Raw genomic sequence first — 132882 nt, forward strand, 5'->3', positions numbered from 1 at the left:
ATGTTTCTTTGGCAAGTCTTAAGCGAATTTAACTTGTTTTTTTGCATTTCTAACATTTTCCAGAATAACTTTAGCGGAGAGACAATAACTTTCACAGATTGTTTATAGTAAGTAGCTACCTTATCACACCGGCGACATTTCTTATATCTATATTTTCATGCAGAACGTGTTAATTGATAGTTATTTCAATTAAATGCAAATATATATAACGTTGCTTTTCAGTTGATGGTTTATCATTAACGATGAGCCTCTCCATGGGTGTGCCCATTGTTGTGTGACGTCAGACATCTGATTCTCGTGAAGTCGGGGTAGATGAACCTGCCCTGAGTTCACTAGTAGGAACTCCGACTTTGAATGGCGTTCCAGAGCAATGCTTCTAGTCGGAGGTCGGAAAAACTTACGTTTCCAGTTGTCTTGAACGCATCTTTAGGTTATGTTGAGTTGACTGTTAAATTTTCAAAGGACTTTCTGGGAGCTGATCCAAACTCTTGCACTTGTGGTTCCGGATGTACGACCTGAGACTGCTTCTCAAGTCCTGATAGGAACACCCACGTCTTTATGGTTACAGAGCATTAATTAAAACCCCTGAGTTACGGCATCAAACTCAAACTGTGTTCTCACTCACTAATGCAAATACTCTGTCAGGGCCACCCTTCGGCATCTTATACAGACACACATGGTAGCGTCTGTTTAGGTCGGTTTTCCTCCCTTCCATCACATGATTCGGCCTGTTTCAAGGTTTTCTTGCTTTATTGCACTTTTGAGTTCATTAAACTGATGCAACAATAAAACAATGAGCCATGACACAACATAAAACACCACTACACCACCAATTCATTAATGTTCCAGCTTTTTAAGGCTTCTTTCTTTGTCAGTCCTTCACTCATCTCTTGCCACTCGCTAAATATGTGTCCAAAAATAATAATTTCTCGCTTCAAAATTTTACTTTTGTCTGTAAAAATATAAAAATATTTTCAGACTTTGGGATGTTTCCAAAAATGTAATCAATTTATTTTTGTTTCTTCTTGTTTATCTCGCTAATCATTTACACTTGCACTTGACTGTTAGCTTGTGGGTAGCTAGCAGAGCAGTAGGAGGCCATTGTTTGCAATCAAAGGATTCGCACAATTGAAATCCAGTTTTTTGAGGTCTAAGTGCTTTTTGCATCTAAGAAGAATAATCTCTCTAGGTGACAGGGGTATGTGTGGAGGCCTCTATAGTTCCAAAGTAGGTAGAGCCAGATTTGTTAGTCTTGCACACTTTAGATCAATCTGAGAACATCTAAACGGTTTAATGCTATCCCTTCTAGTATCTTAACCCAGCTCACACCTCAGTTTCACGGTGACTTTGCTGATGAGTGCCTCCAAAACACAGACTCACCTGGAAGTGTCTACCCTTGCCCACAAAGTAGCTTCTCAAACTTACTCTCAGTTCCCAGACTTCTGTGTGACCTCAAAGCATCGGGTAATTTTGGTTGCATTGGTGTCCTTTCGATCACAATCATCTGTGTGTGTGTTCTCCACGAGGAGCACGAGGCGGCTTTCAGGCTCCGCTGGCGGCTGCTGAACCAGACGCAGTCACGCAGTCGGGACGAGTTGTTGACAAGCGAACACATCTGAGTTCATCATCTCCGTTTGCTCAGGCGGAGGCTGCAGAGGACCATTACCTGCCACAACACATCCATCACACCGTGACCTGGCCAAACGGTAAGCACCATATAATGACTTCCATTGATCCGTTCACTGACTCCTGCACCCCCTCCACACACACACTCCTCTCCTCCATTTTGCTCTCTGATGCCTCCATCCATCGCTCCGTAGCGGAAGAAGAAGAAGAAGCCGTCAGAGGTTCTGAACCGGGCCGGCCGCCATGTCACAGCCTTAATCTAATTGTGGACACGTAAAGATTCACATTAAGACGCTCAATGAGGCTTGGCATAACAATTCTCTTCACAAGCTTCCTGTATCATAAGTTACAGGAAAAGCCCGCTCCTCTGATTAAAGCAATTTATCATCGGGGCCATTATTAAAAGGCATCCTGTGACACGGCGAGTTATCTCGCATCGCTGCGTCACGGCCGACGCACAAAGCTCAGAGGCTGCCGGAGCTCAGTGAAACAGAAGAGAGAGAGAAGCAGAGCTCTGCAGCTTACAGCTTCTGATGCTTGCAGCTTTCAGGCTCCTCTTTTACACATTTCAGAGAGAAACATTGAACTTTCTCTTCCTCTACATTAATCTGACAGCTGGTTGAGATCTTCACCAGATATACGTCACTTTTATCATTGAATATATGTTTTGGTTTGTGGTTGTTGAGTAAAAATCTCAATTTTAATATATAAAATTAAACAATAAAAAGAAGAGAATTAGAGGGGAAGTAATAAAAAATAATTTCCTCATTGAAGGAGCAGCTTCCCCTTTTTGGGACTCTCATGCTCTCAGGATTATTCCTATTAAAATGCAGCGCTGTGCGTCCACTTAACATTTAACACACCCACCACTTAACACCGCCGTTGCCTCCTTACACGCATTGTGCATATAATTATGTCCTTAATTACCTTAAACCTGAGTCCATTTTACTCTTAACCAGAGCAAAACAAATGCATTAAACAGCTTTACATACACTGAACTGAAGTTAAATTATAGACAACAAATCTTTGCAGAAACATGATTTATTTTTTTAATTGAGACAAATAATGTTTAATATAATATATAATATATGTAACATAAGATATATAGAGTGGGAGAGTACCGTGGAAAAGACATTACTGTGAGGATTAATCATAGTTAAAAGGTTGGTTGTCGTGTGTGACACAGGCTGTTAGATTGGAACTGACGGGAAACACCAAAGGTGCAGTGATAACTATAATACCTTTGTATACACAGCACCGTGAAGAACAGAGTGTCTGAAGAGTTTTGAAATACAAACTAAAGAATGAGGATACTCAGAAGAAAAAATAACAAGGCCAAACAAGACAAAACAAAGATACAGTAGATACATACAACAAGATACAATTATAAAGCAGACAGAAGGAAGATGAAAAATGGGGACATTAAAAGAGTTAAAAGACAAAATGTAAATGTACACACAAAATAAAATAAATAATATGACGATATCAAATAAAACCAAGTTGAAAAAATGTGGTTTTAATAAGTGGTTTAAAAGATGTCACTGATTCTGCAGCCTGATCGCCTCAGGCAGGTCGTCTAAAGCAGAGGTTCCCAACCTTTTTGACTACACGGACCAGACAGCGATGATCCACTCGTAGTTTATCAGAGTTATCACGCCGCGCGGGGAGGAGACAGACGTTAGGAGAGGAGCAGATATGACGCAGACCTGTGTGTGTTTTCATGCTCATACCTGAATCAATAACGTTGTGATCCGTCCGTATTTCTGCGCACAGTTAAAGTATCAACTTCGTCTCCACAGGCTGTCATATGTCCGTATGCTGTGTAGTTCATATATGTCACTGATAAACACAGAGCTTTAGAGGCATCAGGCTTCATGATCAAAGTTTCATGGGATGCGAAGCCAGGGTTGCCAGGTCCGCGCTTATTCCAGCTGAATTGGCCGACTTTTGAAATGTCTTTAGTGGCGCGGGGTCCCGTGCGGCCCATGCGATGGTTCTGACTCTGCGTAGGTTTGGAATGTCACAGACATCTGTTGGGTTTTGCAACCCGGTACGAAACGACCTACAGCCCGGTACCAGTCCATGGACCGGGGGTTGGGAACCCCTGGTCGAGGGGCCCTGATCGCAAAAGCACGACCCCCTTTGGAACAACCAGAAGGGCCCACCTGAGGATCTAAGGCTGCAAGATCTCTCACAGGGGGTCGACAATTCTGAAGCTTGGAGCCAGACCCATCAGTGCTTTAAAGTGACCAGTGAAATGTAAACTGAATGCTACTTCTCAAAGGTAGCCAACTGAGAGATGCCAGGGTTGGGATGATGAGAAGAAGCTGCTCTCTGAACTAGTTGGAGGTGACCACAGAACCTCTGGATGTCCCTCTCGAAGTGTTTTCTTCTATAAAACTGAAACACAGCGATTGAAAACACCGTAATCAGAAATGTCATCGTTGACAACTTTATGTCGCTAGAATGGTCTCATTGCTGCCTCTTGTGGCTGAAGGCGGACAAAACACCACTATCTAGCAAAAAGCAGGTGGACCATGAAGGCAACACCATCTACTTCCAAAACTAAGAGCCCATTCAGCCCTACTCCTGCGACAAGAGGACCACTGCTTTACGGAGTTAGGACTCAACATATTTATCAGATGAGTTAATCGTTAGAAAATATTTCTCCATGAACTGACACCTTAATGATTTGCAAACAGCTCGACTGTGGCGGAAAAGCTGTGACCTCACTGTTTAACTTCGAATCAACACATCTTACATCAGGGTTGCATGTGAGCGCGAGTCATCTCTGCTGTGTGTCTCAACAAATAAGAGCAATTACTGTGAACCGAAACATACTGAGACATGGAGAGCAGCCGGAGCGGCGTCACCATCCAGTCACTTTCTTGGCAGATCGAAGCTCGCCATGCGGACGGCCCACGCTCCAAGTGAGAACGGGAGATTGGACGAGAAATGAAAAGTGCTTTGCCAGCCGACGGACAGACGGACGCAGTCGGGATCTGGACGAGCTGTCAAGTAGTTGGTGCTTCTTCATACGAGAAGATAGTTAATTTGACCCAGGAGAGTGCAGAGAAATTGATTTTAACTCTGTTAAATTAAGTCTACTGAGGAACTCGGGGGCACCGGTCTCATGGGTTCATTTTATCCCGATGTGGAGATGATGAGGAGCTGCGCTGCCAACGGCAACTTTGTCAAGACTCTACTGACATGCTCTACTCACTCTCTCACTCTCTAATTGCACACACACACACACACACACACACACACACACACAAAAGTTAGACATTCACACGGTAAGCTGCAGACTCCGTGTGAAGAGCAGAAACTGTCCACCTTTTGAAAAATCATTGCCGAGCGTCGACCAGCGAGGCGTCAGTCAGCTCAGAGGCGGAGGAGGTAAAACGGTCGCAGCAGCAGGTTGGGAAAACACGCAAGTAGAAGTCCTGCATGCTCACAGTTTCACTCCGAAAAAGCCAAAGAGTATTAGCACTAAAAGGCACTCAAGTATCTTCAGTTAAAGGACTCATTTTGTAGAAATGTAAGTCTACTGGCAGGAAGAAACCTTGATCCTCTTTGTCCTTTATCATTTTCGAAGGATTGATTGTATGCGGTTAGTTAAGAAATTAGAAAAAGAGAAGAAAAGAGAGGAGAAGCAAAAGACTAATGCAAAGTGTATTTTTGTTTTATATTATTCGAAGAAAGAAGGAAAAGAGGGGAATGGAGGAGGTAAAATAGAAAGAAGCAGTTGAGGAGGAAGGTTAGGATGAAGGAAAGAAGGAGAGAAGAAATAGTTGAGGAAAGAAAAACACAGAGTTAAGGACATCAGTTAAAAGAAAAGTGATGTGTCTCGTGCTCCTCCGGTAACGTGTTTCATAGTTTAGTCATCGTTTCCTGTTTTGTTTTTTTACATTTGATTGTCTGACTGCTTCTGGATTGAACAATTCCAGCCTCAACATTTTGTAAGCCCTTTGCTCTCCCCTGATTTCCTTTTGCCATCATACGTGACAGGAAGGAAATAAGAAAATGGATTTAAAAAATTGAAGGAAACAATAAAAAGAAGAGAATTAGAGGGGAAGTAATAAAAAAATCTGAGGATTACGAGAAAACAGGCAAACAAGGACAAACATTTGTCAAGGAAAAAAGGCTAAAAAAAAAGATTTAAGGAAAAACAGAAAGAAGAAACTCTGAAAACGAGAGATAAACTAGGAGGTAGAGGGGATGGAAATAAGAGTATATGTCAAGTGTTTGATTGAGGTAAACTCAAGTACTGATCTTATAATGGAAATATAAAATGTGCCCATTTCCGAGACTCCTCTTTTCGGGTAGAAGAGGAGGATGGAGGAGTAAGAGGGGGGTGGCTCCCTGTGGAGACAAGGTCCTGGCTCCAAATCAGCTGATTGGGATCGACAGCACAATCCACACATATGCCCGACTAATGGGGCAAATCAGCTGTGAGCGAGGAGGCAGACTCAACCACATGAGACAGCGAGGACGAGACGGCCTGGTCAGCTTCGGTCCCTTATGCTAAATTGTGTTTTTAACGTGGAAATGAGAAAGTGTGTTTTTTTAAATGTGTGAAATTGTCTGTTTTGACCTCCAGCACGAGCAGACGGAGACAGCCGGGGGGAGTCAGGTCCTGTTTGTCTCACAGGGAGACGTGAACGTACACCAGGATGATTAGACTTTTCACATGCTGCACGTGCAGGTGACGCAACAACAGCAACACCTGTCTGCTATCATTTACTTTATGCTGTATCTGACCTTTTATTCCAGCAGGATGGTCTCTGCACATCAGAGGCTCTTTAAGGAGAGTCCTCCACAAAATGGCAGCACTATTATGTCCCAGAAACAAAACACACAGGAAGTGACAGCAAGAAAGAAGAGAGGGGGAAGAAGGAAATGACACAAATACTTCTTAAAATCATGTTTTTGGTTTAACCCCACATACCCTGTCCTGCTGCTCCAAATACTCATCCGCCGCTGAAAATAGTCCCCAAAAAGAATCTGAATAACATTTGTTGAAACTACAGTCACCAAATGTTTAAAAAAATATATCTGAACTCCTCGAAGGAAAAATTAAACTTCCCTTCGTGTTTCAGTATTTACTTGGAGCTCAGAGCCACGCAAGCTTTTATTGAGCATTTGTTGACAATACAGAAAATATGAAATGAACATAAGAAGACGGCTCTGCAGTCAGGTTAGCAACAAAAACATGCAAATTTCAGTTAGACTTTCAAAATAAAGCAGTCAAGTTAGCAATCATACAGAAGAAATGTCAGGTTAGACTTTCAAAATAAAGCTTGTTGAGAAGCACGTCATGTTCATTATTGTTCAATGTTCAAAACATGTACATTATATGGTGAAACGTGTGTTTTGGGGGAAAAGATCGAGGTTTGGGTTTAAATACAGCTCCAGAAGAAATTAAGAGACCACTGCAAAATAGTTTTCTCTGGTTCTATCGTTTACAGGTTTGTGTTTGTTTAAAATGAACTTTTGTTTTATTGTAAACAACATTTCACTCTATTTCCAAATAAAATATTCTCATTTAGGTTTTTTATTCGCAGAAAATGTCAACTGGTTAAGAAAAACCAAAACATGTCTTATAAGAGTTCAGAGGTCAATGTTCAGTGGAATAACCAATTACAGCTTTCATGTATCTCTGCATGCTCTCCACCAGTCTGTCACAGTGCTGATGGGTGACTCTTGGAGCAGCTCGGCGTTGTTCGATGTTTTGTGCCCATCCATCTTCCTCTCGATCACATTCAGGAGGTTTTCAGCGGGCTTCACATCTGGATTGGGCTGGCCGTGACATGCAGAGAGAGATGCTGATTTAAGGAAGATTTGGAGGGGACTTTTTTCAACAGCTGTAAAAAGACATTTTTTAGTTTTGTAATCAGAATCAGAATCGGTGTTTATAGCCAAGTAGTTTTAAACATACAAGGAATTTGTTTTGGTGATTTTGGTGCAGAACAATTAACACAGAACAAGAATAATAACATGCAGACGTACTGTACATTATGTAACTTTACAAGAGGCAAAGTAAAACTATTGATTTTACACAGGAATTGAACCTTTTGTCCCAGAATGTTCCACATTTAGAAATCCCATCGTTTTACTAATCATGATCAGGTGTTCAATCTTCCTTTTGTCCTGTTTTTTTTTTTTTGTCAGTAACACTTTTTCAAGATGACCAAATCCTGATCCATGGGATAACATACTTTGTCCACAGGGGGCGCCAAACTCCACACACAATGTCACAAAGTTCCACACAGTTGCTTTAAATTAAATATTTAATGATTTATTATTTCATGGGGGAAAAAATCCATCAATTTTTTTTACAACCCTAAAGCCAACTTTATTTATTTCATCACTGGAACAATTTAGTGCAAAATGTAAAAAAAATGGGCCCTGGATTAAAGGTTTAAAAAAAGACATAATACATCTCTATATCCATAATGAATCTAATGTGTCTATATAACGACAATGACAATATATATTTGTGTAATGTAACAATACTAATATTCTGATGCTAAATGCTTTCCAATAATGTTAAACATGTACATCTAAAGGTTAAAGGAAGTAGAGAGTCTTTGGCCTCCTTCACTGCAGCTCCCTTCAGTTTTCTAGATGCGTCGTCTTCTCAGAAGAAGAAGGCAGCTTTGAGTGTGTTAATATTTACCCCGCTGAGGAAAGGGCACAACACTCTGCAGAAGCTACAGATGACTTTAAAATGTCATTTTCTAGTTCACTGCCCTGTAACTCTGCTGCTGCTGCTTTAAAGAAAAACAAATACCAGCATTTAAATCACAGCCGCCTCAAACACTCAGAAACGCTCACGACTGCAAAATGTCACAGAAACAGAGGACACTTCAGATATTTACAGGATAATCCAGTCACAGTGTATAAGTAATCATTTTATGAAAAGACCAACTGTACTCGTCAACTGTTCTTCGCTTTGATGACTCTCCCATTAAAAACACATCTTTCTTAACCTTCTTTAATCAAGACATGAAGCAATGATCGTGAATCTGAGAACCTGAGGCTGAAGAATGATCAGATTTTATGATGAAATTAGTTTTGTGATTGCAGCACATCGCTTAAGGAGGATTGTGTTCGCCCCAGACGGACTGTTTTTCCTGCATTCAACCAAATCCTGCTCATACGTGATTGGTCAATACTGCTCGGACTTCAAACGAAACCAGAACACTTCGCACCAAATATCCGGTACCATGCCTACAGATTCTTTAATGTAGAGACTGAAAACATAGAGTACAGCTACTTGTAAAGACTGATTTCAGGGTGTTTATTAATCACTTTCCCTCCTTGCAGCAGCACAGTCACATCTGTTCCCACATCACCCCACCATCTCTGCTAATTGTGCTCCCAGTCTGCATGCTGAAAGCTGCAGTCAGACACAGCTGCGGCAGCGAGACTTCGGTGCTGAATCACCTGGAAAACGATACCTATTTATATCCACACTGCTCACGGACAGTTTGCTGTGTTTTCGAGGCTCCAGGACTCCCAGGACGTCACACCTCAGACGGACCTGCTCGGTGTCCGTGACGAACCGGGACGACCCGTCACTCTCCAGCTCACAGCGCCGTCTCTGAGGCTGAGCACTTCATCCTGCTGTGACTGATGGGAAGTTCAGAGGGTGTGTAATATCTCTGAGAAAACATTTCACTGGTCAAGCAGAACATGTCGCACTGATCCGAAGCAAAGGGATTTCTGTTTGGCTGGAAATCCTTCCTCCTTATTTTCCGGTAAATCGATGACAAGCTGCAGGATGTGATGGCGGGAAACCAACCAGAGACACCTGGAAGAAACTGTTACTCATAGACATCAAATTAACGTCATTTTCAGGTGTGGTTCCTTCAGAGGAGAGGTTTTAAATTTTGTTTTTATTTTAAATACGTTATTCAACCCTTCTCATACTTAGCTTTACCATTTGAAGCATCAGTTACAGAAAGTATCCCTACAGCGATAGATGCTTTTGGTATGTCGGTGTTTCAGAGCCAATACCCACTGACCCCATGTGGCCTGGCTCTATTTTTGCTCCCTCTTCCTGTTTTGTCTCTGACTCTGCTCGGTTCTGTCTCTGTGGCTGCAGACTAGTTGGAGGTTAATCAGCGACATGAGACACACCTGGGCCTCGTTTGCCCCGTGTCTATAAGCGAGAGCTGCAGCCAGTCCTGTAGCAGATCTCTGCTCCCCACAAAAGCCCTTTTTTCTTTGGCTTGTTTCTGGCTTTGTCTTTGTTTTCTCCAAACAACATGCAGATAACATTTGATTATTTTTAAGAGATCAGAGGGATGTATTACAAAGCGAGATTAGAGGCTTAGCTGTGTCTGTTGAGCCTAAACCTGGGGTTTTCAGTGTCATGAAGCTGGCTCTCTTTTAACCTGGTTAAATCGCCATGGTAACTTACTCTGCAAAGCTCACCTGGCCGGTACCAGGTTATGTTCAGAGTTTCGTCTTAAAATCGGTAAAAATATTTCATTGCTTTTTTCATGAAGTGAAAGTATCCGTAACTGTAGTTCCTATGGAGTAATATAAGTTCCTAATACTGCTGAAATCATGTGTGTCATTGTTCAAGTTTCAGAGTTGTACTCTGTTGTTACATTAGAAATAAACAGGAGGCACTGAGAGCATTTCGTGAGGTCAAATAAATACCAGTGCATTCATTTACGTATGAAAAGAACTCATTTCTGTGATATCCATCTCTTGCCTTTTACAGCAGCAGTTTTGGTTTTTACCTTAATAATTTTTAATATTTTCATCATCGTCATCTTCTCATTTAAACAGCAGACAGCCGATGATCGCTCCTTTTTGTGCGGAAGAGGCATCAAATGACGGCTAAAACGCCCCTTCCTCTGTGAGCGCGCACAGAGCCTGAAGCAGAAAGCCCGGGTTCACAGAGAAAGTTCATCACCACCATCGTGACACCCGTAATCTCTAACTGGTGCTTGAGGCTTTGTTGAGCCTGCTTTCTTAAATAAAGCCTGGGTATGTTGCACATGCTTCGTAGTACACCCGTCAGCTGTATGTGTCCTGTTGTTGGAGCTGAGGCCTGTACTATGAAGCAAGTGCAACAAACCCAGGGTAGCTTTTGGTTAGCTGGCTTCAATAAGCCAACCCAGGGTTTCTGTGAGCACATAAAAAGAGCAAACTTTGCTGCAAACATGACAAGTGTGCTTTAGCAGAGCAGCATATTTTACAAACTCAGATCAAACAATATTAGATAAATATGAAGAGGTTGATAATTCAGGCTAAGAATATCAAAGCATCAGCTGCCAAGTGCAGAACGCAAAGGAGGAAAAAAATCCTCCCCTTTTTAAGTTTGCAAATGACAGCTTATAATATCACTTTCCCATCATTAGTGCTCGATACATCTGACTATATTAACACCTGCGTAGTCCATTGAATGAAATGTGTTGCTCACATTTGTACTTCTGTCTTGTGTTTGACACGTTGAGACTTCTTTCAGCTGCAGCTCAGCGTTGTCAAACAGACTTATGGAGCAAATTAATCATCCTGTAAAGTGTTAAGAAAGCGTACTTTCATTTCTGAAAGAACAAAAAGAACAAGGCTTTAGTGTTTGGATCAGTCTCAGTGTGTGGTAACTTATGGTTCTTATGTTACATTTACAACCTTTTCAGATTACTTTTGCGTTTGCCTTCGCGACTTGTTACACGTGTGTTATATTGTCAGGACGGCGTGTAGCCTGCAGTGCGTCTACCTGCGAATTTATCGACTCTACTCTACTTTGTCACCTGTGTTGATCAACTTCCTGCCTTTGTGTGTTTTCCCGCCTGTTTGATTATGCGCCATGCACTTATTGTACCTTTAACCTCATGATACCTGCGCCTAGTTTCCTCGAGGCTCCCCGTGTTACTCCTGTATTTTTTCCCTTGGATTATCTGTTACCTGGATATATTTGAAGTAAATGTTTTTGTTCTGCCTTTTGGTTTCCCTTTTTGTCTTTTGTTTTATTTAATAAATCATCAAGTCTGCGCCAGGGTCCTCTCCCCTTTTTTGTTTGAACTCTAAACAGTGACACTGAGAAGCACTTACCCTTACATTTCACTGTCATGTTGTTCTCGTCCCTTTCGCCCCAAACATTCAAAATAATGTGAATATTTCCACAAAGTTCACGCTGACCTCTCTGCCATCTCGCTTGTTGAATTAGCTAGCTACGCATGCGCACTGACACAGCTGTGTTTACCTTCTGCTGGTACGCAGCTACCCGCCAAGAAGGAGGAGAGAAACAAATCCAAGTACTGGAACTCTTTACCCCCAACGCTGATTATATCAATAAAGTACATTAAATATATTTCACAAAAGTCACTCATCATGTGTTCATGGTTGAAGAAAGAGGAGGATATGTATATCAGGCTGTGATACAAACATAGAGCTTGTTAGATGACATTCATTATTGTTTTTATATGACTATAAAAACGATTTCAGCTGCAGGTTGAAAACAGACATTGACACTATATATTTCTATATATTAAAAGTGACACTCTGGTGCCCCTATAATGTGTCTCTCTGTATCCATCTCTTTGTTTTGTGCGAGTAAATGTGCTGCATATAAGAATATATTTCCTCTGCTGAATTTAATCATTCTCTCTCCTCTCCAAAGGCCAACAGAGACACAGACCTGAATCACTTATCTGCCTTTGACTTCTAAATGTTTTCCTTGATTCTCGTCGCTTCACAGCTTAAGAGGGCCGGAACAAAAATACAGAAAGCTAATGAAAAGACTGAATATAAAGAGAGCCTTTTAAAGCGGTGAGAGTGAGCAGATGTTTCTCTGTATGGTTGAGATTCTGAGGAGGTGCAGATTGTGTGGAGTCTGGAGGTGTGAATCAGGGTCACATTCTCTCGTCTCCTTCCCTCTCGGCTCTGAAAGGACGTGTTGTGCTGACAGGAGACCTTCGGGTTTTTCTAAAGAGAGTAAGAAGAGGTAGAAGTGATGGCGAGGCGGCCGGAGCTCGGTGAACTCCCGACCTTTAGCTTGGCTCAAGCCGATCAATGGGAAGATACTGTGAAAGTCAAATGGTCATATGGTATAGATCAGAGCGAGGATGCCTGATGGTGAGCAGATTCTGAACATACTCATGTGTGTTGTCCGAAGCTGTTAGCTGGCTGGAATATTAAACTTTAGCCTCTTAAAGGTTCAGCTGAGTCATGGTATGTTGGTAATGGACTAGAGGGCAAACAGGGCATCAGCACTTATGTTTGTGTTTTCTGAAAGCAGCAACTTCTAGAGTGGAGAAATGAAGCCCACGCAAAAAGTGATAAACACTGCAGTTCCTTAAGTGGCCACTTGAGGCTGGCTCCAAAAGTGAGTCAACCCCCATAAAGCTCCATTGTAAAAAGTAGAAATAAACATGTTTACAGCCTGGAATAAAAAACGTTTTGGTCTCGAGCTCAATTTTGCACTGATGACAACTTTATTGGGGATGAAAGTCACCCCTTCAGATTATATTAAAGCTTTAAAGGGGCGTGGCCTCTTCTGAGTGACAGGTGGGTGCTGCTAGACGTCTGCTAGGTGTCATCAGCTAATTCAGTCACTGAACTTGACCTCAGGGTTGCAATTTTTCATGTAAATATCAGACAGATAATCTGTCTCACTGTTTATTGTTACAAACAGATCGTCCAAGAACACAAAGCTCCAGTTTTCTGGTCACAGAAACTCTTTTCACGTTAGCACAAATTAGCAGGTATCTGGCCAGTTAGCTTATTCAGCGTTTGTCATACTGTAGTGGTTTTGTTGATTTTTTGGGGTGCCAGCCGGTATTTCAACCGACAATTTATTATTATTTTATTATATTTAAACCACCACAAGGATACCTCAGTGCCAAGAAGTATCCAGTTATGCAGTAAATTAAACACATGAAACAAGCCACAATAGAAGTAAGAGTCGAACCAAGAAACACAGTTTAGTACCAAAATATATTGAACAGAAGCAAAAACAATTCCACAAAAGGTGTCCCTTACAGGCAAAATAACACATCTTGTGTCCATTTTCACAGTTCAAAAACTAACAAAAGTTAATCCTTTTTCAGTTCAGTTCACAAAGGTAACACCACAGTTTTAGCTCCAAATTTCCACCAAGAGTGAGCTCTCCTGCCAACTCACTCTGGCACTCCGTTAGCTCCCACAAGATACTGAGTGAGACCTCTCACCGGTCATAGACACTCTTTGGCAGAAAGCAAACAAACTCCGCCGACGCAGTCAGAGTTGCCTCCGGTACCGGGCCGTGAAGGACGTCCTCCACGGAGAATCCAGAGACGGGGTGATCCACAAGAATAAGATCCAGATCCGAGGGATTAAAACAACTGGGCTTAAGGCTGGGGCAGCCACTGACACTCACTGATGCCGACCTACTGTGAATCTGCATCTCTGCGTCACCATTTTTATCATTCGCCGGTCGCCCAGCTAATTGGCTAGGAAGTGAATTGCACAATACATTGATTTATTTGTAGCGGCCCTACAGGGGTCAGGATTGTGTTGGCTTTTTTCCCGCAGGGGTCGGCTAGTTCCACAAGCTCTCTTTGTTACCACAAGTAGACTCTAAGTCTGTAGAAAACACTGTCTTTAATCATCTTAAAATCCAAGTAGTGAATTAGCCTCTACTACTACTACATCTACTGTATAACTGCACAAATTGGATAACACAGCAACTTAGCTAACCCCTCGCTCCAGCATCTTGTCCAATAAGGCCGGAGACATACTTTCTTTTAAGTACGTGTTTGCGTGTGCACATGGTGGCTGCCCCACGTTCACTGCATCTGTTTGGAGCGTCGGCTGTGCACATCCTCAAATATTAATAATAGTGTACGCGACATGCAGTATGAACATGAACATGCAGGGTTTAGACTTCTGCCAACAGGGAGGAGGTTCACTTACACTCGGGGGGCCAAATCCAACAGATACCTTAGGTCACTTGTTCCATCAGCAGTTGGGTTTTTAAACAGGCTGTAGGTACTGTTGCCATTGCACATATACCAAGGACTGTTGGCTTTGTGTCTATCATGATGACATCCGTGGGAGGACCGTTACGTCCGTGCGCGGAGGAACATGTTTGTGTGTTCTGTCCACCGAACACACAAAAGCTGTCTGTTGCTTACATCCCACACATACGGTAGTTGCATACGGCCTGAGCTCTCTGGTGTGCCCTCTAGAGGTTTCCTTCAGTAACACGCGCAGTGCAGAGACAAGTATGTGAACAATTATGTTCATGATGCAGCCGGTTGTGAACAAAAAGCAAGTATATCTCCGGTCTAAGGTCGCTTCCGGCTCTAAGAAAACAAGACTGGTGGCGGCCAAAAGGCCAAACTCAAAGGTTAAAAATGTTGATACACAACATGTCGTCTCTTCATTTACAGCCACCATAATCACTAGCGCATATAATGGTGCATTTCCACTAGTTTGCAGATTGTGTAGTCGGCTTTGCTCCCTCTATCTGGTGCTTCTGTAACCTGGACGGACCTCTGTCTGATCTTTAGGCCTTGGATTTCTCTCCGGCCTCTTGTCAGATGTTCGCCTGTTCTGCCGGATTTCCTCCTTTTACCCTCACCTCTGACTCAGCTTCAGTGAACTGGACTTTGATTTTCCCTGCGTGTTGTGCTTCTGGATCCTTTTCTGCCTCTCTCAAGATATTTATTAAGGTCGCACATACACATGGAAAAAGGCCTGTTGTGTAATAGCCAAACTCTACGAGTCCGCCAATAAAGAGCGGCAGAACATAAGACAGCTATTCACATGGAGAACCTTGAGCCATTATATTACATGCTGTGAAAGACAGCTATTAGGTAGGAGCAGACAATTCACTCCGTACGTCTTCTTCTCCGGCTTTATGTCAAAGACCTCATCACTTCAGATACTATATACTCTCTGTGCACAAAGCCGACATTCAAACTGGCTGACCTTGTTTATATTCAGTGGCAGAGTTTTGTGGAATAAAACCATTAAAAGAGGTATTTAATGATAAAATATGCGCATAATTCAGAGATGTTGTCCCTCATGAGTGGATTGAGTTACTACAGTCACAGCAGCCATGTTTTATACTCTGCAAGGTCTCTGTCGGCGCTCAGCTCCTCCAGTCGGCTCGGTCACTCTCATTTCAGAAAGTTGACCCAACTTGTCATTTCACTTCCCGCAGACACGCAGAATATTAATATCCTCACTCTGCATTTGCCTGAGGATGATTACAAAGCTTACCACTCAATCACGGGACGCTAATGATGGCGGCCAGGCGCGATCAGGTGATTGATAGGTGGCATTTAGCCGTGATGGAGCCCAATATACTCTGTCCTCTCACCGGAGGCCCGCGGGGAGGAGAGCGAGCCACAACCTTTCAATAATCGAAAGCCTCTCGCCCGGTGAAAGGCTGATCCTTTTGTTCTAATTAACCCGTGAAATGAGTTCAGCGGCTCCCTCTCTACCTGCGGCGTAAACGCTCTAATAGTGTGTGAACGGCCGGGCGAGGAGAAGAATGCCAAGAGGTGGAAGGTCCGCCGGGCGATTTCAACAGATGCTCTCTGTCTCTGGTAGCATTAGCATCAGGAGAGAGGACGGTACGACGGAGTTTGCTTCACAGGGTGTGACATCTAGAGACTTTTTTGGAAAGCAAAGTGACTGATGGCACAAAAAGAAAGTCGATGTTACAGTTTTAAGGAAAGAGTCCCTTAGAGGGAAATTAAAGGTAGAAGTCCTCTCGTTACTTTGAACAAGTTGCTTTTTATTGAACTTCAGGGACTGGTGCAACATTTTTTACTTTAAATGTATTTTTTAGTCCTCCGGTTGTGTGAGTTAAGATGTTTTTGGTTTCCTTTCTGTGATGGGCTGAGTTAAGTTTTACACACTTCCTCCTTTTATTTTACGAGAGCTCACACGTGCACGCAGACAGACGCAGCAGCAGATCAGAAGCTTACTAAACCATAAAACCCCTCTCATCCTCAATGGTTTTGATATTCTGCTGTTTCTTTCTGCACCACCAAACCCCACTGAGCTCGCATCTATTTCTGCTGACGGGAAGCAGCGAAGGACTCGCAGAAAAAGAGAGCAGAGGAGTGAGGTGGAAAAAACAAAACAAATTCTCCGACATGATGCCCGAGGCGGAGAGGCTCTGCAGGCAGATCGGCTCTCCTTCATCTTCCTGCCGAACAGAGGAGAGGATTTTCAAACGCCGTCAGAAGCAGAGGGCCTCCCCGCTAACAGGAGGAGGGCCGGCGGCGACACTGTCAGTCAGGATGGGATTCGGAGCAGCTCATCTGTTTGCGTGTACAGATTTATATTCACACTGTTATTGTAGGAAGGCCTGAGGGTCACCTAAAAACACTACAATGTGTGCGTAAAATGAATGTTAACAGTCCACTGTTGGTCATACTGTATGTGTGAAACCCACAGACTGTACGTGAGTTAATGTTGTCACAGTGATGTGCGGAATATTTGTCTTCACTATTTTTTGGAGCTATTTGGACGAGAGAGTGAGGTTAGCAAACAATAAGTTGTCTGCAAATGCTAGCGCTGGCTTGGTTAGCAACTAGCATTCAAAATACTGTAACTCTGTCTGGCAGAAATAAAACCGGCTTTAAACAAAATGTACTTATAGCAGACTCCTCAGAGTGTCTTTAAGTACAACCGAACACTGAGCTAGACTTTTTCCTGGTCCGCTCTGTAGCCCCGCCCTAAACCCGCCCCTGCTTTATGGCCTCTGTGACTCTAAAAGGGAGCATCAGTGAATAAATGAACATCGTGCTGTGTTGAAGAAAACTTAAAACTAGAGACTGAGACCATAGACTCATTAGGAAAATGTTTACTGAGGGAATAAATCAAGAAAGAGGTAAGACCATTTTCTCATAGACTTCTATACAATCAGACTGGAGTCGCCCCCCTGCAGGACATTAGAAAGAAAGTAGGTTTGTGGCAATTCTGCATTGGCTTTAATTTTGAAACCAAGAGCCTATGTCCCCTTCTTACATCCTGCAAAGGACGCGGCCTATGGAGGATGTCAGTCGTAGCCTGCGCAGAGCATTTCCCGTTTATGTCACCCTCTGTTCCCACCAGCCTGGCGGCACTCCTGTCGCCTAGCAACAGGTAGCTAGCTGGCTAACTAGCTATCATAACTTATGTCACGTAACCTTACCTATTATTGTAAAGATAATTTGTTTCAAGGCCCCGTTCGTGTTTTAACATTTATATTGCTCACTATTTGATTGAGTTGAAACCAAAAACTTTCACGTTTAAAGTGTGTTCCTCGGCCGCTTCAGAGTCCGCCATCTCGTTTTAATTGCCGCGCAATGAATCTCGGGATACGTTGGGCCACGATATACCCGATGCATCCTTCGTGACCCAGGAAAGGGAGGCATTTGTAGGCCACATCTGAAGGAGCCTTCGAAATAGGAGCACCGCTGTGACGCAATTGGCTTTCAAATACGGCCTTCGAAGGATGCAGCCCCTGAATTTGGACACAGCTATGATTACAAGTTGGAAATAAGAAACAATCAGCGACCACTGGACATTTTGTTCATCCCTCCATCCCAATCTCCTCCCTCTGCAGACCTTTTCTCTCTTTTAAAACAAAAACACACGATAACAGTTACTTAACATTGCGACAGTTTGAGATGATGGGCTGCTAATTTTGAGACTTTCAGATGGATCTTTGGAACAATTTCTTCTCTTCAAGATGCTTTAAAGAAACAAACACACATGCATACACGGGTTTGGTCTTGTTAACGTGCAGCAGGTTGGTTTAGAGTCCAGATGCAGACGACGATCAGACGGTTTTTAGCCTCTCTCTGCTGCAGTTGGCAGCTCAAGCAGCCTAACAGAAATATAGATTTCACCCCAAACACACACACACAGGCTCTCTAACATTTACACTTGCATGCACATTACCTTTGGCTGTTATTATCACACTGCACCCACTCAGTGATTTGGTGTATTGGTTGAGTGGCCAGGGGCCTGAAGTATTGAGTCCTATTACAGCCGCCCAGGCCGAGCGGGATAGCATCAATGTAAACTTGGTAAACAGCAGAGGAGGAGGTGGGAGGGGAGGGGGCCTGTGGCTGTTTGTGCCGCTCTCAGGGAGGAAAATGAGCAGACTTGAAAATGTCATCTGTGGTTGTTGGGCAGATTAAATGGACTTTGAATACATTTGGGGGAAAAAGAACAAATCTGATAGAAGTCCGAGCTGCTCCTGGCTGTTTGTCTTTACTTAATAAAACATCTTGTGTCTGCTTTGTCCAATGGATAAAAACACCCAAACACAAATCCCTTCTTAAACCTTTACCTGCATATAAACCTAAAACTTACACTTCTTCCACAGCCGGGACTTTAAAGTTGAATCCAAATCCTCATTGCAAAGTTCATCCAAACTTTTGCTTTTGTTCTCGTTTTCCTCTAAAACTCATCCAAATACTCTTTCAAACCATAAACTTTATACCAATATCCTCCTTAATCCAGGTCTCCCAAACCCAGTCTCTTAAACTGTTACAGAAACTTTACCAAATTTAATTCTACAGATTCACCTTCATTCACGTCTTCTTCCAAATGTTTTCTCCACACCTTTATCTAAAACCCTCGTCTCTCTTCTTCCAGCACTGGCCTTTAAAGTTGTATCCAAGCCTTTGCTTTGATTTGTAGTTTCTCTAGAACTTCACTTTCATCAATATATTCTTCCAAGCTTGAATTTCTTTCATCAAGTCTTTCATCCATGTCTTCTCTCAATCCCCAACCGTTATCTACGACCAAACAATGCCCCCACCCCGTTATCCCGCTCCTCCAAGCATGAATCTTCAAATCTCCAAAGTCTTTTATCCATGTCTTCTTTCCATCCTCACCCTTTCATTTTTTCTCCAAACCTTCCTCCTAAATATTATCCAAACCTTCACCTGAACCCAGAACTTAATGTTCATCCAAATCTTTGTCTAACCTTTGTCCAAATGTATCCAGGTTTCTCTTCACAACTTCAACTCAGTCTAAATCTTCAGATGCGTAACCTTTATCCAAACCTTCCAGACCTCCACGTTTGAACTTTTATCTAAGCATTTATCTAAAATGTAGTCAAGTTAACTAAACCTCCTTCTCTGGCTTCTTTCGAATCCAAACATCTCTATTTTTTTACCCATCTCTTCACCTTTACCTCAAAGATTTCTTCAGGAACAACCTCCACCTAAATCATCTCCCAATCATTAACCTTAAGTCCTCACGCCAAACCCCAGTCTTTAAACATGAATCTAAATCTATATCTCAAATCTCGTTCAACATGACTTGCATATTTATTTTAAGATTTCTTTTCAGAATTTCACATTAATCAGGTTCGTACTTTTTGTACTTCCATCCAACATTAATCCACATCTTTTATTCTTAAGACCTAAAACTTTGTCCGAGCACAGAACTACAACCTAACACCTCTACCAAACTGTCTGTCATGACTTAATCTCGGATCCCATCGGCTACAGTCTGAGACGATCTAGCCTCCGGGGACACCAGTTAACGTGCCGGGCGGTAAGCGATAAACGACTTCCCGTCAAGACTTCCTTTTCCGCGTGCTGCATTGTCACAGAAAGAGAAACCGGGTTCTTGTGATTTACTCGTTATTAACGGGTCTTATCTTTGCCCAAATTTCAACGTCATGATGCAGATTTGTAAGAAGTAAAAATTCAAGCTTTGTCAGATCTGTCCTCAACTTTTAAAATGATCGTGTGTTGCGATCTGATGCATTCGAGGAAGTCGGGAAATCTGAACGGCTTTTGTGACACAGCTTCAAGGGAATTCATCTCAATTTGAATTTTAGATCTAGAACAGATTGTTAGCTGTTAGCATGCAGAAGTCTGTTTGTAGAGATTAAAGAAGCTAAATCGTCGCTGATGAGAGCCAGGATGTCTTTACCACACAACAATCGCACCAATAAGAAAGGACTAAATAAGACACACGCCAATGGTTAAAAAAGCCAGAGACAACAAATAAATAAACATCACTTTGAGCTATTTAAAAGGCTGATGGGAGTTGGGATAAAAGACTGTTTCAGTCTGTCTGTCCTGCAGGCCGGTACAATGTGACGGCGGCCAGAAGGAAGCAGCAAGAACTCATTAAAAAAAGAGTCCTGAGTTTGAACACCTCAGTCAGCTCATTCAGAGTGGTGCCTGCCATTGCAGCAGGTCTTGACCATGCCCAGCATCCTGATGTTATTGTTTTAAATTAAGACATCCGTAAAAGCAGATCAAGGAATATGTAAGAATGGATTCAACAAAAGAAGAATAAAACTCATCATTTAATATTCACTTTGTAAGTTGAATCCAAATAAGTACAATAATTAGACTCTCTAATTGCCTTCATAACATAAAATAACTCAGCAATTACTTCCACTTTCCTCCAAACTTTCAACGTCATCCAAATGCTTTTTACCTGCTTCCTGTGCAGCCAGTCTCTAGCTGTGTCATTTTTCACAGTGTGAAACACAGCAGGAACAGACCGACAGCTGTGAGTTACATCACACCAAACCTCATCCATTTTTCCTCAGCTTTCACTCCCTCACAGAGCTTTAACACATGTCCTCCATTGACTGACAACAGCTAAAGCATCGACTTGTGGTCTCCAGGGATCAGCTGGGTTCGGATGTCAGCTGTTTAGCAGCATAAAGCAAACCTTGTTAATGGAGTTCTGTTGGGGAAAAAAACAAAAAGGCTCAATTAAACGCAGAGAGAGAGAGAGAAGAGGAGGAATGTAAGATTGACAGAGCAATAATAATCGAAATGAACAAGAGCATGCGAGGAAGGTGGAACGTGAGGCAGACGGAAATAATGAGAGGAGGATAATCCCAGGTAGAGTCAGAGAGGAATGCAAAATAAGGGAGCCAAATAAAGAAAGGAGGAAGGTAAAGCAAGCCAGTTAAGTACTCGCTGTTTGCATCAGGGAGCTGCAGGCCTGAATGACAAAGTCCCCATTAAACCAAGATGGAGTCTCCTGCCTGCAGCCAGCGCTGAACTCGCTCAGGTGGATCCATTACAGAGGCGTAATTAGAGAGGGAACACAGTGATTTCCACAGCACGGTCACTGCTGCAGATTCAGCAGACTGCTGGAAACCCTCACAGGAAGCTTCCAGATTCTTAACGAGAACTAATCTGGACTCTTCTTTAAACCCACGTCTTCATTATGTTTGATTTCTGTTTGGAGCTTTCTTCAGAGGCGACTCAATCAGCTTATTTTGCAAAGGATATCTGGATAGATCTTATCATACTAGGAAGTACCATCAACTTATAATTAATGTATACTTTGATGTTAAACTGGTCAATAAATGCTTCAATGTTTTGGCATTGTAGTCTTTTCAAGCACAAGAACAAAAGCCTCTGCAAAGTGAAATTGTAACACTGTAACACTGAAAGTGCTTTACACCACATGCAAACTTGTTATTATCTGTTGTCTGTAATGTTTAAAGACATGGTGGTAGGAGGCCTACCTGCTGTTTCTGCTGGTTGTAATTTTTGCAGTGTTGCTTTAAGTGTTGCAAGTCGACTGACTTAAATACGATCTTCAGCCCTTCAGCATTACCAACATGAACTAACTCACTGACCTGCTGCGATGCTAAAAAAACCCAAGCTCATATAATATTTGGGGTTAGCGGCATCTGAAAAGAATAAAAACATAAACATATGTTGAACAGGAAGCAGCAAGTGAGAAAAACATGTCCTAATATGGGAAAGATTGGATGCTTTTGCTATACAACACAGTAAAGTTACCACTATTACAGTGGAGTTTGGTAGCTCGTTCCACCAACGGGGGACGACAGAGGAGAAGAGTCTAGTTAGAGACTTAGGGCCCTGTTGTGGTGGGAGCACCAGACGCCTTTCATTGGCAGAGCGTAGCGGGCAGGACGGAGTGTAGACCTGGATGAGGGCGTTCCGGTAGGCAGGAGACGTTTTTGTTGCTGTTTTGTAAGCGAGCAACAGGGTTTGAATTTGATGCGAGCGGCGACTGGGAGCCAGTGGAGGGATACGAACAGTGGAGTGACGTGTGCTGTATTGGGTTGGTTGAAGACCAGTCGCGCTGCTGCGTTCTGGATCATCTGCAGAGGTTTGAATGTGCGTGCAGGAAGGCCTGCCAGGAGGGAGTTGCAGTAATCAATGCGTGATATCACAAGAGCCTGTACCAGCAGTTGTGTTGCATGCTCTGACAGGTAGGGTCTGATCTTCCTCATGTTGTACAGGACAAATCGACATGACCGAGCACTGTGTCACTACAGTTAAGCTTTTTATGTTCCAAAAACAATTTGCAAACAGTGCAAAATATCTGAAAGCCGTTGTTTGATTACAGAGCTTTTCTTACTGTTGCTGTAGTGACCATCCAATGTTCCAATGTTTTAGTCGCATGCAAAGGTGTGCAGGAAGGTCTTAACACGTATCAAAAACACAGAATGAAAATAGCTTTGGGTGATGTTCTCATTGATTGCAAGGTGTTGAAACAGACAGAAAATGATTAAGGATTTGATGGGATGACATGATGATAAATCCAGATTATGAATTGCTGTTGCTTGCAGATAACGTTGCCGTGCTCTCATGTAACGTGTGTTACGTCGTGTTACGTTGTACCTGCCTACGGGAAGAACTGTTTTCCCTCTGCTTATGCCCAACTAACTGTTCACCTGTGACCTTTAAACACCTGACATCATGTGACCAATTACCCCAAAACAATACACACACTGGGGGTCAACGCAAATTATTCTATATTACAAACATAAGAACACAGTGACACAATCGTATAATATGTGCCCAAATCACATAAGGATGAAAAATAAAATCAGTTTGGACTAATTAATTCATTTCAAACTTTATTACAGACTCAATGTCCAGATAGAGAGACAAGACAAAACACAAAATAAATATACTAAAGCACAATAAAAATTCATGGTTTAAAATGTAAAATGTATACGAGAATTAACATCTTATAATGAGGCATCTGTACCAGTGTCTCCAGAGCTGGGATTGGTCGCGCGTAGAACTGCATCTGATATTTGACAAAACCAAGATGACAGCGTTCTCTGAGGCGTCGAGCCGGCAAATAAATGTATACATAAGATTTCATATAACAGCTTGGAAAGTATCGACTCGAGCAGTCACAAACATTTCACTTGCACTACACCATCTTGGTCGCTTAAGAAGAATCCTCATAGCATTATTATAAGCTACCTGTAATCTCTGTAAGCTTGTTTTCCTGTAGTTTGTCCACAGATGTGCGGTATCTAGAGGTGTACAGTAAGCTCTGAACAGAGACATCTTTGCCTGTTGATGTCATCCTCATCTGTCATTTGTTCTGTTATAAAATGTCCGAGATATTTGACTCTATTACAGACAGAAACATTTTTACCAGACAACATGAAATCGGTTCATTTCAACCTTTTATCCTCTTTGGTGCGACATATCAAGGCCGCACTGTTACCGGCATCATATTTAATATCATGTTCAGCACCATATACAGAACAGATCGTTAGCAGCTGCTGGAGGCCAGCACTGCTTGGACTAAAGACCACAAGATCATCTGCATACATCAGATGATTCACTCGACTGTTGCCAATCATACAGCCACTGTCACTGGCTTTCAACTGCTTAGACAGATCATCAATATAAAGATTAAAAAGAACTGGGGACAAAATTACCCCGTCTGACACCGTTACTAACCCCAAATGGAGCTGAAACACTATTTCCCCATTTTACCCGCACAGTCTCCCCCTCGATCCCACAGGATCCGTGTCCGGCACATTCCGTCTGGGCCGCGGTTCTGGTCCGTCAGACGGTGCGAGCCCTCCCCCACAGGAAGCGTGTCCGGGTTACAATGTGTTTGGGCACTCCTCATGGCACAATTGAACAAACAACTTTCTATGTAACACGATCAAAAACTTTTGAAGCATCAATAAAACACATAAGAACATATGAGTTTTGCCCTCTATACCTGTTTACCATCTCCTTTAAGGCATATACACAACTTTAGCAGCATCGTAGCTTTTTACTATACAGTCAAAAACTCTATTAAATGCTGTATTATTTTGCTAATATATGGCACCCAAAAAGTGTCTAGAAGTGAGGACAACAGGTTTAGGTTAAGCAGCATGAAGTATGAAGTGTAACAAACCCACACTGTGATGTCCCTCTACGACGACGCAGGGTCACAGGAGGTGAGTGTAACCAAATTCCAGCTAATATCATCGGAGCGGCATCACAGAGCCAGAGATAAAATAAAATATGTGTTCGGATGGAAAGTATGAAAACAGGCGGAATATAAACAAAAAAACATGATGAGACAAAGGAATAAATGAAAAATATAAAGCATAATCTCGTCCTCGAGGCCCCCTTCTCTCGCTTTTTATCTCCTGTTAGCTCTTTCATATACGTGAGCATCTCTCCATCTATCTGTCTCTGTCAGCCACTTTCATTTTCTGCATCTCCTCCGCCATCTTTCATTATTTCTCCTTCTCTCCGTCTCTCTCAGCCTCTCAGCCTTAATTGAAGCAGTAGCAGCGGGGCGACTGAGGCGATACCTGATTAGGAGGTTAAACCAATGGTGCGGCCCGATGGCAGATCCATCTGCTAATAAAAGCAGGGAGACGATTATATCTGCACATCGCTCTCACCCTCACTCTCTTATTTGATTTTCAATTCAAAGGTGTTTTATTGGCACAAAAATCTAAACCCTCTCATCAAAGCACAAAATACCGTATACATCTTTCAGTTCGTTCACGCTATATCAGATCCAATATCAAATCAATCAAGTGGTGTAAGATAAGACTCGACTATAATAAGGGTGGAACTGAGCGGCCCCTTGAGGATGCACCTTATAACTCACAAAATGAAGTCGTCTTTTCAAGTACAGAGTTGGGAAGGACTTTGTCTTAAAGAAGAAAGTGATGGAAACCTGAAACCAGAAGAGTGACGATGTTAGAGAACAACGTATCCTTATACAAAGGGTCGTTTGATATCTTATGAAAAGTCATGTCCACTTTGTCATAATGTCATAATCCCCGGTTGTCAAATACTGAAGCTTAGTCACAAAGGATATCAAGAGCTACGTTTGTAAGGTCTTTTGTCTTTCTTTCTTACAATGGTTTAGGTCTGTTTTAAATGACCCTTTAGCATCTGTTCTAGCCTCTTTTTTCTCTGATTGTCTGGGCTTAGGTTAGGTTTAGGAAACACATCACGGTGTTGGTTAAAATAATAAATAATATTCTGCTTTCTTGCCTGAATTTCCACATGCTGGGCGGCTGGAGTGCCTTAACTGCCTGTGCAGAAACTAGTATTTCAGCTTCCCTTTAGGACTTTAAATTGACTAAATGTTAGTCATCGTTGTGCGTTAGTTTCTGTTGTTGTATGTACAATAAGTGAATGAGCGCAGCCTCTACAGCAGCACGTTTATGTTCATGGTTTATGTTCATCTATCACATATGGGCATCATGTTTGTGTGTTCCCATTCTTTTGGCCATGCAGCGTATCAACACTTTCTTTGGACTACATTTCATTCACCAACTGTTCTCTCCATCTTTGGCGTCATCACCGGGCAGTTTACTGAGGCTCCCAGTTTGTCCAAATTAAATTCTGGTGTCAACATGATCACTGTTGGGAAATCTCCTCCTCCACACAGGAACGACTGATCCAAACAGAGGAGCCAAATCCAAATATTTGTCCTAAAACAGCCATGGAGTCCAACTGTTTCCTCTCATTGCAGTGAGACCGACAAACAAGTTACAATTAGTCAAATAAATGAAAGAATTTGTACCTAAATAAAGTCTGCAACTGTAACAGGGCTGTGCAGATTTGCTGCAGTTGTGTTTTCTCTCCTAATATAATATGCTTTTACTTTTGGGAAACGCTTTTTCAAAGTAAGTGCGCACTGTTTCAACTTAGTGAGTTTGGGGGGTTCTTCTGTTTCATCAGTTACAACAAAGCTCTCTCCCTCTGGTTACACTGTTGTATTAATGGGATTTCAAACAACATGCATACAGGTTTACACACACACACACACACACACACACACACACACACACTCTTCACTGCAGCCACTGAGATTGTGGTTCCTCCCCAGGTGACGCCGGGCTGCTCATAAAGCTATATGAGGTGTGGGATTAAAGGACTGTGTGTGTGTGTGTGTGTGTGTGTGTTAGTGCAATAAGAAACTTTGTATTGTTTCTCAAGTTAAACTTCCTGAACAGAAAGTGCAAAACATTTTGAAGCAGCAGGCTAAGCCTCCACCTGCTCCACCTCTGACCTCTGACCTTAGTGTAGACAGGTATTTCTCATTCTTTAAACTTTCTTCTCTTTTGGTTTCATGTGTTCGAAAGTGCAGAATATGGTAGGAAGGGAAATGACAGTGAAGTCTCTGAAGTTCAAGAAAAAGACCCAACTACCTACATCACAAATTGAGATGCAGATACATTTTTAGCTAACGACAGCTGATCATCGGTATTAGCATTAACACCTGGCGTGATCAGAGCTTGCATTTTGATCAGATTCAATATGCACCTTCTGCAGGTGGAGCTGATAGAGTCATGAGACGTTGCTGCATGGGTTCTGGTTATTTTCACTCTTTAGAGAAAGTTTTGTTGGGCACTCACAGCAGTTCTGACATCTTTAAAGTTGTTTGGTCATTCTGAAAGCATTCTGATTGCACTGGCATTTAAACATGCAGTATCAGACATCCAGATGGTGTCTGACAACATTGCATAAAGGATCCCTACAGATAGAGACCTTTTTGCGACCGAGGAAGATTCCTCTCTCAATCAGAAACAGCAGTTACATCGCTCTCGTCAAGGTCACCAGACTCCATTCACAAAAACTGTTCAAAAAAAGTTCAGGTGGAACGAAATCTTCAAATAAATCCAGATAGACTTGTGGGTTGCAGTTGCGTTACTTATACGATGTCATAATAACCATGTCATATGTTCATATATTATGTTTATATATTATGTGTTACAATTTAATTTAGCAGATGCTTTTGTCCAAAGCGACGAACATCTGAGAGTTAACACAACACAAGCAACGATCGAGACGGAAGGGAACGAAGTCAGTAAGAGCCAACAAACAGCTTCAAGTGTGACTGGACACTGGTGCTGACAGGCAGAGTATAGTAATAATCATCATCAGCAACATCAACAAGATCAGTAAAGTCATCATCATCATCATGAAAATCCTAGTCAGCATAAACTACATCCTCGATGTAATCGTCATCAATAGCATCAATATCATTAAGGTCAGAGGTGTTCATAAAGAGCTGGGTCTCTAGCTTCTTCTTAAAGGTGAAAGGGAGTCTGCGGACCGAGTGGAGTTTGGTAGCTCGTTCCACCATCGGGGGACGACTGAGGAGAAGAGTCTAGTTAGAGACTTAGGACCCTGTTGTGATGGGAGCACCAGGCGCCTTTCATTGGCAGAGCGTAGTGGGTGGGACGGAGTGTAGACCTGGATGAGGGCGTTCAGGTAGGCAGGAGCCGTGTTTGTTGCTGTTTTGTAAGCGAGCAACAGGGTTTGAATTCGATGCGAGCGGCGACTGGGAGCCTGTGGAGAGATATGAGCAGTGGAGTGACGTGCTGTTTTGGGTTGGTTGAAGACCAGTCGCGCTGCTGCGTTCTGGATCATCTGCAGAGGTTTGAATGTGCGTGCAGGAAGGCCTGCCAGGAGGGAGTTGCAGTAACCAATGCGAGATATCACGAGCGCTGGCAGCAGAGATGCCAGCATTTTACTGTAATTTATTTTAACAGCATAACCGTATTTTATATTACAGTACATGACAGTATGTCAACCACTTTGTTACTGGTTTTTTACAAAGCAGTGTTTCCCATACATTGATTTATTTAGCCACAATATCAACATTGACCGCCACATATTGATTTTTTATTTGTTGTTCGTTCAGCTCCTCCTCGCCCCGCTCTCGCCCTCAGAGACACTCGGGTGGTTCCAGGTCCACACTCACTTTAGCACCCTGACCTAATGAAACTTCAACAGTTCAGTAATCATGCACACAAAGCAACACGAAATACCAATTTCAGGAGATGAGCGTAACGTCACTCCCTGTGGACGGCTCTCGTTTCCACGCTGCTTCGACAACAAGTGACCCTCAGGAACGGCCACACGTCTACATATTTACCCCGCTCGAAAGAAAATACTGTTTTATTTCCTGTTATTTGTAAATCGACCACATTAACTGTTAATTTACATGCGAGGGATGAATATTTAACAGCATTTTACAATTATTATAAAAAGCTGTAAGATACCATTAGCAAGCAATTCATTACAGATATGTTTAATCAGCATGACCGACGGTGCACACAACCTCACGCCATGTGTGCGCTGCAGGTGTAGCTGCAAAAGATAAACACTCCGGGGCACTATTGCTTCGTGAATGGTCCGTGGCTGTAGCCTCGTATAGCACCGGAGTGGGGAGCCGCTGATGACGGGAGTACAGTCACTGAAAAGTCGTCTTGCGTAACTGAAAGCCTCGTCATCCCGCCGACACTCCGTGTGACAGTAGCAGCAGCGCCGCATGCTGATATACATTTTACAGGCAGGTGACACACAGACTCTGCAGCGCAGCGGTCAGTTCACTCTGTGCTCTGGTGAAGAGCTGCTCTGATGTGATATCAGACGGACTTTTACCGTGGATAAGTCATGGAAAACCAGAAAGCGTCGAGTTTTGCACCGAGCAGCTTGACGTGTTTCAGTTAGTCTCACTACTAAGTCACTACTAAGTGACTATCGCACATGCGCATTTATCATTCAGTCCTACTGGAGTGGTGAGTTTGTTTGTGTTATGTAGTGACTTTGATATTTAAATATTAAGTCTTCCGATTGAGGCAGCGGTGGACCAGCGCCCCCTTTTTTTTTTTGATGTGAAATTAGCGTTTTTGTTAATGGAGTCTGGTGGCTTTGAAGAGAGTGTTTGCATTGCTGTTTCAGATTTCGAAAAAGCATCTTCCTCTGTAACAAAAAGGTCTGTCTCTGTAAGGATCGTTTCTGTGATGTTGTCAGACACTTAGAATAACAATCTGAGCCTGTCAACAAGCAGTACTGTTTATTCTAATTTGCCTCTAAGTTGCAGCCATTACAGCCTGAAATGCATCCACTAATATACTATACGATACTTTTTTATAAAATACCAGAATTGCCCTTTAAGCGTGGGGATGATGTCTCCAATTCTCAAGGGAAAAGACTTAGTCAAAAATGAGCGGTACAGGGTCTGTGAATTGACAGAAATATAAACTCTTAAATCGACATATTACTTCGATCAACATCACAAACACTAACTGCTCCAACAAATTGCTGCCACATTTTCTGTGTCTGTCTGAAAGGGATGTCAGCAGGATGGATGTGTCTGACTGAGTTACAAAATGAAAATGAAATGTCAATTCAGCGTGATAATCAGGCTTTGTAAAGCAGCAGACGACCGGAATGAGAAAAAGGAGCAAAAGGATCCAACATCAGACAGGTTCAATATGAAAAAAAGTGTTTTTTGGAGTCCGTGTTGTTCCGTGTAAGCACAGAGGGATGAAGAGAGACAAAGGCAGAACGTGGCCTGAGCAGAGGATCAGAGAGAGAGAAGTGAACCTGGAAGATAAACCTCCATCAGCGGCAGCAGCTTAGACTCTAATAAATGTTTGGTGTGGAGTAAATTGCCTGCTAGCCGCTGGTGTTTGACCACAGTCTGCTCTGTCACTGAGCTTTACAGCCTCTGAACTCACATGTAAAAAAACCCATCTGGGCCTCTCGCACACGCTCTCTACTGCCGAGCCCTGGAGAGCAAATAAACATTTATCTGCTCTGTGGGGGGAAAAAAAACATGTTAATTCTACAAACCAGACATCGTGTTCGGGCCTGGATTTCTGCCCTCCTCGTCCTCTTGTTCCTTCAGGGGCTTACTTGACTTTGCAACATTTTATTCACACATTGTACTCATTTCTGTGACTCCCGTCGCCCTGAAACAGATATAAAGAGCTGCTTTTGAAGCTGGTTTATCTGCAGTTTAAGCTCCGGTCCGACTATCAAAAAAACGAAAGTTCTGAAGCCGACACAAAGCTGCTTTCAGTGCTGAGTGAAAGGAGCGTTTCAAACAGAAGGAAGTCAGATTTGTTCGTCCTCTGAGGCTGAACGTGTGTTTATCAGTGGAATCATCTGGTGCAGGTTTTGGCAGCAGTAAAAACCTGCAGACTTTTGGCTCCATATGGCACATAGAGGCCCAGGAAGGTGTAAAAGGAACCCTTCAGTTAACATGGGCTGCAGAACAACAACAAAAAAAACATGCATTTCTTAGCTTGGGGTGTGTTCAGTGCCAAAGACGTGCCATGTCTCTGAGGTTCATCATTGCTTCAAATGTAAAGCTCAGCCAAATAAATCTGATATATTTGAATCAGAAAGAGAATAAATAGTTTAGAGGATGGAGGAAGTGAAGGCAGCGTCTCTCCCTGCAGCTGAAGTTGATGTTCTGATCTGATTTCTCTGCAGCTGTTCTGACGTTTTTTTGACAAACACAGGAGCTAACAGCAGATCTGTGGAGCGTAGCAGCCGTTAGCATCCACGCTGTTCCAGGCAGCGAGCCGTTTACATCTGTCGCTGCAGTTGGACATTCTCCTCAGCTGTGTGTGTGTGTGTGTGTGTGTGTGTGTGTGTGTGTGTGCGTGTTTGGCTGTTTGTTTGCTTGTGTGTTCTGTCTCTCAGCCACCTGTCACACACAGTGATTTTACCTGGCGGTGAACGTCGCCGCTGGCTGAGCCGACACAAGTCTCTGCCTCGTCATTTTACTCGCTGGATAAGGTCAACAAACTCGTACATTTCCACATTTTCAAACATTCCCTCGAAAACGTTCCCAAACACATACAACTCATCAACTTTAAACTGACTGAAATGTGTAAAACAAAGTATTGAGTCTCTGCACATTATCTCACTACTTTTTATTTGAGTTTTATAGAAACATCTGCCAATTTTAGATCAGATTTAGCTCCTAAATAAACTCTGGTTTTTGAGACATGTTCACATTTTTTAATATTCACATTTACTCAATAGTTTTATGCAATTTCCACAGCATGAAAAATGTGCTGCTAACAGCTAGTTAGCAACACTACGCCAATTGTTCTGAACCTTTTTGTCCCAAGGTACCTCCACAGCCGCCAGCCTAATTTAGGTACCCTTCATTGATTACAGCATATTCTAAATGTTTAACACAGCTGTGGCTCAGTTGTAGAGTCTTTCAATCGGAAGGTTGGTGGTTCGATCCCTGACTGCTACGGTCACATGTCCTTGGGCAAGACACTGAACCTTAATAGCTCCCAGTAGACATGAATGTATAGATCATTAATTTTAAGATGTACATCGCTTTGGACAAAAGCCTCTGCTAAATGAAATTGTAACAAATTGTTAAGTCAATATTTAAGGCGGTTTGGTCACCAGTAGTAACCTACTAATACCACGTGAACTTAGATGTTCCAACCATATTTTTAACTACTTTAGTAAACTATTTTATTGTTATTCCACTGCCTTTAACTCACTATTTGAATTGTTCAGTCATTACCTTTAGTAATTGATTTGAACTATTTATCCACTACTTTTAGCTTAGCATTTCAGCTGATGGGTCAGGGGGAGGAGTCACAAGCTGCAGGAGCTGTATGTATGTTTAGCATGTATTTGCAATACCCTGACATTAATGCTGCCTCATAAGGTTCATTTTTATAAATGATTTTGTATGTTACTCTTTTTGCATGTTACTCTTTTTTGTACTTAAATATGAAGAAATTAAATATAATTGCCAGAATAAAAGTTACCATTGATCAATTTAGCATTTAATCTTTTATCTTTATTTCTTATTTAATTGTATATATAAAGCACATACAGAATTTAACATTTCTCTGTGTATCAGAGCAGCTTTAATGCCCGAATAAAGTATTTCTGATTCTGAAATTGTTTTCTAATATTTGTAAATACCACTGTAGTTGTGGTACCACCACTACTACTTATAATAATGATAATGTATTTTGTAGCACTTTCAAAGCTGGTAACAAAAAGTGCTTTCCATATAGAGCATAAAAACAAACAGAGCTAAGCACACATTTTTAAAAATAGACCATTAACAAAGACTGTAAACAGATGGCTGCATAAATAGAGCTGTAGTAAGAAGAATGGAGACGAGGCGTCAGGAGAAAAGGCAGGTCTGTAAAATGGGTCTTGAAACTGGATTAAAAATCCTGTTTAGGCTAAACCACTTTGACCACTAGATGGTGATATGTCTCTATAGTGTGAGATAACAGGTCAGGTGTTTAAGGTCAAAGGTGAGCAGGAAGTTTAGTTGAGCACAGGGAGAAGAATCAGCAGATAACAACCCGGATCACTCATCTCATCATCACAGTAATCATACAAGATGTTTCTCTCTGAACATGCACGCACGCCGTCTTTTACACCAATGCAGGTAACTGAATTGGAATATTTGAATTACATAGATAGTCTCAACACCAGTAGTATTTTTGAATAATCACATGTGCTCACTGCGGTATCGTTTGCTGTATGTTTGGAAGACGCGCAAATCGTCTGCGGCAAATTTAGCACCGCAAATTCAAGCCACTGAGGAAGTGAGACACAGTTGGGAAAAGAGTGAATTTCTAGGGATAATGTAACATATTGTTAGTTTCAGGTTTTTTAAGATTGTTGTTGACACAAAAAGAAGAATAATGCCGACTTCTTACTTTTAAAAGCTTCCCACTTGTACCTGAAGGAGTGAGTTAAATCTTCACCTTCTTCCTTCAAAGGCTCCTTTGAATACAAACACATGCAGCCATATTGAGTTTGAATCCAGAGGCCACATCCATCATGTCTTCTTTCATCTCAAACAAACTTACTTTTATTTCATATTTGGCAAAAACAAGTCGGCAAAACGTTCCGTGTCATAATTTGTCCTGTTACCGGCCGTCCTACCCGTGTCACGTGACCACCAAACATTCAGGGCCAGTCTGGCTCGTCTCGTAGCCCTGCCTCAGTCCCCAGCAGGGTGCTGACAGAAACATCTGAGAACATCGTGTTATTAAAAATATCAATTATTTGAACAGAGTTTGGTGCAGAGCTGGAGCTGCTTCTTTGAGTCGGTGTTTTAATAATGACAGCTCTGCAGCCGCTGCTGATCGGCCACTTTGTGTGTAAAATGTTTCCCCATTATAAACTACTGTTAATACAGAGGACGCACGAATGATTCTCACACACCCTGTTCCTTCTTTGAGATATCTTTTATATGTTCTGGATGCCTTATTTAAGCCATGTGATTGATTATTGATCAGATATCTGTGAAGAAGGATCGTTACCTGTGAAACAACTCCATCAGCTCTTGAGTCGTATCGAGGATTTTTCTCCTTTCATCTTGATTTGAGTCTCAGGTTTTGAAGCTGCAGTTGTTCATGAGCAGGCTGCTGCTGCCCTCCAGTGTTTCCTGCAACTGCAGCAACACACTGAGCAACATGTCTCTGTCTTCATGCAACAAAGATCCCCAGTCGGAATCAATTTTTCTGTTGCATCCTCCTACCGCTCACCTTTTATATACAGTACAAAATAACGTGCAAAATATACATTGCAAGACACAAGGGGGCTATGTAACCTGCCATTTAGGATGTGCAGAAGTGCATCGTGCAGAAGGGCTGGGTTAAGGTGAATGTATATGAGAGGTGGGAAAACAAATCTGCAGCCGCAGTCAGATAGTGTTTTTATGTTGTTCATTTGTACAATAATTTTAACACATGTATTGGCGTGTATTAGTTTATTATTCCATCATTGCTGTAATTCTGCTCCGAGTGTTTTGTTTGCTCTTGTTGACAGAGATCAGCGCTGCACCAGAAACAGATGTGCTTCTTAGACGTTTATTTTCAGCGTTAAGACCCGTTTTAAACCAAAATACCAACATCCCGCTTTGTGCTGCTTCATGTGACTGAACCTTCCACCTGTTTGCACCCCTCCTCCCACCTGTGCACCACATGCTCTGCATCGAGCACCAAAATACCTCACAGATGGAGGAGAGGGACTTTTTTAACTCCAGGAAGAAGCAAACGGTGTGAGGGCCTTCAATCACTCTAACCAAACTTACAAGAACCAACAGCCAGGTCTCATTACACTGATCACAAACGTAGAAATATTGAAGGCCTTGCCGTCTAAGTAACCCTAACCCTTAACACACACCTTTTGGCAAATAGAAACTGCATATATTAAAGCTTTAATAGATAACATTTTAAACAGTTAGTTCACTAATGCATGGGCATGAAATCCTCCACTCTGAACTTCAAACGTGTTTGCTTGCAAATCTAATTTTACTTGAATCAAATGTACATGAATTGCTTGTGAAATATGAAAAATACAAGCAATGAGGCAATTCAAGTCTCATCTTATACTAATGAAATATATTACAGCTGTGGCTCCGTAGCAGAGTCAGTCGTGTTTCAATTGAAAGGTTGCTGCTGCTACTCACATGCCGAAGCGTCTTTGGACAAGATACTGAATCCCAACTTGCTTCTGGAGGCGCAGCAGGAGCCTATCCGAGCTGTCATTGGGCGAGAGGCGGGGTTACACCTGGACTGATCGCCAGTTTTAGCTCCCTGTTACAGCGGCAGCTGCCCCAAGAGCTCCCCGAGCAAAGCTACTGTAGCGCAAACAGCTAATGAACTAGCTAACACACTGATAGCCTAATAGTCCGCGGAAAATCTGGCAGGTCTCAGTAGCTACCAAAAGTAATGATATAATGATATAAGTAGCTATTATTAGCTCTAGTAGCTACCAGAAGCTCCATGTAGTGAAAGAAATGGTCAAAATCATAGGTGCTGCTGATTGGCCAAAGAGGACTGCTGTGAATCTGCACTCGATTGCTCTTCCTCATCAACCAGATGTGTGTCTCAGCCATGGACTGTATGAATAGATGGACGACATGACAGCTCCCTGACAGTGAAGCCAAACCCTCTCTATCTCCCCCTGCTGACTGGCTGCAGTATAGGTCATAAAGCCCGCCTCCTCCATGTTAACAGATGGGACATGAGTCAAACTATAAAATCAAAATACATGTCAAATACATTTCTCTCAAACATGGTTTCTGTCATTCTAGTTCTTATCATGCTGATTTATGTCCAAGTGTTTTCTGACAAGTTTACTTCTAATTAGTTATTTGATGCTGTCAAAATGATGATTGACAGCTCTGTTGACAAATACAGCTCCTGCAGCAGATCTGTTCCGGATTAGCAGAGTGGAGGACGAACAGCGAGAGGAGACGTACTAAAACAATCACTTTAGTCATTGAAGTTTCCTTACCTGTGAACTTTAACCTCAGACCAACACAGAGAAGCTGTTCTGCTGTTAAACACGCCAGCGCCTGTCACGGGGGGTATCATTTCGTACAATGGGAGCAGATGGAGACGCGTCAGTTTTTGCTGACACATATCTCTGCCTATAGATGTTTGTCTGATACATCCAGCAAGTCTCATCCGTCGTTGTCCATCAGTTTCCTTCTTCTTCTTCTTCTTCTTCTTCACTTGTTCTGTTTTTCTTTTTTTCTGTTAATTTTTAGGTGAAAATCTTTTTCTTGGACACTATTGTTTTTATTTTCTGCAGCTTTCTTCCCATGATGTCTGTGCTTCTCTCTTACAATAACTTCACTGCCTTCTCCATGACACATCCCTCAGTAAACAGTGTGTAATTCCTTATATGGACAAATGGGGGCGGGGCAGTTTGCATATTCTATATAGCTGGCACAGGCCTGTTTATTTATGGTGATTCATTATGCACAAAGGTGAGAATAATAATTATTTTCAGTATGCACTTAAGTTGAACATGTGTTTGCATGAAGTTGTTTCCTTTACCTGCATGGAGCTGAATTGAGTTTCTGTCTGTGACTTGTGCTCTGTATGCTTCCCTGCATTACAGTGTGCTCCTCCTGTATTGATCCGCCTGTTTCTGCAGATCAATGTTTAACTCAGTTTTATGTAACAAATAAACGATTCAATTAAACTCTCCGCAGTCCAGAATAAAAAAGTTCAGCAGAATTTAACCATAAAACCCAACAACTCTTAACTCATTATGTGGCCCTAAAAAATACTATAAAACAAAAGAAGTATAAAATAAATGCTCTTTTCTGCAGCTCACTGGAAGATGCAACGTTGAGCTGAATTTCAAGTAAAGGGGGGAAAAGAGTTTTTTTTATCTGGTGTGTTTTGGTCGACCACTTGGCAGAAATTTGGCCCAAACAATCAATAATTTCTGCCTGAGCTGAAGAAAATCTACCAGCGTGTCAGAGGACGTGCACAGTCTGAACAGCTAAAGCACAGCTCAAAGAGGCAGCCTACGGCAAGCCTGGAGGCCCAAACCCACCAGCAGTTTAACTCGAGTTACATAATACAAAATACTTTCACTTAGTTTTATAGTTGTGCTTACATAAGCAGGGTGTTTTAAAAAGTACAGCAGGTATGGAGTGTGTTTTCAGCCATGTTGCAACAGCAGAGAGACTCCGGGACATCGTTTGCACCATATTTCAGTTTGGTTTGACAAAACTTTCTCTTGTATTGTCCAAAAATGTGTCCTGACAGTTAAAAATTAAGCATTTGTTGCAGGAGTGACCATATTTGAACAGTGATATGTCTCTATCCTGGTTGACAAGTTGCTCACACAACAACCTGTCAATCACAGGTAGCCCCGCCCTAAACTAATAAGAAATATGATTGTTAATTTTTTATATGGACTTGAAAACACACTGCATTAATCTGGTATAAGCACCTATGGACTTCTTTTTACAACCAGTGGAGTCGCCCCCTGCTGGCCATTAGAAATAATGCCATTTTTTGGCACTTGGCATTGTAAGGTAGCAGTTTAGCAATCAGCTAGCAGGTTGGCTTCTCTTTTGAAATCAGAGATCCGCTTAGTCTAAGTGAAATTCTCAATTTTACTTGTACTTAAGTATTTCTTTATCGCAGTACTTTTACCTGTAAGGCGAAGCTCTCAATTTACCAGTCAGTCTATGTTCCAACCCTCACCTGTGGTCATGACCTTTGGGTAGTGACCCAAAGAATGAGGTTGTGGATAAAATCAGTTGTCACTACTCCTTCACCTCAAAAGGAGCCAGTTGAGGTGGTTTGGGCATCTGATTAGGATGCCTCCTGGGTGCCTCCCTGTGGAGGTTTTCCGAGCATGTCCAACTGGGAGGAGACCCCGTAACAGACCCCGAGTTCTCTGGAGGGATTATATATCCCACCTGGCCTGGGAACGCCTCAGGATCCACCAGGAGGAGCTGTAAATATAGCTGGGGAGAGGGACGTCTGGGTCACCTTGCTTAGCCTGCTGCCACCGCGACCCAACCTCAAATAAGCGAAAGAAAATGGATGGATGAAAGTTCTTTTTCTCACAACCCTTACTACAAAAAAGTTTGGAAGCTGTGTAAACTAGGAACAAGATTTGCGGCCATCAAATTCAGAATGAATGCATTTACTCTGAACAAGAAATTGCTGTTAGCACACGATGTTAGCAGGGCGGCGGTTAGCTCCAGGATGTCGCTCTTAGTTTAAAGTTATAGGGAGGAATGTAGGCTCGCAAGCAGCCTAATAGCTTCTAATGCTAACCTAGCCTACATTACGGAGGATACAACATCGCACACACAAAGACCGCTGTGGCCAAAAGCGGCGTCTGTTTCTGCTCCATTGTTTGTTTTTCTTCTTGTAAATTTCAAGCATGATGGGAAATAATCTCCACAGCAATCTAGTTGTAATTTTGTAAATAGTGACCCGAAATGTTGGATAAAGACTTAGTTGCGCTTCGTTGTGTCCGTGAACTTTTTAATCCAATACAAACACATCTGTGAAAATGAATCAGGAACAGAAGATCTTTTCTCCTTTTTAATACAAACCACAGTTTATTCTCTCAGCTCTAAATGATATTCCAGCTCTTTCATCATGTGAGATGACTGGAGCAGAATTAAACACCTGTTGTTGGATACTGTTTCTGTGCTCTGCTCTTATTTATTGTTTCTTTACATATTTCCACGGAGGCCGGGCCGTGTTTCATTCTGCTGCAGGTGAATCTACTTTACCTCCTCCTGGGATTCCCTCTGCAGCCCAAACATCTTCACACTGCTCCTACCAGAAATGAGTTTATGCTCCGCTTGTATTATTAGGCTTTACAAATAAAACACTGGTGTTGTTTTAATCGAGTTTTTATTGGATTTTCCGGTTCCTGTCTCATTCAGTAACTCACAGGTGGCACATTTAATAGCGGCCTGTGCATTAGCAGCTTCCAGATCTATTTCCTGCCTCGGGGCCGCTGCTCCCTCTCCTACCTGTTTACTCTCCGTCTGTGGGGGAAGAAAAGTGTTTGTTTTGCTCTTTTTGCTCGGCACTAAATCTAAACTGGACCACTTTGTCTTATAAATTAATATTTCCTCTACAGACTGAGATCGTTTTAATGCTCAGAGCTCATCGGGAGTGTCCTGAGAAAAGTTGCTGAAGAAAGAAACTCACAAGTTCACTGAAACAGCTGCAGAAACAGAAATGTAGAGTTTAGTAGAGTAGAGTTTCGTTAAGTAGTTTGGTCTAATATGAAAATATTTCTTACATAAAATGACAACAAAGCATAAATTAAAGGTAAGCATTACTACAATTGCTCACCTGATCTACCATAAAAGGTCGATTTGTTAAGTGAAATAACATTTTCTGTAAGTGTTGTGATGTCGGGATGTGTCCATCTTACACTGAGTAAACAGCCATGCCGAGGTGTTCCCAGGCCAGACAGGATATATAATCCCTCCAGCCAGATGCCCTGAAAACCTCCAAAGGGAGGCGCCCATGGTAATTGCCAAGACCTGGACGACTGAGAACCTTCACAGACATCCGTGATGATCCTTTGCATAGGTGGCTCAGGGCCTTAAATGCCTGACAAACCATATCAGTTAGTTGCATTCAGGCTTACGTCCTTTGTGTTTGGCTGTATTTGCTTTTCTCGCGGTCGACTTACTCTGTTGTGAATTCTTGAGATACTACTTTTACCATAATTCTACTTAGCACCCTACTGTAAATCAAATTTCTGATTCAACTTTAGCTAACGATGGATTGCCCCCTCCGGGTGGGGAGTGAGTCTCTGCCTCAAGCAAAGGAGTATCTCGGGGTCTTGAGGGTAAGATGGACCGTGAGACTGACAGGCAGATGAGCATCAGCAGTAATGCAGGCGTTGCACTGGACCGTTTTGGTGAAGAGAGATTTACCAGTCAATCTGCGTTCCAACCCACACCTGTGGTCATGAGCTTTGGGTAGTGACCCAAAGAATGAGATCGCGGGTACAAGCAGCTGAAATGAGTTTCCCTCAGAGGGTGTCTGGGCTCAGCCTTAGAGATAGGGTAAGGAGCTCAAAGATCCAGGGGGAGCTCGGAGTGGAGCTGCTTCTCCTTCACATTGGAATGAGCCGGTTGAGGTGGTTCGGGCATCTGGTAAGGATGCCTCCTGGGGAGGTTTTCCGGGCAAGTCCAACTGGGAGGAGACCCCGGGGCAGACCCAGAGCTCGCTGGAGGGATTATATTTCCTGTCTAGCCTGGGAACGCCTCGGGATCCCCCATGAGGAACTGGAAAATGTTGCCGTGGAGAGGGATGCCTTTCTGAGTCTGGTGCCACCGCGACCTGGCTCTGGATAAGCGGAAGACAATGGATGGATGGAGCTTTAGCTTTCTGTATTTGTAACAACACAGCCCAACAATGGACTTCGAAGGGGGACCACACAATCCTGACGTAATTATAAAGCATCACATTAAAATAACTAACCGATCCAGGCAGCGGTAGTCTGGTGGCTTTGAACCGAGCAATCTGACGGCTGTTTCTGGTGTCAAAAAAAGGTCTACCTCTGTAGGATCCCTTCTGTAATGTTGCAGACACTTCTAGTAGACTTACTTTGATGGGGAGAATTTCCCCTGAAACATTACTTTGCAGCCATTAAAGCCTGTTGGCTGCCAGCTGAAGCAATACGAGAGCAATAACTAAACTTTTTGCACCTATTTGTCATTAAGATCCAAATATCTGTAAAATACTTCACAGGTCTAAAACTGCTGAAATCCCCTTAAAAAATATCAATTTCTTTCCTTCGAGTGGTTTATTCACGAGTTACCCACAGGAGAGCGCTGTTACGTTGCATCATATAAAACTGCGTCCAGAAGTTGATTTGACTGATTGTTCCTGAGAACCTGCTGTTCTTAAATCCAGTCATAAACACTTTGTTAACATACACACAGGGAGAGCGCAGCATCTGTTGCTGTGTATTTCCTCAGGTTGCCATTAGGCGGTGCTGTTGTTGACTGTTTCAGATGAAGGCCTATAAAACCTTCTGAGTGTAATGTGTGTCACAACCACCAGATGGCTCCTGAAGCACATTTTGTCACTTGTGAGAACTGTACCGCCTCACAATTTATTATTGAGAGGTTTATCCAAACCTGAATCATCCATCACTCCATCCTTCACCAAAAATTATTTTCATCCCAAAATAAATAAGCACTTAGATTTGTGGAGAGCAAATGTTTGATCCCACAGAAAGAAGGCAAGTCCCCATAATGTGAGCAGATGTTTGCACACACACACACACACACACACACACACACTGCAAGCCTCCTTCATGGAGCAGAGATGGAAGATTCCCACACATATTTAATAAAACATAAAATTGGATGTGTTTCCAGTGGACTTCTGAAAGCTCCTTACACTTAAAAGGACACAAAAACACTCATTTGTTTAGAAAATCAGTTAAAAATAATACAAACTTTTATTGAAAAAAGATACAAAACCAACATTGAATATAAAAAAGTTTCCTTGATACAAAAGTTTTACAAAGACATATGTACAAAGTGCTGTTCATCTGGTTCTCAAAATACAGTAAAACGAACTTTGCATAGAAGTTAAAGCAATAACTTAAGGGACAACTGGAGAGTTATTGCTACCCATAATGCAACAGTTAATAAGCCAAAAACGTCCTGAAAAGGCTAATTGAGTTCTTATACGAGGGAAGGTCCAAACTTCTCTCCTGTCAACAAACACGTTTCCTCCTGCATTCAGCGTCTTTCTGTTCAGTCTTGAGGAAAAACAAAGAAGACAAAGCGACATTTCCTCCCGGTCGCCGGCTCGCTTTCTGCAACCAAAACAACAAAACTGAAGCCAAGCTTATTACATCCTGATAGACGACAGGGTCGACCGTGTTCCTCCTTTCTGAGTGTTAAAGTCTCACAGCTTTCAGGTGAGATACAAAAGGACACCAGACACAGTTTCAACTGTCAGCTTCACCACTTATATTACGTTCTGCTGTGATCGAAGCTCCCTCCTTCACTTCCTGTTTTCCTTCACATCAATGTGTTTTTCCTCCTCTTTATGTGTCTCTCTGAGTAAACAAAACTCTGTCGTCTTTCCAGTTTCCTCCGTCCTTTTCAACTGTTAGTTAAACCTCATTTGCAGTGCCTGACGCTTGCTGATTTAGGATTGGTTTAGAAAAGTTCTGTAGCACCATTTTAACAGGATCTGTCGGTCAACACACATGTATACTTCTGTCTGTCCATCAGCAGCTGCTCCCCACATTAAAATAACAAGCACACACTTTTTAAGCCTGAGAAGAAGCTCTAAGAAAAACTCAATGATCTGCATGTGCTTTGTTCTGTCTGATCGAGTAAGAAAAAATGACAACATTGATGCAAAGCTGCCTTTTGCATCCCGAATCAGTAGTTTAACTTCTTGATTGATTGCAGAGAATTGGAAAGACATGGACTGCTCTGATAGAGTTTTTCTAGTTTCTCTAGGAAGTTGAGTGGACTAAAGAACTCTTGGTAAAAATAAGCACAATTGATTCTCCGTCCAACACAGCTCAGCCATGAAGCTTGCCTCAGATTACAGGAGTTTTGGGCTGATTTATACCTGATTCACTCCTCCTGACGATCAAAGGTCGAGCAGGAGATTATCTAGTAACGCGAGGGGTTTAAAGATCCAGTTTAAAATCTGGATGATTACGTCACTACACATGTAGAAATCTTAATATCCTGCAGTGTTTGATGGACCTTATTCTTTCTCAATCGTGTATTGTGTGCGTGTTTGGGATTAGAGAGGAGAACATCTGTAAAGTTTCATCTTTATGTGAGCGATGCAGCCAGATTTTTGACATCCTTTAGGACCTTAAAACACCTGCATTCTGAGCCCAGTGTGAGTTTTTCCCTCTCCAACATATGAGGTCTTTGTGTGAACAATGGATGGACGACAAAAACACCAAAGCAGTTAAATTCATGTTAAAAGATGAAGACAAAAAGTTAGCTTCCTGTTCACTCTGGGAGCATCTTTCTTCAGCCCTTCAGTGTTTTTACTGACACACAATCTTACATTAAATTCTGACTCTTAAAAAATGATGTATAGTATTATTATTATTATTTACAGTTGCAGTCATTTAATGGTAAGTAAATTATCAGGTAATGCCTTTAAAATCCCACCACATTCCTCAAACAAAGGAACATCACAGTCTTTCCAGTGTCCACACTTATTGATACAGTCCTGAGTGCGGAGTCAGGCCCGACCTCTTCTCAGAGTTCCTTGGTGTGTTTCCTGCTGCAGTCGTGGCGGTGCCGTCCAGGCCCAGCGAGCGTCGGTACGCCGCAGAGAGTCGGTACAGGACGTCGGGTCGGGGACCGGGGTGGGCGTCGGCCTTCTGCGTCATCAGCATCTCAAACAGCGTGCTGACCTCAGACAGGAGGGTCCCGCCCAGTGGGCCGTCCTTCTCTGGAGTTTTACCTGAGAGGAGGAAGAGGAGAGGGAGGTGTCACTCTGATGCTATTTCTGAGACCTGAAAATGTAACAAAAAATGTTCACTTGTTACAGTTTCTAACAGGGGAATATCTGTTGGTTTTCTTATAAGTTAGGTTTTAAATGCAACAAATACCTACAAGACTTTATTTATATAAAGTTTTTTCTCACATTTCAAAGACTATAGGACAATAAATCAATCATTCAAGAAAATGATTTTGTGAGTAATCAAGACAATAATTGGCTGCAGCACGAAAACCAACATCTATAGATCTTTGAGATCCTAAAGGTGATGTCAGTTTTTTTTTTGCTTTTTATCGACAGATTCTCATCTTGTTTTAATAATGACAAGATTATATTTAGTGGAGCTTTTAGTCAAGTTATTTTTTTGTCAACTTTTTTTTGTCAGGTTTTTGAATGTTTAGTGACAAGAAAGTGCATTCATTTTAACACGTACACGTTTCTCATGAAAACATTACTTCTTAAGTTATTAAGAAGGTTTATCGAACCAAAAGAGACAAGACTTCTTGATCAAAATGACAACAGAGTTATTTGGGTATTTACCAAAAGTGGAGAAGGACGAGGAGTCGAGATTGTCTCGGGGAAGGAGCTCGCTCTCAGGGGACGGAGGCCCATTGGGGACAAAAACGTTGTCGTGATAATCAGCGGCGAGCGGGAGAGAGAGTCTGGCCATCCAGGCTGGATCGTTGACCTCCGAGAAGACGTCATCTGCAGAGAGAGAAAGAGAGAGGCGTGTAATTATGATGATGTTCGTGCTCGTCAGAGGTTGAACTCTTTTCATTTGGGCTTCCTCCTTTGGACAAACTTTACATGTTGAGCCCACCTGATGGTTAATGCCTGCAGCAGTAGCTAAATTTGACTGTTTGTAGCGTACAGAGGCATTTTGGTCTTCGCCTGATAATGTGTCTTGGAAATCAGACAAAGCAAGGCTACAAAGTAAGAACAGGTTTTGAATCACAAAAACTGTCATCATGGTGTGTTTGTCATTTATGAATTTGTCTGCTGAAACAAATATTCAAAACAAGACTCCTGTAAAGAGATGAATTTGGAAGATCCTGTGATACTCGCCCTATCCTGGTACACACTTTCAGGCATTGAATTACAGATTAAAGTTTCTTTCTTTCTCTGTAGCTGCTGGACGAGAACGAGTCAGGAAGAGAAGAAGGAAGCGACGCAGTGGTTTTATCTGGCTGCTGTCAACAGGCTTTTTCCTGCCATCCACGGCATCCCACACACTCCAAACGTACGGCTAAACATCACGTCCACCACACCAGACAAAAAAAACCCCTCTTGGCCTCCAGTGTTACATTCCTGTGAGTGTCAGAGGCGTAAACGCCGGGTGTGTCGGAGCGCAAACACTCAAACCGACTCTCTGAGTCACAAACAAACACATCCAAGATGATTATACGTCTCATTTCATTTATTCATTTACTGTAAGAACTGCTGGACGGAAGATGAAGAAAAACACTCTTCTGTTTATCGGCCTCATTTTCTCTGATCTTATCATCATCCCGTCCTGTTTATGTCCTGTTCTTCCTGCTTGTGTCCAGAGCTATTTAAACTTCATCTGATCTAATTTAATCTGAAAAACATGAAAGAGCTTCTCAGCGTGACGTTGGAATCGGTTCATGAATGTGGAAGATTACATAAGGAAGGTAGGATGGAAGAACAGGAGACTGTTTAAAACATCGAATTATTCAATTTCAGCGTGCATTAGTGCAAAAAGGGGCCATAACAGGCAACATTATTGCTATATTAATCTATGAACGGACTATAAAGAGAGCTTTAAAAAATTTAAAATATTTATAGGCCTATTTTTTTATGTTGGCTGTGAATTAAGCAAGTATCAAGTCTGCAGAGACTCCAGCTATCAGATGGATGTGTTGGAGTAAAAGTTCAGAACCCTTCATCTCTGCTGATCAGCCTGCTGAAGAGCTGCGGCCTCCTTCATCTAACCACAACCAGATGCAGAGAATTAACTTACACACACACGCACACACACACACACACACACGCACGCACACACACACACACACACATATATATATATACACTCGGTGTGGCTCAGACTGCCCTCCGAGTTAATCCCTCATCCTCTTCTTTCTTCCTTTTGTTTTGGCAGATTTTCACCAGAGATCCTCCAAACACGGAAAACTCTTTCAATTACAAAACGGCTCGAGTTCCAGCAGATCTTTTACAGATAAAAGTCAGCTGTTTAAAACCAACATTCAAATTGCAGCATGTGTTTAACCTGTAGATTAACCTTTATTGACGGGAGAATCTAATTGACGATTGAAGGACGTCACAACAGAACGTCGAAGGCTGTCCCATTTCGAAGGCTCCTTTAGATGCGGCGGACAAATGCGTCCTCCTTTTCCTGAGCCAGGAAGAATGCACCTGATGGATCCTTCCTGGCCTGGGAAAAGGCCCAAAGCCCACTGTATCCCGAGTTTCATTGCACGCCAATACAAACAAGATGGCGGACTTTTAAACGGCCGAGGGATACACTTTTAAATGTTTAAGTTTCTGGTTTCAACTGAAACGAATAGTTAGTGATACACGTGGGTCTTGAAACTTCAAATTATCTTTAAAATAATAGGTTAAGTTACGTTACTTGTGTTGGCTAGTTAGCACACTAGCTACCTGTTGCTAGGCGACAGGATCCACGTTTGGTGACGCAAGGTTAAGAGCGGGAACAGCTGGTGACACAAACAGGGTATCCTCCATAGACCAGACCGTCTCATTTCAGTTCGGCCTTAGCGTCTACGCAGGCTACGAATGACTCATCCTTCGTAGGCCGCGTCCTTCGAAGGATGCACCCCCCAAATTATGGCACAGCTATTTTATATTATTTTACATTGTCAACTAATTCTATTTTGCTCTGCTTTGATGCTCCCCTACATGACAGTGCTGAGAGAATTGTAAACTATGGAGCGCACGACACTGGACTCAGTAAATTGTAATATTATTGTTGAACACCTGAGAACAGCTGAAGAAGAAAACATAAAAATCCTCAGAGCTGCAGTCGTCTCTCAACACCCGTAACATCATCTTCAGACCTGAACAAAGGGCCGGTATGTGTCCGTATGATTCATGATGACAAGTTTGAAGAAGAAGTAGTTACAGGTCCGAAAAATAAGAGAGAGAGAGGAATGTGTTTCAGCGACGGCTTCATCAAAGCTCCAACACACACGGAGCTGTCACAGTACTCCGGTGTGAGTTACACTCATAATAGAGCCTGCAGGCTGGAGGTGAGTCAAGCATCACACACACACACACACACACACACACAACAACATACTCCCACTCACTCTTTGTCTCTCTCTCTCTAGTCATAAAGTGAAGCTCGCTCGACCATCATCAGGCGGTAAACCCCTTCGCTCGCTCCGGGGCTCCGACCACCACAATGCCAGGAAGAAAGTGTTTAACACACACACACACACACACACACACACACACACACACACAAAACTGTACACACTCAGACAAACTAAGGTGCTGGCCTACATACCACTATAGTACTCCCACTTAAACAATAAGCCCTGGATGTTTGGCAGCTAAAACCTCTTGTTTAGACTAAGAAAAAGAAAAAGATGGTGGCCATGGTCTAATAATTGGAATAACACTCTAATGCTACACTTAAACTATGCTACTATACTAGTTACGGTAGGCTATCTGCTAATAACCCTAATCACAACATAAGATTATAAAACAGCATGCTTATAACATTGCCACATAACACTACCTGCTAACAATACTCAGACGCTAGTAGCCTAGCCGGCGTTTTCTTGTAACGCTAGCAACACTGACACACTCATAACACTATCTGCTGATAACATTATAATAACAACATCTACTACCAAACCTAATGTTAGTAACACTTAATGCTTATAAAACCAAGAACACTAGCATGCTAATAACACAATCGTGCTAACACTGACACACAATAACACTACCTGCTAACAACACTAACATAGCATTAGCATTCCATTACTTTTGTTATACTTCAAAAACCAAGACCACTAGCATGAGTGTAAAACTATCATGCTACCACTGACATGTTGAAACATGTATTTGCTAATATCAGAAGGCTATTATAACATTAACATCCTAAAAACACAATCTAATCACTGCGCTAACATGCTAGTAACACTATCTAGAATGCTAATAAAACTATCATGCTAAGACCAACACTTTAATAGCACTGTCATGCTTTAACTACCATGGTAACGACTGAAACATGCTCGTAATAGTGTAGGCTAACATTATTACACTAACAACCATAACATTTTAATAATGCCAACAGCTTATAAAACTGTATTAAAAGTAACATACTGCTATTATGACTATTGTCATGCTAATGACACTAACAAGCTAATTAAACTAAAGCTTACGTAAATGCTATCATAACACTAAGAAGCTAACACTTTATGTTGAACTTAGCCTACTTGATGAAACATCTACAACAATAACAATTCTAAGTTTTGGGGACTTTAAAGCATGAAAACGTCACATTCTGAAGACAAAGAAACCTTTATCGACAGTTTGACTCTTAGAAACGTTGTGAGTTGTCGTAAGAGACCCAGATGAGTGGCTGGATGTGGACGTATAACCTGCCACTGTGTTATTTCCTGCTTTCTTCCTGTTTTCTGCATTCATCAGTGTGTGTCCATTGTAAGTGATCAGTCTGTATGTGCTACAGGGGTCAAAGTTCAGCCTCTTTTGTCCTGATGAATCTGATGAAAGAGTTTCACTACTTTCTACAACAAAACTGAAGGAAACACAAACACTATTAACGCTTTAATTATTCGTACGTCTTTATGGCTACGTCTGCTACTTTAGTTACTTGCTAAATTGTTTGCTTGCTAATTGTATTGACATAAAGGAAGCTTTTACTGCATGAATATGATGTTTTGTCTGAATAAGTATGAAGATAAAAAGTAGATATTAGTCTAAACACTGGTTTGATTTGGAAACATTTCATTACCATGGCTGATGAAAGAGCTCTAATTTAATGGAGAATTTAAATGCAGAAGCCCAGGAATAATGCTCCTCTGTTAGCAGTTTGTATTTTCAGCATCTATGAGATCAATATGTTTGTGTGAGTGTGCACCTGGGTTGTTGAGCAGGTTGTTAAGCCCCTCCTCCAGCTGGGGGTCTATTGGAGACTCTCTTCCTGGCTCCCAGTCCACATCTCCAGCCTCGCTCTCACCGTGTCCGCTGTCTTTGGTGCTCTGCCAATCAGAGCAGTCCTGACCTCCATATCTGCACAGGAAGCACACACACAGACAACTTTAAATAACAGAGGAAACATGACATCTTTTTCACAAAACATGCCCCAAAGAGGATTGAAACTTGTCATAAATATTTAGTCAGACAGTCTGATTCTTAATGCTTAACTTTCATTGGCTCTATATGTGAAGTCTTAAGTGTTTAAGTCCTTGTTGGGATTTTCTTTAATCCTTTTCTTCCAGTTTTTTCTTTCTCTTTCACAAAGAAGATAAATCCTGATAAAAACCAGATGGAGCTCCAGCGTGAAATCTTCAGGATCAGACCAGAGGTTTGGTTTAGTGAGATAACATAGTGATAAAATGCCTGCTGAGGTTTCAGGTGACAAATCCATTGATAACCACAAACACACCTCTAACCCTGCAGAGCTGTGGTATCAGAGTGTGTAGCCGCAGGCAGGCAAAGACAGGAAGTGCCAGCCAGATAAAGGTGAGCTCACAGACGAGTCACTCTGAAGCAAACAGACAAACTCACCTTATTCCGGTACTGAGGATTCAAATCTTATCTGATTGCGAGGTGATAATTCAGTTTGACTTGTTTCCACACAATACCTAATTTGTCAATGACTTTCAAAATAAAAGCACATCAGACTTTAAGTATGACAGAATTGTTCTCAAAAGCTATTCCTATGCAACAGGGATATTATCAAAGGACTTCACAAGTACAGTAACGTGTGTGTGTATTTCTGTTAAAAAAAAGTTGCCGGTGTGTATCAAGGTGATGTCAGATCTAATCTCATCGCAACGGTGACGCTGAGGTAGCCGCTTCCTGTCAGAGACTCTGAATCACTCACATAGAGCTGCTGTAACCTGCCTTTAAACACACACACACACACACAGCACACACAGGCACACACAAGTACACACACAGGTTGAAAGTCTTTGGGGTTATGAGACACTCTTCCTGTGACATTGAGTGTTGGGTTTTGTGTCCTGTTTGTCGTTGCTGTTATTTCAGTCCCAGCAGGTCAGTGGGTCAGAATCAGTGAGGAAGACGTTTATCAGCAACAACTCGTGTCTCTCAGCACGTCAACAACAAACAAAGCCCCTCTAAAAGTCATCAACTCTGCAGGGAAATCTGGTCACATTTCAAGATACAACAACATACTTAATAACCCATTAGATATGCTTCAGCTACCATTAGCATCAAGCCACTTACTAGCCTAGCTTATATTACCATTAGCAAAGAAGCAGCTAAGAGCTAATAGTTGTTTGGACAGAAAAATAAAGGCTTAAAGTCGTAGCTAACATAATGTTATTTTGGAACAATAACTAGTTAATGTACCAACTAGCTGGCGTAATGTTATCTAGGAAGTCCTTCAATGCTAGCATTAGCTGTTGTCTAAAGGTAGCTAATGGGTTATATTTTATTTTACGCTAAAAGATTTCCCTCCAGATTTTCACTATCAGTTGTCTTTCACTTGCTAATTTCTTAGAAATATTTGATACGTTAACAATTAAATACAGCAGTACAACATAATAACTGCTTTTGCGCTTCCCACCCTTAGCGTTAAGTCAGAGTTAAGTGGCCGCCATGTGAATATAGTAATTGGCTCTATTTCCTTCTACAAAACAAGCACACACTTCTGCACAGATCTGCAAAAAATACAGAGATTCAGAGATTTTACTAAACTGTTAATACTATCAGCACCAAAAATACAAACTTTTAGGTTGTGTGCAACAGTTTAGAAAACTAACATGATTGTGTAGAGCCAGAGAGCCCACACAGAGACATTTTTTAATGTTTGCATTCCTATTTTAGACTATATTAATTAACTAATTGAATTTCCCCTTGGGGATTAGTAAAGTATGTCTTCTTCTTCTAGCTTGATCACATGTCTCAGATACTGTCTCATTTATTTTGTTTTAATATTTAAGTTTTAGTATGTTTTAGGGACTTATTTTAGTATTTATATGTTTTATGTTAATTGTTGTGCATCTTGACTAAGATTGTAGCTGCTGTAACAACACATGTAACATATGCACATAACTTCTTCTGATGTCTTTTGGCAGGATGTTTCATGAAGTCAAATCTGTGGAACTTATATGGGTATGTAAAACACTACCTTAGAAACACGACTGTTGGCTGTATTAAAGAGTAGGAGCAAATGATCCATGAGGTCATATTGGTTCGTGGACTCTTTGGAAGTGTTCTGCTTCAGATAAAAACACCTGTGAGCTCTTAAAATAGATCACATTCTCCTTTAATGTCTGTCTGTGCTGCTATCAGGGGCAGCCTGGCTTGATCAGAGAGCGCAGCAGTGATCACAGCCTGAAACCTGCAGCCAGCTGGCTCTGAAACAAACAACTGCTGATGAGGAGAGTGATGAAAAAGGGGAGAAAAAAATCTAGATTTTTGTGTCTTTTGAAGTCAAGCTTCAAGTTGGAGTATCTTCAAGGTCAGCAGGAGGAGACGGTGGTTTTGTCAGTGACATATATTACTGTACTGCCTCATTATTACCGCCTAATAATGAGAAATCCACCAACACTGAGAAAATATTCCACAAATGTAGGTTTAGGATGTGACAAACATATTTAAAGGGTTATTCCAGAATTGTTTAACCTGCCACTGTTTTTTTTTATTTATTTTTTTTACATATTTTGGGGTCTATATAACAGTAAAGCACAAAGATTTTTCTGAATTGAGACAGGCTGTAATGGCTGAAAAATCAAACTTGGGTTTAAATGTTCCCGAGCACTACGTCCACTAAAAGTTCTTGTTTTTGTCATTGACAGGCTCAGATTGTTATTCTAAGTGTTTGACAACATTACAGAGGGATTACAGAGCTAGACCTTTTTGTTAAAGAGGAAGATGCTTTTTAAAAACCAGAAACCGTCGTGACCCTGCTTCACCAGACTACATTCGCAAAACAATTTCACCTCACAGAACACAGAAGATGATGAGCTACTTCTTACTCCAATACTTAGTTTGTTTGTGTTACTTGTGTATTAAATGGTCAGTTCGGGACAAATATTATTTTTGTGTAACACCCAATAACACAGAAAACTAACTGAATGCAGCAGAAACTCTTTTCTTTTGTTGGGTAAAATTACAATTTTTGTCAATGGAGTCTGGTTGCTTTAAAGAAAGTGATGTAAAGGCTGTTTCTGCTTTATAACAGGATCTTACATGAACAAAAATATTTGTAGGGTTCTTTTCTGTAATGTTGTTAGAAACTTTGAATAATAATCTGAGCCTGAGGCGTATTTGGCTTACAAGGATTGCATTACAGCCATTACAGGCCGTTTCACAGCTGCCGGCTGAAGAAATCCAAAAGTCATTTAGACCCATGCATTATGTAAAAATAGGGCCCAGATTCAAAAATGCCTTTTAAATTCTGCACTAACCATTCAATAAAGAACATTTGGGTTCCTCATCGACGAGAAAACCACCCAATTAAACAGAAAAACCGCAAACAGCCACAAACTAAACGCAGCCTTACTGAAGTGTTACCATTTTCATTTGAAAACCTCAGACTGAAAACCACAGGAGACAGACAGTGTGAGGTCCCACTCACCACTTTACATAAAGCTACAGTGAAATAAAGGATTACAACAGCAGTAAATGACACATAATCTACAAAGCTGTCCCGCCCTGCTGTCAGCTTTATACCTAAACATACTTGGCACCATGAGTAGAGCGAAGACGAAGATGATGCCAGAACCCCTATAACTCCTTAAATGAATGCTTGTTAGAAAGAAAAAAACAAAACAAGAAACCATAAGAATAAAATCTAAAAGCTTTACATCAGATTTCCTTTATTTCAATCCGCCCAAGGAGCGTTTATGTTCATCTTTGTTGGGTGTTAAATTCAAAACAGTGTGACGATGAATGACGTATAAAGGGTGGAGGGATGTATTAAAGAGCTAAAGAAAGGGGATTAGTAGAAGGAAGACGAGGTGTCAGACTGACCTGCCGTTTCGATGAGAGTATTTGTTCCCCCGGAAGTTTGGCCTCGGCTGCAGCTGACCCTGCCGGAGGAGCGAGAGGAGCTGGGAGATCTGCTGCAGGGAGGAAGAGGAGGGATGAAGAAGGAAGAGAGATGGTTAGAATAATGATTTCACAGAATCGAAAGGTTTATTATCTCAGACTTTATGTCATCAGCCAATCTGAAACCAAGAACATTGTTATTTACCGTATTAATCTGGACCATTGAGAGTGTATTTGTGTTGGTTTAAATGGTTCAACAGTGATTGGTTTCAGAAACACTCAGGTAGAGAGAGATGAAACATTTTCTCTTTACTCTTCTTTTTTCTTTTTACAGTGTGAGAACCGAGCAGCCGCGTCCGTCTCACTGCTCCGAGCTTTGTGCTGACAGCTCTGTTATACAGCGGATACACTCTGCACACCAGGGAGGAAACACACTCACACAAATGCTGGGGAAGGTAAGCATGTATGTGTGTGTGTGTGTGTGTGTGTGTGTGCTCGCATGCTAATATATGACTTTGTTTTAGCCATGACATTTGTGTGTTTTTGCACGTGCATGCTGCTGCAGGGACAGGAAATGGCCTCTACGTAAAAGCCTATTCTTCTCTGGCCCGTTTCCTGTTAGGATGGGCTCCGAAATATGGACGAGCGGAGGTGTGTGTGTGCTTGCATGTGTGTGTGTGTGTGTGTGTGTTGAGGTAGAGGTGAATGGTAAATCCCCCCTTGCAGGCGTCCAGCAGGCCTCTTCCTCTCCGACCTCGAGGGAGGAGAGAACCGTCTGAAGCCTGAGGAGTGCCAACTAGGCCGACTGGAGGAGAGGGGGATGCTGGGTAAAAACAACAAAAAAAGGCCTCTTCCTTTCTCTAATGGGCTTCACGTGAGGATGCCGGACCTGGCCAAGCTCTTTGTTCTGGTCTGCTGGGCGTTGGCAGCAACTTTTGCCCTCAATGACACTGGTCTGTGCTTTAACAAGAGCAGTGTTTCTTTAGTTTGAAAGCTGTTGTTTCTGATGCCAACATGGTGGTCTTAGATAAATCCAGACATCTTGACTTATATATCCAATTTTTAATGAATTATTTCCAATATATTTCAACCTGTTTCCCTGCTTTTTCAGTTCATTAAAGAGGGACTTTTCAGTCTTCATTTAAACGATCAAATATGAATCTAACACACTTAATTCAACCAAAGTATGTGCTTAATTTAAACGGATATTTTATATGTTTTTGCAAATGTTTCTTATATAAAATAATTGTAATGAAAAAAGGAACTGTTTTAATGTTTAAAAGGCTGGTATCTGTAGTTCTAAACAAATGTTACTCAAACAGCAGGTAATAGTGCCTTTATTGGGGGCTATTTTCAGAGGTGGCTTAATACAAGTCTTAAGTCTTAAGACGCATCCAGCACACAGGCATCAGCCAATCGATTCAGTAACTAGCTCTGATACATGATAGAAGAATCTACTTTGTTTCATTTATGTCATTTAGAGCTGATTGCCCTTTAAACAGGAAATACAGCATGCACCGAGCCAATTTAACACACTCAGGGGCAAGACATTTAAACCTCTGGCCCGTGGTAAAACTCAGCAGATCACAAATTCAACCAAAAAATTAATTGAACAATGCAAACTGTTTGGATATAGTTTGAATTGCACAGTGCAGTCCCACCAAGTTAAGTGTGTGCATACAGTATCTATAGCTGACAGTGCAGAGCAGGATATCAAACCAAAGCCCCGTCTCTGAGTTGCTGTTTTTAGCCCGAGCTGTTTTCTTTTCCCCGTCAGCAGCTCCGCTTGGTAAAAGTGATTTTTGGGGTCATTTGTAAGCGACAGAGCAGCGTGTCAGAGTGGTGTTAGATTACACTACAAACACATCGCGGCTTACTTTAGCCGGCCTCGCCACCCCCCTCAACCCTCCTCAGACCCCCCATCCTGCAGAGCACAAGAGTTAATTCCCCTCCTCCTTCTCCTTCTCCTCCTCATCTTCTGGTTTCAATATGAATCTGATATGTGATATTCAGTTAAAAAAAGGGCTGTCAGACTTTCTCTGGGGGGGATTACTGTCGGTGACACATGAGCACCTGAATAAACTTGCTGCTTTTTGGCTTCACAGCCATCCATCAGCTAGTTGTACCCCCCACCCCTCCACCCGACTCCAGCCTTGAGGCAGTCTGAGTAAGTCATCATACAGGAGGCTGAAAAAGCAGAGACTGCTGGGAAAATGTAAGGGAAGCTGGCCTGTATGTGTGTGTGTGTTAGCAGAGGAGGTGGGGGGTAGGGGCTCCTTCTCTCTACTCTCTAATGGACTTCACTTCAGATTAATCTCAAAGCCTGCAGGGGGAGACTTAATTACTCCAACACTAACTGTAAGCACATGTTGAAATAAATGTGATCACACGTTTTAGATGGAGGTAAATGACATTTAAATGAGCTCCAGCAGCAGCGCATTAGTGTTAATGTTTGAGATATAGAGGAGAATGTAAATAAGAAAACGTTAGAAAATCATCATGCAGTTTCACTTTAATTATTAATGCAATGCAAATGGATCTATTTGTATTTATATCTCTTCCTTGAAAACAACTCCAGAACTGACACTTATTACCTCTTTACCAATAAGGTTCATAATGAAATACATTGCAAGTTTGTTTGCTTACTTCCTTTCATGCTTTGTACTTGGATTAACTCTCCAGAAACCCTCCACCTTACTTTGTACAGTCCATCAGATGACTGAGACATATTGTCTACTTATGCATGTGATACGTCATGACCAAACAATATGCAAGGACCTTTCTTTTCTTTATCATTAAAAAGAAAAAAAGCTGAACCCAAAAACCCTTTGCAAACTTTGAGAGCTTATTCAACTCAAAGAGATCTGAGAGGTCACACTCAATGTTAAGGTCTACATATTCACCATTAACTACTGAATTTTGATCTTAATATGGTAAGCTTTTTTATTGTTGTACTACCACCTTATAATGCCCATACTGAGCCAACTTATTAAAATTGTGTATTAGGAGGTCATTGAAGGAAAACTTTGAGTCAATTGCCTAGTAGTTGTAGAATACACTCTTACAATGAGTGCTTTATAATGGCAAATAAAAGGCCAACAGGCTACTGTTATAGATGTTATCATGTGGACCTAAGTTTACACTGTTACCAAACAACGTTTAAGAAAAGTATTCTTTTCAGTTTACAGGTTCAGTTATATAAAAATCACTGTTCATAACTGTGATGGTTGAAAAGATGTTAAATACAATATCTCACCTGCACTTCTGGGGAGGCTGATGAAAGCTCAATGGAGTCTCCAAACGCCGCCATGGACAGTCGAACCAGGTTTCGAAGAATCTGCCGATGTTCTGCATCACGGCCTCCTCGTCCCTCCGATGTCTTTGGCCTCCTCAGAGTCGCCTGGGATTCTGAACTCAGCGGTCCAACCTCTACGCCTTCAATGTTAGCCTTGCGCTTCAAGGTGCTTGAATGTGAGGCTGAAGAGGATGATGAAGGGTTCCTGGCTTTCCGAAGAGTACAGTACGATGTGGCGGGCGTCAGAGGCAAACTGCCATCGAGTTCAATGTTTCCAGGTTTCCGAAGAGTTCGGGAGTGGTGGGTGACAGGTTGAGAGGCATCCCCTTCTGGGTAACCTTGGGAATGGAAGCTTGTGTTCATGACTGATGATGTTAATGTATATTGTCGCTCAGTTTGTAGATCCTCTGAAATCATTGGAGGCGGAGCCAGTGGCTGGTCTTCACTATCATCCTCATGAGGCTCCTCCTTTCGCCCTCTTATGACAGGAATTAGCTGGATGTCAGACTTCCTGATGTTCTTCTGTGGTCGCCTCGGATGCCGGGTGTAGGTTGATTCAGCCTGTCTGCAGTTGTAAGCATGGTTGTCCCGTTTCTCTGGGCGGCAGAAGGTTGTCACCAAAGCGACAGCCAACAGAAGCAGTAGGCAGGTGGCACCCAGGCAGATCGCCATCATCATGGTGAAGCTGAGCTGTCCGCGGTTACCAGGTGATGAGTTCTTCAGATGGTCCTTGAGATTGATGAAAGCAACCTCCAGAGTTGCTTTTGTGGTCAGGCTGGGACTGCCCATGTCAGACACAGCGATGTTCACTTTAAAGGTTTTCCCAATCAGCTCAGTGGCGTTGGTGGTGTTAACAAACAGCTGACCTGTAGCCTGATCCAACCAGAACAGTCCATTGGGGTTACCATCAGTGATGAGGTAGCTAACTTGTCCATTGAGCCCTGAGTCTGGGTCTTCAGCCTTTATGGTCGATGCTAAGAATCCAACAAATCCCTCTCTGACTGCGTGATTGATTGGCAAAATGGTGGATGCCTCTTCCAAGTCATTCCCCAGCTCGGTCACAATCTCCCCCTTGTCTGCATTGACAGGTACACTTAGAGATGCCACACCCTTTCTTGGTTTTGGCTCCTTAATGATTGGGTAGTTGTCATTCATGTCTTGGATGTCAATTTGCACATTGGCTGTACTCGTGAGAGGTGGATAACCCTGGTCAACGGCCTCCACAATTAAAGAGTAGGTGTTGGATTCCTCGTAGTCTAGAGGACGCTGGACGCTTATGATACCACTGGTGGGGTGGATCTTGAAAGACTGTGAGTTTGTGTCCACTTCATTGGAGTTGTGTAAGAAGTAGGACACTCTACCACTGAGCTCCAGGTCCATATCGTGGGCTTCAACTTTGAGAGCGTGGTAGCCTGCGATGTTGTTCTCCTTGAAGGAAGCCTTGTACAGGGAGGTGGAGAAGACTGGGGCATTGTCGTTCTCATCCAAAACACGAACATGCAGGTGTTTTACACAAGACAGTGGGGGATCGCCATAATCCTGGGCAAGGAGTGTGATGTTGTACCGCATTACCTTCTCTCTATCCAGACTGCCATTGGTAACAATCATATAATTGTCGCCATGGATACGTTTAAGGCGGAAAGGGCCAGATCCTTGCTGAATGTGCGCTCTCACTTTGCCGTTTTCTCCTGAGTCTGCATCAGAGACCATCACCAGAGCAAGGAAGGTGTCCTCCAATGCTCCTTCCAGGACAGTTGCCACAGGTGAGTTGGGTGGAGTCCAGGTCATGTGTATCCTCGGTGCATTATCATTTACATCTCTAAGCTTGACGTGAAGTTTACAGTGTGTGGGGATGGCATTGGGTCCACGATCCCGGGCCTGTATGACTACTTCATAAGAGGACTGGGCCTCAAAATCCAGAGGTGCTGCTAGGCTCACAGCTCCAGTTTGGGGATCAACATAGAAAAGCCTCTGAACCTCTAGGCGTGTGTGCTTGCTGAGAGAATATTCCACCTCCCCGTTAGCACCCTGGTCTGGATCAGTTGCCTTGACGTTGATAATGGTTGTTCCACGGGCTGTATCCTCAGGGAGCTCCACAGTGGGAGTGCTGTCCTCAAATGTCGGACTGTTATCATTTGAGTCCTGAATATTAACACGGACTAATGTGCTCCCAGACCTTGGTGGGTTCCCTTTATCCCATGCCACCAGGGTGAGGTCAAATGAGGCCTGAACCTCCCTGTCCAGTTCTTTAATCACAACCAGCTCTGCCTGTTTTGTCCCACCTGGAGCGACTGTCACGTCCAGATCAAAGTGTTGGTTGACAGACAGTGTGTACGTTTGGAGGCCATTAGGTCCTGCATCGGGATCTACTGCCCTGTCCAAAGGGATTCGCATCCTGAGGCTGGCTGTCTCTGAGATCTCCACTTCCTGCAGCGGGCTGGGGAAGCTGGGACTGTGGTCATTCTGGTCCATCACCTCAACACGAACACGCAGGCAATTCACAGCACCGCTTTTCCTGTAGAGGACGCTGAAGGCCAGCTCGCACAGGTCCGACCCTCGGCAAAGCTCCTCCCTGTCCAGTTGGCCCTGGGTGGTGACAACACCTTCTCGAGTGCTGACAGACAAGGGAAGGGCTTTTCCGTGCTCCACCACCTGGAAATCCTCCAGAGGGCCAACTTCGTCCCTCTGACGGAGGTCATCCAGCAGACAGCCAACTCGTGTTCCCGGTGGCTGCTCCTCCCAAACCCGGTACAGGACAGTTATCGATGACGGCTCAGTGGAGTGAACGTCAGAGCAAAGACTCAACAGAAGCAGAGCCAGCAGCATGATGATGTGGAGTAATCTACTGTCTAGTGCCTAGAAAACATTTAAAAAATCACTTTAAATTTAAAATTACTTTAACACTTTCTTCCTCTGAAATAGACGTGGAAAGTACTTTGTCTATCTTTAACAAACATTATAAAATATAGTTTAAATATTCTACAGTTTTTTCTTACAAAACTAACCACCAAACCAATAAATTAAACAGTTGGTTTTGTAAAGCAAATACCTACAAAAAAAGAACCACCGGACTTTCTTACAATTAAGCTATCATCCTCTGTCTCTGTTTGTACACGACCAGCCTCCCTCTGCCTGCTGTTGTTACTCACTCATACAGCTGCTGGCGTCCAGCCGCTCACTTCATCCTCCTCAACTCAGGAAAGTTTTGCTCCAACTGAGAAAGTTTGGATGTGGGCTTCCACATGGTAGCGGAGCTCCGGCCAATCCAAAGGGAGGAGGAGGGCCATATGCAAATGTATCCAGACTCAACACAAAGGAAAGCTCTCCTGCCCCGAGGAACCTCACAGCAACTCTGGAGTGCTTTTAAAGAAACGTGACACCGCCTCTCTGTCACTTAAAGCTTTTCTCCCCCTTGCAGTCTGCATCAACTCATCACAACCTGCAGTCTGGGACCTTAAATCATCAGGAAAACTTGTGTTAAGTGAAACCGTGATGGGACTGAACGCCACAGGAGGACGTAAATTTGTACTCATTTCTTCTGACAGCAAAAATGCAAACAAAGATATAAAAATAAGCTGTCATCATGACAGTTTCAGCGCTGCCAGTCATCTGTAACACTTAACCTTGCGTTTAACTCTCTGTGAAAGCAGAGCTCTGTTAAATCAGAAGTTTACTTTGTCTACAGTCAAGGACATCTGACACAATGACATCTCTCTCTTCTTTGAACTTACAGCTGTTTTTGTTGCATGTCCTTGGAAATGAACAAGATGATACGGTTGTTCCACTTGCAAAAACAATCCTTGATGATTCAGGCATGAAGTGAATGCTGAAACAATCCTGAAGCCTGTCCTTTATGTGACAAAACCCACATTCCAGCCTTTTCCCAAATATAATTATGAAGAGTTAGAGCGTTCGTCTTCGACCACAACATCTAAAGGTCAAAATAGTTCCAGTAAATCATGGCAGGAGCTCACTTCTTTGCAGTTAAAAGTTTGTTTTTAGTAAAAAGAGTTTGGAGTCATCTGTTTGAAGCAAATCATATGTTGAATATTCTTTGATATTACAGGTGCAAAGACTTCTTCTCTTCCAGCTGCTGTCTTTGGTTGAATTAGAAACCTGCAAGTTAAAACCATTAAAACCAGTCTGAGCTCAACAGCTGCACGTCCACTGAGCTGAAAGTCCTCCCAGCATGCAATGCGTATATTTTTCATGCTGGGAGAGAATCAGACCCAGACAGGTTCAAGCGTATCACTTTCCTCTCGGCTCAGATGGAGGGGGGAGAAGACATCAGCGCTGTCATCTGCCAATGATATTGTTCCACTGGACAGAGAGATGGATGACCGAGGAGATAACAGAGACGAGCAGGGCACTGCTGACGGGCTGGGGGTTCAATCCCTACATGTTTTTAATACATTCAAGATTGAAAATCAGGGGCGACAGGGCCTTTGCTATCAGAGATCTGTAGCTCCGGCAGAGATCAGGCAAGCCTCACACTTTCTAAAATGGGCATTTAATATTTTAATTAATCGCTGCATATGAATCTAATAACCAACACCATTACTTTATTATTAATCGTATCATATTGTGCAATGTGTTTTGGTTTATTCTTACTCTTCTGTTACTTTTTTTGACACTTCCTTTATTCTGTTTTTTTAAGCACGTTGTAACTTTGTTTTCAAAGGTGCTCTACAAATAAAAACATTTTAATATCACTGCTTTTTTGTAGTTAATTTCAGGAGGACTGAAAAACAGTTTTTCCTTTAAAGTTGGTTATAAGTTATGAGTCGTCTTATTTGAAAGTTTTTCACAGTTTTTGTTGAGTTTTAACACATCTGATGATTTTAGAACTCTACAATATGAATTTATTCTGAATATATAAAAAACAAACGTATCCTAAATAAAAATATCCTAAATGACCTTTAGCTTTTCAGCTTTCTGTGGAGGCTGCAGCCGTCTGCTCAGGCGATCCAGACCTGAGACATCCAGGCAGAGCAGAGGTCAGCCAATCAGATTAGACTATCAGTAAAACAAACACCATCGACCTCCTGTCTGCAGCCAATCACCAGGCGCTCTGTATGTTTCTGTGTGTGTAAGTGTGTGTGTGCATTCCCAGTCGAGTAGGTTGCAGGAAGAGAGAACGCTTTTGCAGACACACACAGGAACACGTCTGTTTCTAATGAATTCCCCACCTGCATGAGAGTGTGTGTGTGGTCAGGACGCTACATACCATCAATCTCCCTGCGTGCACACACAACTTTCTCCACTCTTTGTCTGCTCCATCATTTGCTTTCAATCATCTACAGTTGGAGATGATATCATATGGATTTTTTTTTTGTGTCTGTAGCTGCCGGAAATGTATGACTGAGACGTTTCCTACATGAAAGAGAAAAGGGAATCAAAAGCAGACCTCTGAATGAAGAACATCTGCAGCAGCTGCAAAGATTTAGGAGAGTTTTGATTATAGGTGAATGGTTTTTTTTCACAGTGTAAAATGCAAGTTACTTTATCCCCTCTCCTCCAGAATCACTGATAAGCAGATGACAGTGCATGCAGAAACACAACAAGTCCACCACAATCTCTGCATCTGTGTGTGCGTGTGTGTGTGTGTGTGTGTGTGTGTGTGTGTGTGTCACTGTTTTTGTAATCAGAAATCTACGTGGACAGATTTCACTTCTACTTTTTACTGTTACACCTTTATTTTTACAAGATACCAATGTTTTTTTGAGGGGAAGTATTATTTTACGAGATTAAAACCATGAAGCATGAGCATGAAGATAAAGAGCTGTTGATGTTGTGTTGTTTGTGCTGCTTAGAGATTAGAGACAAAACAGTCTGTCTTGCTGTGTGGCTTATTGAACTTAGAGACCATTGTTTTTTTGTGAGTGAAATTCATCCGTATTTGGCTTGTTAGCTCATTTAGGGTTTGTCGCACATTGATATATTTGTGGCGGCCTGAGTCAGCAGTCCCAACCTGTCTCACTACATAAAGGGGACACTACTTCCTGTTTTGGCGCTGAAATCTTCCTCCTGCCATAAATACTCACTAAAGAACATAATATGGATCAATCTGCCACAGAAAATAGGCCGCCATTACACTGATCTACTCTCCCATTCAACATCTTAACATCCACAACCTCACAAACTGTCTCCAACATAAAGGGGGCACTACTTCCTGTGTTGGTGCTGAAAGTTTGGCACTGACTGGACAGTTATGAAGGTACAGACTCGTCCTATATGAACCTCATTCCTGGAATACTTTGCTGGATCAGCGCAAAGCTCCAACATGTCATCAAGGTGTGCATCGCCTCTTAACACCTCTCTGGAAAACAACTTACTGTGAGTTCTGTAGCTTTGTGGAGAAGTGGCAGCAGGTTTAAAGCTTCACCTGACGCTGTTTGTGTGCAATTACATGTGACCCCATTAGCAGCCATTAGCGCTGCAGTCAGCCGCTAATTCACCTTTTGTTTGGCCTGAAGCCTCGCTGAAAGCCGCTGGAAAACCCTACCCTCTAAGTGTGTGTGTGTGTGTGTGTGTGTGTGTTAAAAGCAGGATGTAGCTGATCTGCTGACCCACATGTTTCCAGATAAGATCAGAGTGGAAGCAGACAATAACCGAACTGAGAGGATAGACCGTGTGTGTGTCATTATTAATTTTAGCTTTGTGTTATGTGACCTGATTAATTTGAGCTTGAATTATTTCATGATTGTGCTGCTGACAATAGAAACTCCTGGGAACATATTGACCTCTGTCGCTTTATTTAGATATTTATTACTTAAAGAATAAATCTGCAGATATTCAAATCTCAAGTGCAGAATTAGTCTCTGTGTACAAAAACATGATGTATCTCCATGGAATTGCATCATCATCGGTCGGCACTCGGGGTCGAGTACGACTGTCCTCCTTCTTGGTCCTTGTGGGTCTTCAGTTTGGCGATCAGGCCGATTCTGGAGCTGCAGAAAATTTGGTGCACAGTGTGCCGGGCTGAGCAGTGCTGGTGTTTGGGTCTTTCTTGTGGAGGATCTCTCCTCTCTCAGTCTGCCTGTGTAGGAGGTCATTGCCATATAGTGCAGCACCTTCACAGACAAGTTCCCTGCAACACGCCCTGTTGGTTGCTGCTGTTTCCCAGGTGTTGAGGTCTATGTGGCACTTTTTGATGCTCATCTTGATGTTGTCCTTGTACCTTTTCTTTTGGCCTTCCTGGCGCATTGTTCTGTGAGCAGCTGGGAATTTGGGAGCAGGAGTCAGGCATATGGATGGCATGTCCGGTCCATCTCAGCTGGTGTCAGTTTTTTTGGACTCAGTCCTTGATAAGTCTTCTTTCTCCCACAAATACTCACTTAACCAAAGAAATGTAGATCAATCCGCCGCAGTAAATAGTGCCCAACAAATGCACCATTTCTTGTCTTCACTATGAATCAGTGGTCTCCACACACAGGAGAGGAAGTTATCTTTATGTCTCTTATAATCACCATTTTTACTTAAAAAGTGATCAATCATTATGATGATTATTACATTAGAACTAACAACTTAATCCTGTTAAATCTTAACCTCCTGAGCCGCACTCATCTTTCGCCCTGAATCTGTTAGTCTGCGGCTTAGAGGTTGTAAATATTAAATATATATACATAATGTGACGTTAGCAGGTAAACATCGTAGTGAAAGCACAAATAAAGATTATTTTCAGAATATTTTAGACTCAACAGCTTTGGAAATAAAAATATAAAAAGCCTAATACAAGACTTTTTCAGTATAAATCCCTCGTTCACCTCAAAACGACCTTCAACCTTTTGTATGTGTCAGAACTGTCATCTCATTGGTCGATCCAGCACGACAACAGGTGATGACACGGGTCTGTTTACACCCAATCAGAGACTGAGCTGAACCCGTTCACCTCCAGGTCTATTGTCCCGCTGAACCTCTGATTTGTTTGTTTACATGCTGACCTCTGACCTCTCTGCTCCTTCGCTCCCTTTTCCTCCCCTTCATCGCCTCCTCTTTCTCCACCTCCTTTTTCTTTCTCCTCCTTAAACATTTCAGCAGACATTCCTCCTCCCTCTCTCCTCCTCTTCATCCTGCCTCGTCCACCCTCACCTCTCCTCCTGTCCTGCGCTTGTGAACGAGCTTCCTGTCGCAGGAAGCAGCTTGGCGTTGGAGGCCAGAGCCAGGATGTCCTGCACAGAGGAGAGGAAAGGAGGAAACAAAAAAGGAGAGGAGAGAAGGGGAGAGGAAACACGGAGATGGAATACGGAGAGACGATTAGAGAAGAGGATAAGAAACAAGAGGAAGAGAAGGATAGGAGGGAAAAATGTGGAAAGGAGAGGACATGACACAGGAGGACAATAAACAAGTAAAGGAAAGATGAGAAGAGCAGAGGAGAGGAAAAAAGAAACAGTAGTAGAAAGGAGTGGATAAGAAGGAGAGGAGAGGAGTAAACATAAGAGGAGAGGAAACAATGAGAGAAGAGAAGAGGGAAGGGAGAAACAAGGAGGTGAAATAAGGAGAGGAGAAAAGAAGAGAGGAGAAGGAATGGAGGTAAGAAGGCTTAAAAAAGAGAGGACAGGAGAGGAGAAACAGGAAGACAATAAACAAGTAAAGGTGAGATGAGAAGAGCAAAGGAGAGGAAAAGAGAAAGAAGGAGTGGATAAGAAAGAAGAGAGAAAAGAGAGGAAAGGAAACAAGAACATAAAATAAGGAGAGAAAAAGAAACAATGCAAGGAAAGGACAGAAAACGAGGAGTGAAAACAAGAAACAAGGACAGAAAAAAATACTAGAAAGTATAGGGGACAGGAAAGGAGGAGAGGAGTAAACATAAGAGGAAAGGAAACAAGGAGAGAAGAGAAGACGGAAGGGGAGGAAACAGGGAGATGAAATAAGGAGAGGAGAAAAGAAAAGAGGAGAGCAGAAGGAGGAATGGAGCTAAGAAGGTGTAAAAAAGGAGGGAAAAAGAGGAAAGGGAACAAGAACATGAAATGAAGAGAGGTATAGGATAGTACAAACAAGAGAGGAAGAAAGGAGAGGAAACAAGGACAGGAAAAAATCATTAGAACAAAGGGGACAGAAAAGAAGGAAAGGAGAAAACAAAAGGAGAGGAGAGGAGAGGAGAGGAGAGGAGAGGGAATGAAGGTAAGAAGGCATAGAAAGGAGAAGACAGGAGAGGAGAGACAGTAGAATGGAGTGGATGAGAGAGAAAAGAGGAGAAGAGGGAGAAAAGAGGAAAGGTAACAAGAACAAAAGGAGAGGTAGGAAGGGTGGAGGAGTAGGAACATTGCTAAGAAAGGACAGAAAACATGGAGTGAAAACAAGACGGGAGGATAGAAATCGATGAAATGAGAAGAGGAGAAAAGAAAAGAGAAGGAGAGGAGACAGGAGGAAGGAAAGGAGAAGGGAGAGCTGAGGAAATAAGTCGATGAAAAAAGAGAGAAAAAGAAACAAGGCAACAGGTGGCGAGAGGAAACAAAGGTAAGAAGACGAGAGGAGAGGAGAGGAAAAGAGGAGAGGAGGAAACGGAGCAGAAAGAAGCATACTCACCTTGATGCAGCAGAATCTCTGTCAGATCTGACTCTTGTGTCACTTTCAAACATGTATTTATTTAATCTTTATATATTTATTTATGATGACCTCAAACTCTGATCTTGTTGGCGTCTTCCTTCCTCGACTCCTCACATCCTCATCCGTATCTCTGTGTTTATTTCTAATCATGTATTCAAATGTGTCTGGCAGCTTGTTTCTCCTGCAGAAGTGATGATGCACGTTACATTTCCTGTTTGTTTAAAATGAAAAGAAATCAAGAATATATATTTATATCAACAAAGTAAATCTGCTCCAGTAAAAATGTGCACGATATATACGGTTTGTGTTTGTTATTAAAGCGTTAAAACGAAGGCGTCACCGCGAGGTGCAGACGGAGGAAACAGCAGCATCATAACAGCTTTGTGTGCGTGTCTGCAGAGTTTCTTCCTGTCATTGTGGATCTTCCTCCACCTCACCCAGACCCACTGACCTCCTCAGCACACACACTCACACACACTTAACATAACTTTCACATTAAATAAACATCCATTCATATATATTTGTACTTAAGGAGGAGTGTATTTGTAGGGGATGAATGGAGGGAGGTACCGACAGAGTCTACGGGCAGGCCTTGTGTTTGGTTAGCAGTTTGTTTTCCTTACATACTCAAAGACGTGTGTAGTTTGAACAGGAATCATTAATTTACCAGATAGTTTAGAAGAAATGTTAGTGATGAAAAGCAAATTAAACACATTTTTGTCTCAGCCAAAAGAAATCAAACGGTTGTTATTGATTATCTAGGATCAACAGAACCCGATACATCCTCTGGGAGAACGGTGAACGTTTCGGGCACTCTGGTTCAGCCAGCGTGTAGCGATAAACAAATTCCAGCCAAGACTTCCTCTTCGTGCACTGCATTGTTTACAAGCGACCGTGTGTTCAGATCAAAGTGAAGTGAAATTCTCCCCTCGAGAAATGTCTGCTAAATAAACGCTGTCATCTCTTGGTTCGTCCCATCCCCCGGAGGAGCGCCCGTTCATCTGTCTGTGCTGAGTCTCAGTCTCACTGTAAACAGTAAGTTACACAGAGGCTGCACTCTGGCTTACTGCAGCGGGATGAAGGCGTGATTGACTTTAATTAACGGCTCTTCAGTTTGCTGAAATAACTGACTCTAAATTACCTGTAGGTGTGAGTGTGATAATGAAAGGTTGTCTGTCTCTATGTGTCAGCCCTGTAATGGACTGGCAAACTAAACTGTCCAGGTGTAACCCCGCCTTTCGCCCAATGACTGCTGGGATCGGCTCCAGTCCCTCCGCGACCCTGAACAGGATAAGCTGTATAGATAATGGATGGATGGGTTAGATGGGGTGATTAATATCAGTTGTTTTATGGTTCTAACACATTACCGTTTTCTTGCTGTGTATGTTTTCATGGCCTGTGTGCTTCTTCATTGGCCCCCTTATATTAGTGTTGTTATTTTTACAGCATGATGTCAGAAGGTAAGAGCTCGTCAGCGATGCAGCACACCTGAGGAGCTGCAGCTCAGCACTCTTCGTATCGTGCGTCTTCTGCACTGTGAGCCGTGTGGTGACGCACTGAGCGAGCTGCACTCTGTTTCCCCTCATGCAGTGAAATAAATGAGAACTCCACAGTCATGATTTGAAACAATAGTTATGATCATTTCCTCTCCTCTTTGTAAAACCGGTTCTTCTTTCAGGTTGGTTTCATCACTGACTCCTCTGAGACACTGACTCTTTCTGTTAAGAGCATCCAGATAAAGCCGGTTTAAACTCTGACGCGCTCTGACAGCGTTAGCAGCACGTTCTGATCATTCAGCTTTAATCAAATTCTGACGGTTTTGAGCTAAAATGAGGTGAATAAAAATAAAAATATGTACTTTAATCTTATTTCAAGCTAAAGTCACATAACATGTCTGAGGAAACACAAGATGTCTCCATGTTCTTCTTTGAGAGATGCAAGAAAGCATCTGTTTGCTAGTTAGTTAATTAGCTTTGATGACGATTACATTGGAACTACAATGACATTTTCTGCCCTCTAGTGGCCAAATTATAACATGCAGGTATAAGAAATGTAAATTGTACTATATCAAGCGTATGATGATTGTTTTTAATAAAGCTCTTGTATGCCTGGTGTCCACATGTTGTGGTTTCTCTGACTGAAACCACATTAGCTTGTTAGCAGCCAAATCAGTGCACTTCCTGTCTGAGATTAAGTGGAACAAGTGGTCTGCAGATGTCTCTCTGAAGGTCCAACTGGAATAAAATTGCACTATTTTTCTTCAGCATACTGCAGCAACATATCTGTACATATCTTCTCCTGTGATTTCCCCTTGATTTTTAAAATCTTTTTAGTCTCATGGCGTCGCCTCTAGTTTTGCATTAATTGTGTATTTTCTCTCAGATGTGGATTGATAACACATACAGCACAGGAGTTATACCAGGATATGATTTACCAAAATAAAAGCCACATGTGCTGCAGCTGCTTCAGAGTTTGTTTTTGTTGGTATAATTGGAGTCCTGTTGGTGGTGTAAGGGCAGGTGTGCTGCAGAGGTGACCTGATTGGACGTGGTGGTTTGTTTCTTCTCTGGAGGTTCAGTCGCTCTGTGTGATCTGAACTCTCCGCCTTTGATCTCTGCAGAGACCACAAAAGAAACAGTTAATGAACAGACGGCGGAGGCAGATTTTCATCACAAAGAACACATGTTAACAATGTTTCTTTTTTCCTGATTCAGTTAGTCATATTTATACTTCTGGACACCTGTGCACTTGATACACGCTACATCGACCCCAGACATCAAACAGAACTACTTTTTACACAATAATTGGACTGTTCCTGCCCAAAAGCGTACCTCTTTAATCGCACACGCAGGTCAGTTTCAGTCTTGAAAGCTGCTTGGCTTTACATCCAGGACTTGTGGATTCTTTTTCTCCTTCATGTATAATTCCTCTCTTTCCTCCTTTTGTTTTCTGTTTTCTTTGCAGCTTCCTGTTAACATTCACCGCTGCAGAGGCATACAATCTAAAGAGAGTCTTTGTTATAATAAAGAAACCTGGAAGTTGTGTTATTATGACTTCTTGACACTTTGTTTTTTATATTTGGTTTAAGATTTCTGCAGCAGGAAACTCACAAAAGAAAATGAGCGTTTTTCCGGCTTGTGTGTTTTAGTCTGATGCTGCTTTTCATGGTTTATAGAACAGTATGATTTTGGGTAGTAACAACGACGCTAGTGTCTGCAGTATGCAGTAACAGTAGTAAAAGTGGAAGTAATATTAGCAGTGCTGTAAAAGCAGTGTCTCATGATACTTCAATCTAAACTGTAGGCAACATTTTTCAGAGTAAATGCTGCCATCTTGTGGTGCAACACAGAACTGCACCTTCATTGTAAGAGAAGCCGTGTCCCAGTTCAGGGTGCATCCTTCGAAAGGACTCAGTCTACGGAGGACGAGTCATTCGTAGCCTGTGTAGACGCTAAAGCCCAACTGAAATGAGTCCGCTATCTTGTTTGAATTGGTGCGCAATGAATCTCAGGATATGTTGGGTCAAGAAGGATGCACCTGATGGATCCTTGGCGGCCCGGGAAAAGGAGCACACATTTGAAAGAGCCTTCAAAATGGGACAGCCTTCGACGCGCCGCTGTCACGCAATCGGCCTTCGAAGGATGCAGCCCCTGAATTGGGACACAGCTAGAATCTAGTCGGATATCCTGTTATTGTTTTTTTTTACTGCATTTGAGATGCATGCATCAGGATATACTCAATAGTGTGGAAGTTATAAGTATTGGAAAGCAGCTTTTGTTTGTTGATTAAGGATCATCGTCCTGCCGTTCAGTCCTCAGACCGGTGGACTGTGTAAAGAAAGAGTCGATAATCAATGGATGAAAAAGTCTCCTTTGTTTGTGTTTTCATGTTTCATATTTACTTCGTTGTGAGATTATTTACACACTGATTTTTCATAAGGAGGAAGAATCTTCTCATGTTGGAAAAAACGTGAGAAACCAAACTGTTTGTTTGATCGTGTTTATTAAAAACTGTACACTGTGTGGAAATAATCGCCAGCATGACACTGATCTTATTATCTGTCATCATTATTATCAACAATGTAGAAAACAAATTCAAGCTAATTAAAACAATAATTAATTAATTATAGAAACATTATCTCTCTCTCCGTGAGTTTAATGATTTCTTATTCATTTCACTGCAGTTTGTAGATAAAGTAAAATACCTCCGCAGGCACTTCATCAAAAGAAACTGTTACAATAATTAAAATAACAATCAAATAAGATTAAAAAATCATCAGTTCACTATTAGCGCTGCTTTATTCCCTGCAGAGCTGCTTCCTATTGGCTGAAAACCCTTTTACAAAAATAAAAAAAAGAAACAAGCAGTGATGAAGAAGAGAAGTGAAACAAACCCCAGCATCAGACACAGAGGGGAAAAAGAGTGTATGAAAGATATTATGTGTTTGTTTGTATTTGCTGTCAGATCTGACTCGTGCGTTTGTTTGGCGTGAGGAGCTGAAGGTGAAGTGAAGCTGTGCCGACATGCTTGCTTTCAGTGATCGACAGAAATCAGCAGAACCTAATGTGTTGCAGCAGTGAGGCACGATGGGGTGTGGACAGGATGATTTATGTACAGTATATTTTTTTTGGCATGAACAGATCTCCCTCTCCTGGTCGGGCTGTGACGTCACACTTTTACTTCATGCTTTCTTTTTTAAAAGCTGAAAATTTGGCAAAAAACACCTAAAACTCCCTTTAAGTTCAACTGCAGGAGATGAATTTGTTATGATCTCTACAAAGGAAAGATATATACAAAGATTTTACAAAGGCATTATGTGTATTTTACACCTTTTAAGTGGCCTTGGATTAAACTTTGTTTCCATTTCTTCACAGAGTTACGCACCTGGAAACTTGTTGTTTATATTCAACTATGCAGCACCGCAAAAAATTAAGAGACCCCTCCAAATGTTCCTTAAATCAGCATCTCTCTCTCCATGTCACAGCCAGGCCAGCCCAGATGTGAACCCCATTAAAACCTCCTGAATGTGATCAAGAGGAAGATGGATGGGCACAAGCCATCGAACAAAGACGAGCTGCTCCAAGAGCGGCCCAACGTCACCCAGCAGCACTGTGACAGACTGGAGGAGAGCATGCAGAGATGTGATTAAAGTAAAAATCTTAAAGATGTTCATGTAAATAAATGTCTGTTAAGTCTCTATCTATCGCCGAATGAGGTAACACAATGGTGACTGAGCCCACTGATGAAAGCCTTTACATTTGCAGTATTACAGACTGGGTGTCTGTGGAGACCTTTGCGGAACTCTTCCTGAGTTAAAACATGAGTATTCTGTTGTTTAAACATGAACTTGTTTTCTTTGCATTATTGGAGCTCTGAAAAACATCTTTTGGTTTTTGGTTACCAGTCGTCATTTTCTGCAAATAAAAGACCTCAATGAGAATATTTGTTTGGAAGAAGGAGAAAAGTTGTTAACAATAAAACAAAAGTTTATTTTACTCAAACACAAACCTATAAATAGAAGAACCAGAGATGCCGGAGCTGTAGGTTGTTGTAAACGTCTATCTAAATATTAAAGAATTTAAAAGGTAAAAGATGTTTTTGATTGAAATGCATCGTGCCTGTTTGACTCTCTCTAACAGTGAACTCACAGACACAGTGAAAGGACAGTTCACCCGTCTGTGAGTTGCATGTCTGGAGAGCCACCAGTCCTTTGTTGCTGTTGGCTCTTAGTGCTTGTATTGGTGCATAAATTGAATATCATTTATATTATATTATTTTTTTCTCTGCACTTCAACAACTTCTTCCTCTTTACTCTCGAACTCTTGTTGCACAGACGATAAAAAGTTACTTAAAAATTGAAGCAAGAAAAACTTTTCCACCTGGAGAAACGGATTTTCTTTTCCTGTCGTTTCACACAAAATGGAAAAGAGTAATGAAACTCTGAAGCATTAACCTGGCATGAACTTATTCTTCACCTGTTTTTAAGTCGTAAAAGAGAAAGAAGACTTCTCACTGGCCTCCCTGGGTTTTCATGATTATCAGTTTATCCTGCAGGACTCTAACATGAAAAGGTTTGTTCTAACTGTCACCTGACATCAGTGACCATTTCATTGACCCCTGTGAGGTTTATAAATCTCAGTACTTTGTGCAACTTCTGCCTTCATTTCCCAATTTTAATTTCATTTATTCGTGCAAACAAACAAAAACCTGAAACCTCCCGATCGTTCTCGCTTCAGTCGGAGTGAAGGGCGAGAGAGATTTTGAGACAGGCCAGCTCTTTGCCCTGGCTGCCCAGCACGCCCTGCACGCGGTAATCCCCGTTAGTCAGCCAGTAGGGCAGATCCACGTTGGGCAGGAAGAAGTCCGACTGAGGCAGAGAGTACGAGCCCTGAGGAGACACACAGGAGGACTCTGGTTACCATCAGTGGGATGTGTGATGATAAAAAGCACATTTAAAAAACAAAATATGACAACTTTTTCATGCTTTTTCTGTGTAAGTGTGACTTAAACATTTTCCAGTCTTTTAGCTTCGTACAGACGATCCTTTACGTGAAACAGATCACAGACTCACAGCTTTGAAGGGGCAGTGGCACGGCAGTCCGTAGGTGTGCAGCGGTTCAGGACAGTCCTGACCCGGAGGAATCACCTGGTCCAGGAGATCACACGCATCCTGATAGTGACAACTGCCCAACTCCTCCAAACACGGGATCTTCACCCAGAAACCTGCCACCTCCTTCTCCAGGGTCACGTTCAGCTGAGAAGGAGAGGAAGAGGAAGAGGAAGAGATCTTTAACGCTCCTCTGTAAGGTTTTTATTCAAAACCCTGCAGCCTCGATTCAATTAACTGAAGGGACAGAGGGACAGATGAAGGTGTTTGGTCCTTAAAACAACTTCTATGCTTGTGTACAAATGGTTTCAGAATTTGCTACGACCACTGAAAGGTAAATAAATGAGGAGGAGGAGGATGCAACGTTTCTGAGTTGTTTCACTGCTAATCAAAACAAATCATGCAGCTAAAAAACATAATCACTGAACCTTTCCTTGAATATGAGGCTAAAAGTTAAAGCAGGAAGATAAAAAGAAAGATATAAAACAGGATGACATAAACTGAATATTACTTAAAAGATACAAAACAAGGAGCAATAAACATATAAAAGTGAAATAAAGAAGTGGAACGACACGACGCGTGAAAAGAGACAGATGAGGGGGTTTCAAAGAGGAAGTGCTGAGGTGAGCTTTGAGGAAGTCACATGAGGAGGTTATTCTCTGGTTACTGACAACAATGAGAACAGAGGATAACCTGCTTTTCATCAGGACACAGTGGTTGGTTATTTAACCTATAAGCTTATGTTTAAACAGGAAGCAAACAGCTTCTCAATCTGTGTCTGAACAACCTGCCTGTCAGAGCGTAACTCCTTTAAAATGTGTTGAGCTCTTTATTCCCTCCGCATGCACAAAGATGTGTGTGCAGAGCTTGTTTTCACGTTCACCTGCTGAAGGTGGAAAGTTTCCCTGTGCTCCCTTTAGGTTTTAGTTAAACACCTAGACTACAGGCACTTATTATGACACCATAACCACAGACTGTATAAAAAGATGGCCGACATGAAAGCTCCCCAAAAGTGAAGCCAAACCCTCTCTAGCGCCCCCTGCTGACTGGCTGCAGTATAGCTCATAAAGCCGGCCTCCTAACACTAACACTCATTGAACTTTCCTTAACCGTGAACATCTGCCTCAGAACAACACAAGAAGTAGTGTTATATGGTTAAATAAAAGAAGACACTGACGAAGCAGACATCCCCCTGACACACACACTGAAACATTATATTTTCTATTTTGTCATTTAGCAGCTTCTGCAAGAAAACAACTTTGCTGAGTGGCTCGCAAATACTTTAAATTCATCATTGTCCATATTTTTAACAAAGGTCTTGTTTGCAAACTGATGGTGGTCACACGCCTGACAAACATACTCATGACACAGCGACACTGAACATATCAGAGCCCATCTGATCAGATTGTTTCTCTCTCAGACACAGTGCTGTTTGTTTACTCTGCTGGCTGCTGATGGAGGTGTCACAGTGTTATCTGCAGTCCAGCTGAGTGTATCACATGGACTTTCCCCTGAGCATAGAACAGTTCAACTTTGATCTAGTTAAAGCAAATACATGTTGCCTGCTGGTTCTGGGCTCTTGGGTCAATCCCATAAAATTAAACAGTGTGTATGTATGGCCCATGTATCCAGGGCTCCACGTGATGGGTCCAATGTTTGCCTGCAGAGTGTAGCCTGCTCAGCTCGGGCAGACTTTTGCAATATAAAACACCTTTTATTGTATGTTTTATATTGAACTAGAGGACATGTTAGTTGAATACAGGAACTAGCTACCGCTTCGTTGCTCTGGTTGGTTGTAGTGTCCAGAGACATTTTGATCCACGTCTGCTGAAAACGCGCCCTTAGAAATGCTCGAAGACGTTCCAGATTAATTCACATTAGCAATACCAGGCTACGCTAATACTGCTGCATGCCTCATTTTTTTAGGAAAAGGGTGATAGATAATAATATATTATAGTGACCTGAATTAATCTGCATGGTGAGAAACAGTGCAAACAGCTCAGAAGGATCACAACTATCTGTTATTTGTGCAACCAGGAAGTCAGGATCCGGTTTGTCCTGCACTTGAAGGCAAAACATCCCAAACAAACAATAAGGAGATGAATGTTTTTATAATTATCATTGTTGTTTTTTCATAGCAGCACCTCACAGGCTGGATGTTAACCTGTATATAACAGAAGAACTATATTACATCATGGTGTAATGAGCAGAGGTTCAAAGCTCACAGGAGCAGTAGGTCCGTTTGAAGTTTTACTTTCATACTTCACATGTGATCAAACCTGCTGAATCAGGAGGTTTCTTGTTTCACTTGTTACACACGACTGCAGCATTACAGTCAAAACTGGCACATAAACCTACGTCTGCTGCAGGGTGCTGACATACAACACCTGCAGGCAGCGCTGAGGGAAAAGAACAGAGTGTTCCTCCACTCTGCAAACGTCTCATCAGGAGCTGTAACATCGATTAAAGAAGCATTTAAAGCTGTTTTAATTCCAGATAGTTGAGTAATCAGTTTAATTATATAGTATTTTTAAAGAAGAAAGAAAGAACTTGTCTTGGTTTAAAGCAGCTCTGTGTAAGCATGCAGCCTGATCTGCTCACATGCAGCTCACAGGATCAGCTGCAGATCCAGACATGCCTGTTTGTATTTCACAAAACGGCCGAATACAAACAACAACCTGCTCGCTGTAGACTGTCGGGACATTAGACAAGACAGTTGAGTAATACTATACTTATGGTCAACTAATACCAGCTCAAACAGACTTAATTGCAGCAGTGGAATACCAGTGACTGAAAGGATAATTCCAGTATCTTTAAAACTGGGACCTGTCTGTCACAGTTTGGGGTCTAAAAAACTTTCCTCAAGAGCTTGTTCTTGTGCCTAATCAAAGTATATCGACTAAAGTTCTTGTTTTTGCCACTGACAGGCTCAGATTGTTATGAAAGTGTCTGACAGCATTACAGAACGATCCTTAAGTTCCTTTATTTTAACCAGAAACTGCAGCAACATCGCTCTCTTCAAAGCCACCAGACTACTTTAAAACAGTTATTTTATCTTACAGGACACTAGAGTTGCTAGTCTATTACTGCCTCTATTGGTTCATGTGTTCATGTGTTATTGTGTGTTACACAAACCAAACTGTACGTTACACATATTGTTTTTGTCAGTAGAGTCTGGTGGCTTTAAAGAGAGCGGTGTTACGGCAGTTTCTGGTTGAGAAAATCCTCTTCCTCTGTAACAAAAAGGTCTGTCTCTGTCGGGATCCTTTCTGTCATGTTGTCACACACTTAGAATAACAATCTGAGCCTGTCAGCGGAAACAACAAGAACTTTTCGTGGACGCACTTTGATCGGGCACATTTGCCCCCCAAGGATTTTGTTGCAGCCATTACAGCCCGTCATTTGGTTTAAACTTTGTGTTCCTTTTGGTTATTTTGGACCCCAAATATAAATGTAGGGCCCAGGTTATGCTGGACTTTCTCTTTAATGATGAGCAGCTGATGTTTCTGCCTGTGAAATCTGACTTTACAGGAGCTGTCTTGGTTAGAGGCCTTGGTGGGGATGATGTGTTTGTAGTGTTTATAAGGACAGTGCGGGTGCACTCACAGACAGGGGAGAGGCCAGCTCCACAGATGTGGATCCAGAGGCGGAGGCTGTCAGGTCTCCTGGGATGGAGATCGGGTCTGGAGACACTTTCAGACTCTTGAGCACAGCAGGATCATCTGGCTGCCCGCAGTTCTTCCAGTCAAAACCTAAAATCTGAAACAACACACGAGATTCAGTCAAACAAACCCACACTTACTACAAATGATTATTCACAATACTGTGCTAACTCCTGACAAAGTCTCTGTGTTTTTTTAGAGCTTTCAAATGTTTTTCCTTCCGTCCAGGCAGCTTTCAGCTCATTTCAATAACTTATGAGAATCAACTCGCCCACACGTGAAACCGGAGTGAAGTCATCCAACATGTTTGTTTTTAACAGTGAACATGTGCTCCACAGACATAAAGAGAGACATGATTAATAACTTACATTAGTACATTTGCTTTTAATGCATCGTTACAAGTATTCTCCTGTTCTCCATGTATTTACTAATGCGAGTGTGACATTGTGTGCTCATTGTTTTGTATGTGTTTCTGTGTCTACAGAACTTTGTAATCCTGTGTTTTTAGTAAATATTAGTAATTTAGTAAAAGATAGTAGCTCCTTTAAATGATATATCACAGCCTGAACAGAATAATAAAGTAGTTGTATTGCGGTGGTATAAGCAGTGATGCAGCGGTGCAGACGGTCTCACCTGTCCTTTCTTGACTCTGTGCAGTTTGGAGGAGCTGCTGCAGTTTATCTGAGTTAAAACTAAAACTAAAGCCAGGCTCACAGTTAACATGTTCAGTCTCTCCATCCTGTAGCTGCTGAGCGCAGAAAGCGACACAAACCGGGAGATAAACAAACCGCCGTAAAGACCGCGAGCCGTTAAACTGACCCGTAACGGAAGTCTACTGAGGAGACGCTGAAGCCAACGGACGCTTTTCTTCCACTGCTGCAGTTACTTCCGTGCTTACTTGATGGGAACGAGAGTTTACTTCCTTCCGCACCGGCCCTGTCACGTGAACGCTTAATCATGTGACCAGTAAAATAATAAATATATAAAAGAATGGGGAAAAACAACTCAAGAAAATGCGGTCAATTCCCCTGAACTTTTCATTTAAAAAAAAAAAAAATTTTGCCGTTAAAAAAAAAATAATTAAGAAATTAGCCTTAATATCAGTTGTATATATACAGAAATTAACAGAATAGTTGACAGGAAAAAAAAAAAACATAAAAAAAATGTTGTCTTTATTTTATTTTATTGGTTTTTGAATGTGATCATTGTGTTCAATTAATATTTTATTTCTTTTTTATGAGCTGTCAACAAATAAAATACAAAATGCGATTTATTATTTTATTCATTACTGAATATCTATCTAATTCATTTATTCGTTATGTATTTGTTTGTGTTGTGTATTATAATTATTATAATTATTATTATTATTATTGTTGTTGTTTGCTTTATTTTCAGTGATCTTTATTCTGCATCGGTATTTACTAGACCCTGGCAAAAGTTCTGACCAAATGGGAGTGTTAAGTTTGACGTTTCCACTGCATCACTGGACACCTGACAAAGCCACTCCCCCAACATTTCAAAACCTGTGCTGAGGCCTGCAAGTCCCTCTTTCCCTCCAAAACATGTCGGGAAGAAAAAACACAACAAATGTGAGTTGAAAATGGACTTCTCACATGAATTAATTCTTGTTTGGATTGTGTGCCCTGCATTATTTCAAAGTGAACTGCTTGTTTTGTTTGTAAGTTTAATCCTTGTCATACTGAAGACATATAGGGATATGCTAGTTTGTGGATGCAAAAACATTTTAAGTTACAACAAACCTAGTTTAAAACCAACTTACTGGTTTGGCATTATAAAGATCTGAGATTGTATTGTGATTATTAGAAAAAATCCTCCACGACCACTGTCACACTGTAAACCATGCAACCACAATATATTGTCTAAACACCACAGGATCCTGTGTTTAGATGTGATCACCATCAGATGAACCAAGGCCAGTAGAAACATCACAGCTTTTTTTTAGAAGGAGGAGATAGTAGCCAAATATCCTTTTTATTTTTAACTGTGTATCCTTTTTAAAAAAAAATCAATTCTATATAGAAAAAGTCAGCAATTAAAACACTTTAAATCACTGCTTTGGGCTCCTCTACCCTTCCCATATATAATATTTCTACTGAAAGCAAACCGCGACCTTTACAATCATATATACAGATAGGCGAGTACATTTTAAATAAGTTATTTCCATTATTTGACAGAGCCTACATTTGTATTTAATCTTAAACTTCTTTAAATGTTGAATGAATATAAAACGTATTTTACATTTGAATTATTACAACATAATATATACCAAGGTCTTGTAAAACAAGGAGAAGCCAGGAGGTTAAAAATCTGCAATCTGTAGTTGCATATTAGTGCCACTAGATGTCAGTGTAGGAGTTGGACAGCTACTTCTCCAAACACACAAACATACACACATCACACGCAGTGGAAATGTGTCCACAGAGCTCAGTGTCAAAGGCTGACCTTTTACAGCTTATTAAAGGTCTCTGGAAGAAACAACTTCAAATCCTCTCCTGATTCTACATTTGAATCCATCACACTCAGGCCGAAATAGTGTCTGTCCCATCGGCACGTGAACGCATCCTGACTCTCATGGGGGCCTTAAAGTGTCAAACATTGACCACGGTGTGCTTATTAGGTTGTAACAGGGCTTTACTTTAATCTTGCGAGCAAAAATAATAAACATAATGAGGCAAAATTAGCTCATAATGTATGTCAGTATCTTTTTCCTGCATCATATCTCGCTATTAAAAAATGGTTTGGTCTGACTCTGCCTGCAGCATCGGGAGAAGAGGAAGAGGAGGGAGGAGGAAGAGAAGGGAGGAGGGGTTCAGGGGGAGCCAGATGATGCTGTCAGTGAAAGGAGGAGGAGGAGGAGGATCCTGTCCGCCGGCAGCAGCAGCGCACCGAGCTCCTATCCATCCCATGTGTTCTGATGAAGAAAAAAAATGATGGGCTGGGATCCAGACATGTCCTGCTAGATTAGACCTCTGTGTGGCTTTATTAGCTTTAAAATCACGCCGACCGGGGAGAAAGAGACGGAAGTGGGACAATTTTATCACTCTTTTCCCCGAAAATGCTTCCCTGCTCATCATCCGCGCAGATGGAGGGATGCGAGGAGGAGAGGGACGCGCACATGCAGACAGAGGTAAACCGATACAACACATAAAACTGTTGAAATATCAGCCTCTTATCCGATTTATTCAGCGTGTAAACCACTGTGGATGTGTCCAGAAGGGTTCCTTTATGTCTTTCCGGAGCAGATGGGACATTTGCAGGCTAATTTCAGCCGGTTTAATTCGCCGGCCGGCTTCTCCTGGAGGTTTTTGTAGACATCAAAGAGCCGGACCCCTCCCTAAAATTTTCGCTCTTCTCGCCATTTAACCGGAGACGATAAATTACACTTTTAATTTCTATTAGACATTGATTTTGGTGGCTTCAAGAGGAAGTTAAACGGTTTCTAAATGTATTTAAGTCTCTTTTTTAGAGAGCAATGTGCTGCTAACAGTCTTAAAATCGGGGTTGTAGCCATGACTACATATCTAACAGCCTCGCCTCAGGTTTGAACTGATATTTATCAGAACTAGTCCATCTCAGTAAACCTTCATTGCTCCCTCAGCCTCCTCTTGCTATACTAGGAGGATTTACCCCCATAAACGGAGTGGGTACTGTGGGAATTCAACCAACAACTCCTTCTGGTAATAGGATGTCTAGCTTTGCACACTTAATAAGGATTTGAACACAACCCATGTAGCGCCTATCTTCACCCTTTGACCTACAATGACAAGACCAAACCCCAAGAACTGCCTGGTCATGGTGCCTTGCTTTATTTATTGAGTTCCATGGGGAGAAGATCCCGCCTCCTTTCCGGTGTCTGCTACGATGTGTTCACACCAAAACCGTAGCGAGAACTCTTTAGCCACTGTCGACATAATGGACATCGAACCAACAGCCATGGAAGCGTGTTAGCGCCATGCTCCACCCATTGACCTACTTTTAAAGAAATGGTTCTTATTCTTTACTCAGTACATTTCTCAGGTATTGAAAGTCCTACCTTCATAATGCCTTGCTCTAGTTACTGAGTAACGGTCCTAATGAAGACAAAGGCAGAATTATTCTGTTAGCATTCAACACCTTCCACTCCCATAAGGCTTTGCCAGCTCCTTTGAGGCTTAACTAGGGATTTTAAATATATTTCTATTTAAGAATTAATGAAAAATTATCCTTTAGGAGACATGTCATCAAATATCGAATTTCCACTCCTGTTCTTCCTCAGCTGTGTCATTACATCACCACCCTTGACCACCGCAGACAGTTATTGTGATCAACTTAGTTTACCTGAGGACACACCTAGGCCTTTGCCATTCACTAAATAAAAACGTGCCTTTAAAGGAAGCAGTAGACCAGCAGTTCCCACGTTCTCGTAGGTAAAATTACAGTTTTTGTCAGTGGAGTTTGGAGGCTACAGCAATGTAACGGCTGTTTATCGTTGTGAAAACAGCATCTTTCTCTTTAACAAAAAGGTCTGTTTTGTAGGGATCCTTTCTGTAATGTTGTCAGAAACTGAAAAATTTGAGCATAAAAACAAGAACTTGAAGTGGATGTACTTTGATGCTTATAATTGCCCCGAAGGATTACTTGCAGCCATTGCAGCTCTGTTGCAGTTGCCGGTTTTGCCAATCTACTGGACCAATTCCAAAATGGTTTGACTCAATTAGTCATTTACAGATCAGAACATGTAAAGATCCAAAAACACAGGATTTACCCTTTAAAGCTTTTGCTTCCTTTAATGAAGCTAGCACAAAAAAAATGTGTGCACTTTAAACCTGTGCATCATGGCTAACCTAGCTTAACCAAACTTGTACTTGCTACCGTATATGCTGTCATTCATGGATGAAAAGAACTGTAAATTACAGGCGTTATTTAGTTTTTTAAGAGTATTTCATTGTTATGTGTTGCAGCTGGACTGCTGCATTGCTGCATTTGTATGAAAAAATGTGCAACAACCCAAACAAAGCTACTTGTTAAGTGTGTTACCATTAAATTTCAAAGTAAAGTGAATTCCTGCTGACTACATTTTGATTTTGCAAAGCGTGTCAGCAGCAAATGTCTGCCTGTGCGTGCAGTTAGATCTTCTAAGTAGTCGGGGATTTACATATTTTTATTTAAATGAAAAAAGTGTAGTCATGCATCCCCGTACTCACTGAGCGGCACAGGGATTTCAACCGCTCATCCTGGCAGTGTCGGTGCCTTGCTGTGTGCCGGTGAACCCGCTGCCCGCGCTGTGCTCCTGAGGGAAATGTGAGCTGACAGTGTGTGAGACTGCAGGTAGAGCTGAGGGAAAGTGGGCCAAGTGCTCCTGCTGCTGGAGGAGAGAGAGAGAGAGAGAGAGAGAGAGTTGGATGCCTGGCGTCCTTTTTGTCCTTTTATCTGTGAATATCAGCTTGGTTTTTGTCGCAGTTACGCCCTTCTAGTTTTTACTCACATTTTATCTCCTATAATGCCTTTGAAACATTTCTCACTACTAAAGGTTTGTGCAAGGGTTGGCTAGTGTGCAGTAACTGTGCTCTTAAGGTTAAAAAGACTGTTTCCATCTGATTGTAGGGAAGATTAAAGGTGATGATACATCAATCAGAGGATGCAGCCCCAAAAAAGCACTATTAAATGAATTAGATACTTTACAACTGGCAATAACTGAATCCGTTTCTGGATACTGGAATGAATTTACATGAAGTTGTAAATGCCATGCAGAAGATTGGCTCTCAGAAAGGTGTAAATACCATCCATAAAGCTCCTTTACAAAGGAATGTAAGTTCACCTGACTCTGCCTCTTCTTGCAAGCTCAAGTAAGCCTAGAAAAGCTGCAAGTAGCCGCAGTAGCTTCGTTTCATGCATCCACTCCAGCTACAGCCATGTCTGGAGCTATTCTTTTAAGGTGTTGTCCTGCCGTCAGTTCGTCCCTCCCAGTGTTGTTAACGAGATATTTCTGGAACATCTGGAGGGGATACCTCAAGGATATTATCTCAAGCAGTAACTCAATAATTGATACATTTAGTATGTAAGGATGTCACACAAATGTCTAATATCATGAAATTATCAGGTGATATTTTAACCCGGAATCAAAGATCAACTTTACAGTGAAATAACGTCACTTTTCTGGACAAGTCCACCATCCTCGCCTAATAACATCTGGACACTGTAGCATATTGTACGTAACAAAAATGCTTTTACATACAAAGAGTGAAATACAGACTTGTGGATCAGATGTATTTCTTTCAGAAAATCTTTTTAGTTACAGAACACAAGATAAAACCAGGTGTAAACGGGGACGTAGAGACCAAAACTGGAAGCCTACATTTGTGTGCTCCATATTCTATTCTTTCCAACTTCAAAATGCATAGCAAGGGTTAATTTGAAGAGATTCAGTCATGCACGATTACAGCAAACCCAAACGAATGAACCTCACTGTCTGTATAAACCTGTGCTGAATGATGCGTCCAGGCTGCTAACAAGAACAACCAGAGGTTCCCGGCCTGCAGTGACTTCTTTATTGGTCAGCTTGGTCGGATGAATCCATTCATGACTGATGACCACCTGAACACTGATAAATACAGCGTTGGCACTCTGGGATTTTTACAGGCTTTACGAGCAGGGATGCCTGAATGAATCATTAAACAGCTCGTGGGTGTGATTGAAGGAAAGCTGCGCTCCAGCTGGGTCCTCGTTATTATAGCAAAAGAATTTTGCATATCCAAGAGTCTTTGAATCCAAACACAGGTTGTAGGCCTCTTGTGATATGAAGATCTGACTTCTGAATCTGCACGTGTTATTGAAGGCTGGCCCACATTAAAAGATGTTTACATCTTAACAGATGTGTAAAATGTGAGAGAGCCCACACATGACGACAGATACTGACATATTGAACAGTTCGCTTCCTGATTAGCTATCGTTTGGTTCCACTTGACGATCCACAGAGAGCGTGCTCGGCTGTTCTCGGGGTTCCCCCCACACAACAGGATGTTGGATCGTAAATATTGTTTAATATCGGTGCGGCCATGATGTTCTTCTGAGCAGATCAGGGGAAGTACAATCACTCTGAACATCCCTCACACCACAGGAACATCTGGAGAGATCATCTTTAGAACCATCAAACAATCAGGACTGACTTTTTTTGCTTACTTTTGTCTGAAGGAGGGACTCGGGCCCAAAATCGGCCTGATCATATTGTAGTGTGCACCCCTCCTTAGAGGAGCCTGAAAGATGGAGTGACGTCATCAGGAAGATTCACCTCTCCTGGACCGACTACCTGATTACACTATAAAGGCAGAAAACAGCCGGACAGTCTGGTCTCCATCCTTTTGTTTGGTTGCTGATGCTTCATCTTCTCGCCTACCTTCCTAAAATAAGAGAGAGGAATAATCTTGAACTGGGTTAGAACGCATGCAAAATCATTCAAATGACAGTCGCCAGGTTGGACAAGATTGGCACAAAGAAACTTTAAGGAGGCTTTAAGGACCTTTACGATAAGCCGGTTGATCCAGTGCCCAGCTTCAGGGCATCAAGATGTAGCCTAAAGAGACCCACAGCAAGAACTTCGGTATGCGATAGAAGGATATAATTACACTTTCACCTTTTCTGAACAAGGAACAAAGACACAAACTATTTGGGTCTCTGAAGGCTGAAATCACACATTCTCTGCATGGAGACAGAGGAAGACAAGACTATTGCTTCCACGCTTCCTGTAGTCTTGCTGTTGCCATCTTGAAGCTTCATGACGCCCAGGAATTAAACTCTGAACCACACTGGGGCATCCCGCAAAGTGGAACCAGCATCACAATGTTTCCTTGTTTCTCCACCCAGTCCATCGAGTGTCTCTCCTCCAGGTCCTCCAGCAACATCCTTTAGCCATCTTCAGATGTGGTTTTAGCACAAAGCTTATCCAAGTATGACAGCAAAGGTAAAATCTTCAGAGGCTTGGCCGAGCTTGCTCAGCTGTTATTGGATCACAGAGGAGAAAGAGGCGGGACTTTGAAATGAAAAAGGGCTAATTGGCCTAACAAGGACACTGAAAGTCCATAAACCTTAAATTTATGAAGCTCCTCTTGTAAAACTTGTCTGGAGTCACTGCACTGGGTGAATAGAAGAGTCACGATCAGAGGTGGAAACATTAAGAAGCCATAACGACATTGTTGGTCTTATTCTAATGAATCTTTATGGTTGAAACATCTTGTTACCAGTTGGACCCGGGCCAGTCTGCATCATGCACGAGGGTCACTACACTGTTTTTCTGTTTGCTTTTGCTACAGTAGGTCGATGAATGCTTCACGAGTTCCAATTACTTTTGTAAATGAAGCGTGTGCAGAGCGCAGCAGCATTGCAGAATCTCCACTATCGACCGCGGTCAGTCTGAGGGCTGCTGAACATGTCTGTCCTATAAAGCAAAGAAGGCAGTAACTTAAACTCTGATCAATAATGAGATGATGTCATTCCCTTTTAAATCTGAGATTAGACCGGAGAGGAAAGGAAGCTTCTCTCTGGATTGAAAATTTATCACAAAGACGTCTTTGGTTCAGCAGAAAACGGTAACTTCTTTCTCTCCTTCTGTGAAGCTTTCAGGTTTTCTTCTGGCTGTTGTTTTAATTGTTTGACAGCAGGAACACGGCAGCTGAGCTTCAGTGCAGAAAGAAACAGCTTGTTGGGCCGTACAGTTTCTTCTTTTTCTGTTTGTCTCGTTGTTTCCAGAACCGTGGACACACAAAATACAATTTGCGTCATTTATTATGATAAAGGACAAAATGAAGGTCAGGTTTCGGGTGTCATTTGCCGTCTTTTTGCATCCTTCCACCTAGAACAAGTAAAAAATGAAACCTACAGTTTGTCCTTGAGTGTTGACGGCAGGTCTGCACCTTTTCACCTTTTCACCTCAGTGTCATCTGGAGCTGATGCTTCATCCCTCCAACATCCACACCAGGCTTCTCCACAGCTGCTCCTCCTAAATATAGCACAACATGGGCTCCTTACATCAGATCCTGTGGATTTAAAATGAGTAGCTGCAGCCTTTTGGCCTTTTGTGGGGCAGCCGTCATGTCAGCAGGAGCAGAAAGAGTCAGAAGCGATGGGCTGTCGGTGTTTAAACGAAGGCTAGGCAACATTTTGAGTCGATGGAGCGGCCTTGAGCAGGGAGGGGGATCGGGGGAAATAAACGTTGATATGGAAAACATGGTGAGCAGGATATCTTCATCCTTCTTCCTGTCTCTAGAGAATCTGTCCAGGAGAAAAACAGAGTCTTTATTTTCAACGTTCGGCCCTGACTACAGATGTGACACTGTGAATCCAAAGAGAGAGAACATTCAGATGAAGACAAATACCAAACTGTGTCACCAAAACTGACAATAAAGACTCTGTTTTTAGTGCTGATGTTAATTAAAAACTGAAAGTTAGTTAAAAATTGAAATACTGAGAGATAACTGAGTATTTTCACTGTGTGGTACGACTACTTTTGTAACAATCTCAATACTGCCACTCATCTTCCACCAGCAGTAAACCTGCCTTTTTCTTTTTAAATTGAACTTATTGTGTGTGTGTGACACTGTACCCTGCTGGTATCAGTGACCTGTGTATTCAGTGTGTTGTGGAACACGATCTGACGCGTTGACCTGTCTGCTCCTGCAGTGCAACAGACTGACAGAGGAGAGAGACGAGGCCGAGAGACAACTCAAACACATCAAGAGAGGTGAGTCCAGCTTCCTGCAGCCTCCTCACACTCCTCCATCGTCACACACGCCGACACACAGCAGTGTTTCAATCACACAAAACTATTGGGACTCATGGGCGCTATCATCAAACCTGCGACACTTTAACGGCATGCTGCTGATAATAATGAAATAGGCTACAGATCTTTTTAAAGTTTGCTTATGTGTTATGTCTTCACTAAACCATAGATATAGAGACACACTCGTTGCAGCAAAACACTCTATGTGTTTAGTGCTAATTTGCAAATGTTAGCATGCTAACAATAAGATGGTAAACATACATAGAAATATTTCTTTGCCTAAGTACAGCATGTATAGCCCGTAGCATGTCAGTAGACCCTTAAGCCAGATTTATACTTGTGTATTGCGTCCATGTGGCGCCTGTGCTATAACCTATAACACATGTAGCCTAAACCTTTGTGAGCATTTATACTGATTTTTACAACAACCAAATACTTGTGGGTGTTTCTGTGCCACTGAGTTTGGCTTCTTGGTGTTTGTCAAACGATGCAGAGTGAAAACTAAGCAAATCATCACAGAAAAAAAAAGAAACATAAGCAATACTACGACAGACACTGAGACTGGCAATCACCATTTGAGTTTTAGCTTCATATAGAGGCCAACAAGCTGTAGCAGCTAGCTGCAACTAGCATCATGCACTGTACCCTTGAGTTTCTAGTGTGGTCATTGACCACATTGATTTCTTGCGGTCACCGTCCTGTAATCAGGTTTATTTGGGCAAACTTTGATCAAACCCTCATGAGCCTATTAGCCTTTTAGATGTCCACCAGTCCTTGAAGAGGGATTCCTACTCGTTCGCTCTTGCTGAGGTTTCTGACCCTCCTGATTAAGTTCTTTTGTTGTGGGTGTGGGTGCGATGGGGTTGTGTGCTGTACAGACTAATCCATTTCTGTGTTTGGCAGTATGATTTACTTGATTTGATGAGAAAATGCTTAGTGGAACAGTGTTTTTTCTTCATTAAAGGGACGTACTGAGCTTTTCACCGCTGCAGACGGGGCCAAGAGTACCACATACTTTAGCCACTTTAAAGAGTCTTACATATAAACATGTCTGTTTAAGTAAACTCTGTATTCAGGGTTGCCAGGTCTGCGGTTTTCCCGCTGAATTGGGCTCCTTTTTAAGTGTTGCCGCAGGTGGAAATGTGTCCGCTGGTGGGATAGACCTGTTTTGCAGCAAATTACATGAATAATAAGCTATCTATAAATAGAAATCCTTCATTTTTAGTATTGTTTTAGATTAAATTTATTTATACCCAAATCCTACCAAACGGACTCCAGATCATCCAGCACGACACACAATGGACATGGGACATGCATGTCCACATAACAAACCCACACACTTTACTTTGCCACACAGTTAGTGAACTTAAACTGCACACAGTCCGCATCCGTTCGGTGCACTGTGTGCTGTCAGCTAGCCAGCTATTGTCAGCAGTGACACCTGCAGCAGAATCCGTTAACACGTCGGACAATTCAAGTTAGCAACCCCGGCCGGGGAGAAGCATGACGCCTGGTAAGTAGGGAAAATACGGGAAGAAATACACAAGGGACTGGTTAAGTGAAAACGGAGTCAAAGACTGGATAGGACGTGTGGCTCGAGATAATACAAAAGTTTTTTGTCGGTACTGTAAAACTGCGATCGCAGGGGGTGACAGGAGTTGTCCGTGATGGATGCCAGTTTTGATAGCATCCTCCTCTCACCCACCTCTATGACCATCTGAGTTTAATCAATCTGTGTATTTTATAATGCATTTGGCAATGATAGCAATGCTGTTAGACTTTAAAAGCTGTGTATATGGTTTGACAGGGATACATTTTGAGTTCTAGTATTGGGCTGGTTTTTGGGCTGGTTTTGATTGACCATTGGGCTGGTTTTGTCACACAGACCTGGCAACCCTGTCTGTGTTTCAGTTTTCACCGCTTCACACTGATGTCAGACAGCCCTTTCCCTCTGCACTGTGTCTTACTCTGCACAACTTGTTGGTTATACTATTAATTTAACATCTGAATAATAAAAAACTGGAACTCTTATTTTGAAAGGTTACATTTATATTGAAATTTACAACACACACAGACATTAGACATCAGGTAGCACAAAGCAGACTGACACAACATCCCGCCTCCAATCAGACAGCTGACACCTTCACTTCCTCCTCCCCCTCACACCTTTCCCCCTCGCCTCAGTCGACATGACATCACAGACACCTTGTCCTCCGAATGGGTGTGTTTAAGAGAGGAGGGGAGGGGAGGGTGTTTGTGCCTGTTTCCATGATAACTGTCAGGTTAGTGAGCCAACAGAGGCTGATCTTTGTGTTTGGGGGAGTACGAATAGAATCCGTCGTTAATCTTTACCTGTCAGGAAAACGCTGCAGCACCTGGTTTCTGTCATGACTATTCACAGAGGTAAGAGATCACACAGGCTTTTATTTACTATAATCACATTTCAAAGATCATGACAGAGAGTGGTGTCTGATGTTAGGGGTGATATCCTCCCACTAGTGCGAGGCAGGTTTTGTTTCACACAGGAAGTAAAAGGAGCTGCAGGATAAAAGTGCCAAATACAGGTCAGTGCTCATTCTGACTGTTACAGGATGATGATCAGTCCCAAAAGTCCCTTAGAAGATTACAAACCTCTAAAAATACAAAAGAAATCAGCATGTTTTTCCTAAAAAAGTACAAACCAATCATGGAAATCCTCGGACTTCATCATATATAATTAACTTTACATTATCACTATATAATATGAGTTGAAAAAAAAAAAACTCCTAATGACATGATGAGCATTTAAATCATATTTAAAAAGCTATGGCTCCCTAAATTGTGACACATGGGCTTTATGTTTTAGTGCCCCCAAATTGCAGGTTAGTGTTCAGTTCAGTCACCTGTTGTTACAGTTCAAAAGGTAACAGGAGAACCAGGCAGCCTCCACCTGCCGTTCACCTCAGTGTGACATTTTACACCGGTCCTGACCTGTTCATTAAGACAAGAATCTGTTTGAATGCATGCCGACAGGCGGAGGAAGGAGGAAAAGGTCGGAGACTTGTAGTGCTGTAGTACGGAAGCCTTAAAGGCCAGTTCAGATCAATGATTCGCAACGAGACTGGATGCAACCACCAAAAGAATCCCCTGACATGTGATCATAAACGTTCTAAAACTGGGCCGTTCACATCAAAGCAACGAAACGCACACAGCTGACCGTCTCCATAGCAACAACACACTGACATACCACCACTACTTCTATGTTAATACTATAATGTTAGTATTAGGCCCAGGTTACATGAAATAACCAGCTGGATTTCTGTTAGCGTTATAAAAGAAGTGGATGACAGTGACAGTGACATGTTCACAATGTTAGCTGTAACACTGATTAATAAACGCTGAAGACAGAGAGTTGAGAGGATCCGGAGCCGTCTTTGGCTACTGCAGCGCCAGAGACAGGGTGCCTACGCCAATTTATGCTGTTTCCTGATTGGCTGAAGTGAAACTTTCTGCAACACCAGGCAACGGCTTCAGACGCTCTGCAACTAACCAGCTCGCTCCGCTGCAATTTTCTCTGCAACATTCTGAAACTGTTTCGTTGCGTTGCGAATCATTGATCTGAGCTGGGCTTTAAGCAGACATGCATCCTTACATTTTATTATTATCTTGTTATCTCGAGATAACAACGCTGCACCACCAGATGATCATAACTTGTATCTCTAGAGCTACAAAAGCACAAAACAAACCTAGCAACAGGCTGAACTTACCTCGTTATGGGCGATGGCAGCATGGCATGTCCTGCTCTGTAATCTCACAGTGAGCAGCCTGTTGTCCTGTTTTCTACATCGACAGAAAATTATCACGAGAAAACCAGCTTTGTTATCTCGAGATAACGAGATAAATGAGGCGAGATCTCGAGAAAACAACCGGAAATAACTCGCTTTCTTTTGTGCTACATGTTATAAAAGTCTACTTCCTGAAGGATGACATTCAGGGACAATCATGGCTACAAAGCTTTTTAAATGGATGGCTTTAGGATTGATTTTAAGCCCTTTGGTTATCCCCCAACTTTTCATTTAGCATCACAATACCTTCGTTTATTTACACATAAGGCGACATCTCTTCATAAAAGTGTTGTTGTTATAATCAAATGTCTCATTGATTGGAGACTTAAATGTAGGCCCCTTTGTGCTCTATAAGATAAATGTGAAATAAAAGATCAAAAACTGTAAGATAACCACACGACAAGTCCTTCAGCTCGACTCAAACCCAGAACGTCTCGTCAAAAAGTTGTCTGCAACAGCAAAACTGGACGTACAATCTTCATACTCAGCAGAAACGCTGAGCAGGTCCCGTCCCTTCATCCTGCTGTCTTTCATTCATTTACTCATTTATTCATTCTCCGCCTCTCCCTGCAGCAGCCAGCGGTCGCTTCTGTCATGTAATTCCCATGAATTATTAAAACCTCCTGCCATGAATTATTCAGCAGCAGAAAATGGGGGAGGGATATATATGTGTGTGTGTGTGTGGGCGGGGGTTCCACTCCTGCCTGACTCTGTATCCATTGTCGTCCTTCAGAAGGCCTTTCTACCTACTGCTCCATATTTGATGGCCATATTTAATGCATTTGATGAGCGAGACGTTGGTCAGGTTCTTGATTTCAGGCTCGTTTGAATCTCAAAGGCCGGACCGAGCCGCTCACGAGCAGATTAACCGACTATAACTCAGTGAAAACATGACCTGACCCCGGACTCACCGTATTACAGTCGCCTCAGTGATGCATGAACCTGCTCGTGATCTCATTGCTTTAATGTGACGCCTCTGCGTAACCAGGGGATCTGGTGCAGGGAGGCTCCTGTAGCTCCTGAGGGAGCTACAGGAGGTTTGGAGTATTCACAGTCCTCCGATGATGAATCATGTTGTTGATTCTCTTACTTTTCATCAAGAAGCACCAACATCTTAAAGTTTTTTTGAAGGTGATTCACGTTTTTCGGGTTATGAAGGCCGCATGGCCATCAAAGTGCTGTTCTCCCGTCTGGCAGCACTAAGAAGCACTTTGTTCTGACCCTTGCTGTGGATAACAGGAGGGCTGAGACCCGTCGGTATGTGTAATACTCACGTGAGACCAGCAGTATTAACTGAAAAAACAATAAACGTTTGAAGAGAAAACATTGGACGCTCTTTTACCTTGATTATTGAATTAGAATTGTATTGACTAAATAAAATGCACGACAAATGAACCCTCAAAACAGAAAGATGAGAGGAAAAGCAGGAAATATAACAAAGAGATGGAAATACAAGTGGTAACACATTTGATGCATTAGTTTCAAAGCAACCAGAGAGCTACGATCGGCTGCAGCACTATGAATTGTAAATGTTGAAACACTTGAATCTCTACAGTCTCTTTTTGTTGGCCACATTAAACACCTATATCTTTTGTTTTCCACTGTAAGTAAGAGAACAAAATACTGGTGATGAAACTTGAGCATTGTTTTGCATTGAACAAAGATGGCTGACAACAGTTGAGGCCTTCTGCTGTAACAGAAGAGACATTTTGACCCATCACAGTAGGAAAAGCACAGTGACAGTCAACGTGTCCCAAAACTAGCTCATCTTCTGTTTTGTTCATGTTAGCATTACAATGTAAACATTTTTGAAATATGATTTACTATAGGAACTTTAGATTTTAACTGTAAATAAAGTGTTTAGAATTAAGACAATGTGACATTTAGCGAGGTCCATACCACACATCTTGCATAGAGAACAAGCTGTCTGGCTAACATCTCTGCAGCACTGAAATGCTTCATTATAATGATGCTAAGTTGCACATTTTACCTTTATCAAAACAACTGCAGCTTCTGCAACTTTGATTTAGTCACTTGGATAATACTATTGTGCAAGGCTGCACTCCTGAATCAAATTACCTGCAGCTACAGCATCTTGACTTCCCCTCCTGTGTTTCAATAGGTGCAAGATTTGTAAGAATATTTCTTAGTCAACCAGCATTACCAAGTATGGGTAGCGGGTTGGTCAGCAAACAAAGCTAGTAGCAGCAGCAAGTAAAGAAACTTTTGGTAGACAAGTTGATCAGCAGATCTGGACATAAAACCTGGATGAGCATCTATTCTGAGCAGGAGTCTCAGACAGCTGAAGTTGCAATCAGAAGGCGTCTTTGCCTGCAGCTGTTGTAGACGTTCTGTACATCAGACAGAACCCGCAGAAACTCACTTTTTGTAGTTCCTCTGTGTTAAAGTGGAACACTGTCTCTCTCCCACAGTGGTGGCTGCATGTTCAGAGACTCTGAGCTGCTGGAAGCAGGCGGAGCTGATGCCTCACAGTCTGTAATTTAAGCTTTGTATTAAGCCCGAGCAGCAGAACAAGGAGCTGAGTGTCAAACACGCCTCACAGGACAGGGTTTTAATAGCAGACAAAAAACTCTTCCAGTTTTAAATCACATGCAGAGAGACAGCAGAGTCCAGGCAATAAACAGAAATCCATCGGGATGACAGAACAGCCCACAACATGAAATAACACAGCAGCCTGGACAGAGGAGGCAGGGATCGTTACCCAAAGAGAACAGACGACATCTCACTCAAGTGTTGGACGACATGCGATGCTACTGTAAGTGAGCATGTAGCTGGAAGCTAACTGTGAGAGCACTCAGCTCTACAGATATGATGGCCTGTAGCTCTGTTTAGCTTACGCAGCCTAGTTGTTCAGTCTACTGTACTTAGATAAAAGCCTGTGGCTGCACTTCCCCTGCATTCAAGAGCTCTCTGACATACTGTAATCACACACTCACAATTAAACGCTGAGAGCAAAAGCACAGGAGCAACAGACTGGTGGCTTTTTGGGGTCAGACAGCAGGCAGGCATGTCAGTGACTCATAATAATAACACAATATTGTACTGTTAAACATATTGTATTACATTTTTATAATACATGTTGCTCACATTTTATTATTCCATTAATGAAGCTAGGATCAGTGAGATTACAACTGCATGACTATCATTCTTATCATCGATTATCTAAAAATTGGGCAGAACTGTAAAATATTGCCATCACTTTCTCCCAAATCTCAAAGTTATAAATTCAAATGTCTTTTTTTAATCAGACTCCCGGTCCAAAACCCAATTTACTCCATTTTCAACCCTGATAAGTTCTATAAAACATAAGTAACGAGAAGCAGGGATGTACGGCATTTTGGCCTGTTAATCAACTGAAATCATAAAAAGAGTTGTTGATTAATTTTAATGCCAATTAATAAATGTATTTATTTTAGGATGGACATGTTTCAAATCTTAATTACAAACCTAAAATAAATATAGCAATTTGATCCGATTTTGTTTCTGCTGCTCAGCCCAAAGCACATAAATAATGATGCATTAAAAGTGATTAAAAAGTGATTAACAGTAATTTTTAATTGACGAATAACATCAATGGTTATTTGTTATTATAATAACTGTTGTTGACAAATCAATGAAACAGTTTTATGTTGAAGCCATCAGTAAATCAGAGTCCCGAAAGTAAAAATCTCAAAGTTTTTCATTTAAATAAATGTCTGTTAAGTCTCTATCACCGAATGAGTGATGAATGAGGCAACACGATGGTTGAAAACTGATGAAAGCCTTTGCAGTTACAGTATTACAGACTCTGGTGCAACTTTACAAATCACAAGCGGCGCCCAGTTAGTGACGCGTTTTCCATCAGCCAGCAGTGGTTGGTCTGCCAGAGAGGGTAGGCGGAGCTAAGCGGCTGCTTTTCCGCTCTCTGCAAGTGTTGCGAGTAAACGGTAATCTACTATGGCTGAACAAACAAAGAAAAGATGGATGACTACAGATACAACTTCAACAAGAAGTGAAAATCCAAAGAAAGAGAAACAAACTCGATGCTCAGATGAAGCAAACAGTCTGAAAAGGAAAGCGACCGTCAGCCAGGAAAATCAAGAGATACAACCAGAGCCAACCGTGGACGTCACACATGCAGCACTGTCTGGATATCTGGGAAGTGTGCTCCCGCTATTACCGTTTATCACCACAGGTGCCGCCAAAGAGAATGAAACTGAGATCTTCGCGATTACAACTTTAACATAAATAAATATAAGATATAGTTGGTTTGCCACTAATCAGTACTTTCAATTCAATTCAAACCTTTATTTAAGCCTCGAAAATCATTGAGGTTTCCCTCATTTGCAAAAATGTCGAGATACAGAAAATGACACAATTAAAACAACCAAAAGATGTTGTACAGATTCAGCAGAACAATATGACATAGTGTCATCAGCATAAAGATGGATGTTACAGTTCAGTTATAAAAGAAACACTGTTAATGATATGAATTGTGAATATGACAGGGCGCAGAACTGATCCTTGTGGAACACCTTTTGTTAATGGTAAAAACTCTGATTGGATATTTCCAGCTGTGACACACTGAGATGTAAATGACTAATCAATAGATTGATTCATTTAAAGGACCAATATTCGCATGGGGCATTTAGGAAATCTTTAGTGACCTCTCACAGAAGCAAAATGTCCTCTAGTGTTTGATTGGTCCTCTCTGGGCTACAGTAGAAACATGGCGGTGCAACGGTGTGTGTGGAAGAGGATGTAGATATGAAGAGCTCATTCCAAGGTGACAATAACACCTTATTTTAACATGATGACACACTATTGACAACACACTTATGGACACTATTTTCCATTTCTGCAGATAGCTCTTCCTTTAGAGTCAGAAAATCACATGAAGATACGAGAATTTTTAAAAATGGATGCCAACATTGAGGGAGAGAAACCACATATGTCAGATATGGACGGTTGATTTGCACACTTTGTTTTTTGTCACTGTAATGTACGGTAAAACTGGAGCTGCTCCAGCTTTTATATTTATAGATTCTTCATCCCAAAACCCTCGAATGTGCAGCAAATCATATTTAACACTGTGCATCTGAGAAGTGGAGGTTTAAGAGAAGCACTTGAAGGCGGGATTAGTGCTCCTATTGTTCATAGCTTAGCTTTAGAGTTAGTGTTGCAGCTTAAACACCACTGTCAGTAAACTGATGGAAAGAAGTGACTTTTTCAGACGATGATGCATCCCAAAATTCACCTCAAATATTTCATATTTACTGTTAAACAAGGTTCAGACTGACATGTATTAATGCCCTGTGCAGCTTTATAACTGTGTTAACCCTCCACGCTGGGATTTCACCATTACTCATGCATGAATGTGCTTACTGCTCGATAATCCTCCAAATCATCTGTTATTAACATGCAGCGTCATTAAAAGAGGCTTTTCCAGCTTCAGCTGCCGAAAAACAAAAGTTCTGTTTTAAGCCTGTCGGATCATCACAGGTTTTAAGGGGACATCATGTATCCAAGAGGAGATATAGTGACCCAGAACTGCGTCTGACAGGAGACAGAGCGCTGCAGGACAAACTCTGTCTCAGTGAGAGGACATCCTGCTGTCAGTTTGAGGCTTTTAGCTCTCCATTATGTTCCTGTGCCTCCAGAGAAGCTCTGTTTATGATGCTGAAGCACAACAATTCATCAGCTGCACATTGGGTTCAAAGGTTCAAACTGAGGTACTAAAATCTCGTCCCTCTCCTCCAGATTCTGCATATATTAAACTCTAAAATAAATGCACCTCTTCAACTATCATACAGGTCTCTAGTGTTAATAAAACCAGTTGAAATAAAACAGAGTTATAAACAGCAGAGGATGACCCGCTGCCTCTTCCTCCTGCGTCTCGTCTCGTCTGACCCACAGAGCTGCAGCTGAACTGCAGTGCAGGCAGCCGAGCAGAGGACGATGTGCTGTGGCATGTGGGCTGAAGCGGTGGTTGAACTGAGTCCAGAGAGAGAGAGAGAGAGCTGAGGGTTTGAACGAGTCGCTGGCTGTGAGGGAATCACACCACCAAAGCCCATCCACAGGCATTAAACATTGACAGAGATTAAAAATAGATCCAGCAGCCTTCCCCGTCGCCCTCCCTCATTCCTCTCTCATATCATCCTCACACAAACCAGAGCATCACTGACACTGAGCTGACTTAAATATCATCGAGGGGGTTAAAGGTCACTCGGTTAAATGTCCAAAGCAGCTACAGAAAAGTTCCCAGTTTCTTAAGGATTAGAGTCTGTCTGTGTCTTCTCTGTTTGATGAGATAATTGATTGAGTTTGTGAGATCATTTTGGAGTTGTTAAATCCTCAAAGTAAACCTCTTAACATGAATTAATTCTAATATTTTTTACTCTATTTAAAACGTGTGTTTTGATGGGCAGCATCCGTCTAACAGAGGTGAATACATGCCAAAAAACTCGACGGGGCTGTAAGACTTCCTTGCTAAAAACTAGGTGGTTAGCAAGAGTCGATCTACTCTCCAACCCTCACCTGTGGTCATGAGCTTTGGGTAGCGACTGAAAGAATGAGATCGCGGATACAAGCGGCCAAAATGTTTCCTCTGCAGGGTGTCTGGGCTCAGCCTTAGAGATAGGGAAAGGAGCTCAGACATCCGGAGGGAGCTCGTAGAAGAGCCGCTACTCCTTCGCATCGAAAGGAGCCAGGTGAGGTGGTTCAGGCATCTGATTAGGATGCTTCCTGGTCGCCTCCCTTTGGAGGTTTTCAGGGCAGCTGGAGAATGTTGCTAGGGAGAGGGACGTCAGGGCTAACTTGCTTAGCATGCTGCCACCGCGACCCGACCCTGGATAAGCAGAGGAAAATGGAGACCTGTGTTAAAATCAACTATTTAGACTGTGTTCCAACAGGCTGCTCGTAGCTTTCTTTCCATTTCAATGTGGCACATTTCATCTCTGACCACACATCTTCTGTTTGAGTCCTGAAAGAATTAAGCTTAGAAGGAAGGGTTCATTAAATGCTATTCATTTGCACGTGTGTGTGGACAGATACTTCATGCTGTCAGTGTCTGGAGTCTGGATCTGCCCCTGCACTGTACGTCCTCCCATTTCATGACACAGAGTTGGCTGTGTAATATAGTTTTAGGGTAACAGTGTGAGGCTTGTTTCTGGATGTTAGCTGAATGGCTAGTTTTCACCAGTCGTCTCTTTGCTAAGCACATTATATTTCTTCAGGATATAAATGATGAAAACTAAATGGCTTTTTGTCTAAAATTTTAAGTGGTTATTGTTACCATTAGTCCATAACTTCCTTTGAGTAATACTAACACTTTTATACTAACTTGATGCATCAAATGTTCACATCTGTAGCAGGAGGGAACCAGACACATCTGCCAAAGCAAAAAAAACCTGAGGAGCAGATTTGTGTGGATTCCAGTCTTTCATGAGACTGACTGATCCGTGTTTGTGTTGTTATTTATTGATTCTTGCAAAGTGAAACTCCACAGCACTTCACTGCAGATACTCTTGTTTCCTGGCTGATCGGTTTACTGAAGCACAGCAGGTTTTATTGTATCATTGCTGTGAGTCCTCCAACAGTCTTTCTGGCTTGATTGATAGCAGTGTTTCAGTCTTCCATGTCCGAGGTTATCAGACTCTGTCGTTATCTGTATGAAACGTGAGCGTGTGCTGAGCAGGCAGGACGGTTTCAGTTACAGCATGAATGTGGAATACAACACACAGGCAGCCCGTCATTAGCTGCTGGATTGATATTTGTGACACATACGGTACCTCATTTTGGATTTAGTCCGTGGTCGACACTAAAGACTGACAGATAGCATGTGTAGAAAGAGAGAGGGATGACGAATAAAGTCACAGCTGAAACGTGGATGTCTGCAGTTGCACGGCACGCATCATAGCTCACCAAACCGTGAGGTCAGACTGCTGAATCATGCAGTATGACATTTCCAAACCAGGGAAGGGTGTCTTACTCAGTTTTTAACCCCCAACAGCAGCATTCAGAGTTTATATCTGCACCTCTGACGACGACGATGTAAATAATACATACAGTTTGAAATATCTAAATATGTTAGCAGCTCAGAAACATCAACTTGTGTCAGTACTACTCGTCATTTTAGTTCGAGCTTTATATTAAACATCTACACTTGTTCACCAGCTCACCTGCTGCAGTGTTACCTTCTACTGTGCTACAGAAAATGCTAACCACAAACTGCTTCCAGCTCTGCCTCTAACTTTGTCACTGGATGCAAATCGTTAAAATAATTGGAGATTAAAAAACGTATTATAAAAAGTAAGACAACATTAGTCCAAGGTCTGGCAGTGTTTGAGAGCAGGGACACTTTCCCCTCCTGCCCTCAGCCGTGTGTGTGTGAGCGTTGTCATCACATTTGGGACTTGTACATCGACCAGGAAGGAGTCTGTTAATGGATCAGGGATGTTAGCCAGAGCTTCCTGCTGACTGTAATATCATCCAGACGCAGCAGCCTGAAGGAGTCCACATCTGACTGTGACACACCAACGAAACGATCAATAAAGAGAGAGAGAGAGAGACTGACAAATAAAGAAGATTCATGTAATTCCATATTTGAGTGATTGTGTTTTGTGCAGAAAAGTTTTATTTTTTTAAATTCTCATGTGAAAAGGATTTAAATCTGACTAATCACACAGAAGGCTTCCACAACAGAGAAGAGATATGAATGGATCTTTCTTTTGACAGGTTTTAAAGCTCTTTCTTGTGTTTCTCCTCTCAGTCTAGATTTTCCCAAAGTCTCCATATCTGGGTCATTTTAAAATAGCAGAGGACGAGCCGAGCTCTGGTGACACGTTCGACAGCTGCAGGCGTCGCACATCCTCGGGCTCACTCGTTAGTGTTTTACTCTGAAACTCACTGATCATCCCGGGATAAACATCCTGGTTATATGCAAACCCAGCGCTGACTTTAGAGGAACTCGAGGGTTTCAACATGGGAAGATAAATCCTGGAGATGCTTGTCGTTCAAATAGTTAAAGACAGGATTGCGCTGTTGCCGGGCAAGTTCCAGAAGAAGCCTTTTAGATGAGAGGTGAAACGTCTCGAAGAACTTCAACCAAGTGCAGTTGCCTTTTGGATTAAGCTTAGAATTACCCTGACCTGGATGACTGAGAACCTTCACAGACAATATGGTTTGTGTTTTAGCTCCAGCTGCTATCATTTTGTTATAAAAGTTAAAGGATTATACAACAGGGCCTCCATCGCTTTTGTCAGATTGAGAGAAAGATGTCAGGTGGTGCACAGGGCCTCAACTGAGCTTCACACCTAGCGAGTGGCAGCTGAGGGCCGACCTAGGGAAGCAACTGAAGTTCCCGGACCACATTGCAGGGACAAAAAACAGGCCAGATCTGGTCCTAACATCGATGTCGTCCAAGCTAAACTGGTTTGCAAACCATCAATAAACTCACGGAGAAAAGGGAAAGCTCCACTCTTCTTTCCTTTACATTTACAGTGAGAAGCAGCCAGTCACAGGACAAAGACATGTAATCGGGGGGGAAAAGATATATCTCAACTTTAGGCCACACAGTGCTAACCTCCCTAGTCCAACGTCAAGCTCCGCCCCTAATGTCAAGCTCCGCCCCTAAGAAAGGGAAGGAAAGGAACAGAGTTGTAAATTCAAGCTCCTTTCAACTAATGTAGAGTTTATTGTGTAATCCTAAACCTGCCTGTGTGTGTCGGTGTGTCTGTGTTTGTGTGTGTGTGTGTTTGTTCTCCCCTCAGTGTCTCAGATGGTGATTGAGGAGGTGAGTGTCCTGCAGACTCAGCTGGAGATCGAGAAGTCCTGCCGGGAGAATGCAGAGGCCCTGGCCACAAAGGTCTCACACACACGCGCACGCGCACACGCACACGCAATAATCAATACAATAAGATTAGCATTATCAGGGTCCAGCTGGCATTAGCAGGAGAAGCGAGTGAAGAGCTGAGTCAGGATGACTCAGGAACTCTTTGACTACATTATCTCTGTCAGCAGAAACTTTGTTCTTAAATTAAACTTTAATAAAGTTCAGAGGTAAACGACAAAAAAAAAAATATTTTAGCTGTTTATTTATTTATTTATTTAGCTGTTAAAATATTTACAACATATCATATTTGTAACAAAATGAATCAACATGAAATGTTTGAAAAGTTAATTCTTCAAACTTCTCATTATACAAATATTTTCACTTAACACAAAGTTATTTCTTAAAATGTCATTGCCATTAACCCCTGTGACCTTTGACCTCCAGCTGAACTGTGAGAACAGGAAGTTGAAGTACCTGAGCATGTCGTCTCGCCCGTGTTTGGACGAGCTGCTTCCCAGCATCTCGGACTGCATCGCGATGGAGGCCGACTCGGATGCAGACACAGCGGAGGGCAGCCCAGACAACTTCGCACAGTACCAGCAGCAGGTTAAAGGTACAACACGCAGAATTATAGACATAACAGGTTCACCAACAACAGGTCAACTAAAGTACCTTTGTTTGTCGATAGCTCTACTATCAGTCCTAATTTTTCTGTGTGTTTTGTCAGAGCTGAGGGAGACGGTGAACGGCTTACTGGAGGAGAAAAAGAATTTCGTCTGTCAGATTCATGAACAGCAGAGACGGATAGAAGAGCTGACGACACAGGTGAGGAGGGAGAACTGTTACATCATCCTACAGGAACAATTCTTCTTCTCTCACTTCTTCTTTTTCGCCTCCTCATTCGTCTTCTTCTTCTCATTATCCATCTCCCTAGTCTTCTTCTTCTTCACCGTCCTCTCCTTCTTCCTCTTTCGTCTTCCTCTTCTCCTTCTTTGTCCCTTTCATCTTCTTCCTCTTCTTCTTGTCCTTCATCTTCTTCTTCTTCCTCTTCTCCTTCTTTGTCCCTTTCATCTCTTCCTCTTCTTCTTGTCCTTCATCCTCTTCTTCTTCTTCGTCGTCTTCTTCTTTGTCCTCCTCTTCCTCCTTCTCCTTCTCCTTCGTCCTCCTCTTCCTCTTCTTCTTCTCCTTCTTCCTCTTCTCCGTCGTCTTCTTTGCCTTCTCCTTTTATTTTTCCTCTTCTTCTCCCATTTTTAACCATGGAGGTCAAGCTTCATGTCACAGCAGGTAATGAGTGGTGGAATGTAACTTTAAGGGGAATAATACATAATACGTTTTCAGCCCATGACCGATATCAGGCTGACTCCTGAAAATTACTGCTCTGCTAAATTAAGAAAGTGAAAGACAAACATTTCTTTTTTAGAGAAGCATACCGGTGCATCATTACTCTTTAATTTCCTTCACTCTCTGCAGTCGGAGAAGGATCAGGCGGAGATGAAGGAGCTTCGTGAAACTGTTGAGCAACAAAGTAAAACCATCAAGAGATTCAACAGAGGTGAGTCACAACACAGCAGAGGTTTTCACACAGTGACTGAAGATGTCAAGGCTCAAACCAACATCACACCCAGTTTGGTTAATGCTTCAAACAGTATGAAGCCTGAAACAAATGTTGATTTAGCATGTAGCATCAAGTACTTGATGTTCAGGTGGATTCAAGATTACATCCAAATAGACTCTAACTGTTTTGTCAGACATTGTTGAGTGATAAGTTGCTGGTGTCTGGAACATCTGTGTGTTCTTTGTGTACCATAATGCACTCTGCCTCTCTGTCTCTGTAGTGTCGGTGATGGCGGCTCAGGAGTACGACGGGATGAAGGAGCAGCTGGGCTTGGAGCAGAGCCTGAGAGTGAAAGCTGAGACGTACGCACACGAGGTGAATAAACAGAAACACTCTGCAGTCAAAGTAGAGCAGTAAAGTAAAAACGTGTCCGCTTGATTAGGAAGAGTGCGTTCAAGAACATGTTTTAACCTCAAAGCTGAATTTATACATTTGTGACCACTGGGGGGAATAAACACAGCAAAGGTTGGGAAGAAGGGAAGAAGGCGAGCCGGTGGAGGAAGTGTGATGCTTTGGGCGATGTTCTGCTGGGAAACGTTGGGTCCTGCCATTCATGTGGATTACAACAACACTGGTGCAGACCAAATACACCTCTTCAGGGAAACAGTATTCCCTCATGGCAGTGGCCTCTTTTAGCAGGATAATGCGCCCTGCCACACTGCAGACATGGTTCAGGAATGGTTTGAGGAACACACGAAGTTCAAAGTGTTGACTTGGCCTCCAAATTCCCCAGATCTCAGTCCAATGGAGCATTTGTGGGAAGTCCGATCCATGGAGGCCCCACCTCGCAACTTACAGGACTAAAAGGATCTGCTGCTCGTGTCTTGGTGCCAGATACCTCGGCACACCTTCAGAGGTCTGGTGGACTCCATGCCTCGACGGGTCAGGCAGCAAAAGGGGGACCTACACAATATTAGGCAGGCGGTCATAATGTTATGGCTGATCGGCGTACACTGTGTAAACATGTAAAATAAAATCCTGCACATGAAGAACAGGCAGAAATATCCAAATCATTGAAGAGAAAGATTTCAGAATATCTACAAATATTCTGTGCCTTCTCTGCTTCGATCTCTGAAGTGATCCAGTCTGGTGATGTAACTTATTGCCACTGCATTAGAAGCTGCTGCTGTTGGCCTGAGTGATTAACACTGACCTGCATTGCTGTGTTGGTAATTGATGTGTGTGTTAATAACCTCGTGCCTGATTAATGAAATGTCCTGAATCTGCTGTTTACTGACCTGAACAGTGAAGAGCCTGCAGGATGAAACAGACCGAGTGGGATGATGAGTGAAAATGTAGAAAATGAGTTCTTTGTTTTGTTGTATTTCTTCTCTATCTTACCTTCTATTTCTCCCTCTCTCGTCCTGCAGATGCTGGTGAAGCAGAAGGAGGCCAACAGGCAGAGCATGCTGCTGCTGCAGAGTGCTGAGCCCAGCGTTCAGCTGCTGAAAGCTCTGGAGGACGTCGCTGCCGTCACCAAAACCCTGGAGGAGGAGCGTTTGCAGCATCAGCAGAAGGTAATCCATGAAAACTTCAGTTTATTGTCAGGAAGCTGCTCGTCATCCTGGCTGAGCTGTCGGCAGTGTGACTGACAGAAAGTGCAAGTCATAGCAGAGCGCTGAGTCATCGTCAGACGGTTTTTAAGCCAGCTAACGGTGCTCTTCAAACTTTAACTTAGTTTTTAGTGTCCTCTATCATTGAATTGAATAGAATGTATTGGTTTATTTAAAAGGACAGAGCACCTTGAAGAACATCAGTATAAATACAGGATGTAAATATGCTGAGTTAGCAAGAATGCTAATATACATCCATTCTGCCTGGACAGTAGGGCTGCATGATTATAACCAAAACTGCCTTTTAGGGGAAAATCTATTGTAAATGTTGTTCTGCATTCAGGCTCATGTTCAAATTTGCCTCAATTAAAACTTTAAATCAGATTTTTTACCTGAATTTGGTGCATCTTCTAGGGGCAAAATATAAATATAATAGTGGGAGTTGGGTGGGTTGGGCTTGGTGCTGGACAGCGTTGCTGTTATGGATGTCTGACTTGATGCTGGACAAGGACAGGGAGCAGCGACGTTATTCCTCTTGGTCTTCATACACTCAGACACAGGTTTCACTCACTCTTTGCATATTATTTTTTCTTCTTAACATCACTTGCACTAAACCTGAAACGAGCTGTTTCAGGGGACCCGCTCTTCGTCTTCTGCTCCAGACATTTGACTTTAATTTCTCCGACCGTCTCTGTTGTTTACTCTTCTAATCTAAACCACCGCTGCGAGGTAGGTGCTCATGACATGACATGCCAGCTCCCCCAAAAGTGAAGCCCAACTTCTCCATCGCCCCCTGGGGGAGTGGCTGTTAGTTTAGGGAGCGCTTGATTTTTCTACAGGCGGAGCAATTTAAACGTCAATATCGCCGTCAATCATGTTTATTTAATCGATGGAATCATGCTCAGGATTAATATCCAAATAAGTTTGCAGCTACAAAGGTGACATAGATAGATGAAAAAAGGAAATATACTAATACAAATGTACAAAGAAAAAATGCAAGTTAAACATGATCACATTTCTGGTCTGCCTCAAGCCGTTGTTTGAGATGGGTCTTAATATGTAGCACACTCCCTGATTGTACTCGGTAAGCTGTTCCAAAATTTACTTTACTAAAATTTACTTTCTCAATTTCTCCTCGCTCACATAACAAATGATGTCTGTCTCCCTTTGAAATGTCATTAAAGCTGCCTGTTTCCAACGCTAATGCTAATGCTAATGTCCCTGAACTCAAATGTGTAGTCATGTGACCTTTTAGCCTAAAGAAACACAATAAACTGCCGTTTTCGAGGATGTTTTTCAACCAAGAATTTAAAGAAGTTCATATTGAATCAAAGTCTTAGTTGAAACTGCGCCAGACAACAATATAATATCTGCTAATAGATCCCTCTTAATTGGATAGCCATGATGTAAAAATACCTGCGTGTGTGTGTGTGTGTGTGTGTGTGTGTGTGTGTGTGTGTGTGTGTGTGTGTGTGTGTGTGTGTGTGTGTGTGTGTGTGTGTGTGTGTGTGTGTGTGTGTGTGTGTGTGTGTGTGTGTGTGTGTGTGTGTGTGTAGGTGGAGAGCCTGGAGGTGCAGCTGGAGCAGAGCTGTGTGAAGAAGCAGCTGGAGGCTCTGCAGAGGCAGCTGGAGCTGCTGGAGGAGGAGAAGAAGGAAGTGGAGGGCCGACTGGAGCAGACAGAGAAGAAGAACGAGGAGCTGCAGAACAGAGGTGGGCGGAGGTGGAGACACACACACACACACACACACACACAGACAGATATAGAGACAAACAGCGGGTGCAGATATGGGGAGGCTCAGTTGGGTGTTGAATTAAAATGAGATAGGAAACAAACACACACACACACACAAATACACAGCATAGCAACAGAAAATACCTGTTTCTGATTGGCTGGCAAGTCTCTTCTTGAACATGGGTTTCACTGAACACACTCCAGGAGAGAAGAGTTACTCCTGGACACTAATTATTGATACTAAACCAGAGAAATTGATACATGGACATTTTCAGTGATAAGGAATTAAGAACTACAAAAGAAACAATAAATTACAGGGATGTTGACCCAGTTCGAGCGCTCTGATTGATCTGCAGTCCAACCAGATGGAAATCTGATCAGTTCATTTGTTCAATTTAAAATGTGTCATCTGAAGATTTGAATTGTTTCAATATTAAAGTATTCATAAAAAGAAAAACTAATCCAAGATGACAAATTCGTCTTTTAAGCAGAATTGAGTTTTTTGGGGGTCTAAGTGACTAATGAGTACAATATGTTTCGGACTTGCTCCTGGAGATTGTTTCAGCCAGCGAGACAGATTGCAGTGGCTGAATCTGAGTGTCTGACAACATTACAGAAAGGATCCCTACAGAGATAGACCTTTCTGTTTAGAGCACAGTCCCTTTTCAAACCAGAAAATGCAGTGACATCGCTCTTTTTAAAGCCACCAATCCCCATTGTGAAAAACTGTCATTTTACCTTGCAGAACATGGGAGTTGGTGGTCGATCACGGTCTTGATTGGTTTGTTTGTTTGTTTTATTTTGTGTCTTTTAAAAGGGAAAGGAGGATGCAACACAATAATTGTGTAACACACAATATCACAACTAACTCACAGGCATCAAGCGTACATAGGTCATCAACTCTTGTGGTCTGCAAGGTAAAATGACTGTTTTGGTCAATGGAGTCTGGTGGCTTTGAAAAGAGCGATGTAACCGCTGTGTCTGGTTAAAATAACATCTTCCGTCTTCCATTTAGGCCCCAAAATATACACACAAAAAATAGGGCAATGTAACAGGCATTTTTTCTAAGCTAGAAGACAACAAAGTCAAGCATCACTACAAAGTCCTCTTCTTCCTCCTGTTTATTTCTCCGTTGACTCCACACAGACCACTGACCCATCTGCTGCAGGAAAGCTGGCAGACGTGCAGAATTTCTCCCTGCGTGTAACATGGCATCTGTGTGTGTTTTTAAATGGGTCACATGCATTCAGGGCCAAAACCACCAACTGACTTCACCCAGAAGCCGTTAAATAGGACAATAAATACAGAGGCCTCTTTCTTTGGCACTGTGGCGCAAAGATAGTGCGACGGTAAGAGTGTTCACTCTGGAGCGAAAAGGGGAGATTGAAGGATTTCCCTTAGTCTACGTCTTCTGCAAGAAAAGAATAAAAAAGTACACAGTAAAATGAGATAACATGACATGACAGTACTTGAAGGGTTTGCAGGTGTAGCAGTACTTGTAGCAATATTAGTAATAATAGTATTGTTGTAGTTGTTGGTGGTAAACGCTTTCTTTTTTTCCCCTCTCTCCACAGTCCACGAGCTGCAGGAGGAGACCCAGAAAAAGGATGCTGTCACGATCAGCACTGGACCCCCTCCCCCTGAACCTGGGGTTGCCCCGCCTCCCGCCCCTCCCCCACAGCCGCCTCCTCCCCCTCCTCCTCCTCCTCCACCCCCTCCTCCGCCTCCCCCCTCGAGATGCAACCCCCTCAGGTGAGCACGGGACCCTGAACACGTGTTCTATCATACTGCATGCTACGTCCTGCACTCAGTGATGAAACCTCACTCACGACAGAGGAACAGAGACAAAAACTGAAAGTGATTTCCTGTAAAACCGTTTAGTTGAGAGGAGCATCCTTTCGGTCAGCCACTGAAAAGATGATGAAAAAGAGGAGAGTGTGTCTAAGCATTAAATTAGTGTGTACATTTGATATGCAGTAAATTAAGTACCCTGTTTGAGGGGTTCCGAGGGTCAAAGGACAAAGGGCATCTTTGTGATATTGAGCTATTTAAATAAAACTGACTTGACTTGGGGCTGAATGGTGGTGCAGCGGGTTAGCGCTGTCACCTCACAGCTAGAAGGTTCCCGGTTCAGACGTATAGTGGCCCTTTCTGTGTGGAGTCTGCATGTTCTCCCCGTGCATGCGTGAGTTCCCTCCAGGTACTCCGGCTTCCTCCCACAGTCCAAAGACATGCTCGTTTCATTGGTGACTCTAAATTGCTCGTAGGTGTGAATGTGAGCGTGAGAGGTTGTCTGTCTCTATGTGTCGGCCCTGTGACTGACTGGCGATCAGTCCTTGGTGTACCCCGATTGATGACTTGACTCGTCAGTACCTGACAGGTTGCAGTGTTCCTACTAAATAAACTGGACTCTTTCCTTCTCTCAGCTCTCTGATCGCCATCATGAGGAAATCTTCCAAAGGCTCTAAAGTTGCTGTGAAGGCCGAGCAGCCTTCAGGTGAGTCTCACACCTTTTTATATCTATATGTCGTCAAATGTAGCCTGGTATGTTAGATAGCAGTGAGCAATACGGATCAAATCTTGATATCACAGAAAAAGCTATTTTGTACCATGAAGGTGCCATACATCAGGATAATTCCTGGACACTAGAGTTAGTAATGTAAATAAATATCTGTAAAGATTGGAAATACTTCATCACAGTGATGCAAAAATCACATGTGACACAGTCCTGATCTTCAGTTTGCAAAATTGACTACGATGGCGTAAAATACCGAAAGCTCCGAACGACACAGCGACCTCTGTCGAGGTGTTAAAGCAATTTTGAATGATGTGCTTTATTGTAATTGTTTATGCAAAGCTTGAGTACACACCTCCTGTTTTCTCTGTGTAGCTGGCGAAGGTGTGGACGACGTGAAATCGAAGGCGGTAAACGAGATGATGGAAAGGATCAAACATGGCGTCGTCCTGCGGCCCGTCAAGAGTCAGGAAAGCAAGGTGAGGAAGAGACAGGCAGACGGAGACTTTAGAGGCGGAGGTTGTTGATAAATGATGATTATTTAGGCAAAACATTTTAGTGCATCAGCCAGTCAAAACAAGAAATTACAATATAGAAATGCCAGAAGATATTATAAGGTCATTTGGAAACACCTGAGCTAAGATGCTGGTGACAACAACTTTCTTTATTCTTTAATAAACAACTTTAAAGACTTCCTCTTAAAAAATCTTAATGGTTTGTTTGAGTAAAAAAAAGCAAAGATTGGGGCATATATTATCATGTTTTTAAATTCTTAAATATCAGAGATTCAATTACAGCGATATGAAAATATTTCTACTGTCCCATTAGGCAGAAAAACACAATCCCAAAAAACCTCTAAAATCAAGTCATTTTGCATCAAGTCCATTCATTTTGAACCTTCATCCAACAACAGTTAGGAGGTCAGAGGTCAAAGGTCACAGCTCGCTGACAGAGTCGGTAGTAAAATATTACCAAGACCCTCTAATGATAAAAAAAAAATCAATATTCAAAGCACGTGCACCGACGTGTCTGCTTCATCCCTTTGGAAAACCAACATGTTTAACTCGTCTCCTCCTTTCACTCCTCCTGCCGTAAAGATCAGGACGTCAGTAAAATCACTCGCCTCATGCGGCTCCATGTTTGTTGTGGTCTGAATGCACTCTGGCTGATTGCTCTCCTCTCTTTCCTCTCCATGTGTCTCCTGTGTGCCTCCACAGAGAGTCGCAGTAAAAGTGAGTATATTGACGTTTGCATCAATCTTATGAAGTCACTGACGTTTCCCTCCCCCTGACCCTAATAACCCAACACACACACAAACACACACACACACCCTGTTTTAATGAGTTAAATACACATCATTTTGTCCTCCATTTGGGCAGGACACTGTGAGCTTGTTGGGTTATTGTTCCTCTCCTTAATAACTGGGACGCCCTACAGCAGTACACCAGTGTACCAGGCTTACAATCGATTCAGTTAGCAGGAAAAGATGACTCTTCTTCCCGAAACTACGATGCTATTTCTAATCAAAGATCAGACATTAGAGCCAGAACGATATATTGGTTGGCTGATGTGAACGTTTCACAGATATCTCAGTATCGGCATGTATGTTTTACCAATATGAGGTAATATAAAAAACTAAGCCTAGCTTGCACTCATATTGGTTGAAAAGAGTAACTTTTCAATGTCAAATCAGTGCAAAAAATGGTGCACAATCCATGTAGACAAACGTCTACTTGAATTTCAATCTAAAAATTCCAAATGTAGGCCAACATATTGGTTATCTGTCATTTTTCACCCCCCAAAGAATTGGAATCAGTATCGTTCTCAAACATCCCGTATCATCTGGCTTCATTGGAAATCAGGAATTACTATGTACATGCATTTTCTCTTTTAAAAAGCTGCAACTTCCAATTTTCAGTGTTTCTTAAATGCAGCATTTAAGCTGTTAAATTACGAGAAACATAAAGATGAAAGTTATTTGTGTTTTCTTTCCCAGCCGCCTCCAACCTGTGAGGAGAAGCAGCAGCAGCAGCAGCAGCAGCTGCAGCAGCAGCAGCAGCAGCAGCAGCAGGAGAGCGCCATGGAGGAACTAAAAGGCATCCTGGTACAAAAACAAACTCTTGCTTAGTAGCAGCTTGTTATTGAGATGTTGTGATGGTGTGTCTAAACCGCTGCTGTGAAAGGAAAATGCTCACTTAACCTTGACCAACCTTTCATCATTAAACACTCACTATTCTACATCTGTTATCTATTTTAATACAGCAAGAGTTAATTATTTTTGTAACCAGAAACAGTTTAAACACTCCTCTCTTCAAAGCCACCAGACTCCATTGACAAAAACAGTCATTCTACCTCACAAAACAAAGGAGTTTCTGGTCCACTGCTGCCTCAATTAGTTAGTCTGTTAGTGTTTTTGTGTGTTACACAAATATTGTGTTGAATCCAAACTAACAATGACACAGAATAAACTAACGTAAGATGCAAGATGAAATTACTGTTTTTGTCAATGGAGTCTGGTGGCGTTGAAGAAAGCGATGTAATGTCTGTTTCTTTTTAAATGTAATGTATCTCTGTCTCTGTGTGGATCCTTTGGATGCTGTACGACACATTAGAGCTTGTCAGCGGTAAGAACTTTAAGTGGACGTACTTTGATCAGGTCTATTATGTTGCAGACATGACGTGTCTGCTGAAACAATCTAACAGAGCTATTCCAAAACCTTTCTGCCTGTCAGTCTTTTAGACCCCAAAATATGTCAAAACAAGGTTTAAAAATATCTAAAAAACATTGTTGGTGAATAATAAAGTCCCTGCAGTGACAGATGTCTTTGCCTCTAGGAGACGGTGAAGCGGAGCCCGAGCCGAGGCTCTCAGGAGTCGGGGCCGTCACCACCCGGGAAGAAGGACAGCGAGCTGGAGGTCATCCTGAGGCGCCGACGCAACAAGGCGGGAGAAGCTGGCCCCGGAGGTAAACACACACCTTACGGAGAGATTCGTCTGTCTTAAACGTTTTATATGACATACAGGTGCAGTGCTGGAAAAGTATTGCATGCTTTGTGATGTATAAATAAGGTCGGGCTACTTCTATTATACAAAATGTGTTGTTAACAGTTCAGAGGTCACAGGTTTGAGTCCTGAGACTGAACTGTAAATGACGCCATGCTTTATGGGAGAACCAGTCCAAGCTGCTGTGTCTGTGTTTGTCCAGCAGAGGGCGCTCTGCACCACAAAGTACACACACATAGAGGTCAGATTATTGCTGACATGGATTTATCTGTTTTTCTGTGATCGATTGACCTCGTCTGGCAGAATGAATCTCAGCTGACTGGTTTCAAATCAGCAATTTATTTCTGGTGGAGTCTGGTGAGAAGGAAAGTTAAAAAGTATTTTAAAAGGCTGTTTTCACATTAATGAATCAGTTATTATAACACGACGATATAAGACTGTGTACCACTAATTTAGCTTGAATGATTCCTCTTTCCTCTCCAGATGAGCGGGAGGGCCAGATGAGCCACGTCTCCTCCTCAGACAGCCTGAACGGGAGACGCACCAGCAGCGACTCAGGCAAGGACCCAGAGTTGCCCAGGGTGAACTCGGAGAGACGGGGGTCAGGACCAGGGCCCATCGTGGCCAGGAGGAAGAGCTCCGACACGGGCAAAGAGCCCAGGGTGGGCTCCTGGCAGGAGAGGAGGTCCTGCAGCTCGCTGTCTGAGAAAGAAACAGCAGAGTCACCGATCAGCAACGGCTGCATCAACAGGTCAGCAGCATGAGCGACACCAGGGAGGGGGAAGTAACTCAAGATCGAACTTTTTAATAGCTGCGTTTTTGAACCTGGGCCCTACTTTTACATATTTTGCAGTCTAATTGACTAATAGGTGTGTTTTGGAACTGCTCCGGTAGATTGCTTCACCCTGCTACTAATTACATTACATTGTTCCTTTAAAAGCCACCAGACTCCATAGACAAATACACTCATTTTACCTTACAACCTTAAGATCTTTTTTCTTCTCATTACAGTCCAGGTTTAAAAGTATCAGGACTCTCCTTCGATATATGCTGTGCAGTATTTTTCATGCTTTTGGTCTCTCAGTTATTGTGAATCTCTGAGCTTTGCTGTCTCTCTGTCCCTGCTCCACAGTGTGGGGGAGGACGATCAAAATGTGACCGACAGATGTGTCCAGTCAAACGGAGTCAAACACGCCGAACCCGGAGAGGACGCACACGCTGCCGTCTGCGCCGCCCCGGTCAACGGCAGCACCGACGCAGAGTGTTAAGATGGACTCTGAGGATCCCGGGCTTGTTTCTGTAAACTGATCAATGCATTTTATTGGCTGATGTGGAAGTGATGTCATCGATAGTCCCGCTCAGATCAGAAGGTTTAGGGTGCAATTGCAAAGTTTAAATGTACTTGTTTGTCTCTAATGGACAAACGCTGCTGAGAAACTGTCGCACCCTAACCTGCTCACCGTTGTAGAAGCCCTGTCTCCACAAACAGACACCCGTCAATAGTTGAGAGATATTCAAACTATACATTTTATCGGCCTAAACCAGCTTCGGCATAAAAAAACAGTTAAAGTTTGGGATTTTTATTTGAAAATAAAAATTAAGGGGGTAAAACAAATAACAAGAACAGTTTAAAGCTCCCTTTCCTTCATTAAATTTTCGTTTTTACTCACTTCTCCAAAATTGACAAGACTTTGCTCTATTATCAAAGGAAATATTATCAAATTAAAGTATTGATAGTTTATTGTGAGTAGGGTTGGTATGTCTTGAAAGTCAACAAACAAACAATCTGCACATAGATTAAGAAATAAAAAGGTTGTATTTTTAAAGTTCCCGACATGTGGGTTAGGACTGCTGAAAGGACAAGAATAAAAACAGAAGATAATCCTTTATTGATCAGACGGGAAATTCGGGTGTTGCATCAACACAGAGACAAGTACAGACACAAGTTTACTATAATCTCCAAGATCTCAGTTTCATTCTTTTTGGTGATAAACGGTAATTGCAGGAGCACACTTCCCAGGTATCCAGACAGTGTTGCATGTGTGACGTCCACGGTTGGCTCCGGTTGTAACTCTTGATTTTCCTGGCTGACAAGTTGTATCTGTAGTCCTCCATCTTTTCTTTGTTTGTTCAGCCATAGTAGATTACTGTTTACTCGCAACACTTGCAGAGAGCGGAAAAGCAGCCGCTTAGCTCCGCCTACCCTCTCTGGCAGACCAACCACTGCTGGTCTGCCAGAGACAGCTCCCACAGACAGTGTTAGCTCATTCAGCTAACAGTGACGTAACAGACATTTATTGAAATGAAAATCTTTGAGATCCTTTTAATAGCAAGTAAGTAAATTGAAATAAAAATAGATGAATTAAATACAATAAAATAAGAGGTCTAAACAACTGGTACACAAGATATTTTCCCCCTGGGGATCAATAAAGGATTATCCTATCTTATATAATTGGTATATAAAAAGATGTTGTTGGGAAATTGCTGCTGAAAAAAAAAAACAAGAAATCTGCAACACAAGTTTAGCATGAAGCCTTATACCTCCAAGAAATCTAAATAGTTATTTGAGCAATATAATTTAAAAGGGTAAAAATGTACTTAATTGAATTGTCAACCTCTAAGACATGTGACCTGTTATATTTGAGAGGTGAAAAATAACTCATCGTTAAGCAGAATTGACTAAGTGCAACAATTTGTGTCACTGGAATTGTCATCCAATTGTCAGAAAACATTTAACATCAGAAAATTGATGAAGAATCTAATTTTAGGATGCCTGTAAGCAGTTTTACAAGCTCAATAGAAACACGTGTAACAAAGGCTTAAACTACCCTGAATAATCAGACACTTCAGTCAGTGATGGGGCTTTCTACAAGGGCTGATACTGAGTTGTAAGTCAGTTATAAGTCTGCGGTCTATCAGCTCTTTCTCTGAAGCTTACTGAATACAAACCTGAGGATCCTGGAGGACGGGCTGACTGAACTGTACGAGGGAAGCTGCACTTTTTTGCACAGAACCTCAGTTTTCTTCAAACACTTCAACTTGTACAATGACTGCAAAGCTTTAGGCTGATGTTTTGTTTTTTTCTGTTTGATGCACAAAGGATCTGTTTATGTCACTTTGTGTCATCAGAAGGAATGCACTGTACTGTTTAGAGCTCTCAGTTTCTTCTGCTTCTCCTTCAGCTAAACCCCTTCTTTACTCCCAGTTGTAGTCGGGGTTGTAAAAAAAGATATATCCGTTATCAAAGGTTGTTACTGGCGTCATTGGTGAAACACATTTTACTTTACTGAAAAGCAAGACTTTCCTTACCAAACATACGACCTGACAGGTTGTTTGTGCAACGACCTCTAGTGGCCGTAGTTATTATGACAGGAGCGAAGGCTGAAGTCGGGTTAAGTCAGGTGTGTAATGGAGACCTGATTTGTTCTACGCTTGAAAATGTGGCTACTTTGGAAGTATGTCGAAGCGTTTAATGTCCCTCTTTTAGGGATTCATTAATTCATTCAATGTACATTTATATGAGAAATTTCAACCTTAGATACTGAAGATACTCTAATTTAGACGTTGCAAGTGCTGTTAAATTCACCCTAAACACTTATCAATGTCAGGAATCCCTTCAAGAGGAGCCACATTTTTGCACAAGCATAAAACAAATCCGGTTTCCAGTACGGATTGGGCGGTGACACAAAGCAAGCTGTTTCCTCTGATGAAGGCCAGGAAATGTAGCTGAGAGCTCTGTGTTAAAAAAGGTCCAGAAGGAACCTTTGAGCTCTGATCGACTGAAGTCTTGAGCCATAATCGTGCAGCCATGACTGTAGTATCCAGGTATTTAGAGTATCTGTTTAGTCTGAACTCTTTGAAAGAAAAGGAGGACTACTTTTACATCCAGGGTTGAAACAAAACATCCAGAAAGTTCCTTCTTCTTCTGCTGATGAGGCTCCTGTCCAGGTTTCAGCGCGTCGACTATCAGTGTGTTAAGCGTGTGAGGGTTTAAGGTGGAAATGTGACCAGTTTGGGATCAAAATGTGACTGATATTTCTCCAATAACAGCAGACAGTAGCACAGTTTCAACCAAATCACATCCAACAGAAATGTTCTCAGGGTCCGATGGGACAAGATTTGCACCAAATCATTTGACAGAAAGCCATTTTTTTTAAACTATTGGTTAAATGAGCAAATGTTCAAAGATATGGAGAAATGAGGTGCTTGTGTACTTTGTCTACCTCTCCACAGACACTAAACCTCTTTACCTACACATCCTGACTTGCATTTTGTGGTGTGAAATCTATTGAGATACTGTCGTAGTCCCTCCACCGGAGATCAGATGTCTTCCACACGCCTTCCTCCACTGAATCCAGAGCACTGTACGCACATATTCTGAGACGCCCTCATTGTTTCTGTACTCGATCAACACTGGCTCACTGTCACATCTCACCGTGCATTCCTTGACTTTTATTTTGTAGGGGCCTACTGTCTATATATAGCTTTCCTTACACGTGATGCAACATAGGAAACAATTTTAAAAAGTATGCAATTACATAAGGCACATTTCTATGATGCTTTCTCACGTCGTCATTCTTTCTTATAACACAGAATCACATTTAAAAGTGCATTTTGTTCTGTCCATGGGTGTCTTTTATTCTAATGCAGATGTTAATGGGCTGTTAAGCTGCACTTAAACGACCCATCAGAGTGGTTAAGTTACCACAGGCCTGAATATTATGCATATCGAGGCCTTGCACAGGCCTTCGGATGACTTGCAGCTGGGTTATGTTTTGGGTCCTTGTGGTGATTGCATTATTGTGGCAACTTAAGAAAGGGATTTACTGTATCTGACAGAGTTTGGGTGACTAGATATCGTGTGTGTTTGGGATATAAATGAAGTGTTAAAAAGTTTTTTAAACATGGATTTTCATTTTAGCATCACTTGAAATAAATTGCAATTCAAACTTAAAACTTAGTGTTTGTATTTATTTGAAGAAAACAGAAAAAGACACTGATGGAAAGTAGAAACAAAGTTTACATGTACATAAAAAAAGCTTTGGTTTCATATGTGTATTTATATAGATTTTTTTTTCTGTCTTTGAAACGTCTTCCACCACCCCAAAAGACAAATGTTAATATAATTTTGCTTCAATGTTATGAAACTATGAACGATAAAGCCTTATCACAAGCAAGATATTTAAGCATGACACCGGATGAAAGCACTTATTGTTAAGAAACGGTACATTCATAATTTAAAGTGGTGATTCATAATTGATGCATTATTTTCATTTCAACTGTTACCGTTTACAGCACGCGCGGTCGGCGCATGCGCACTAGTGCATATAAACTGTAAGCTGGAATATTTATATTTTACTATACAGACAGTAATGGACTTTTTAAGAAGCGTCTTTTATTGTAAAGAGGCAAAATAACTGAAAGGTGTGTTTTTTCCACACTCCAAAGCAGCAGATGGCGCTAATGTTCACATATCGCTGGTTTCCAACCGCCGCCAAGATATGACGTAGAAATTCAAGATGGCGTCGCAGTATTATCAAGACATGCAAGAGAGCTTCAGGAATAACAACAAAAGTCGAGAATTCCCGGCTCATACAGCAAAAGTGCACTCTGTGGCGTGGAGCTGTGACGGCAGGAGGCTCGCGTCCGGCTCTTTCGACAAAACAGCCAGCGTGTTTGTCCTGGAAAAGGACCGTTTGGTGAGTCGCTTTGTGGTGTTCGGCTAGCATGCTAGCGTTAGCCTCGTTTCACTGAATGAATGGATGCGCAGGGCTCTGAATCAACTTCTAACGGTTGTTTGTGAACTCTAACAAAAAACCTATATTCTGCCGGCTATAATATGTCACAGATAAATACTTATTTTTGTCACACTTAACAAATGTAATCCATACTATAAATTTGCCATTACTACGAAATATTCCTGCTGTCGTAACTAAGATATCGAAATATTCGTTTTTATCCAAACGTCTTCAAGTGTGTGTGTATGTATGTGTATGTATGTGTGTGTGTGTGTGTGTAACGTTAGCCAAGTAAACCCTTTAATTTACGCTTTTATTTAATCTAAATATAATAAATATTAATAGACTTTACTCCACCTCGAATTGAATACTCCATTTTATTATTGTTACTAGTGTCCAGTGTGTAGCTGATTTATTGACCCTAGGCTGAATGGACTGTCTTAGCGTTAATATGGGATTTAAGTCATAAGTAATTATCAGTGATATTCCTTGCATGTTTGTGTCCTCTTACTTGATATCATATACTTCAAAAAGTACACTATATTGAACATATAAATATTCTAAATCATCACATTAAAGATGCTCATTATAACTAGGGATGCACGATATTGGATTTTTTTCCGATATTTTCAACCCTTTGATAAGGGCTAAGGTAAGCTAAGAGAACTACTCAAACTTAGAGTATGTACAAAATGCCATAGTTGTTTGTATGTAACATGTTCTGTTCTTTTTTAAGGGAATCATCGAGCATTTAGGCATAATTAAAGTGTTGTTTTATCAGCGGAAAATATCGGCAGAAAAATGAAATATCTGCCGATGGTGATGTGTCATTTTCATGCCATAATCTGCAGATACCGATAACCTGCCGATAATATTGTGCATCTCTAGTTATAACATATTGTTTTCTTGTACTTGTACTTATGTCTTATTGTGTTGTTGTGAAGGCTGCAGGTTTCATTTAGTCTCTAACTGTTCAGGGCTGAGGGTACGCATTGGAACCGGCCTCCTGAATCCCCATTAACTTAAAGTAATGCTGTGTCCCCAGGTCAAAGAGAACAACTACAGAGGCCATGGTGACAGTGTGGATCAGCTCTGCTGGCATCCAACCAACCCAGATCTGTTTGTCACAGCATCTGGAGACAAGACCATTCGAATATGGGACGTCCGCACCACCAAATGCATGGCCACTGTCATTACAAAAGGTGAGTGAGGCCTCCCTCCCTTGATTAAACTGATTTAGTGGAGTTTGAAGTGAGTTCTTACTTCTAACTTAGCATAGCTGCAAACTTACAGCCAGAAGCTTAACAGCAGGACTCCAGACGCTAGTTATCACAGTAACACGTCCTAAATTACACCTCCTACGACTCACAGAGCGGACAAGACACCCTGCTTCTTCCCTGCTGCTCTGTTTCCCTCCGTCCACATGAAAAAGATGACGAGAAAACTAATGTATATACTGTCGAACCTGTAACTAGTAATTGATTTAACTTATGTAGTGCTTAACTATGATTTTATGTCAGTTTGAACCCCAAAAATCTGAAAGAAATGTCTCATGAAGGAAGGAAAGAAGAAAAAAATATTTAAAATTATGATAAGGTTCTCTTCTTTGTATTGTGAAACTGCATATTTTTTATTTTTTGAAGGGGAGAACATCAACATCTGCTGGAGCCCGGACGGTCAGACTATTGCTGTCGGGAACAAAGACGATGTGGTGACCTTCATCGACGCCAAGACGCATCGCTCCAGAGCAGAGGAGCAGTTCAAGTTCGAGGTGAATGAGATCTCCTGGAACAACGACAACGACATGTTCTTCCTCACGAACGGCAACGGCTGCATCAACATTCTGAGGTAGGAACTCAACAGAGCCAAACAGGGAAAACAGGATTTAGCACACTTTCTCTGCAAACAAACTCTGAATGTGTATTTTTTCTATGTATTCATGAAAAGCTGCCTAAGTTCTGTTCTCACACTCTGACACCTGTCAGCTGCTGTGTGAAGCCGCTACAAACTGAGGAGGTCATGTTAGCCACTTTTGAAAATAATACCACAAGCAGATAACAAGGCAGATAATGAAAAATCCTGAATCAAGTTGTGCATCTCTTTTCCTTTTCCCTTTTCTTTCCATTCTTATATTATTGGAATCAAGACCCTCATTGGTGGGTTTTGTTGTTTGTTAAATATTACAGGATATTATATGTAGACAATTAAGAAGTTTCAGCTCACCAGGTTTGGGTGAAGGGAGGTCACCTGGCTCTCTGGCAGCTCATTAAAAAAGATTTTGTGGTATGATGTAATTCAGCTGTATACAGAGGCTACACTTGTGTTCATGTGAGCTTATTCTTCAGTGTCTCCCAAACACAGACTTTACCTGTGAGGGCTGCCCTGGTGTATTTATTCGTCAACATGTATTTGATGACCAATTTTAGCATTTTTTATTCTTATTTAATCAATGGTCTGAGAGAATAGCTACGTTGTTGATCGATTAAGTGGTGCAAAATCAATCATGTCCATACCCTTCAGTTTCTTCTGAGGAGGGTCTCCCGACTATCACAGGGTCTGCAGAGAAAAGCGGGTGAAGAATAAAGTAGACTTAAAATGGTAAAATAATAAAAACCTACTTAAAATAAACGTTCGTAACCTGCCAACAGTTTGTCATGGGCTCGGTAACAATTCAAAGCATACAGTAAAATCACACATCCACTAATGCGACATGTCACTTGAGCTCCAGAATGTAACATCTGCTTGTGTGTTTAAGGAGAATAATCCAAATTTCAGCAGCACAAATGTATGATTTCCTCCTACCCGTGAGTTCGTTAATCGTGGAGGTCTTTTCTATTGACTCATTTTCAGCCATACTGGCATCTTTATTTGGTACCACAAAATAAAAACATACAGACATTTTAACCCTAAAATCAAACCAGATTTTACATCCATGAATTGAAACACTTTCCGGGCTTGCGTGCGTGTTTTTATTTTTGATCCACCTCTACGCAACACCGTGATCCCCAGAGGAAAACCCACCCAGGTAAATGGAGCTTTTCTTTCAAGGTTTTGGGTCATCCACACTGCTCCCTTCAATTTAAAAGTAACAGTTAAAACGAACTCAGCTGCACCGGGTGTCAGGATCATGTTAGCTCACTGCACCTCAAATGTCTGGTATCGTGTTTGTACAGTGTAAAACTCTGTAAAAGTGTATCAGAGCAGAAATGAATGCTGTGTATTTGTTTGCAGTTATCCAGAGCTGAAGCCCATCCAGTCCATCAACGCTCATCCTTCCAACTGCATCTGTATCAAGTTCGATCCCACAGGGAAATACTTTGCTACAGGAAGTGCTGACGCCCTGGTCAGCCTGTGGGACGTGGAGGAGCTGGTGTGTGTCCGCTGCTTCTCCAGGTCCGTCTGACTACACCATGTTTTGCATTTTCATCAGAAATATGTGTACATTAAAACATTCTAATATACAACCACTTAATTTGAATGTGACCGGAACCTGTAAGTTTATCTTGCTGAATTTCTCTTATTGAATCTTGGATCTCTGACTTTGACATTCAGGCTGGACTGGCCAGTGAGGACGCTGAGCTTCAGCCATGACGGCAAGATGTTAGCCTCAGCCTCCGAGGATCACTTCATAGATATCGCTGAGGTGGAAACTGGTCAGTATGACTACTTCTTTATTCAAACTGTAGCTTTTAGTCTGCTGTGTTTGAGACTAACATGTTATTGTTAATCCAGTTTTTGGAAAATAAGACCTGAGCAGATCGGCTTGCTTTAACAAGTTTGTAGTTTTTCTACAAATCCCAAATGATTTACACCAACATAAATCAGGGAGGAGTTAAGCTTTATAGCTACGTTTTTGTTTAGCTGTTACAAGTTATACAATGTGCAGTCTGTATAACAGTGTTTATACAATGAGACTCTGCACCCTAATGAGTCTTAAAGAATTTGAAACAACTTCTCACTCATCTGTTCGTTTGCAGGAGAGAAGCTGTGGGAGGTTCAGTGTGACTCTCCCACCTTCACCGTCGCCTGGCACCCTAAGAGGCCGCTGCTTGCCTACGCCTGTGACGACAAGGAGGGCAAATACGACAACAACCGAGAGGCTGGAACCGTCAAGCTGTTCGGTCTGCCCAATGACTCCTGAAACAGATCAGAGTTAAACTAGTAAGCTTCTTTGCTCCTGATCAGTCAGACCTCAGGAGAGAGGAAAGGAAAGGAAGCATCACCTTCACTGCCCCAAAGGATGTTGGAGTTGTACAGTAATCCTTTCCACCAGCAGATGGCGCAGCTGTCCTGACTTTCCTTTAAACAGCTGTAGTCATTCCCTGTTTTTATACACAGATAAAAACACACCTCCCAGTTCTGTAATATATTGTTTATGTAACATATGCATTGTTTTTCGATATTAAAATTGTTCTCGTTATTAATTTTGTGTGTCTGGAGCCGAGACTTTTGAGTTTAATTTAATGTTTTTCGTTTATATGTCAAACGAATGAATTTCTCTTTTGGGAATGAGGCAGCTTTCGACAGTACGAATCTAGTCGCCTGATATGACAGTCAATCTTATATTTCTATTACATCTGTGAAAAGGTTGGAGTCCTGAATGATCAAGCAGCTATACACAGCAGCAAGGTAATTATAATTGATGTATTTAGGGCTTCTGTTTAGGACTGTGTTGCCTTTAAGCAGAGCAGTAGAACGAAGCGTGCACAGTTTGAATGTGACAGGCCTCAGCAGAGAGCAAACAGGAAAACACTCTTTAATTACTCTGGACCTTGAACCGTGCGTGTGTGCGCTTGTGCGTGCATTCATATAATAAAAGGAGGCAGAGACATAAACAGTAACACAACATACAGAAACCCCCACAGCCTCCATTCAAACAGGTGCATATCCAGAAAACACTCTCCCGTCTGCCTCCGCTCACGAGCCAAACAGCAGATTGTTGTATTAGTTTTGGCCTCATTAAATATTTAATTTAGTTCCACACAAATAAATACTGCAGCAGCAACAGAAATTGGAGTCATACCTGACAAGGATTTAAACTTTTAATTTGCTTCAGGAAATACCTCGTGGGGATTTTTATCCAAACTGAGTTTAATATTCTCAGCTGATGAGTCAATGAAAGGTATTTAAAGGGGAGTTGCAGCCAAATTAGATTAGTGGTTTACTCTTGTTTTGGTTCTGCGCTTGAGTATTTCTATTATAGGACACTTTCCTTGACTATCTTTTAAATATAAATATGCAGAACGTTCTCAAACATTGCAGAGCTCTCACCCAGGAGACAGGTTGTGTCCTTTTACCCAAATCAGACACCTAAGGGGCACCTTAAAGCAGACCTAACCAAGTGTTAGAAAGGAGGAAAACAGGAGCTAAAGGTACTTAAATTGACCGAACGAGTTAGGAAATAAATAAAACATAACCTCAAACTGACACTAAATGTTACCTTGTACAAACGATAAACAGGTGCACTCTTGTGCCTCTGTATGAGATGCCAAACAATTGTTTTAAAACCTCGATGTTGAATTCTGTAAATTCAACATAATAACAATAGATGCATTAACAACGTCATTGTGTCCTTTTTGTGTCTTTGTAACATTCTTTCCTCCATGTCTGAACAATGTGTTTAAAATCAATAAAATCCATTGAGCCAGGCCGCCTTTAATAGATAAATAAACTTAAACAACCGTCCCCTGACAGTAGGCGGGTGTGCCTGTCTCTTTTCTCTTGACCTCTTAATCTTCCGTTGTCGTGACGCACACACCGCAGTGTGAGCCCAGGCTCGAGGCGCTCTGCCTGGGCCGGTGGCAGGTGGCTGCTCCTTTTGTCCGGAGCCTCAGATCAGCAGGCCGCAGGATGGTTTAACTGGCAGCCTTCTGCAGTCTTTGGAGGGATATCACAAGGCTCTCCTCAGTCCCTGCCTAATTAGTTTTAATGTGGTTCATCTCCACATGAGAGCAGCCCAAGAAAACAGAAACACCTCCGGACGTCTTACCTGTACTGATTGTTGCATGAAAGGAACAATTCTTCTAAATAGATGATGACCTTTAAAATGATGTAAATATTTGTTGGCCATTTTTGCTCTTTGAAAACACCACAAAATGTGGGGAACAGTGTGTTTATTTGCTTTGGGAGCCGACGTGCAAACCATTGAGTCAAGCACCTGCTATTGAATTTAGCATTGTGTCCTGATGAGGCTGAATGGCCCTTGAGCGTGTCATCCCATCAGCCTCCCAGCTGATCCCAGCTGTTTTTTATTGTCGCCGAGACATTGTGAAGAGGTCATTCAATATCCAAGGATGTGATTGCCAGAAAGCACTGTGGGATAATAAATCAAACATGGCCGCCTGCAGGATCTCCTTCATCTGCCTGTCTCATTGTGTAAGCAGGAGGGTCTTTCTGTTTAGACTTTTAATGGTCAGCTCTGCGTGGAGCAACCTCGCCGGTCTGCTTAGCGTTGGCCCACAAATCACTGCTGCTTTGGCATTTTGGAGAGATGCATTATATACTGCTGACAGTGTAAACAAAGTCAGAATAATACAATCGACCTTTTCTGACTTTTTAAAAATTGTCAACAGGTAAATAAGTAATGAGATAGCAGGGCCAATACACTTGTATATCACTGTTTATTGAGGTTTGTTCCCTTTTTCTCACTTTTATTACAAAATAGTGAACTAAACTCTGTTAATGAAACAAAAAGATCACACAAAAAGATGAAATATCCAACATCCGTCAAGAAAAAATGCAATTTAATGTCATTTAAACAACATTTAACCGACCCCAAGTGGAAGTCATAACATTGCTAATGCAGCATATCCTTAGATCTGCAGGCCCTAACCGGACATACATATTGCCGATGAGTTTCCTCAGCTGGAAAACGTCGCTTGGGAGAGGGACGTCTGGGCTACCCTGCTTAGCCTGCTGCCACTGCGACACGACCCCGGATAAGCGGAAGAAAATGGATGGATGGATGGATTATTATATTACCAGAAAATGATCTCGATATCACGACAAATCCAGCATTGTTATCCTGAGATAACGAGATATATAAATTGGGATCTCGAGAAAACAACCGGAAATTACGCGTTATCGCGGGATAGCAATGAATACATAAATAAAATGTATGGAGGCATGTCCGCTTAGGGCTTCTGTATCTAACGAAAAGTCATGCAAACTTTTCATGCTAAGTACAAGGCTGTGTCCGTTGTGAGGTACCCTTTAATGTCTGTGTCATAGTTTCCTGCAGCAGCTGTTCGAAGGCATCATTAAGCAGCTGTTTAATGGTACCTCTTATGTCAGTTATAAGGAACCCTTTAACAGGTGTTTCAAGCAACCCTTTATTGACTGTTTTAAATATCCTTTAGTGTCTGTGTTCAGGTGTTCTTATGGGGCCGTTAAAGGCACCCTGTTGTGCTTGTTTTTGTGTTATCCTAAGCATCTGTGTCAAGGAAGTAGTGTTTTAGTGACCATTGTTAGGCGCCCTTTAGTGACTGTTTTGCGGTACCCTTTGATGAGAGTTTCAAGATACCTTTTTGGGACCTTTTTCTATTTTAAGATACACTTGAGCAGCTGGTTCAAGGTATACCATAGTGGCTGGATCAAAGTAAACTCAAGAGGTTTCAGGCACCTCTTTTTGGGGTACCTCTTCTCAGTTTAAATGTTTAAGTAGAAACAATGAATGTTGGTTTATAACGCTGCCATTCATAGGTGAGGTGATGTTTTTGTTTTGTTTGATGGTTTTCATGTTCACTGTTCCTGTTTCGATGTTTTCAAAACTTCACTAAGGAGAGAATATCAGGGAAAAACAGGGATTAGAGGAGCATTATCTAGATTATCAAGAAAGAAGAATGTTGGTAAAAAATCACAGTGTCTCTGACATACTGTAACCTAAACTACAAGGACACCAAACAGCCTATTAATATTAACGTCTTCTTAATGTGCTTAACATTTCAAACATGAGGAAACTGGAACAGTGTCAGATATAAGCTTGCAGCCTAAATCGGGTTTCACTCTGATCAATACCCTCGTTCATTGAAAAGCAGCTTTTCCCAAGGTGGTCGTCCGGTTCCATCAGCCGGAGCGCTCGCACGTGCTCGGGCATGCTGATCAATCCATTCAAATACTAATGCTTTCAGACGTGTGCTTAAATATGAGTGTGTGTCTGTTTGCACATTTGCATGAGTGTATCAGTGATGTGGCATTTGTGTCTCTTTGTGTCTCTTTGTGTCTCTTTGTGTGTGTGTGTGTGTGTGTGTGTTCATGTGTGTTAAGGAAGGGCAGCTGCATGCAGAGAGATAATCAGACCCGCCCGTCCATTTGCTTCAGTCAAAATGAATTAGTCTGTGCATCTGTTAAAGGGCACTTCGGCCATTCTGGATAATTGCCGCGCTGCATTGACCGGAGGCGTCCTGATTGATTTTTAGAGTTTGGGTGAAATGAGAATCTCTGATGCCAAGTCACACACACTCTCTCTGTTTCTGAAAGGTGACTTAATGTGCTTTATTTCAGCTTGAGGAGAGACAACCAATACAACCAAACTGCTGTTTAAAACGGCAAACATTCAGAAATATGCAAATACTTACGTTCGAGTAAATGTTTCCAGACAAACAAATGTATTTAAATAGACAAAAGTTTGATCCCAGCAAGATCACTGTCAGATAAATATGTTAACACATTTACATTCTTGCAGCAAAACATTTCTGATTGATTGAGTGTTGGTGCCGGTTTAGCTCAGTTGGTAGAGTATAGTCCGCGATGCAGCGGCTGCAGGTTGGACTCCCGCCGAGGTCTTTGCGGGTCCAAAGTTTCGTGCCCGAACCCAACGAGACCCCGAAATGTACGACCCGGAACAGAACAGGATCCGTTATTATTTGAAAGCTGGGACCAAGACCCGTGCAGAACCGAGAAATGTTGGACCCAACCTCGGCTGGGCGAAACAGACCTGATCAGCACCGACTTCACAGCTGATTGCTATGACAAGTTACCGTTAGTCAGTTCAAACAAAACTTTTTGTGCCGTAGCCTTCTCCCCTGTGCCTGGCCCTGCATATAATCCATCCTCCGCCAAGAAAGTTCATAAAACTCTTCCAGGTTTTCTTTTATCAATGTTGTGTTGATAAAAATAGCAACGCTGATCCACTAGTTATTTCACTTTTAAGTCCACTTGCTGTCACGCAGACGGATGACAAATGCGCGGCTCAAATATTCTTTGCCACGGCGGCTAACGTTAGCATTTCTAGTTTGCTATCATCCGTGTTGTCCGAGTCTGGCCTGTGATCTGAATTCCCGCACGTTCTCACCCGAATGATATATTGTTGCAAGTGAAAGTACACACACTACAGGTCGTCCCACATGCATGGAAGCCCCGCCTACCAGTAACATGCAACACAGAAAAGAGGAAACACAAAGCAGGAAGGCCGTCACAGACGTAAACCATGACTAATGTGGTAAATGTTGTGAATAGGTTGCGATTTGGTTTTGTTTTAACACCAAAACGAGTTGGTGTGATGTAGGAAAAGATCATGGTTTAAGTTTACACAAGTACTTATGTTTCATGTTAGTTACGTAGCTAACTTAGCTAGCTAGCCTACATTACATAACAAAAAGAATTCAAGAAGATATTTTGAAGCTTTGGTCACTGAGAGCTGCACTATTTGACGAGTTTGAGTGAGATCAGGCCGTTCGTTCAGACAGAAGGATGGTGGCAAATACAGACCTGGTGTTTCCGGACATCTTCCAGTTGTAAAGTCCTGAGCAGTGTGAATGTGATACAACAAAAGCCGCTAAGTGCATGGAGGTATGTGGAGGTAGACAACATGTCATGTTTCTCTCTGCCTGGATAAACTGTATAGAAAGCTGCATTTGTGGGCTCAGCAAACCCTCCGTGGATGCATAAAGACGACAGCCGCCGGTTCCCCCTGTCTGAGAGTTTATCACTGACAACAGGACAAGACATTCAGCTTTTTAATTTGTGGTTTTGACCTCTGGGAATAAGCAGCGAGGACACAGATTACTGCTTAAACTGGAGGTGCAGGAGTCAGGACTTTTCTTACAGGAGAGGCAGTGAACATGCTGCCAGCGGCAACGCTCGGCCGGCTGAGCCAAATACTCAGGATAAAGACAAGACGCAAGTACACACACACACACACACACACACACACACACACACAAGCTGGAGCTGGAGCAAGCTGTAGAAAGTGAAAAGGGGAGGAAAATAGAGCGAGGGAGAAAACGTGTGGACAGCAGCATCCATCTCATGGACAGTGGGTTTTACATTTTTATTGCTTGCTCTTGCCTGACCGATTAAAAAGAGATGCTTCAATCGTGTCGTTTTTGTCTCACACTCTGTAAACTAGAGTTCAGTCACAGTTGTTTTAAGAAAACTCAGACAATAATGAAGTTAATGCTCTTCATGTACTAAAAAACTAAAGATACTCTGCTTATGTTCGAGCTGGAAATCATTTTTTCTTTCTCGCCGTTCCTCTTCTACTCTGCTACTCGGGAACAGAACGCTGCAGGAGCCCCATTTGTCAACAGAGCTGTCAATCATGAGGCCACACCCTCTTTTTATAGCATCAAATAACTAATTAAAAGTAAAGAAAATGAAACACTTGGACATAAATCAGCATGATAAGAACTAACTATGATGACAGAAACCATGTTGGAGAAAAATGTATTTGACGTGTATTTTGATTTTATAGTTTGACTCATGTCCCATCTGTTAACATGGAGGAGGCGGGCTTTAAGAGCTACACTGCAGCCGGTCAGCAGGGGGCGATAGAGAGGTTTTGGACTCACTTTTAGGGAGCTGTCATGTCGGCCATCTTTTTATAGTCTATGCTCTAAACACTGCATTACTTGTGCACGCAATGTGCCAAAATCAAAGCAAAGTGCATGTGGGAGAAGAGAAAAGCCTTTTAACGTGGTGAATGTTAAAAAAGTCTGGTTAGCTTTAAGCAGTGTTAATTGATGACGAAAAATGTTCGTCAACGATCTATATTCCATGATGAAGACGAGACGTTGACGAGCTAAAAATAGACTGTTGATAGTAAAAACTGATGACGTATGTTTGGTGGGCTGTCGGACATTCAAAATGCACATTTCCCCCCACTGTGCGTCTAATCTGTCTGTCAAAATACAAGCAATGCATTCCTGTACCTGGGTAACAGGTATCACAAAGGTGGTTGTGAACTTTGTCTGTTAACTCAGGCTCTCTGCTTCAGGCTCTGAGCATGCTCACACAGAAAGGGGCATTTTACGCGTCAGTTGGCGCTTCTTCCGCACAAAAAGGAGCGATGGTCAGCTGTCTGCTTCAGTCAGACTGTTTCAATAAGAAGCGCTGATGAAAAGTAATCTTTAGATGCTTTGTCTACATCGCTCATTTACTGTATGGATGATCTGCTGAAATTCAAGTCTAACAAAGCAAACTGGTAAAAGTGAGATGAGGGACATTTTCTAGACTAAGACTAAATCTAAAATAGCTGGCAAAATGAACACTGACTTTAAGCCATGAAACAAAATTTCTGATATTAAAAATTGCTTTAAGCCATAAAACAAATACACTATCAATCAATCAATCAATCAAATTTTATTTGTATAGCGCCAAATCATAACCAGGGTTATCTCGAGACACTTTACAGAAAGAGCAGGTCTAGACCGACTCTTTGTTAAGTTATTTAAAGAGAGGCCCAACATGAATCACCATGAGTAGCACTTAGCAATTCGGCACATTGGCAGAAAAACTTCCTTTTAACAGGCAGAAACCTCGAGCAGAACCAGACTCATGTTGAACAGCCATCTGCCTCGACTGGATGGGCCGAACATGGGATAGAAGCAGATGCAGGATAGAGACAGGCAAAGAGAGCAACAACAACATATGTTCTTGTTACCACAACAACATATGTCCTTGTTAGACAGACACATACTTATGGTTGCAATGCCAATAATAGTGGTAGACTAGGGTGAAGATTGGCTAAATAAATAAATAAAGAAATAAAGAAATAAATTAGCGAGAGAAGCAGAGTAATGATAAAGGCTGAGGTAATCGTAATTGTAACAGTTGAAGTCAACAGGTCTACTATTAGCATTAGCAGCAACAATAATGATACTATGGGGAAGGCTGATGTTAGTAGTTGTTGCAGTCGAGCAGGTCCACAGCAGCAGGTGGTCTGCAGCAACGATCCTCAGGAACCTTCAAGACAAGGGAGCACAAGAACTCCCGGGAAGATATGTGGTTAGTAATGTTAATGGGACCAGAAGATACAGAGTTAATGAGCTGCATTAATATGACAGAGAGAGAGAGAGAGTCAGAGAGAGAGTCAGAGTCTATTGTCTAATGTCTTATTTAACTGAGATGGTAAAGGTTACATTTAACCTGCTATAAACAGTAAGCATGCAAACATTATCACAGCATGATGTCGTTAGCTCAGAGCAACGCCGTTCCCATACACAAACCAGCGTGGCTTTTCCCTACAAATCCTCGACTAGTTTCAGGACCAGGTTGCATATATTTGCTCTCATTTCTACACTCTTACTACATGCTTCCTTATGAATGGCAAAAAGCAGCCCTACATATGGTCATCTGTTCATCACAGGTAGCTAAGTGATTTTTGCTGTATTAGGATTGTTACAATTTCCTTCTTGAATCTCTCTCCTCTAAGATTCATGATTAATCAACGAGGCATACCTGATGTCTCTCTGTCATCTTTCCGTTCTGACACTACACATTTTACGAGTTGTTTCCTGCGACCACTGGCCCTCTCTCGCTCTCCTGTTCTGCTGCTGTAATGACAACGGGATGCTGCAGTAATTAATCTTATCTCCTTTTCTCCGAACTATCCCCAACAAATAAAGCAACTTACTACAGTGATGGATCGTTGAGCGAAGCAGGAGCGATGGCTCGTTCGCCGATGATAAACTGGACTCCTCTCTGTGACTAATGGCCTAATCAGAGCTGTTGCACAGCACCGCAGAGGAAGAGGAGGAGGAAGCAGAGCAGAAATACCCAACACAAATATAGAAGCTGCTTTACTGAACCTGTTGTCGGGCAGATGCTCAGAAGAACGTCAGGCTGATCTCAGGATTTCAGTGCAGATTGTGATGATCCCCTTCCTTGTTTCTGTCGTCATTGTTATGTGGAGTAACTAGTTCTTAACCTGGAGGCTTGGTTAAGTTAGTGACCTGCTCAATAACCTTGAGAGAAGCATTTAGTAGATAGTAAAGTTCACATAGCCCCTGAACACTTTGCCTTTTGCCTGACGTTTTTGGATCTTCTGTGTACCGAACTTTAGCTGATTAAGCGGACTTTGATTTTCACTTCCTGTCTTGGAGTTTTTGCCTTTGGGTCCTTACCTTGGTTCAGTGTGATACTGAAGGCTTCTGGGAAAGTAATTGGTGCCACCACCTCGTAATATGTTCCTCCTGATATAACAGTTATATGCTGTAATTATAACAGCAGAGAGAACAGTGAAACTTCTCTTTCTGAAATGTAAAACTCGATCTACTGTAAAGCTCTCGGGTTGAGATTGAATTCATAAGATAGCTTCAATGAGAGATATTTCTAATGCTTTATGACAGATTTTCCTGTTACCGGAGGGACAAGAAAGAAGGAATTATAAATCAGGAGAAAGTAGATAAAGGAGGAGGAAGGGCTCAGAACGAAAACCGGGAGGAGGAACAGAGAGATATTAAAATGAGAGGAGCAGGAAAAGAGGGTGCTGTAGGACAGAGGCAAAGAAGTCGTCGGGAAGATAAGGGAGGAATTAGAGGAAGAATAAAGACGTTTGTAGACTGAGAATGTAAGTAAAGACCTGCATACTTTTAGAAGCAAAGAAAAATGAGGGGGTCGAGTAAAGAAGTTAACAGACGAAGAAACAGAAAAAGACGGTAGAGAAGTGGGACTTAGATTCAGACACTGTTCGGTCAAGTGTCTTCTCTTCTTTCCATTTGTTAGTGACTGAAACTAAAACAACCCCTGGAGCCATTTTTTCTTAACCAAATCGAAGGCTAAGAAAGTGATAGAAAGTGTGGTACATTGTGCAGATACTAAAGCCCCTCTGTGCACTTTTGTGACATTGGGACAGCTGGTATTTGATCCCTGACCATCCTTTTTATGGACTTTTACATTAAAACATTTAGCGCTTGTCTTCTGTGTTTTATAGTTGGTCTAACTACTGTTAGCAGTATGCTCTTTAGTAGACACTTTATTAGCTCCCTCTTTCTTTCAGCTGGCTGGTAGTGGGCGGGGCTTGTCATTACTGTCATTACTCTGGTTCTGTAGGTGTCTTAAGTTTGCAGCGTCCAGAGACTAGTTTGGCGCTGAACCACGGGGAGGATTGAGACCCGATACCGGAGCACCTTTTGTTTGTGAGCCTTGATTTACGACGAGGACTAGAAGCCTACTATCTCCAGCTTGTTCAAGAAGTATCAAGTATGTATGCAGCGCAAAATGTGATCGTCATGATTGGATGACTGGCTGTCAGTCAAACTCCTCGCTATGGCAACACGAAACATCAGTCAACTTGACTTGGCCAAGAAAAAATGACTCAAGACTTGCTTGAGACTCGGATCAAATGACTTGAGACTTACTTGGGACTTGAGCAAAGATGACTGGGATGCACATTAGTCTTTAAAGGTCTTATGTTTCTAAAAAGTAGAACTTTATTTTTTTTTCTTGTCAAGCTTCTGTAAGTACTTTCATAACTTAATAAGCAGTGTTTTTGCATTGTGAAAACTCGATAAAGTGTTTGTCAATGTGTGAACAGATGGAGTCCGAACACCTCAGAGAACACATGCGGTATTATGTGTGTATAAATTATTCAGTATAATCGAACCTGATGTGTTTCAGAGCGACATCTGGACCACGCTGCTGCTGCTGCTGCTGTTTTCTGTGGGACAACATGATCATCGGGCTGCAGGAAAGAAAAACCTGTCTCGCCCTCAGAGACGTGATCAGATTTTCTTGAAGGGTGATTTTATTTCGAGCGAATAGTGGCTGCAATGACATGAGCCAATGTTTACTACTGTATCTTACAAATGTGTTTACATCAGCTTTTAATGAAAAAGTAACACATGTAATTTTGTTTGCACACTCTTTAGAGGGACACAGACTTCTGTAGAGCCACTTTCCCACTGGTCAAAAAACCCGCTAACACTCGGCTTTATCTGCTTAGTGGGAAAGATTACAATCAGCATTCAGAGCCGGGTCAAATGACTCTGCAATAGAACCGGGTAATTATGGCCTCAGCTCCGATTGCCAATGACAGAACCTGTGTCGACACACAGGTGAGGTCATGATTTTGTGATTTTGTGTTGTGTTGTGTTTGTGTTCAAAGTAAAAGTGAATTCAATCAATCTGATCCAGATACAGACTTTTCACGATCACCAAATCTGGATTACCAGAGCTCTAAATGCGACTACATACTGCAGACTTTGTCCACAGGGGGCGCCATAATCCACACAAAATGAAAGTTCCTCACAGTTGCTTTAAATTAGAAAAAAAAAAGTTTGATATTAATGCTATTTGGTGGATTATTTTATCAACCCAAATGACCACCTTATCTACTATGTCACTGTTGCGATACAGCATTACCTGCAAAATATAAATAATATCTCCGGTCCAAACTACACTGTAAAAATGTAGTTTTGTTATGGTTTATTTAGTTCCTGAAATCCAGCCTGAATCTTCCCCTCGGCTGAGATCAGGATAATCTGGATTTTTTTGCCACAATTCAAAGCTGACGTAGTAACATTGGTTACATAACAACATGACTTTGTTTTTGTAGGTTCCTTGATGTAACGTGTTGGAACAATCTTTTTCCTTAACCTCAACAAGTAGCTTAGCGCCTAAACCTAGCTACACTGATACCATACTTTGTTTGCATCAAAACTACCTTAGGTTCACAAAGAGAGCCTGGTTGGGACTAAAATGAAGTCAACATTGACCCTCTGACTTCACACAATCAGCAGCTTCTTGGGTGCGGCCCTGAAGGCTGCTGGTCATATTATTTATGCCATCACCATGAAACGCGGTTCACCTGATTTGAACAGGTTACAGATATGCTTCCAAATGAAATATATAAGTCTTACACAACTCTACATATTTATGTGACTATTTCACTAACTTAAGGGATATTGTCTTTGGGTTTCACACAGGACACATTGAGAGGTTGTAGCCTCACAATTTAAATGTGAGTAGCCACTTGCTCCAATGACTTATAAAGGATTTTATTAGGACGGTACAGAAATGTGAAAGAAATTGGCCTTAGATGGATAAAGTTGACTTTATCACAAAAACAGTCAGCAACTTAATATGTTGATTTGTTCCGTGTTTTGTCCTGTTTCTTGTTTAAGATAAGATAAGATAGAACTTTATTAATCCCCAAGGACATTATGGTGCCAGATAGCTCCAAAAATACAATTTCTGATACAGTTTCTCTCTCCCACTGAGGACTGTGTTTTGGGTCTCGATGCAGCAACAACAAATCTTTGCCTGTTTTTCTTTTTATCCGCGAAAACGACATGCAGAGCAATTTACTGGCATCTGACTGAGATTAAGGCTCAGCCTGCGGACCGTTCAGACCTGAATACCACATGCACCCTGGACGCTAACAGACCCAAATCACATTAATTAGCATTTTGTCTGGCAGGACGTAGCTATTTAAAGGCATCGCGGCTTAATGCAATTACATTCTGATGCCTGTTTTTGTCATGGAACAGCCTACAGCCGCCTCGTGCGTGTCAAATTCAAGACATACAGTGCAATGTTCACTTCACTGTACTTCTGCTGCGTTTCTCAGCCCAGTGAGTTGTGTGTCCGTGTGTGTGTCTGTGTGTGTGTGTTTGATCACAACATGAGTGGAGATGAAATGAAGCAGCTTCCTCCCTTATAGGAATAAATTACTGCAGAATGCTTGTGTCCGAAGAGAGATCAAGTATAACATTCAGTCCAAATAATCTACAAGAAATTGAAAAACACATATTTTGTGAGCCAAAATATATCAAGCAAATAACAATAATATTATTTATTGTCTGTAAGTTCTGAATGATTACCTCTAGTTGTCTAAACCCCAACATGTCGTGTCAGTAATGAAGCTTTAACTGAAGCAGCTGTGGTGTGATCGCGTTCCTGCACCCAACAACATTATACATGCACACTGATTCCATGAATAATATGGAGCTAATCTTGCATTACAGTTGCTGTGTTCTTTTTAGTGATCACATTTCCTGAAGCAGCGTTTTTCTCAGAGGCACTGCGGCTCGTTTTTTCAGACTCTATGAAACATCAGACGGTTGTTGGTGGCTGTAGTTAAACAAAGAAGAGGAGGAGAAAGGCTGAAAAGATCCAGTTCATTCACTGTTTGGCAAAGACCAATGTGATGGCTTTACAATGATGACTCTTTAGTTTGTTCGGGTCTGCAGTGTGAGCTACTTACTCCAGTAATTATCCACATCCTCCTATTTTGAGTCAGAAAGAGTCCCTACAGTCCGTCTTGGGATGTTATACAATCTGTGATAAGACTGTTTTGTGCCGTCAGGACAGAG

The 132882-nt window shown here is 42.0% G+C and overlaps 4 protein-coding genes across 5 annotated transcripts; 2 read left to right on the forward strand and 2 right to left on the reverse strand.

The window, feature by feature from the left end:
* Positions 1-41430: 41430 nt before the first annotated feature.
* Positions 41431-59134, reverse strand: pcdh12 (protocadherin 12). 2 transcript variants are annotated; one of them, XM_069670637.1, is made up of 6 exons: positions 59096-59134; positions 55908-58802; positions 52634-52725; positions 48546-48697; positions 43976-44140; positions 41431-43399 (listed from the first exon to the last, which is right to left on the reverse strand). In XM_069670637.1, exons 2-6 carry the CDS (start codon positions 58770-58772, stop codon positions 43149-43151), a joined length of 3525 nt encoding a protein of 1174 aa, XP_069526738.1. In that variant the 5' UTR covers positions 58773-58802; positions 59096-59134; the 3' UTR covers positions 41431-43148. The 2 variants fall into 2 exon arrangements, with proteins under 2 accessions (XP_069526738.1, XP_069526739.1); XM_069670638.1 differs by having other exon boundaries at positions 59027-59124.
* Positions 59135-69480: 10346 nt separating this feature from the next.
* On the reverse strand, positions 69481-76632 carry gm2a (ganglioside GM2 activator). Its single transcript, XM_069669872.1, has 4 exons — positions 76398-76632; positions 75709-75861; positions 72067-72249; positions 69481-71883 (listed from the first exon to the last, which is right to left on the reverse strand). The coding sequence occupies exons 1-4, from the start codon at positions 76500-76502 to the stop codon at positions 71728-71730; spliced, it is 597 nt and encodes a 198-aa protein (XP_069525973.1). The 5' UTR covers positions 76503-76632; the 3' UTR covers positions 69481-71727.
* A 2069-nt stretch (positions 76633-78701) lies between these two features.
* Positions 78702-111138, forward strand: shtn3 (shootin 3). Its single transcript, XM_069669994.1, has 17 exons — positions 78702-78912; positions 85437-85497; positions 99131-99225; positions 99637-99805; positions 99920-100017; positions 100663-100744; positions 101028-101122; positions 102178-102324; positions 103917-104070; positions 105667-105844; positions 106519-106589; positions 106983-107086; positions 107825-107839; positions 108646-108711; positions 109443-109572; positions 110094-110361; positions 110743-111138. Exons 1-17 carry the CDS (start codon positions 78841-78843, stop codon positions 110876-110878), a joined length of 1941 nt encoding a protein of 646 aa, XP_069526095.1. The 5' UTR covers positions 78702-78840; the 3' UTR covers positions 110879-111138.
* Positions 111139-115129: 3991 nt separating this feature from the next.
* On the forward strand, positions 115130-119760 carry thoc3 (THO complex 3). The gene is made up of 6 exons (XM_069669995.1): positions 115130-115309; positions 116394-116550; positions 116992-117196; positions 118580-118741; positions 118901-119001; positions 119326-119760. The coding sequence occupies exons 1-6, from the start codon at positions 115130-115132 to the stop codon at positions 119487-119489; spliced, it is 969 nt and encodes a 322-aa protein (XP_069526096.1). The 3' UTR covers positions 119490-119760.
* The last annotated feature ends 13122 nt before the right edge of the window (positions 119761-132882 follow it).

This window comes from Semicossyphus pulcher, unplaced genomic scaffold (assembly GCF_022749685.1).
Source record: "Semicossyphus pulcher isolate SPU_LCO1_2020_fin unplaced genomic scaffold, fSemPul1.0.p SCAF_2, whole genome shotgun sequence".
NCBI classification, from domain to species: domain Eukaryota; kingdom Metazoa; phylum Chordata; class Actinopteri; order Labriformes; family Labridae; genus Semicossyphus; species Semicossyphus pulcher.

What these genes read in the sequence shown, in the direction of transcription:
- pcdh12 (XM_069670637.1), bottom strand. Translation starts at nt 58,772, where the DNA reads ATGCTGCTGGCTCTGCTTCTGTTGAGTCTTTGCTCTGACGTTCACTCC. An exon ending in CAACCTGCTCAACAACCCAG is followed by an intron (nt 44,141 to 48,545) that starts GTGCACACTCAC and finishes CTCTCTCTGCAG; the next exon opens with ATGACGTCTTCTCGGAGGTC. An exon ending in CTCGTCCTTCTCCACTTTTG is followed by an intron (nt 43,400 to 43,975) that starts GTAAATACCCAA and finishes TCCTCCTCTCAG; the next exon opens with GTAAAACTCCAGAGAAGGAC.
- shtn3 (XM_069669994.1), top strand. Translation starts at nt 78,841, where the DNA reads ATGCTTCCCTGCTCATCATCCGCGCAGATGGAGGGATGCGAGGAGGAG. An exon ending in TAGAAGAGCTGACGACACAG is followed by an intron (nt 100,018 to 100,662) that starts GTGAGGAGGGAG and finishes CACTCTCTGCAG; the next exon opens with TCGGAGAAGGATCAGGCGGA. An exon ending in GTTTGCAGCATCAGCAGAAG is followed by an intron (nt 102,325 to 103,916) that starts GTAATCCATGAA and finishes GTGTGTGTGTAG; the next exon opens with GTGGAGAGCCTGGAGGTGCA.
- gm2a (XM_069669872.1), bottom strand. Translation starts at nt 76,502, where the DNA reads ATGGAGAGACTGAACATGTTAACTGTGAGCCTGGCTTTAGTTTTAGTT. An exon ending in ACAGAGTCAAGAAAGGACAG is followed by an intron (nt 75,862 to 76,397) that starts GTGAGACCGTCT and finishes GTGTTGTTTCAG; the next exon opens with ATTTTAGGTTTTGACTGGAA. An exon ending in GCCACTGCCCCTTCAAAGCT is followed by an intron (nt 71,884 to 72,066) that starts GTGAGTCTGTGA and finishes GTGTCTCCTCAG; the next exon opens with GGCTCGTACTCTCTGCCTCA.
- thoc3 (XM_069669995.1), top strand. Translation starts at nt 115,130, where the DNA reads ATGGCGTCGCAGTATTATCAAGACATGCAAGAGAGCTTCAGGAATAAC. An exon ending in TCCTGGAAAAGGACCGTTTG is followed by an intron (nt 115,310 to 116,393) that starts GTGAGTCGCTTT and finishes CTGTGTCCCCAG; the next exon opens with GTCAAAGAGAACAACTACAG. An exon ending in TATCGCTGAGGTGGAAACTG is followed by an intron (nt 119,002 to 119,325) that starts GTCAGTATGACT and finishes GTTCGTTTGCAG; the next exon opens with GAGAGAAGCTGTGGGAGGTT.